Genomic DNA, 144,179 nt, shown 5'->3' on the forward strand with positions numbered 1-144,179 from the left:
GACCCCCTCTGTAATGTGTCTATATCAGAGAACAAAATCTGTACTTGTAACCAACAGAGGGCATGATCCTTTTTTTCTGAGCATCAGGTAAGATCCCATATACTTCAAGTTCATCACCGTCCAAAATGAGATTGCCACATCCAGTCTCATTGGGAATGCTACATGTGCAAGATGTGCCTGGGAAAGTGCAAGCTCAGCTCCAAATCATGCCAGGTTTTTAATTAGAATTTAATATAGATTATTGCAGAACAGTGATTGTACCCACCATCTAATAAGCTCACTGGCACAGCCAGTCTAAATGCCTATTTATTGGGGTATGTAGCCTACCCACAAACCAGGATTGGCACACATGCACTAGGCTATCACCTTTCAGATTTCAAAGTCATGATTACCCTTTGCTAATCAACAGCAGTCTCCACCAAAATTTTCCTATTTAGAACATAATTTGTGATGTAAATTGGTGGATTTCCAAAGATATGCACGTATATGTATATATCTATATATTATTTATGGACTGTTTATAATCCTTTAATGCAAACCAACAGAGGCAGACACCTTACTAGGACAGCAGTGACTTCCATGAAGAAGCAGCTCTTTGTCAGCTCAGTACTCTATGTATTCTCACATTTGTATGACTGTTAAATGCTTTGTTATTTTGCTGCTGACATCAAACTTATCTCAGATCTTGAGCTGAGAAAAGAAGAGGAAAGAGTAATGAAAAGTTTTAGCAAAAACAAAAAAGGGATAAAGTTAATAGTGTCATTTCTTTTTATGTTACATACAGGACTGTAACTGTAAATGGGTACCAGTACCCATTATATTGTTAGAAGTCCACAGCTAAGTATAACATCCATCATTAAATTAATAAGAATTATTATTTACCCAATCTAAATGTACAGCACTTGCAAAAATGGATATGCTCATTATTTTGAAAATGTCTTTGTGAAATAAAGAATAGAATGAACTGTGGAGGTGATGTTCACTATATTGATAAAGTAAATACCATTCAAGGGAAGTACTCCAGAAGATGACAACAGTTGTTAGTGTGTTCTTTTGTTCAGGTAACTGCTTTATTTATGGGGTCTGGGACAGAGTTTTATGCAATTGACAAATCAAAAGCAGACATTGCAGTCAACAATGAATAAGATTTTTAAGGAGAAAAATGGGGGGGTTGTCAGGTTGTGGTAAGATTGGCTTCTAATTACAGTGTAGCAACACTTCTCTGTGAATGGAAGACACCATTTTATTGATGGGTAATAATTTGCGATAGTGACATTTCATGAATCAAATGGGTTGTTTACATAACGGAAAGTGAGCGAGTGTTTTACTGCTCTCCTTTACCCTCATCCCAGAAGTTGAGTCCAGGAAGAAAGGAGGGATGGAGGAAAGGTATTTTTAGATTCTTATTTCTCATTATCCTGCTCTGTTTCATTGGCAATAAATAAAATTAATTTCCCCAAGCTGAACATGTTTTACATGTGATGGTAAAAGCTGAGTGATCTCTTTCTGTCCTTATGTCAACCAACAAACCTTTCATCATATTTTCTCTCCCCTGTCCATCTTAAGGAGACGAGTGATACAGTGGCTTTATTGGGCACCTGATGGACAGCTGAGGTCAACCCACCACAGTTTGCATCCAACATGTGAAGCAAAGCAGCTCAAAAAAGGAGCAGAACCTGAATCCACACTTATGCAGATCCAGGGGACACGAGGCTGCATGCAGGGAGGGGAAAGAATGGCTATTCTCAAGTAGGACAGCTGAAGTGCAGCAGTCCAGATGGACTATTGCTCGCTCGCAGATTGAGTACTTCATGCAGACAGAAACAGGCCATCAGTTATTTTCCAAATTACTCACATTGGGTCTGGCCATAAAGACAATGCATGTGATCGATTTTTACCCTGTTTAATAGGACGGCTTCTGTGGATGGAAGGACAGCTTCTAAATGCTTCCTGAATATGAGTGGCTGACCTGAGTTTCTAAGATAAATGCCAAATGGTACACTTTTTAGTTTTCACAGACCATTAAATAAAACTAAGAGCAGACAAAAAAGAATTGGATTACCATGCTGAATAAATCAGTACCACTGCAGGTACTTGTAGATACATAGCAGTTGCAAATTTCAGAGTAAGAAACTGATGCTGGTAAAATCCTACAGATGTCTTTACTCCAGTGCTCAATTGTCTGAATGATCATAGATCTCCTAACATCTTTTCTAACATCCAGTACTTTCTGTCTTTTTCCAGGAGTTTTTTTTTTTTTAAATGGATTTGATTCTGCCTCTGAAGTAAATGGAAATTATCTATGCAGCTATTTTTTAATTCCTATAATTAACATTTCCTGCAGCTTTAAAGTGTGAGTATCAGCTTTTAATCACTAACTGGCTATGGTTTTATACAGTGTCCTACAACTACTTTTACTTCAGGAAGCTCAGTCAGGTAGACAATCTTTCTGCCCTTTACACTCCTCTTTGAACACTACTTCACAGGAATATAAGGGCTGTAAAAGCCTTACAGCTGGTGGAAGGAGAATCCTAGAAAGATGCATGAAAGGAGTCCCTGCAGTGCATGGTGCGATGTGGATTTTCAGTTGTTCTGAGCTGCAGTTCTCTGGAGCTTTTTCCTAAATTAGAGCAGACCTGGGGAGTAATTTTTTGTCCCATGGGCTGTGCTAGTTCCCAAAGGTGATGTGAATCATAGGGGTGGGAGGGTGGCTGACAGCTGCCTTAGGGCTCTGCTGGTGGGCCATAGCTTTTTGTGATATTACAGCCATGGGCATCAAAAGTGACCTGGGCCGATGTATTATATCCAGCTGTGAAAAACTGTGAATGGTAGAATTCCCTTTTAAAACAGGAGAGGTTTATCTTACACTACCACAATTCCTTTCCCTTGTTCTGTCACCTATTTTCAGTTCTTGCGTGTATACTAAATGCCCTGGAAACATTGCATGATGACATGTGGGCTGTTTGAAGGTGCCAAGCCTGCTGGAATAGTGTTGGGGGACTGTGGAAATGGGGGAAGACAGACTTTGTGCATTCTTGTACACAGTGCTTTTTGGGAGCTGACTCAAAGAGGACTGTCCCTTAACAGTCCAAGGACATAGTCTTGGAGAAATCTGATTAGAGGTCCAGAACAGGGCCACAAGAGAGACCTCCCTGATCCTTTTATTACTGAATACTACAGTACAAGACACAACTCACCATACACTGGAGACAGATGTCAAGACTTGACAGTATCTCTATTCATGTGCAGAACTACAGACATTTACCTAATTTCACAAGCATCCAGATAGGTCCTTGCAGGTGCTTAGAGTAAAAGGAGTATTGTATTTGTAGAACACCCTCAGAATTTAAGCACTGTTTTCAGATTGTAGAAGTCATGAAGTTAGCAGGATAATATGGAAAAGTGTTGTAAATCTGAAGCACTGCCCAAAATATTCCTATGATCTCCTTTAATGCAACTTGTTAAGTTTATCATGCAGTGCATCTGTTTTTTACTTAAATATTAATGATAAATGAGATAAGAGCTGACAAAGATTCACAAGTGTCTTAACATTTGCGATACTTTCCCAAGTGACCTACTTATTGAAGGGATGCTGTGCTTTTATTTTGAACTGTACTATAAGAAAGTTGACACTGGCAGCCCACCAAATTAAACAACAATAGCAAACTTTGATGTTGGCAATGCTTGACTGATAAGTCCCAGCACATACAGATCTATATGCAAATAAAGATATTTTAATTTCATTAAGGGAGAGAAAAAATATTCTGCTTTACTAACGTGATAATGATTCATGTTGGGAAAAATCCTCGCGGCTTTCTCAAATGCTTCTGATATTTGAACTGTGCTGATTATTTCTATTTGAAGTATGAACTACCACTGGCATTTTTGACACTGCAGCATCTTCTGTAATCATACTTATTCTTCATCAGAGCTTAGAGAGAGTCAACACACACTAGACTTAACATTTTGTTACTAAACAGCTGGGTTTTTATGGATTCCAGTGGGGACCACCTAACATTTCCGTGTTTGTCACAGTTGTAGCAATCAAACTTATGAACAGCAGTTTTGGAGTTTGATGCATATTTGTTAAACACAATGGGTCTTTTATGTTCTTTGTCCTTAATTAGTGACATTGACAACGTTTGCCATCTTCAGCCACACACCTCAGGAACAACTCCGGGCACCAGTTTATGCTGGGGGCCACCCAGTTGGAAAGCAGCTTGGCAGAAAAGGACACCAAGCTGAATGTGAGCCAGAAATGGGCCCTTGCTGCAAAGGCGACCCAATGGCATCCTGGGCTGTACCAGGTAAAGTATTGACACCACATCAAAGGAGGTGGTCAGTCTTTTCCCTCTGCTCAGCACCAGTGTAGCTGCTCCTGTAGCGCTGTATTCAGGTCTGGGCTCCTCAGTAGAAGAGAGACTAGGACAGACTGAGAGAGTCCAACCAAGGGCCACAAGGATGAAGGGACTGGAGCAACTGTCCTGTGACAAAAGGCTGAAAGAGCTGGGACTATTCTGATAGGGGAAGAGAAGGCTCAGAGGGATCCCATCAATGTCTACAAAGAACTGAAGGGAAGGTGCAAAGAGGAGGAAACCAGGCTGTTTTGAGTGGCGTTCAGTGCCTGGACCAGAGGCAATGGACACCAACTGAAACACAGGAGGTTCCCTCTGAACATTGAGAAACACTTTTCTCCTGTGAGGGTGACCAAGCACTGGCATAGGCTGTCCAGAGACACTGTGGATTCTCCTTTGTGAAAATACTGGATAGGCCCACTGACCATGCTTGACCAGGGGGGATTGGACCAGATCATCTTCAAAGGTCCCTTCCAACCTTAACTATTCTATGATTCTAAGAAATGGAATGGAAGTCAACCTCTGGACCTCCTTCTAAAAATGTTTTCATGGCAAAGAAAGGCAGGCATGGCATGAAGCTTCGTATCAAAAAGATGTTACAAAACAGTCCCCTATTCAGGACACATCAAACAAGTCCTTCTAAAACCTTGAGTCTCCTGGTTTATCAACTGCATTTTTTTAAAGCTGCATTTAGATGCTCATTTTTTTACCACAGTTTAGAATGTTCAGTGCTTGAAATTTGTACCAAGAAAAGAAGGAAAATAAGAACCCTTGAAAATGGCCTAATACAGAGCAGCATATTGATCATAAGGACTTAGTGTGAAAGTTCATGCTTGTGACCAAGGAATTCTAAAGAGGTGAAAAGATATATACATGTTTTACATCGCAGATTCATGGAATCACAGAATGGTTTGGGTTGGAAGGAACCTTAAAGATCATTTTGTTCCAATCTCACTGCCATGGGCAGGGAAGTCACTCTGAACCACATTGCTGAGAGTCTCATCTAACCTGGCCTTGAACACTGCCAGGGACGGGGCATCCACAGCTTCACTGGGCAATGTGTTACAGTGCCTCACTGCTCTCACAGTATATCTAACCTAAATATTTCCTTTTTCAGTTTGATCCCATGATGTTGAGTGATGAATTAGCAGGAGGTATTGCTTTTTAATACCTAGATGAGCAATATGCTATCCAGGATCTAATGAAATGCGGATGCCATATTCATATTCAAGGTGATTTCAAAATGTGCTCTTACAAATAAATTAGTGGTATAAATCTTAGAGGAATGCCAATAATTTGCCAATCAGACAGAATTATAGTCTACAGGCAGATGGATGGCAACATAATTGAGGCCTACCAACGGCTTATTAAAACACCATGCAAAGTAATCACATTGCAAAGTAGTACCTGAGTAAAAGTTAAAATACAAACTGTTATAAAAAGGAAGAGTGAAAAACACTCAGATGTAGGCAGAAGGGTTTTCAGTGACTTTGTATGGCTGCAGGTCTGGTGCCCTTATATACAACTGAACATAGGAGATCTAGAAATTGCAGAAGGGGAGAGAAATTATGATAAGCAGGAAATGGCATCCTTGTGAGGGGAGAGTAAATAGACCAGGACTCTTCAGCCTGGAAAAGACATAGGAGAGAGAGTATGACAGTGATCTGTCAAGAATGACTAAGATAAGATAAATGGAATAATTATTTTTATATTACAAAACTAGAGGTTATCACATGAATATCAGGTAGAATGCTCAAATGGCACAATTTTTTTTTGTACAATGCATAATTAAAGTGTGGGACTTGCTGCCGCTGGATGGTCTGGAAGCCAAATATAAAGCATTGCAAAAGAAAAAAAAGATTCCATGAAGAAATGGAAGAAAAGTTCCTCAAAACGTGAGCAGCCCCCAAACTAAAGCTAGCTGGCATTTGTATGGAGGAATTGTATATTGAAACAGTAATTCTGTAAATTTACTCTGTTATTGGTTTTTTTCCCCAAAACAGTGTGGAAATAGATCTAGCAGAGCATCTATTCTAGTAAGGAGGGTTTAGGTAGACAAAAAAACAATTCCAAAAATGGCCCTTAAAGATTTCAGGGTTAGCTTTTAATTAAAAAAGATTAAAAATGGAAGAAGCTATGTATTTTGCTCCATCTGGCGTTGTTCTGAATCAACAGAAACAACATGAGTTGAATCCATGATTTCTAAGAGGCAAGCTGTATATGCTATGCAGAATATGAAGCCTAGGGCAAATAGGCATTTGGTGTCTACAATATTCACATCATGAAGTAATTTTGCATTGATGGATGGGTGTCTAGAATTTAACCAGATGTTTGCAGTAAAGCAAATCCTTCTATTCTTACCAAAGGAGAACAAAATGTATATTACAAAATCATTAATCTCTATCACATTATAGAATCTCCTGTGTTTTTTGAATATTAATTGATCACCACTGGTTAGTCACATATTAGATATAATTTTTGGAGCATATTAGAAAAATATATTTAAACACATAATAAACCTTCTCCTGGAGAAAGGAATTTTGATGCTAATAATGGCAAGTAGCAGAAACAAGAAGTTTTCCATTGAGTAGGATGTGAAATAAAGATGTATCATGTCCTTAATGTCTCTTCAATGTCTGTGTAGGATTTACTGGGAGCCAAGTCCTGAGATGCAATGACAAGGTGGAAGGAATGAACACTGTTAACTGAATACGAATTTTGAATATACACTAGTGATCTTATATATTTTCCCAAACGAAGTTTGGCATTACTAGAAACAATGTAGAATACAGAATATGGACGAATACAAAGAAAATACATACACATTGCATAAAGGCTTGACACAAGCATTGTAATTAGTGAATCAGTTCCTTAAATCAATAACCTGCACTAACAGATTGCCTACTGAGAAGCCTTTTCCAAAATAAATTTGAGGAAACCACATAATAGCTCACTCACATGGCTCATTTTTTTTAATGAAAGTCTGGAGTATTGTATCCAGAATAAACATGAATTTGACAATTGAAAATGAATGTTTTCCACACTGGAATTTCTTCACTGTAGATAAACTAATTAATGATGTTTGTTTAAAGATGACTGAAGTTTCTGAGAAGTTTCAGATGATTCTTGCATTTCTCTTGTGTAGAAAAAAAATTTTATCATACATTCTTATTGCAAAAAAGAAAAGTTCTGTTTTAGGAAACCAACAGTGGGAAACTTTATTACTTAAGTCAAATCAATCATATATATGGGCAGAATACTGATAGTTTTGATGGAGAAATACTGATACATTATTCTAGGAGGAACTAGCATGAAAGATAGATTAAAGGGTGGGTGTCAGGTTAGTGGAAGTTCAGCCTCCAGATATTTGGAAGTCACAATAGACTAAGCCTGCTAGGAGAAGGTTCTATCAAAAGGTGATCCTTTTAGGCTAGACAGTATATCTTCAGTTAAAAATCTTTCAGAGCACTGTGTCTTTCATTCAGATAGGACATCATCCCCCCTTCAAACAGCCCTGCATTAGGGTCCTCAAACCATGAAATAAAAGCTTATGGAATTGTACAAGCTTTTGTTTTACAAGTCTAAAATGTTTCATTTCAGAGGAAAGGTTTAGAGAGTAAGAATTCTGAGTATCACTGCAGTGACCCGAAGCTCTGATTGTAGCTTTTATTAGAGACTATGATTGAAATCTATTTTAACATCTTGATATATTTGATTTCCAAAGATTAAAAAAAAAATAATCTAAGAAATTACAAGAAATACTGCTTTCTTTTATTATGGATAGAAACATTTAATTATGAGCAGAGGATTTCTAAATACACAGTGTTTTGAATTGTTTCACTATCTGCATTTCCTTCATGTTTATTTTGCTTATTGGTGAAGCTGTTAAGAAATATTCTTATCTACAAGAGTGTGCAGAGGAGATGCAGCATTCCTGTGGAATCCACAAAAAGTGGAACATCAGTTTCAGGGAGTGAGTAATTTGATATGAAATGATTAGTTAGAGATAACACTTCATATCATCCATCATTAATTATGATTCTCACAAATAACATTTTGTGTCTGAAGCACCGCCCCTACAAAGACAGGCTGAGACAGCTGAGGCTGTTCATCCTGGAGTAGGTTGCATGGAGATCTCGTAGCAACATTCCAGTGTCTGAAAGAGGCCTACAGGGAGGCTGGAGAGGGACTCTTGGCCAGGAACTGTGGTGACAGGCCAGGGAGTAATGGGTACAAATTGAAAGAGGGGAAATTTAGGTTAGATATACAGGAGAAATTATTTGCTGTGAAGGTGATAAGGCACTGGAACACATTGCTCAGGGAGGTTTTGTGTGCCCTGTTCAAGGCCAGGTTGGATAAGGCCTTGAGCAACTAGTCTAGTGGGAGGTGTCCCTGCACATGGCAGTGGGGTTGGAACTGGGTATCTTTAAGGTCTGTTTCAACCCCTTAATATTCTATGATTCTATGAGTCATTTCTTGTTTCACACAGGGAAAATAATTTGAACTGTTGAAGGGGATTGACTTTCAGGAGGTCAAACTGCAAATCACAGGCAAGCTGAGCTGTCAAGTTCCGCTGCACTCTTTGTTCTCACCCTGATTTTAGTCTCTGCTGATTAATTATGGCTCTGTGCTTGCAGTGCCCCATGCAAAGCCGCTCTCCCCAGTCCTGCCGAGGGCGGCAGATGTGTCCAGCGCTTTATGGGGCCATCACACCTGGGGCTGCAGCAGAGCCAAGGAGCAACAGTAACGATGCTGATAATATCAGAGTTCAAGGAGCGTCTGGACAGTGCTCTTAGTCATATGGGTTAGTTTTAGGTGGTCCCGCATGGAGCAGGGAGTTGCACTTGATGATCCTTATGGGTCTCTTCCAAACTGAGACACTCTGTATTTCTATGGGCACGTGCTAAAGTGGACACTGAGCCGCCGGGCTACTGCCGGACCAGGGCACCGAGAACGGACACAACCCGCACCGGGAGCCGGCACCGCCCCCTCAGCCCCGGCAGGCCCCGCCTGCCCGCCGCTCTCTTTGGTTCGCTTCCACGGGGCGCATGCGCCGCGCCGGTCGGCTCCACATCCGCGGAAGGGCGAGCGGAGCCCGGCGGGGCGATGGCCGGCGCGGCCAGGGACGAGCTGGGTGAGGCGAGGCTGAGCCGTGCGGCCCGGCGGTGGCCAGAGCGGCTGAGGGGCGGCGGGATGGCGGCTGGCCGCGGGGCATGGGGAGGAGGCGTGAGCGCCGAGAGTGGCCGGCCAGCTCCCACCCCTCTCCGCTCCAGCCGGGATGGTTCGGCCCACGGGGGATGCGCTGCGGCGCTCAGCACACCGGGGCGGGCGGGATGAACCATCCCACCTGGGGGAGGGGTGCGCTCTGTGCTGCCGCGTCTCCGCGGCGCCGGGGCCGGGGGAGCGGTGGTGAGGGCTGAGCACCCCGGAGCCGGATCGGCGGCACCTGAGGCCGGGCGGGCTGAGGGGAGCGGAGCTGGGGTTCTGCAGGAGTCGCTCCCTGGGGAGGGCAGTCACACCTGGCTAGCGCTCGGTTTCTTTGGGAAGTCACGGCCTCCATGGAAGTACATGAAAATACGTTCTCTTTCATCTGCGATGAACGATTGTGGCTTGCTTTAAGTCTGTGTGGGGGAGGGTACATCGATGTTCATCTCTTAGTTTTTCTGTCCGCAGATGGACAAGATAGCTTGTAGCAGGTGTAGCTATAAAGTGTAACTGGGGCTGGGCTGGGCTGGTTGAAAATCTCGTCTCAAAGCTGTGTCCACAGAATCGCAGAATAGGTGAGGTTGGGAACGACCACAGTAGGTCTCGTGGTCCAACCTCCGTGCTCAGGCCGAGTCGTCCTAGAGCACATGGCACAGGATTGCGTCCGGATGGTTCTGGAATATCTTAAGTAAGGAGACTCCGCAACCTCTCTGGGCAATCTGCTCCAGTGATTGGTCACCCGCACGGTGAAGATGTTCTTCCTCACTTTCAGGTGGAACTTCCTGCACATCAGTTTCTGCCCATGGCCTCTTCCCCTATTGCTTGGAACCACCAAGAAGAGCCTGGCCTTATCTTGGCACCCCCCTTCACACCTTCAGATATTTATGCACATTAAGGAGGTCCCTTCTCAGTTGTCTCTTCTCAAGGCTGAACAGGCTCAGCTCCATCAGCCTTTCCTCCTTAGAGAGATGTCCTAGTACCCTAATCATCCTTATTGCCCTCTGCTGGAAATCCGAAGATTATAGTTCCACTGTAATCTGAGGAATTCGTCCTGTCCAGTGGTAATGGTGGGAATTGGAAGACATACTTCAAATTTTATTGTCCCCAAGGCTGCTCCATCTTGCATCGAGGGACTGCCACTTCCCGAGGAAAGGTGGCTGAAAGATATTTAAGCCTTTTTTTTCCCTAAGGTTACAGGTCTGACAGTAGAAGCAGAATTTGTTTATGGGATTAACTGTTTAAAAATGCAGATCAACACCTGCTAAGAATTCTGAAGATTTTTACATGGTTTTGTCCTATCGAATACTTAATAAAGTGAAAGTCTTGCCAGTGTGTCTTCCCTTGAGAGTGTGTTAATAGTAGAAATGTGTGGCTTGGTCTAGACAGGATAGTGGATTATTTAAGACTAGCGTTTTCCCAAATAAATGATTCATTGTGGGTTGGGGTTAAAGGGTGTAATAACTGTGGAGACCTGTGCTTGTGTACACTTGGTTTAATAACTCTGTCTGATTTTATGAGCCTTCTGGATTTGACAGTTGTGATGCAAAAGCAAACAGTTCTTCATGCATTTTGAGGTGCATTATTGACTTTCAACATTAGAAATAATGATTCTCATGATTAATAAATTCTACCACAAAGCTGAATAAATCTACTTTATTAAATTACAGCATGTAATGGAAACAGATAAATGACACAAGATATATTTTCCAAAGAAAAATAAAGAGGGATTTAAATAACAGCATGAAGCATAAAGTTCTTGGCAAGCAAACACAACAAAAACTAATGCTATCTTTTACTATTCTGGAAAATATAATTATTAGTATTTAACAGGAACTTTTAAACCAGATGAGTTTTCCTTTTTAATTTTCAAACTGGAAAATGTGTTTCAGTTTGAGGGTTTTGTTTGTTTTTATGTCTCTCATATTCAATGAGAGTTGCTGTAGTGGAAGATAAAAAGGGAGTTGGCTTGTGTATGGTGTATTGGGGTTATCTGTTATTTCCTTCTTTAAGTAGGAAAATTTACAGATGTTTATTGCTGTGGACCAGTGTACCCCTAGCACTACCATCCATAGTCACTTCGTGTTGCTCCATAATTTCTTTGGAGGTTGCAGAAGCATGTGACTGAGTAACGTGGGAGATCATGTGTGCTTCAGGGATAATGCTGGACTATACAGTTAGATGCCTTCTGGAGAAATGCTGGGAAGTTTATTTGTAGGCTAAAGCTTGGGTAGTGGAGAAACAGGTACTTCTTTCTGTGGCTGAGGGAGTAACTGAGTGTTATTCTGAAAATAATTAGGGGCAATGTTTTCTTTGTAACTAAATTTGTCTTGAGAGCCCTGGTTCTGAATGCTGAATTAAAAAGCTTCTCCACAGCGTTGAGACAATAAATGGATCATTTGTGGACTGCAGTAGTTGCTGGGAACACCAAGCCCCTCCGGTTGTCACAGACGTGGTTGCTGCCAGACATAAATGTGTTTTCTGTGTTACACTGTAGTGAAGTCTCCTAGGCTGTGTTGCTATTCACAGACTCAAGTGCTAACCTTGTCCCATAAGAGCAGCTGGCCTTGGTTGGTGACAAAAGCTCTGGGTATACCCTCTGGATCATGAATATGGCTTTCCATAGCCTTTGGGAAAATATTAGCATAAACCCACATTTTAGGCTAGTGTAAAGATGACATGGTTCTGATTTTCTCTTTTATTCAACAGTCAAACTAGCTGCTTGTTAACTTGAATCTTTATCCCAGTTATGGAGGCCCTGGGTCACCCTCTATTTAATAAACAGATTTCACAGGACTGTGAATCTTGTACAGTGTTTCTGGCCCTGTGGGCATGTTCTTATGTAGAAGCTGACCGTGCAGTGAAGTATCTATGAGATGTCCTTTGCCTGCTGCTTTTTGCTGAGCACTTAATATACATGTGAAGTGTTGCTCCAACAATGTCTGTGTGTTCCTTCTCCTGTAAATGAGTAAAATTAGCTAATGTGGGCTATATTCTATCCCCCAAATCTTTTTATGCTTATATATCAAATCGAGTTTATTGTTTGCTGACACTGACTTCAAAAACCTGAAGGAAAAACAACTAAGCTAACAAAAACCAGATCATACTGTTAAATTGGATTTGTAAAGGGGGTTTTAGATATGACTTTGGCTAGGGGATGACCTTCTCCAGAGGAACAATAGAAGATTGTACTTGGCTTTGTTTTTAATATCTCCTCAACCTTTAACTTCTTGTGCAGCCCTGGCAAACTTTCATCCTTTTGTCACTGTTTCTTCTGTAAAATGAAAATGATGATCAGTTTTATTACTTGTGGTGCTGCATGGTTCAGTTAAATTTAGAAATGTTAATTGCTTGAGCTGTATAGAAAAATTAACTAAAGTTCTTGGTGAAAAATTTGTTTCTTTACAGAATTTTGGAACCAAAGGATTGCTTTATTGTGCTGTAAAAGCTTTAGAATTAAGTCCATTTAATAACAGTTCAAAAGTTTCTTTGGTAATATGTCCATAAACATTGTCAAGATGCAAATTCTAGGGGATAGAAAAGTACACTTGAAGATTCAAATCTGGAAATCCTGGTCATAGCAATTTAAACACTGTAGGTTTAATTTCACTGTGTAACTGGTGGCTGATTAGTGACTGAAATTTGTCAGAGGTCTTTGAAGATACAGTGTTGACATTTATGCATGATTTTAGTGTGAGGTGTAGCTGTAATGAATAAGTGAATTTATGTCTCCAATGGTTTAAGGAATCAATTTAAACATTGCAGTGGTTAACTCTGGGTGAAGTTGAAATGCACTCTGTTGCCTTGCTTGATAGTAGCAGTACTTGCAGAGCTTTTTGGCACCCTGCTTACTTGGGTGTTCAAAGAAGAAAGCAGAAACAATGACAGATATTTAAATAGCTGTTAAAGACAATCAGAAGACAGCATTTGATCTGAAAAGATTTTTGTGGTGGTACAAGGAGAAAAGAAATTCATATTAGCTGATTGAAAGACAATGCTGAAAATTGACTGGTACTTAGGCTAAGTAAAAACAAAAGGGTGTGTAGAAGTGAATTTCCTCATTCTAAGTTGTGCTGAGTAATGATAATGCAGAATTTTCAGTGGCTGGGCACTGGATTGGATCATTCGTAGTGTGTTTGGATGCCACCAGAACAGCTTGGAGGAGCATGGACCTGAGGTTGGCTGAGGTATGCTCTGCACCAGGTGCTTTGTGAGAGCAGCCAGACAACTTCATCTTTGATGCAAGTATGACATGTATATGCTGTTCTTGTAGCTGGAGTTTGAGATCTGATTTAAACTGCACATACTGGACCTTTGTAGGAAGGAATCAAAGTAAATATGGGTATTCTGTACCAATTTTCTGGCAGTGACTGTGGACTTTCCAGAATAATTCATTTCAGGCTAGGTACAAGTATGCAAAGCACCCATTCTTTGACCTTGTGAGCTCAAGCTTTCTTGCTTGGTGTGCTCTGGACAACAAGTTTGGATCCATTAAATCTGGATGTTACACAAACCTGTATGTCACTGTGAGTGTGGACTGTGCAGTGGGACACAGCCACAGTATTCCTTCCAGCAGCAGGGATCTCATCAAATAAAAACCCATGCTTAGAAAGTTGCATGACCCAAACCTCGTATTATGTCCCAGGACCTTTACTTTTAACGGATTCACATATTTTAGGCCAAAACTATACACCAGTCATAGGATGAAGGAGGAATGACAAGGAGAAGAGGCAATTCAAAAGCATTTCTATGGCTAGAATAGAGACGAGATAGCATTATCGGAATATTTTATATAATGCAGTATTTCAGGGGAACCTGTAGTAAGTATAGTTATCACAATGTGAGTTGATGCAGATTGCTGTTGCCTGTGTTTGAAAACTTCTAATAGAATTTATTCTCAAGTGTGTTATTACATTAGAACAGGATCAGCAAATTGCCAACCTTAGTGTACAAGTTGGAAACAGATATTCTGAGGTCTAGTTTAAGCAATTTCTGAGAACATGGGTGAATAGTTGACAGTAAGTTAGGTAATTAGTCATCTGAGGGTTATTGTCATCACTATTCCAGCTCCAATAGACAGCTTTAAGCATGGGCAGATGACTTTTCAGAAGAAAAATAGCTTGTCTTAGAAAAATTCTTACTATTTAAAAGATGAGGGGAATGCTTGAGTATGTCTAAATCCATTCTTAAAGGACTACCTTTGTGATCAGAAGATGGGTCAGGAAGTTGGGAGAAAAGTAAAATGGGGTGTCTGAAAAATTCAGTCTTCTGAGTGTCATCCGGTTGCATGGTAAACAATGTAGATGTAGGTATATATCAAATGTTCCAGTCTCAGGCTGTAAGGGAAGAAGAAAATTTTACTTTTCTCTCTTGACTGAGCAGTTGCTGATAGTCACCAGAGCTATTGGTCCTAAGGGTTGTGCTGGTTCCCTCACACTGCTAAATAGGAACCTTAGTTGCTGCATATTGTCATTGTTGCTTAGCATTACAAAGAGCATCCTATGAAATATGATGGAGACAAAACTGGAAAATATTTTTATTATTATTCCTTTTATATGTAGTTGAATCTCATGTGATCAGAGACTTTGCACGCTTGTAGTTTGGCTTGCTCCTAATGAAAACACTTCAGATTCTAAGTTTAGAATCAATATTTTAAAGAATGAAAATGAGCCTAATCAATTGCCCACTGGGTGAAACTTCCAGCTCCCTCTGACCCCTGAGGGGGCAAACTTTTACTCCAGAACTAGAATGTGCAGGTCTTTGTGAGCATCAAATGAACCCAGCAGGGACTCGGAGCTGAGAGAGGATGGTCGTGGCATCCTCAAGAACTAGTCAGCACAATGCTGTGGGAGCAGAGGGAAGGAACTTTGCTGATCCTTCTTTTGATCAATTTATAGACTATATGCCATGTAGTGAAACATGTTTAAGTCTGCCTTGACTTCTATAATTAGAATATCACTGAGTATAAATTTGCTCTACAGTGTACTTACTGGTTGAGTCTCTGACCTCTGATTTTTGCTCTTAACTAGTCATCTTTGCTTCTGTCAAGTGCTTTCATTACTGGCTTTCAACTTTACTGACATGAAATTCGGATGACCCTTTAGTTTTTTCAGGAGAGTTTGAGCTCTGCTTTTAATTTTAACGACTTGAATAAGCTGCCTTCTGCTTTGTAGGATTTTTACACTTGTTTTACAGTTTTTCTTTAGAGGTTATTCTTACTTAGCATTGGCTTCAGTGCCCTGCTGGTGGGTTAGACATCTTTAAGGTTTAATAAAAACCTTAATGATTTGTTAAATGGCTGTGGTGGATTGGCCCTGGCTGGATGCTGGGTGCCCTGAGAAGCCACTCTATCACTCTTCTCCTCAGCAGGACTGAGGAGAGAAAATATAACAAAAGGCTCATGGATTGAGATAAGGACAGGAGAGATCACTCACCAATTACGATCATGGGCAAAACAGACTTGTCTTGGGGAAATTAATTGAATTTCTTATCAGTCAAATCAGAGAGGGTAATGAAAAATAAGAATAAATCTAAAAATAAAACGTTTTCCCCATCCCTCCCTTTTTTCCAGGTTCAAGTTTACTCACAATTTCTCTACTTCCTTCCATCCAGCAGTGCAGGGAGATAGGGAATGGGGGTTGTGATCAGTTCATCACGTTATCTTTCCTACTCCTTTCTTCTCAGGGGGAGGACTCCTCACAGTGTTCTCCTGCTCCAGTGGGGGTCCTTTCCCATGGGAGACAGTCTTCCGCAAACCTCTCCAGTGTGGATCCCCCATGGGATCCACAAGTTCTACCAGCAAACCTACTCCAGCGTGGGCTCCTCTTTCCAAAAGGCCACAGGCCCTGCCAGGAGCCTGCTCCAGCACAGGCTTCCCCTGAGGTCACAGCCTCCTCCACTGTTGGGTCCTGCAGGGGCTGTAGGTGGATCTCTGCATCCCCATTGACCTCCCTGGGCTGCAGGGGCACAGCAGCCTCACTATGGTCTGCACCACGGGCTGCAGGGGAATCTCTGCTCCAGTGTCTGGAACACCTCCTTCCCCTCCTTCTTCACTGACCTTGGGGTCTGCAGGGCTGCTTCTTTCACCTGTTTTCACTCCTCTCTCCAGCTGTTGTTGCTCAGCAGTGTTTTCCCCTTCTTAACTGTTATTCCAGAGGTGCTGCCACTGTCACTGTTAGGCTCGGCCTTGGCCATGGTGGGTCCATCTTGGAGCTGACTGGCATTGGCTCTATTGACATCCAGCAGCTTCTCATAGAAGCCACCACTGCAGCCCCTTGCTACCAAAACCTTGCTACACAAACCCAGTACAATGGCTACTTTTCAATGCATTCTATATTTCCTGTCTGCACATATCTTGTTTTAATTAATTAAGTGTTAATTTTTATCAGATTGACCATAATGACTCCCCAAAATAAAACTTTTATTTGGCATGTTCATATGCTTTTATGTACTTTAAAGATGTCAGTTGCCTGTACCTTCTTTTAAATGTATCTGCAGGCTCACAGGTGTTGCAGATTTCACAGGTATTCCATTAGAATCCGTGTTTTTCTTACATCATAAGTAAGCTTAAAATAGTTAAGGTATTCAGTGTTCATTCAATTTATGAAATATTTTTGCTTGCTGAATAGTCTTTTAATGTAGCTAATGTTTTAATTTATATTTTAATGTAGCTAAAGAATTTCATGGTATTCATCAGTGTTTTCAGAGTTCTGTAAGGTATGTGGTAATTCACTGTGCTCTTGCATACTTAGAATTCATTAAGGTTGGAAAAGACCTCTGAGATCATTGAGTCCATCTGTTACCCTAGCACTACCATGTTACTATTAAACCATATCCCTAAGTGCCACATCCACATCTTTTAAATACCTTCAGGGATGGTGACTCCACCACTTTCTTGGACAACCCGTTCCGATGCCTGATAATGCTTTTAGTAGAAATATTCAGTAATGTTTAAGTCACCGGGATTTCTCTCTTTTTTTGGTGGAAGTTATGAAAGTTGAGACTTGATGTACTTTATGAATGGATACTGTGGTAGGCAAGCGTAGGGTAAATGATCTTTTTGCTCTTGGCAGGATTTACTTTACTTAACTGTAGTAGTTTAAAAATGGTTATAATTTACTCAACATTAAACTGGCATAAGCTGTTAGTTTTGCCTGAAAGGCGATTTTGTTCACTGCTGACTGCTTGCTCTTGCTAGGTGGTGTTACTTAGCTCGAAATTTGTTTCTAATGCTAATGCAGTGTTAACTCTGTTGTACAGGCATGGAAGTAATGAAGCCTTTAATTGATGAAGAAGACTCAGATGGCATCTCAGAAGAAGAGCATGAAAATAATTTCCTGCCAGTTAAAACACATTACCAGCTTGGTAATGAAGAAGGCATTACGTATGTGTTACTCTTAAGTATCAGCTTGTTTAAATTTGTTACCTCTCCCTCATTTCTTATGAGCAGTTTACTGAACTGTGTAGGGGTTTTCTTGCACCTGCAGGACAGTTTTGTGGTTGTACATCAGGAGTTTACATAGTTCTGCCAAAAAGCAGCCCATTTTGAATAGGTTTTTTGTTCTTTGGAAGCTAAGAATGTGGCTGTAAAATATTCCAAGGTGCCTATTTGCAAAGTGACTGGATTACTCAAAATCCAAGCGCTGTTTAAAGAAGATTTTGAGAAGATTCTGGAGATAATCTGTTTGTGAAAGTTTAATTAAAAGAGATGGCAAAGGTTTGGGTTTTGGTTTTCTTTTTTAATTTGTATAAAGCTTTGGCTGTCAGACTTGTGATTTGCAGCTGGTTTTTGAATGTTATTTATTCTAAAATAGCGATAAAACAGTGATAAAACTTGGTAATTTTGACTCTGAGGCAAATGAATAATAGAATTGCACAGAAAATAACATTTCACAATCTGGAGTAAAGAACTGAAGATCAGACTTGTATGTTCTATTTGAGAGTGCTCACATATAATGATGAATAAGAACATTATTTGAATGTGCTGCACGTACTTTAAGATAACTAGACCACCACCGTGAGTTGAAGCTCAAAATTTATCACTTTATTATTAAATGACAGAGGATGTGGTTTTACTTTTGCCCCCTGCCCCATCTCAGTGTACTTCTAATGTGATGTTTTATCCTCAGGTTTATACAAACGCTTACTCACCTCCTCAAGGGAAACATTGGAACTGGGCTTCTTGGTCTTCCACTTGCAATAAAAAATGCTGGTATTGTGGTAAGAATTCAGTTCTTTTTTCATACACTAGGAGAAATATCTAGACTGATTTACAGATATATGTCCTGAAAAACTAAAATCCCTATACTTATTTGTTACTGCAATCTTAATAGAGTTGTGTTGATTTTCCTCTTTAGTCTGGTGAAATTAGTACTGAAGATTAAGATTTTTATTTTTTTAAAAAAAAGTTACTACTTCACCCTGAGGACTTAATTGCATGAGTTGCGTTTTTGTGTAGCCGAAGTGTTTTTCTGGTCAAAACACAAACTTTGTAAAAAAAAATAAATATTTTGATTTACTCAGACTCCTGTGGTCCTATAGTGTCTCATGGGAATTGTTACTATGTGGTTGTCTTTGTACACACTTCTCTAGAGGCAGATTGTATGTTCTAGAATGCATCATCAGCTTGTTAAATCAATGTAGTGTTTCTGCAGAAACAGGCTATAGCACAGGTTGTTTATACCAGGTAATAAACAATGCATTTCCTAGGGCAGGGTAAATTTACTCAAGTGAAATTTTCATCTTACAACTGAATAATCCTGTAATTCTATAGTACAGGATGTTCAGTTTAAGTGTTACAGTTACATGTGAAAAGCAGATTCCTTCTGTGAAAATTTCTGATTAAACTTCCACTCTGAAACAAATTATTTAATTTGAGAGTTATCTATAGTTTGTAACTTTTGCTATCATTACCACTTTAAACCACTTCAAACCACTGTTCTGAATTGGACACTATATGCAGTCTTCTCTCTTGACAAACTTTTTTGGGCAAATGAAGCAGTTAGAGGAGTGCAGTTGTTTGTGCCCATTTGGTACTTATAGCCATCTCTCAAGTAGTGCATGTAAAGTAAGGAATGCTGTGAAACGTCAGCAGTAACCCCCCCTCTGGGAGAGGGAAAAAATGCAGTTGCACAAAATTTTTTTTTTTTGCTACAATGTGAATTTTTTTCATTTAGAGCTTTTTCCCCAGAATATTTTCATGAGAAATTCTGTATATTTCCTGTGTCCTCCCTCCTTTTTTTTTCCATACCAGGTTGGACCAATCAGCCTTGTGTTCATAGGAGTTATATCGGTTCACTGTATGCACATCTTGGTACGTTGCAGCCACTCTCTGTGTCAGAGGTAAATGTGGAACTACTTGTTCAGTTGCTGAGTTTCAGTATTTTTTTCCTTAATTTGTCTGTTCTGTTTGTGATTTTTGGCCTACAGAATGTCCTGATGCTATAGCAGTTCCTTCTGTCAGTTTAGAATCTTCCAATTGTTGGAAGCAACACTCAAATTTGTAGTGTGTACCTATAAATGATAGGTATGCTTTGTGCAACTCACTGAAAAAAAATAATTGTTCTCTGTTCATATTCAAAATGAAATTAGTTTAACGTGTTGCCCAGTACCCTGCTCCCTGCTAGCAAATAATAGGATCTTTCTCATTGCAGTTTTAATTGCTTATTTTCAGTCCATTAGTCCTTCTTTATATTCATAGATTTCTTCATAGCTTCTGAATCTTCATAGCTTTGGAAAGTGTATAGTTTATAAATAACCACTTTATAAGTACTCTATAGGAATAAAAGATAAACTAAGAAATCCTGTCAATGTCTTCCATGATTATATGTGAGTTCTGTCTCTTTGAATTGTGACAACTTGATTCTTTGAACTTGTAGTGCTGAAGGAATGAGTTAAAATGAGCTAGCGAGCAGGTAAACACTAAATACTCCTCCAAGTGAGTTGTACAATATTGGGGGGAAGCAGTTTTTCGGATTGGTAGAGCTATTCAGACTGACAGAGTATTTTGTTTAATAGTGACTTTTGTTAAACATTTTTATCTTACTGTCAGGTGTTAAAAGAAAAGCAGTGAGAGGGTCTCATGTTTAAAAAGTGCAGTAAAAGTTTTAAACTGAATAGAATTGCAAAACTATTCATGCCCCCGTAGCTGGAAAATCTCTTACCAGATTAATATGACATTGTACTGTGAATGGACACTGTCATTCCTGAATTCTTCACTTCTTCCACAGTGGTTTTGAATGATCTTTGAAGATGATCACTGAAATAAGATCATTGAATCAGTTTTGACTGCTTGTGCAGGAAGAGTTTTTGAAACCTGTTCAAATTCTTTGTGACTTTTAGATTTGAGATCAGTTTCTTAAGCTCATATTAAAAGTATCTGATTTTGGATTAATTTATAAAAAAACTTTGTTCTGTAAGGAACTTATTTAGTGCTGTTGAAGTGGGGGAAGCAACATTGTGTTTAACGTGCTTGTTGAGTGCTAAATAATAGCCCTTCCTGGAGTAAGGAAGACCGAGCCATACCTCTGAAATTCAGCGCCAGTGGAATGTTGCCACAGGTTATAATCCTGGGAAACCAACAGCATTTTCAAGGTAGGGCATAGTTTTTAATAACTCCATTCTTTCTTAATTTTTTGATTTCAGGATGAAAAAGTCCTCACTGGGGTATAGTGATACAGTTAGTTATGCCATGGAATTGGGACCCCTTGCTGCTCTTCAGAAACGAGCTTCTTGGGGCAGGTAAGTTTGAATTAGAATTTAATTGAATAAATTCATTATTAAAAGTTTGATTTGGTTTGACTTGGAATGATAGGAGAATTTCTTTTCACTAAGATGTTGCCTTCCTTAAGAATGATTTTTTGCAGTGTCATTTGTTATTTCCTGCTACCAGCTAGTAGTGGTGACATGGGAGGATGTCTGTCTCTCTTAGGCATTTTAATTTTCAGGTCTACAAGAGCTGTGAAGAAAAAGAATTCTGTTTAGTAATATAGGAAGAGATGTGTTATAACCAGAAATGCATTCTGTATTGTCTAATGTAGTGAAGTTTTCATTCTCTTTTACCAGCATTCCCTGCATCAGAGTTCACTCTTTAAGCAGGTTGACACTGTAGATGTTAATTACTTTAATGGATTTATTCAGAAAGGAAGCAAAGAATTGCTTTGCTTCCTGTTTAAATATAACATACAAATAATGGATAAAGTAGGTACTGTTTTTGCAATAATGACATGAAGATGTTAATAGCTTGTTGTCTCTGTTAAATACTTTACCCCTCTTTTAAAAAAGACTATTATATTTTTCTTTGCTATTTGTTGCTGTAGAGCTGTTTGTAGAGTTTGTAGTATGACTGCGCAGTAGTGAAATCGTGAATAGTGGAACAAACATATTGCTCAACGTTGATTTAAAGTGGTTTTTACCTCACTTGTGGAAGAATTTTTTTTGTTCCTGTTATTTTCAAGGATGCAGCATCTTGCATCAGGGGTTTTGGCTATTACTTTGTTTCGAGTAAGCAAAAGGTGAGCTAGTTCTTTTAAGATCTTTTGTGATGACTTTGTAGGAATGGAGAAGAGCTCAATTAGAGGGAAAATTAATTCGTACTGATATATAATGACAAAATTCTCTATTGCACCTAAGAGTTACAAGCCACAAATGGCGATTGGATCTCCAGAGACGCTGTACTGCAGCAAATCCATTCTCTGGGGCAGATCTCTGTTGTATGCTTAACTCTAGCAGAGCTTCATTACACCATGTCTTCAGGCCACCACTGTGTATTACTTTTTTTCAAAAACAACCTGAACCATAGTTTAGTGTTTTTCAGTAATATACAGTGTCTGAATGTGTATTTGGACACATTGAGATAGACCTGCCTGGTAAGATGTGAAAGTGTTGAGTTGATGCAACTTTTATGTCTTAGACTGCATATGAGACATTTCATCTCTGGACCTGGTGGAAAACTGCTGTGTCGGGGGCTAAAGGGTGCATCAAATATGTATGTCTGTTGTTAACATTTGTACCACATTAAGTCCTTGAATTTCATTTTATGCGACTTTAAAATATGTTGAGTACCTTCTTTTTTTTTTGAGAAACTGTGATGCCTACTTAGTGTTACCTTAAAAACCACACACACAAAAACCTACTTAGTGTTACCTTAAAAACCACACACACCCTGTTTTGCCATAAGAGGAGCATGTGTTGCAGTACTTGTGAAATTAATGTGGCATTTGAGTGTTGCATTTTGATTACTGTGAAAAGGAGCAGTAATTGCATGTTAGGTAACAATGGGTTAATTATTTGGATCTTAAGTATAATGTATGTTTGTTTTTTCTTCCTCAGGTGTATTGTGGACTTTTTCTTAGTGATAACACAGCTGGGATTTTGTGGTGTTTATGTTGTGTTCTTGGCAGAAAATGTGAAACAAGTGAGTAATGTTGCCATATGGAAGCAGTTATGGGTTTAGATTAATATTTCCTCGCTTTTATTTCCTATCCCTATAAAGCTTTTGGTAAATAGGAGCAATGTCCAAAATGAACAGAATTCAGACCTTGTGAAAGTGTTTATTGCCTTCTGACTTGTTTGTTGAATTTAAAACTTAATTGCGGACATGATAGAGAATAAGGATGAAACTGGATGAGGAGCCAGTTGTCCCTCAATTTTTTTTTCCCCTAGGCCTTCTGCTGGCAACCTTTTTTTACCCCCAACTTCCTGGGCATATTTTACCCTTTTTGCTGTCACTGGAATATTTCTTTTGTTCCTGTTTAGTCACTTCCCTTCGCAGAATCCACTGTATCTAAACCAATCCTGATTTTTTGTTCCTAAAAATGCCTGACATTGAAATTTCCGCTGCCTCCTCAGTAGTCAGTTCCAATGCTTTCTTATCTGTTAGACAGCTGCTTCTTTGTAGAAGCTTAAAATTTCTTATCAATGTTGCAAGTCCTTTATTTCATGTTCTAGCTCTAAGTAATTTATTCTTTTTCATTCGTGGATACTGTTTATATTTTTGAATATTATTATCCTGTCTCCCCTCTATCTAATATCTAATAGAGGGGAGACATGATAGAATCTAGTAACTGTTGTTGCTTTTCTGTGAATGCTTTGCAATTGGTCACATAGTTTACTTCAGGTTATATCCCTGAAGTTGGTTAAATCAACTAAAAATTGCAAATGAGTCACCAGAACTACAAATACCTATACACTTCCCCAGCAATCCCAAACCTTTCAATAAAACCCAGCTATCCCTTTTCTTCCCCTCAACCATCCATCACTGACAAAGGAAACAAAACCATGCCTATCACTTTCATGACAGCTGCTTATGAGATTATGGTTAGTCACTTGACATAAAGCTAATGAGGATGAATCTGGACCTGTGTCTGTACAAGCGCTGGTGAGGCCTTGTACTTGAGTACTGGGCCTCTCACTTCAGGAAAGACACTGAAGTACTGGAGCTTGTCCAGGGAAGAGCGACAGAGCTGGTGAAGGGTCTGGAGGACAAGTCTGATGAGGAGCAACTGAGGGAGATGGAGGTGTTTAGTCTGGAGAAAAGGAGGCTGAGGGTGAATCTTATCATTCTGTACAACTACCTGAAATGAGGTTGTAGTGAGGTGGGGGTTGGCTTCTTCTCACAGGCAATTAATGATGGGATGAGTGGACATAGCCTCAAGGTTCACCAAGGGAGGTTCAGGTTGGACAACAGGAAGAATTTTTTCATGGAAAGGATTGTTAAGCATTGAAATGGACTGCCCACAGAGGTGTTGGGATTACCATCCCTGGAGTGTTCAAGAAGCGATCAGACATGGCACTTAGTGCTGTGGTCTAGTTGACAAGGTGTGATCGGTCACAGGTTGGACTTGATATCTTGGCGATCTTATCCAACCCAAACGATTCTGTGATTCTTTGTATGCTCCTGTATTTAGAGAAGTGTGTGAGGAATAAGGTATGGCAGGTTACTGAGCATTAATCATCCGTGTAGATTCTTATTCTGCCAGCAATGGAGAGCAGAGTAATATCACGGTAATTTGAACAGTCTGATTTAACTCCTTTCTTCTTTTACAAAGTGATGATGACTGCATCACGCAGGTCTGATGGTAGTTTGCCTAGTTCCCAACAGCACACCACAAACTCATGAAATTTAGCATGGAGTGCTTGATCCTCATGCTTCCAGACTTCAGGTGGAATTCCATCAACCCCAGCTACCTTGCTGATTTTCGCCTGCTGTATGACCTTAAGAGTTTCTCCTAAAGCGGGGGCAGTATCGAATTCATTCTTCACTGGTTGTTGTGTGATGGACTGAATTGCTGAGTCTTGAACTACACGGCTAGTACTGAAAAGAGTCTGAAAGTGTTCAGACCATCGATTCAGAATGGAGGTTTTATTTGTCAGAAATGTTTGACCATCAGTGCTGAGTAGAGGGCTTTGGACGTGGTATGTAGGCCTGTATGCTGTTTTCAAGGCCTCATAGAATCCTCTGTGATCACCTGTATCTGCACATAATTGAATTTTTTCAGCTAGATTGATCCACCACTTGTTCTGGACGGGAAGGCCCATACTAAGACCTTAAATCATCTTGTCCAGGAGCTGATTTATGCTGACAACACCGCCCTTGTCACCCACACAGATGCAACTCTGCAGCGTTTAACATCCTGCTTCGCAGACGCTGCTGAGCTCTTTGGGCTGGAAGTCAGCTTAAAGAAGACAGAAGTTCTCTATCAACCTGCACCTCAGGAAGTCTTCCATCATCCCCATATCACCATTGGCGAATCAGAGCTCAAATCAGTTCAGCAGTTTAATTACCTAGGTAGCATCATCTCGGATGGTGAGATTGACGGAGAGATAGACAACAGGTTAGCAAAGGCATACAGTGCCTTTGGAAAGCTTCATAAAAGAGTGTGACGAAATAAACACCTGAAGAAAAGTACCAAGATCAGTGTTTACAGAGCCATAGTGCTGTCTACTCTCTTATACGGATCTGAATCATGGGTCATCTATCGCCACCACCTGTGACTCTTAGAACGCTTCCATCAGCACTGCCTCCGTATAATCCTAAACATCCACTGGTCAGATTATGTGACTAACACATCTGTTCTAGAACAGGCAGCAGTTACAAGTATTGAGACCATGTTACTGAGAACACAGCTGCACTGGTCAGGGCATGTCTCCAGGATGAAGGACCACCACCTCCCTAAGATCTTGCTTTATGGTGAACTTGCCACCGACTGCCGCAAGAGAGGAGCGCCAAAGAGAAGATACAAGGACTCCCTGAAACAACATCTCAGCCTTGGTCATATTGATCACCATAACTGGTCTACTCTGGCCTCCAGTCCGGAGGTCTGGAGGCACAGTATCTATAACGCTGCTGCTTTTGAGTATGCATGCAGGATCACCCTTGAGGAGAAAAGACAACACAGAAGGGATCGTGTCTTGCTGAATATTCCACCTGAGGAGTCTTTCTGCTGTGCCTTTTGCAACCAGACTTGTCTATCTCGTATTGGCCTTTTTAGCCACCAGCGTGCTTGTAACAAGCGTGGGTAGAGCCCTTCCCAAATCTTCATTTGCAAAGCCCAGCCATGATGGTGAGATTCTTATTCTACTCAAAAACTAGGCTACAGGTGTCTTGACATAGCTCACCTTTAATTAGGAAAAAGAGTGTCCCCTTGGACAGTTAGTACATAGAAGATAGTATGGGTTTTGTTCATTCTCTTGGAGATGAGTATTTATATTGTGCCTAAAAAGTGTTCCAAGTTCTCTGGATGAAAATCCTGTTGAGATAGGGTATATTTGTGTATTTGGAAGCTGGATACTCTGTAATTTGTGTCTTGGGAGGAAAAAAAATCAAGCCTTTTAAACTACAGTTCTACTGTCAGAATCTGTCTCAATACCTAAAAATCCTCTCTGATGTCCTTTTCCTGACCTTCCAAAGTGAGATTTTTATTGCATTCCTTGCAATGTAAGTTCAAATTAAGCCTTTCCTATCAAATATGTATCTCATTAACCAGTTGTCACGTATGTGTTGTGACCTTGAGTAGAAGATGAGACTAAACACTTGTTGACCTTGGCTTTTGTAGGTTTGGAAAAAAAAAAATTTGAAACCTTTTTCAGGAAACTTGTTGCTGCTTTATTGAGGAAGAGTTGAAAGCTCTTACAGAAAAGCAGGTGCTGCTGAAGCAGTAGCTGCAGAGACCCGTAACATGGACACTATGAATGGATTAAAGTCATTAGCAATTCAGAAGTTCCAAATGTACTTAATTTAGATTGTCTTGTTCTTGCTCTTCTGGGAGGTAGAAGTCGGGTTTCTTCCTGGCAACTTTCGATTGCAGAAATCTGTCCCGTAGAGGGCACCAAAGAACACAAATTGTTACAGCCTTAAATCTGTAACGATTTGGGGTAGGGAGAGAATGGGAAAGGTGAACAGGTGGAAAGGGGATGGGGGACGAGAAGGCGAGAACTGAGATAAAGGAAGAACACGGTAAAAATGTTACTAATGGCACTCCTTTACCAATACCTCTGCATTATAATTTGTATGACAGAAAGAGCAGGTTTTGAGATACAGGTCAGGAAACAGTGGTCTCAGTTGAAGAGACTAAGGAAATGGAATTATTTCTTGCTTCTGAAATAGTTCTTGTAAGAAGTGTATTCGTGGGTTGAACTGAATTTTTTGCAAACACTAGCTATGCATTAGTTGTTTTCTGAGCAGAAAAGGAACCTGGTAACCAGATTTGCGCAAGTGTTTGATCTTCCTGGATACAGCTGGAGTTGGTGGATGCTGTGATTGGGCTATGTAAATGAGACATCAGGTGAAGAAAACTGTTTCAGACATCACGCCAGCATGTAAGTTAATGCTTGAATAACTGAAGTAACTCCTGATGAAGTCTTGTGTCTGTGGATATCACTATGCCTAGTGATTTCAGTGGCCGTGTACTTCCTTTCTAAAACCATAATAGTATTTCCTCATGTAGTTTAGAGAAATGTTTGACACTTCAGATCACGTTGCTTTGTTTAGGACAGAGACAGTTAGAGTCAGTGTCTGCTGTTCTTGGCTCAGCATGACTGCCATATGCAGTGATGCACTAGCAGAGAGCAGTGAGAGACTTGTCCAGAATAGGAATCTGAGGTTATAATAATTCTAGTATTTAGGAGATGAGGTTAGATAGAAAGTGAGTCATAGTCCATCCTAACACAATCAGCAGTAAGCTTGCAGTGAGCTAAAGAGCATATGAGAAAGTTTAAAACCCCAAAATTCCTCCTGATGCTTTGTATTTTGTTGCTTTTCAAACAGTTTTAAGTGTTATCTGATTAATTTTTAAAAGCAAAATCTAGAAAAACACTTTCAAAGTGACGGTGATGTTAGTCCACACCTGAACAAATTAGTATAATCTCATCTTCATGAGAGGGTTTTTTTGCTGCTCTCTATTGTCAACTCTCCCACAGCCTATTGCTGCACTCTAAGAGGAAGAGTAGTGATCCTTACATTCTGTAAGTTTTGTGTTTACTTTCTTACTCAGCTTTCTTCTACCTGTCAGTAACTCTTGCCGGTTTTTTTAGCTCTCGCACAAGATTAACACTTGCTGGGTCTTATCTGGTGTGCCTCTTCTGAGGCTGTGTGCAAGATCACTATTCTTTCATGTCTCAAAATACACCTTTGAGGGGTGTTTCCTGTGACCATGTCTAAACCCGTAAGTGGTACTGCTCTGACTGATGCTCTTAAAGCTGCTCTATTGATATAAAGTTGGTTTAAAGGTATGTATATCCACAAAAGGGAATAAGCTGTCCTCCTGTGCATTTATATCAGTATAACTGTGTCCATAATATGAGTTACACAGTATATATGTGTGTGTGTATACATAAAATTCACCTGTGTATAATGGACATAATTAAAACAGTTTGACAGTCAACAGTTGAAACTTTACAAAGTTTCTTTTTTTTTGGCAAGCAAATTGAAATATTAATTTTGAAGTCATGGGCTTCACATTTTGATGCATGCAAGTAATAGCTAGTACAGAGTAAATTTCAGGAACCTCCTGCTTACCCAAACCAGTAGTGCTGTTTTTAGCAGTTGACAGTAACCTCTTCATCCTATGGCAAGCTGATCTCTAAAATAGTCTGTGTGGGATAAGTGTGTGCACTTTCAGCAGTTATTAGGGAGTAAGTGGAACTTAACTAACCATTTCATGTGCTCTTTTCTCTATTCCAATCCATAATCCTCCATAGGGTAGACATTGGTAAACAGGGCTGTTTCAGAAAGGGCTCTGCTTTTCTTCACTTTTAAATATATTTCTAAAGACTTACAGCAGAGTAATCCTCAGGGATTGGTCCGATCTCATTAGGGTGAAGGCTATCACAAATAAAAAGGGTTTGTTCCATTTGAGTTACAAAATACATTTATACATTGACAGCTGTGACCACACAGAACAAAGATGGGAAGAGAGTAAGAAATTACCTGCTTTATACTGTCAAAATCTGGTTAAAGCAGTGTCACTGCTGTCCTCTGAAGACAAAAAGAAAAGAGGGAAACTGGGATGTGTCTGAGAGTACTGAAGTCTTTGAAAGATCTTACAGACTGGAGATCTTACAAACTGGGATGTGTCTGAGAGTACTGAAGTCTTTGAAAGATCTTACAGACTGGAGAGGTTCTTGAGAACCAGGGAGAGACAAATGTTGAGTTTATCTTCATTAAAAGCCAAAAGAATAATTTGGAGAATTACAAGCCAATCAACCTCTTCAATCCCTTTGAAAATCAGGAACTGAGACTTCTTGGCATGCATTTCTGTGCACATGAGGGAGAATAAAGTGACTGGAACCTGTCAGCATGGATTTACCAAGGGACTGACCAACTTGATTGCCTTCTGTAAGAAAAAAAGTCTGAATTTGTACATGATGAGAAATCACTAGATGCTACTTTATAAACATTTATAGCAAGGTTTTTCATGCTGTCTCTACAATAAATTTGTATCTAAGTAAGGTTATTATGGTCTGAATAGATGGGTGGACTGACAGACAACTGGCTGGGGGAAAAAGAACACTGGTTGTGTGGTCAGACTCGGAGAGCAGTGTTCATGATCATGAGCCAGCAGTGTGGCGTGACGGCAAAGCAAACAAACAGCATCCTAGACTGTATGAAAAGAAGAATTGCTGGTAAAGGGAAGTGATTGTCATCCTTTGCTTCACATTTGTTAGGCCATATCTAAAATACTCTTATCAAGTTTTGGATATTCCTAGTACTGGGAAGTCATTGACAAACTGAAGTGAGTTCAAGGGAGCCTGCTGAAATTACTGGGGCTGAAGCATTTGTCTTGTGAGGGCTGGGGAAACTGGGCTTGTTCGCCTCTGGGAAGAACTGGCTTTTGGAGGACCTAAAAGCTGCCCTCCAGGACTACAAAGAGGTTGTCTAGAAAATGGAATGAAGTTCTTCACTGAGGTCAAATGACAAGACAAGAGAAACCGTTCACAAAACAGCACAGGAATTTCTGTTCTGAGGGAAAGAAAAACTTCCATACAGTCAAGCACTGGAACCAGTTGTCCAGACAGGTTGTGCAGTCTCTGTCTATCCTCAGAAGTTTTCAAGACCCAGCTGGAGAATGGGGAGAGGAACAATCTGATATGATGCCGTAGCTCACGGAACTGTGAGCAAGCTATTGGACTATAGACTTCCTGAGGTCCTATCTGACCTAAGTTATTCTGTGATTCAGTGACTCCAGACCCCTGGTTTTGGATGAGGTAATGGAGAAGATTGTTGAGAGTACGGTGTTTTGTGTAGTTGGTAGGAGACTTGACAAGGAAAAGTGACTCAAATGAGAGATGGTGTAGAAGAGAGGAAAGGGCAGAGGAACACTTTGTGTGTTTTGTGGAACTGGCATTTATTCCCCTAGAATTGCAGCTTTTGTGTTAAAAACACACAAGAAGCACATGCTTTTCATAGCTCGGACTAAAGACAGCTGTAATTGCAAATCTGGTTTATGCAAAATATTAATCTGTGCTGCTCAGGTTCAGAATTTCATTTTTCTTTTTTTTTTTCCCTCCCAGTTAGGATGTCTTTGATGCTCTGACTTCTTTCTTTAAACTGTATTGCAAGGAACAGGATCTGCAGCAGACTCCTGCAACTCAAGACATTCTTGAGAATCCATTTGACCCCGTTTCCTTCCTCCAGTGAATGCTGTGCCAGGGAACAGTGCAAGAGAAGGGGTACCATGCTTGCCGTATTGTAAAGGAGAATACAGTGTTGTGATTTGTTGCAGGAATACATCTCATATCTTAGGGGTGCAAGGGGGAGTTGGTAAGCTGGGCTCAGGGAGGCAATTTTATTGTCCTTTCTGCATCAACATTCAGTCATCTAATGAAGGTTGTGGAGAGTTTATGTGCAGCTGTAGTATGTTCTTTCTCTGTGCTTTCCTCAGTATTTTTGTGAAAGTAAAAGGCAGATGGAGATGTGATCACCCCCTTCATCAGGGTAGCTGATCACAGTAGAGCGAAACTTGAATAGAATTTTATATTGTACCTTGCATTTTCCGACTGTATTAGCCAGTAAACTCCAGTTGAATATCTAATTGGAATTTGGTGATGCTAATAGAAAAAAATTTCTGACTTCAGGCACTTTTTATTAGGGTTTGTGTACACTAAGAGAATGCCTCTGTCTTAAGAAAAAAATTGAAGTGTTTGAATGATTGAAATTATTTGAGTAGAAGCTGGTTTATACTGTGGTATTTTACAGATGTATTTTAGAACCTGAACTGTATCTTGCCTGGTGTTTTTTTGTTTGGTTTGGTTTGTTTTTTTTAAGGAATAAATATTTTATTAATTTTTTTCTAATAGCTTATCAGGTATTTGTATAAATTGAAGGCATGCTGGATTAACTATTTATTGTAGAGGAGGTTTTCAATTGAGTTTGTGTGCTCAAATCACACTGTGATTCTTAGAAAACTCTGTCCTTGAGTGCAGAGAAGCTCTGGCTATCTGCAAATGCATGCAAGCAAGTAAACACAGGAGACTTGTTCAAGTGAAAGGCTTAAAGTGCTTGTTCTGTATTTCTGTTTTAAGTATGGTGGGAATGCTGTAAACTTCTACAGAGAACTTATGTGGCATTAGGGAAGTAATTTGGTTAAGTGCTTGAATTATTGCTTTGCAAAGTAGAGGTATTGTAGCTCTGTGAATTCAATTCTACATGTAATTAGCACTTCTTTGTAGCTTTCTAAAAATGTTATCTTAATGAAAACTAACAGATAATACATGTCATGCAAGGGACCCTTAAGATCCTTGCTAAGTGGAAACCATCAGTCTTTCCATAATGTCCAGTGTCTGTTTTCATTTAAAGTGAGATGTCTGGAAAACATGTGGTTGCAGAATTGTGTCTTTTTCTTTCCCTTTTTCATAATGGGAAAAAAAGTGCATGATGCTTTTTGTTACAGAGAAAATGATCTTAAGTTCATTCTGTCTTCCTGAGTTTTTGGATTGTTTGAAACAATGGAAATAAGGTGAATTGTGCAAAATTTTTTTTCTGCTAGACTTGTAAAGTCTCAGTTTTGGTGAACTTGCTAGATTGAATGACTTGGCTTACATACACTTGGTTTTCCATTAGCAACTAACTCCTTATACCTCATGATAGTCTCATAGTGCCCACATTACCTTGATTACCTGCCATTTCACCAGCCTGTCCTCATTTCTTCATTTCACCCTCTTATTCAAAGTAAAAAATTAATAGCCCTGAGTTGCTCTGACCTCTAAAAAATGTCATTAAGTACTGGTAATTGTGGTGTTTGCTTAGGAATGCTGTGGCTAAATAAAAACTTAACATTTTAATGGTAGTACTTGCCCCTTTCATTTAACATCTTGATGTGTTTGGATTTTTGAAGCAGGGTCTATGATCTTATTATTTCACTGTCACTGAGAGTAACTGATATTTTAAAGAACAAACCATATTGAAAGAATTACCCTTAAATTAATCAGTCTTGGGACCATGCCTGTGAACTATGTACCAAAAAACCTACTACACTTTCACATTGTGTGCTACTGTTAATTTATATCAATATAATGAGTACAGAACTCTCAGCTCTCCTAGAGCTCATGGTTTTCAAAGCTGAGTTAATGTTCATAAATAAAAGAGTAAAGAGTGAAAAAAATAATTTGAAATAAATGAAAGATGGGCGTGTTCATATTCTAACATTTTGTATGTATGCTGCTGTCATGTGCACGGCGAAGGCATAAGGTTGTTAGGTACTGAACTTGGGTGCAATAGCAGTTTGTCATCTAACCCCCTTACTCTCCTTAGGAAGATTCACACTCTTAAGATTAAGACCCAGTTCTGTCTTGCTTGCTTTCAGTTTACCAAACTTTCTGAAAGGAATCTGATCAAAACTGTGCATGTGGATTTCCACTTTAGTCTGTGGTGGGATAATGATGCTTTGAAGTCCTGATTTCATCATTTGCCTTAAGGCTTGCTAGAAGTGCCATGTCTTCCCCTCTGCACCCAAAATTCCTGTCATTCACCAAGCAGAGGAACAAATTTCTCAGTAGGAAAGTAGCAGTGTGACTATATACTCACTACTACCACTGTCTAACATGTTTTTTTGCTTTGTTTTGGTTTTTTTTTGTTTTGGGTTTGTTTTTTTTGTTTGTTTTGTTTTGTTTTGTGTTTTGTTGTGGTTTTTTTTATTTTTAAATAAAGGTCCATGAAGGATTCTTGGAAACTAAGATTGCTCCCATGAATGTTAGTGCCACTAGCAGTTCGTCTGAGAAGAGGAATATTGATTTACGAATATACATGCTGTGTTTCCTGCCATTCCTGGTCCTCCTGGTCTTTATTCGTGACCTTAAGAGCCTGTCCTTGCTTTCATTGCTTGCCAATCTGTCCATGGCTGTAAGCCTGGTGATCATTTACCAGTATATTGTTAGAGTGAGTATAAAGAGTTTATTATCTGGTTTTTTCAGTGTGGCAAGTTGTGTTTGTTGCATGGGGCAGTTGGTCTATGATAGATATACACTGACTGACAGTTTCTGAAAGGCAGCATTATCCTGTAATTAATTGAGGCATCTTAATTTAAGGAGGTGCCTCAAAATCTGCGATATGCTCTAAATACAGACTTTTACAGTGCTTTTGAAAGAAAGAATAATATTGCTGCATTTAAGATAATAAAAATATATATTTTGGTGAGCGGGAAGTGGAAAATGGGGAGGAAGGCAATAAGAGATATTGACGAGGAGTCAGGAGAAGTTATGTAGAAAAAATTGGGGAAGATAGTAATTAATTACTTTGCAGGAACTCAGCTTGTAATAAAGATATTTTCTTTTAATGTCCCTCATGGTTATGAAGAATATCTGTGCAGTATGAAAGCAGATTAGAGAACTCAGAAGTTTGCAGAAAATTAAGCTTTATATGTGCACTTTCCCATGTGCTTTAATTGATGCTCCCTCATATACACCAGTGTGATACTTTAAATGTGAAATTTTTTCATGACAGTAGTAGAAACCTAGAATAAATATATCTGCAAGTGTCTGTGTGGGAAGGTGGCTATAAATGTGTGGGAAGGACTAAGTTTGGGAGGAAAACCAGGGATTATAAATAGCAATGTCAACATTTACTGAGTTATTTGTCCTATAACATAATGCATCAATCAAAATTTTAGAGAGAATTAATGTACTTTACATTGTTTTGCTTTCTTTTCTTCAGGATATAGTAGATCCTCGAAAACTGCCTCCAGTAGTCGGCTGGAAGAAATACCCACTGTTTTTTGGGACTGCAGTATTTGCTTTTGAAGGAATAGGTGTGGTAAGTGCTTTTTACTGACTCTTCAGAATCACTGGTTCTAGATGATGGGATACAGGCAGTTTTACTCCTGTTGTTATTTTGTTGTTTTTATTGAAACACTAATCTCCCACATTGGTATGAAGAGGGTTAATTTGTCTGGTCAAAAAAGGCAAAAGTTGAGAACACAACATCCCCATCACAGGGGAATTTGGTGGATACTGACTACTACTTGGACACTTAACCCTTTCCCAAATTACAAGAATGCCTTTAGTTCCAAATAAATTGAGACAATACTGTAATAATAACTGGTATCATAATATGTTCTATGGTAGTATAGAACTAAGTTAATAATATGATTATATTGTAATTACAGTGATTCAGCAGCTCAGCTTTATGTGATGAGTGTGTAAAAATAGAAGTGCATTCAGCATCCTTCTTTTCCTTTGGGGTCAGAAAGGACTAAGTGATTTACTAGAAATGTATTATTTTTCCTGCTTCAGACTTGTCTATAGATCTGACTTGATAGAGATGAGGGTGATAAGGAAAAGGATAGAAATTTCCAAATTTTTTTTTTGATTCATGACCTTCTGACAATGAACTTCAAGTCCTCATTGTTTCCTGAAATATGTCAATTATATAGATTTATTACTCAGAAAATTGGGTTTTCAAAAGTGGTTCTTTTTCCGTCTCTTACTCAGTCAAACATCTCAAACTGGCAAAGTCTTCTGGTTAGTCAACCATTTTTGTTCCCTACGATATAGTTTAAAAACTAGCTAAAGAGACTTCTGGGAATGGCAGGTCATAATGTCTTTAAATTGTTGGGAAATTACTCTATGTGCTTTGTTTGTTATATAATTACATTCTTCAGCAAGTGTTACTGTATGCTTAAAACTGAAAAACAACCAACTGCTTCCTCTTCCCCCCCCAAAAAAAACAAACAAAAAACACCACAGACTAAAGCAATCCCAAACTGAGATGCAATTAATCTGAAATGATTGTCTGTCATTGACATAACATAGATTTTCTTCAAGTCTGTTTTCTTTTCTCGAATTGTCAACTCTGACTTAAATTAGATTATTTTACGTCCATGGTATGTTATCAGTGGCAGAAGAGCTGAATAGGAAAACCTTTTAACTCCTATTGTGGTGCAAAAGAGTGTTTTCAAAGTGTTCTCCACTGTTTCTCAGGTGTGAACTGACAGATGTGGAGCTTTAGCTACCCTCTATCTGACTGTGTCTGGATATCTTTCATTTCGTCATCCAGAACTTTCATCATAAGAAATCAGCTGTTTGTCAGACATTATTTGATGCCTATGGATCTTGGGCAAAAAAAACCATGCTCAATGAAACAGACAGATTGGACTATGCAAGGTAGTTATATAGTCTGTCTGTGACGGACTTCACTTACTGTGTGTGTTATGTACAGTAGGTCTGATACATGTCCCAGTTGTATTTGATTTGCCGTGTGCTGCGTAGCACACAGGTGTGTATTTGTAGCCAGGGAATCCCAAATGAGAGTCCTGTGAGCCTCAGGAAAGTGGGGAAGGCTTATAATTTGGTAGCAGTAGTTTATTGAATTATAGGTAGGGAATTGATTTATGGTAATTATTTTCTGGCACATTAGATCCCACATTAGAGAGCTCCTTAAATTTACATCAGCAGCAGACTTCCGAAACTTCTGAAGAACTGCCCAGAGCATTTGCTTGATTGAATCCCTGGTTGTTACTAATGACATCTTTAGAACTCTTGATTTTTTTTTTATCTTTTATTCAAGAGGGTTCATTCTATTTGTACCTTTAAAGCACAAAAATACTGCTGTTTACAAACTAATTAAATGTTTATGTTCATTATGGTTTGATACACATTGTATGTGTGTGTTTACATTACACAGGACCATTAGAAAAACATGACTACCTTTACAAATTAAAATTAGTGTAGAGTGAAAATCTAGAGCTTAATGTTTCTTCCTTATATGCAGAATGATATTAAGATGTCTCTGCTTCTCAGGGATATTTTGGACATGCAGAATATTTGTTGTGCATGCTTATGCTCTGCTTGCAGGCATCATAGAGAAGATTTGAAGAAAAATATTATTTTATGGGTTTGGATAATCAGAACTAAACAAAGTTGTTGAAGCATGAAATAAAAAAAGATGAGTGAAGTAAAGCAAGACAGACATTTCCTCTTTACATAATTAATATTTCATACAACTCTTGGGGATTGATTTAATTGATAACTAGTTATTACAGCTCCGTAAGTTACCATCATAGACCTGTTGTATGTAGCTAATGTGTGACAACTTGTTACCCTGTGTCTTATTTATTGTCATTCCTAGATCTGTGGTTAAGTTGTTCTGGTAAGGAAAAAAAACAACCCGCCATTTAATTAGATTGACTCTTTAGTCTACTTTCTTTGACTGCAGGCACTCAAAATGAATTTTTATAATCTTGGTTTTGTAGTTAGAGACTTGATTTTAGATTTTGTTCTGGAATGTCCTGCAAATAACACATATTATTGGGAAGCTGTCTGATCATGGCATTATGAACAGAAACCTTAAGGTCTTAATTTTATCAGAAGAGGATTATGATCGATTAATTTTATGCAATAGATTGACCTGAAGCAGTTTGAGGTCTCATTTTTCCCATTCCTTGATTCTGAACGTGCATTATGCTAATTCTCATCTGAGAGCTGCCAGATTATTGGATGTTATGAAAAGGGACAGTAAATGAAATTCTGAATTTTTTGGTCTGGTTGAGTCATCTAAAGCAGCACCTGACAAGAGAGGATAAGTTCCCTCAGTGTGGTTTTTTTACCGCCATTGTTATGTTTAAAATAGTCTTTCCTGCTAAGTGTATTTAATGATGAACAACTCAAGTAGAAGAATAAATGATCTATAAAGACACAGTACAAAGCAAGGCGCTTGAGCCATAGCAGTTGGGAAGATTTATTTTCAAAGATACATAATTGATTTTGGTTTTATTAGCAGAAGAGAGGGTAATGTTGCCAGAAGGCAAGTGGCAGTTCATAATGCATGTTCAGTGTGGAAACATGTCTGTCTGGTTTCTTTGAAGCAAATAACAGAGGAAATACTCTAGCACAGATCTTTTTTCCATCCCATTGTTCCAAAAAGCTTCTTATATATTGATCTTTTTCCTTTTAGTTTAGCACTTGTCATCACTTCAAATATGACTACAGTTCATTAGTAACTAATAAAATTAGTGAGACTAATAAAACAGAGGAGACTAAAGTCCTGTTCAGTCTAGGGAACATGTTTTAGGAAGCTGCAATGATTCAGCAGATTCGTAGTAAAATTTTCTTCTTGATCTTCTGAGACTATGTTTCTCTTATAGATGGCGACTGTATGAACATGGGTTTTGGTTAAACTCTGTCATTAGCTTAGGACTGATTAGCTGTCCCTGTATAATAAGGAAATCAGCAGTATGGAAGCAATTTGGAATATTGTTGCTTTAGCTATCGTTGATCCCTAGATAAATAAACTTTAAGAACCTCAAGTTTACTGATTTGAGGCTGTAATAACTCAAAGGAGGGAAGGTAGACTCTTTAAAATTGAAATATAGAATCTCAAAGAAACCAAGGCAGTGCCTAGAAACTAGTACTTGTGAAATACTAAAAGCTAGTTAAACATTTCATCAGCCAGTGTTATAAAACTATTTTGAGATATTTTTCATTAAAATAAAAGCAATTGATATAATGAATTGATGATATTATGATGATGAATTGAGCTGTTTATGTCTGCCTGTGAGATCAGTCTAAACTCTTATTTGATGGCAGATTTGAACAATTTTGTCATTTTGCCAAAGTCCAGGCAAGTTGTTTGCTTATTGCTACAACTACTGGAATAAGGAATAAAGTTAGTGCTATCAAAGAGCTGATTAATATTAATTCATGCTAAACTCTGAGTGATACTTGTAACAGGATTAAAGAGTTCTACAGTCGATTTCTTGTTCTATTTATTTCTTTGCTCCCTTTTTGAGTTGTCTGTAAAAATGGGGTTACTGCACATTGGTGAAAGGTTCCTGCTGCAAATTGAATGTCTTGGCAGCTGGGTGGTAGTCATTACTGTGTGGAAAGAGGACAAGTTGGCAGCAGGGGCACCCAGTGATCCCTTGATACTGAGTTAGCAAACAGCAGCTGAAAGCTCAGTACTGTCAGTCTGGTGGTTATCATTCACAGTGTTGAGAACTGTGTTGGAATTCCAACACTTTTAAGATTGTAAGGGTAACCTTGTGAAAATCATATGGACTTCTGACATCAGTTCAGTTTGTGGAACAGTAGTGGCAACAGAAGTGCAGTACTCTAAAATGGATACAACAGACCGCTTAAGATACTTGGTTTTTTTTAAGCTTTAAAGTGAAGATTTTGATTCAGAAGGCAGTATGTTGATTAGGAGATGGATAAAATGTGTATTTAGCCCTGAGTGGACCTTTTTGAATACAGGACTCTGCTGGGAATGAGAGGTTCTGTGGCTGCTTCTTTCCCTCTGTGCTTTCGCTTCTCTCTGGCTATGGGTTCTCTGTGCCAGATGATGCTGCCTGGCAGATTGTGGGGCTGGTGTTCAGGCCACGGAATAGAGTACCAACACTACTTACTGAACACAGGAGCTGCAGGTGATGGAATGCAGTGAATGTGTCTTTCATGGAACACGTAACGTTATTTTGTAAGAACCATGTTTGAGTTCCTCTTTCGTATTCCAAAGGTGATTAGGCCTGGTTTTATAACGAATGTGAAATTTTTGTTACTGAACTAAAAGTAACTTCAGACTGAGTGTGCCCTTAATGTAGTTAAGCCTCTTGAACACACTTTTTAGAAGTGTAAAACCAAAGCCTTCAGGCTTGAATCTGTCTGTAGCATTACCATGTGGAGGTAATAGTTTTGCATAATGTTGTGCTTACGTAATAGCAGTTACACTCAATAAATATTTTGCAGCAAAAGTCTGACTAGCTTTTCTGTCCTAGATTTAAAAAATCAAATCCAAATGTGGAAGTCATATTTTATAATAAGCTTCAGAGGGGAGGAGGATGAAATAGATTCATAACATTTACACAGGAAATATGATTTTCCTTCTCCATTACATATAAATATGCTAAGTTAACTACTGTTTGTACAATTGAGTATGACTTTTTTTCCCCCCTGTACTGCAGTACTGTTGAGTACTGCAGACAGATTAGCTTAGTGAAGAGAAAACATTACTTCCCAACATTAATTTCAGGTTTGGAAAATAAGAGTTCTTATATTTTAGCCTATTACTTGAAAATGTCTATTCAGACTGCTTTTGAACTTGGATATCAGAGCTTTGCAGTAGATGATATGGTGGTATTTGTATACCAAAAGACAGGCTCTGGAATCACATTAGGAAGCAGCTAACCAATTCCAGAAGATTTAAAAAGAGAAAACTAAGTGGATTATAATTTTAAAATGTCATTATTTGGATTTTGAAAGTAATGCAGATGAGCTTGTTAGGCCTGTGGCTTTGAGATAAAAGCCTCTCATTGTCAAAAACTCTTTTGCCAGATTAATATTATCCTTTAAAAAATAAAAAAAGAAACCCAATGGCAGGCTTCTGTAGTCCTTAAGACCAGACTGGATTTGATAGAAGCAGACATTTAACAGGTAACATGACATCATCTAAATTTTCTTGGGCTATCATCTACTTGACCCAGGATGTATCATTTCATTGGTGTTCTTTTGAGATGATGCAAAGGCTTGTATCCTCAAAATGTGAAAGGTCGGAGTTTTCTGAGGATATTCCTGTACTTGGACAAGCAAGTGTAGGTGACTGGATTTCATGACTGTGGGAGATGACCGGCTCCTAAATGTGTGTTGGTAAAAGTGGACTCTAAATGTTGTGTCAGCAAGAAATGTAATTTATCAAATTAAATATTCCTTATGATGATGATACCCACAAGTATCATCAATATCCTGCACTTCCTGATTATGGAGAAAATTACTTTCACCCTGGAGAACCACTTGTTTGTGCATATTCTACTTTTAGTACTTCCTGTTTTAATGGCAAATCTTTATAACGCAAGCAGAAGAATCTAGAGTATAACTTTCTTTCAGGCAACATCCCATCCCTTATTCTTGCAACATCCACAAGTTTCTTTTTCCTTAGAAAAGCTATGATACACATGCATTTTCACAAATAGGACAACAAAGGCATTTAAGTTTACTGCTTACTCGCCTGAAACATTTCTTAATCATTATGTGGTTCATGACTTTGAGAAAGGGAGCAAAGGGCAAGAGTGACAGTGTGCCAAGCTGTTGTGTTCTGCCTTGCCAGCCTGTGACAGTTGGGTTTTGGGGTCTGAGACTTGGCTTCAGTGAGGCACAGAAGCTAATTCTTTTGAGATGTTACCCTGTCTTAAATGGAAAACTTGTCTGTCTTAAGTATACATGGAGTAGAGGCAGAGTGAGGCATGTACTGTTTATGCTAATATTACATATAATTAAGAAGCAGAGTTATAAAATCACAGAATCAAAGAATATGCTGAGTTTGAAGGGACCCACAAGTATCATCAAGTCCAGCCCTTAGCCTTGCACACGACCATCCCCAAGAGCCACACCATGTGCCCGAGAGAGTATTGTCCAAACGCTTCTTGATCTCTGTCAGGCTTGGTGCTGTGACCACTTCCCTGGGGAACCTGTTTCAGTGCCCAACCACCTTCTGGGTAAAGAAAAAATATCCTAATCCTAAACCTAATCCTCTCCTGTCACAACTTCAGACTATTCCCTTGAGTCCTGTCACTGGTCACCACAGAGAAGAGATTAATGCCTGCCCCTCCTCTTCCCCTCATGCAATGAGATCTCACCTCAGTCTCCTCTTCTTCAGGCTGAACAAACCAAGTGACCTCAACACATACCTCCCCCTCCAGGCCCTTCACCATTTTCGTTGCCCTTCTTTGGACACTCTGTAATAGCTTAATATGTTTCTTAAATTGTGATGCCCAAAACTGCACCCAGCATTCATGGTGAGGCCACACCAGAGTAGAGCAGAGTGGGACAGTCACCTTCCTCAACCAGCTGGCGATGCTTTGCCTGATGCCCCCCAGGACATGCTTGGCCCTTGTGGCTGCCAGGGCACTGATGACTCATAATCAACTTGCTGTTGACCTGAAATTATTTGTAGTTTATTTTGCTTTTTTGGAGTCAGAATTTTTGTTCCCCTGGCCCATCGTTCTGTAATTCTTCTAAACGGCTGCTATGTTAAACTTACTTGTAATGGTCTGAGGCAAGATTTCCTTTCTGATATGTTCTGACTGAGTACTTCTCTAGAGTGTATGGAATTGTCTAAGTAATATGGAAATATGAGTCTTCAGTATGTGACAAACCTTTTGGATATAGCTCTGAAGATGCAGGAACATTAGTAACTTTTCTTGGAGAGAGCAACTAGCTAGAATAAAGACTTACATCCTTGGTTTTAGATTTTCATATCTGCCATTTAATTGGCAGCATCTTTACCATCTGTAATAGATTCTATGCAGCCTTTTCAGTGACAAAGGTAGCATTGCAGCGTATGTGCATATGTGTGTCTAAACATAACAATAAATAAAGTTTAAGTTCTGGTTTACCTCTTAAATATTTTGCCAACATTTATTTTTTAAGTTAAGTCTACTGTAAGTCATAGAATAATTTACATTTAATGGATCAAGCATGATAGAGACAGTTCAAAAATAATTATTTTATGGCTGAAAATACTAATTTTTAACTCTTGAACCAGAAGGAGTCCAGAAATACATGATTATATACTATACCTTTATTTATTATTGCAGTAGATTGAAACATACCCTCCAGCAACATTTGTGTTTCTAAGTAATATTTTCTTTTAGCACTTAACTGGTAGAAATTTTGAGAGAAGCGTAATTTATAGTGGACATATTAGAATATAGTATTGTATAGTCTGTAGGCTGAGTAATATTTTCTATTGACATATCTTTTGCTGGATAAAATTGCATACTATTGTAAAGGGCAACAAAGCAAATAACACTTCAGTGATTTTGACAGGACAAATACTTAAAAAGTATTAGTGACTGAAAAAAGATGCTACTTTTTCATTTTCAGTTTGCATTGGAGAGGAGTATTTTTGATTTCATGCACGAATAAAGTCAAATAAGACATGATAGTACACAAACTTGCAGAGCTTCTGTTAAATTTCAGAGGAAGCTAAAGATTAACGAAATGTCACAATAAAGTGATAAACAGGCTCTTAAGCATAAAAAGGGAAAAAGAAAAAGGAACCTCTGTAGAAAATGTGAGGTTTAGATGACGAGCGAAGTAGGATTTATACAATTCCTGCAAGCATTGTTAAATCAAGGCCATCAGAAGAGGCAAATAGAATGGGTTTTGATTTTTTGGGTATATGAGTAGTTCTTTTTCCTAGTGAAACAAGTAGGAAGCTGCTTTGCTGGAATCTGAGGAGATCGATTTTTGGAGAGATTGAAATTGCTCAGCAGATTTCAGAAGATAGTGTTCTGTAGTGAGAACTTGTCTTCTGGATTTACTTATTTCATATAAAACTTTTACTATAAAAATTGATGTATGGTCACCATTTGACTTGCATCTTTCCTTGGATAATAGTAGTTGCCTTTTTATTTGCAGTCATGAGAGAACTGTTATGGAAAATTAGATTGTTTATTGTACGTCTTCCAAACAGTGATGTTCTGTATCTTCCTAAAGAGAGTGAGCTTTAAAAACATATCCAAAAGTGCATAAGAGCCTGTTGCTTACAATATCACATGAGACTTTTTCTGTGCAGTGCAAGAGGACATGAACAAGGACAGGCAAGCAAAGCATAGCAATGTAATATTGATGTATGTTATGATTATTATTTTACTTGGAGAAACCATACTTCTGCTGCAGACAGTCCCCTGGTACGTTGTATGGTTGTAAATCCACCTTTCAGTGAACAGATGAATTCATTGGTACCTTCTGCAGACAAGAAGGAATGGGCCAGGCCTGGGCTCCATTGGTTTGCTGAGGATTTAATATTTTGTCTTTGGAGGTTAGATAGTAGAATTTATGTTTACATACTTTGAATACCTTCAGTATCAGCTTCCTCGGCTTTTTTGCTTTGACTGAATAGAGCTTTATCTTGTTGCTGTAGGACATGATTATAGATGGATTTTTTTTCCCATGAGTAAATTGATAAATATATTGGGTTTAATTTTCCAAAATTCTCGAGTTGTCTCTAGCTTAAACTAATAAAATCTTTTGTATAGCTGTCTCTTCTGCCTGAAATACATCTTTTAAAAGTGGCAGGGATGGAGGATTGCTTCATTCTTGCTGTTTTAGTGGTATTTCCTGAGAAAGGGAAAGATAACCATATGTATTTAAACACTAAGTGTGTCTGCTGTTAAATTATCCATTACAAGATTGGCCATGAGAATTAAATCACAGTTTACCTGATTACCTGCAGGTTGAATTCTCTTGGTTTTTTTTTTCTTCAGTCATCTAAAACATACAGTAGAGATTTCTAATCAGTATTAGGCAGTCCCCTGCAGCTTAGTTGCAGAAAAGACTGAGTGTAGCAGGATATTCAAGGCAAGGGATGGGGAGACAGTGGTATTATTGGGGATGTTTATACCTACTTCATGGAGCTTGAGATGAAAGGGAAAACAGTTTGCATAATGGATAATAGCATATTAGCCAGGTTATTTCAAAGATTCAGTTGTGCTTCCTTGCCAGTAAATGATGGGTACTTTTGAATTTATTTGTGGATGAAAGCAAGATGGATTATGCTTGTTTTGTAATTTTAAGAAACCAAAGGTTGATTGTAACTAAATGAACCAAGTATTAAGTTTCAAGGAAGATAATGGTAGTGACATGTCAGATGTCTCAAAAATTATAGGAAAAGCTCTGCAAAGCAAGTGACGGAGAAAAATGATAGAGAATTTATTCAGTGAGGAGGGAAAACAATGATAGAAAATGAGAAATTATGAAAAGGATTGGTTTTGTCTAAAATACCTGATTTCATAGGTATTTGGGGCTATGACAGGGACTAGCGTGAAATGAGGGAGAAAGAGCTTGAAGGAAGCAGAGCATGGAAATAAGAAGCATGAAAGTGACCCATTTAAAAAAAAAAGGTTAAAAAAATAATATTTGAAACTCTGAATCTCAGCTCATCTTCCAGTTCTCTTGCCTGCATCATTCTGCCTCCAGAGACCTTGCTTGGGATGGAAGACTATTCCCCAAAGTTTCCCCTGACCTTAGTATCTCACATCACTAGGTTGTGCAGTGGTTGTGTATGTACTTACAGATCTGAAGAGTGTGGGAGGTATTGGACTAGATGAATGATACTGCCTGTTGTAGCAGAAATGGGTGTTTGAACAAGCACAGAGCAACAGCGAAGCCTTAGTGTGTCATACTGAGTTGATGCAATATCCCTTTTGAGAGGTGTTATGATGCAGTATTGGACAGAGAGAAAGAATCAGAGGTGTGAATGTTTTTTTTCCAAAGCTATTCAGTTGTCTAGGTAAGGTGTTACCTTTTTAAGAAAATAATTTAAAAGAATTGAAGAGTGAAATTAATTTCTGGCTCTAGAAAAAAGGGCAAGAAAGCATGTTCAGCTTCAGTGTTCCAGAAGGGAAGTAATCAAACCAAAACTAAAAAGCATTTGTGAAAAGAACCTTATATCTTTTGCATTCAGATAAAATGTTAGGTTTTCTGAAGTCATCACAAGAATGATTGTGCAGGGACTGGAAAGAAATTTTACGTGAAAATCTATCCAGCAGCTGCCCAACAGTGACACAGTGTCAGAACAAGCACTGGCTCACACCATATCTCCTGTCAGCCCCTGTCTCCTTGTGAACACTTCACTAATCCTTTGGATCCTGATGGAATTTAGCAGCTTAGGGAGCACAGAGTTTGTGTAATATACAATATATATAAATATACAATATATATAAATTGATTGTTACTTGGCTTCATGTTAATTCAGCGAGGTGCAGAACTTTTCATTTTGTCTGGAATAGGTGATACTGAATACTGTATAAAACGTGGCTCAAATTCTTCACATAATTACTTTGGGCATCATTTCTACCAAGGGAAGCACCTCCTGCAGTTACAGCAACTGTCTCTGCTATGCAGAGAGAGTACCTGAATCTGGGAAGGCTTGTGCTGAGGCTGGGAAGGGACACTCTTGCTTGTACTGAGTGATGCAGGAAAGGCTACATTAGCATCCTCATCTGTTCACTCTGGAGGCAGATCTAGTGTTGATAATAATTCAAAGATAAGCAGGGATAAATTAGTATCTTTAAATATAATTTCAAGATCTAAATATGTTAATGTGTCTCACTAGTGATATTATCCTATATATTTTTAGTGTGTCTTTTCCTTAAATTCAGAATAAATGAAGGTTGTAATGTTAAAGTGAGGTTGGTGATATGAGAACACACATTTAGATGAGTAAGGTTTATTCTTACCTACTTATTAGTGTGCAGGAAATGATATTGTGTTTAATGACTAAACTTGGTTTAATGGTTAGTTAAAAAACGAGAGTTAGTACGCTTAAGAAAATTGTCCAGTAATGGTTTAAAATTGTTTTTAAATTTTCTTTTAATGAAGTCTTTTTTTCTTGGAGAAATGCAAGTGTTCAAATTGACTACGTTGAAATGCTAATAAAAAATCGCAGTATAGCTAGAAATTAAAAAAAAATTGAATGCTTCCTTTGGAGTCAAAACACACTGAACATAGTATGTGTCACTGGCTCTTTATTTTCATTTATGAACTAAGTTTCAGATAGACAATTGTATGATAATCTTGTCAGCCTGTAAAAAGAAGTTTGTTAAAATGTAAAAAGATTAAGAAGGCAGATATCCTGATTTGAGTCTGTTATATGCCACTCAACCAGGATAGAGAGGTAGATGAAATATTCTATAAGCAACTGGGAGAAGTCTCATGGTCGCTGGACCTTGTTCTCATGGGGGATTTCAACTTATCAGATGTCTGTTGGAAATACAATATAGCAGACAAGAAACTGTCTAGGAGGTTCCTGGAGTGTGTGGAAGAGAACTTTCTGGCACAGCTGGTGAGTGAGCCAACCAGGGGAGGTGCCTGCTGGACCTGCTGTTTGTGAACTGAGAAGGACTGGTGATGTGATGGTTGGAGGCCATGGTGATCAGGACAGGGGGATCAAGTCCACCCTCAGCAAGTTCACAGATGACACTGAGCTGGGTGGGAGTGTTGATCTGCTGGAGGGTAGGAAGGCTTTGCAGAGGGATCTGGACAGGCTGGATCGATGGGCTGAGGCCAGCTGTATGAGGTTCAACAGGGCCAAGTACCGGGTCGTGCATTTGGGTCGCAACAACCCCAGGCAGTGCTACAGGCTGGGGGAAGGGTGCTGGAAGCTGCCCAGTGGGAAAGAACCTGGGGATGCTGGTCAACAGTGGGTGAACATGAGCCAGCAGTGTGGCCAGGTGGCCAAGAAGGCCAATGGCATCCTGGCCTGTATCAGCAATAGTGTGGCCAGCAGGACCAGGGCAGTGATCGTCCCCCCTGTACTTGGCACTGGTGAGGCCACACCTTGAATCCTGTGTTTGGTTTTGAGCCTGACACAAAAAGAAAGACATTGAGGTGCTGGAGCATGTCCAGAGAAGGGCAATGGAGCTGGGGAAGGGTGTGGAGCACAAGTCTTATGAAAACCATCCGAGGTAGCTGGGGCTGGTTAGCCTGGAAAAAGAGAAGCTCGAGGGAGACCTTCTGGCTCTCTACAACTACCTGAAAGGGGGTTGTAGGCAGGTGGGGTTCAGCCTCTGCTCCCAGGTAATAAGGGTCAGGACAAGGGGAAGCAGTCTCAAGTTGATCCAGGGGAGTTTTGGATTGGATATTAGGACAAATTTCTTCACAAGAAGGGTTGTCAAGCACTGAAGCAGGTTTCCCATGGAAGTGGTGGAGTCACCATCCCTGGAGATATTGAAAAGACGTGCAAATGTGGCACTTGGGGACATGGTTTAGTGGTGGACTTGGCAGTGGTGGGTAAATGCTTGGACTGGTAAAAAGTCTATCCCTATCTTTCTTATAGACCCCCTATAAGTATTGAAGGGCTGCAATAAGGTCACCCTGGAACCTTGTGTGCTCCACACTGAACAGCCCTAGCTCTCTCAGCCTGTCTTTGTAGGAGAGGTACTCCATCCATCTGATCATTTTTGTGACCCTCTTCTGGACCTGTTCCAACAGGTCCATTATAATGAACATACTTATAGTCTTTGAGTTTAGCTCCCTCTGACTGTGAAACCACAGGAAATTTTTTCCCCTATTAATTATTCACCCATGGATTACTTTTATAAGTTCAGAGAGGCAGGCAGTCTCAAGGATCCCTTTCTGGCCATCAGTCATGGTGGAAAAACGTGAGATTTTTTCCATGATCAGTATGTGTATCTGAGTTCACAGTCCTCCTTCTGCTAAGAGTGCATGAAATGAATACCAGAGATTCTGGAAATCAAACCTGTGGGCCAGTGAGCTTACTAAGAGAGTCCTGATATCTGCTGGGCGAGCAGTTGCCATTACAGCTCTGCAGAGATAATATAGCTTGGAATAAGATCTTAGAGTAGCAATTCATGCTTGTTAAGGTTCCCAGAAGCTGTAAAACATGGCAGAACTTATGCAGAAAATATATTCCGTTTATAATAACCAGAGAATTAACAGATACACGCTGAATGAGTTTCTGTTACTGGTTCAGACTCAAATGCTGTCTGTTAGTAGGAAGTCAAGAATGGGAGAACTCCAATGTAGGAAAAAATTGCCGTTAATTTTCATCCTCACCGCTCTTAATAAAGCGGTGTATTAAAACCGTCTAATTGCAACCTAGGACAAAAGAATCTGAGGTGTGCTCTGCTCTAACTGGCAGTTGTTGATGTTAAATATCAAAAGATGACTTGATAAGCACTACACGGGCACAGAGGCTTAATTAATTCAGGGAAATCAGCAAGTTTTGTCTGTGTCACACTGAAGTAATACTTGTAGCCTCATATTTCCTTTTGTATTTTTCCTGCTGTTCATCAGTCATTTAAAAGTAGATTTAATTTTTGAAACTCTTCTTGTTTAAATTTTGCATTCCCCACCAGATCAAGTTACAGTCCAAGCTCGCATTTTTTTTCTGGAGGAAAAACATCAGCAGTGTAGGCTCCAAATTATGTAAAGAAGTTAAGATGTATAATGTATTTTAATTGAATAGGAATGAAAATTGCCTCTAAATGTGCACTTTATAAGGGACCTCTTTGTTCTCAAGTGTAAAATTACTTCTTTGGGATTTCTAATGTAGGAGAAATAGAATAATATGGGATGGATGGGCAGTAGTGATACTCAGTGATAAGTCAGGAAGTGAATGTCAGTGGGTGACTAGGAGGAAAGGAATGATTGCCCTATAGAAAATAATATGCTAGTAATCCAAATATATAAATTTATTTGCTAATTAGTGAATGAAATATCCTTTTTTTCATAACTCACATTGCTTAAATTGAATAGTAGATATTGAGTAATTTAAAAGGCAATTTTGTGTGACAAACAGGAGCTTTTACAGGGCAAACCTGTTGCACTGAGACTGTTTTGTCTGTATTAGAATAACATAAGTGCTAACTAGAGATGACAAGCTTGTTTAATTAACAGTGCCATGCTGTTAATCAAATATAACCAGCATGTCTACTGAAAGACAGGCTGAACTGGGGACTTTATTCCACTGACTGTATTGACTAGATCTTCATTACCTAACTTCATTATAGAAGCTTAGATGTTTTATTTAGATGTAACTATATTAGGTGTTTTAATCTTGAACTATGTCCCATATTGAGTATCTGAGTGTACAGTTCTCTGAAAGAGATAGGGAAGGTATGGTTATCTAGGAGCATGCATGTACCTTCAGCTTGTGTTTAATGATGTAATAGGATCTGCTAATGCTGATGAAATTCAAGCTGGAAAGAACAGCATGTGAACCTGTTACTTGGTTTTACTACCTTGCCTAGAAATTTTATCTGGGTGCCTAGAAACTTAAGTTGGAACTTAGTAAGTGTATTTTCCTGAATGTTATATAGTACTTGTAAAAGGCAGTCTCTCCAGCAAACTTCATGTAGTAATGGTTGCAACATCTCTGTCTTCACTTTGAAGTGATGGCAAGCCCAGCAAGGTAGATTGACTATAGTTCTGGCACAAGGCACGTACACTATGTTTAGAGAAAGCAGTGCTTAGTGTGCCTGGCCTGCCCTATTTCTTGTCAGAAAAATGAAAAAGAGTGGGGGACTGTGTTCTGGTTGTCATGGGCTCAAGCTTCCCTGCTGGGAGAGCTGAGGCTGAGTGCTGAGCATGAGCTTGGGTGTCAGTAGGTTTGTCTGTGATGGGATACTGACAATGCAGGCATACCTAACAGAAGTAGGAGAAATATCCTTGGATTCTGAACAATTCTGTTACAAAAAAATTCATGTTACTCATATTGCCTACGTGTTTGCATCTGGACACCATGAGTTTCTCTTGACAGTTTTTCTAACCTATAAATATTGCTTTATATTCCCACACTGATGCTGTTTTTCAACCAAGATAAGTGCTTTTAAGTAATTGAACGTTTCTGTTGGGTACGTAAAACACTGTGACTGTTCAGGCTGTAAAACATTATTGTAGAATAATCTTATTTATTTATAAAACCAGCAAAATTTTGGAAATTGGCTTTGAAATAGGGAAGAAAAGTAGTTTTAGGACATAAAATGTAATTGATTCTCCCTCTATTTCCAGGTACTGCCACTGGAAAACAGAATGAAGGACACAACACGTTTCCCACAGGCATTGAACATTGGGATGGGAATAGTCATGACCTTGTATATCTCACTAGCCACTCTGGGATATCTGCGGTTTGGGGATGAAGTCAAAGGCAGCATAACTTTAAACTTGCCACAAGATAAATGGTAAGTGTGCATGTGACTTAAAAGCAGTAATCTACAAGGCATGAATGTTGCAAAGATTATTCCGTGCCTCAGTGCTGTCAGGCTTATAATTGATAGATGCTCAGACTTACAATGTATGTACTGTGTCTGTGCCTTCTGCATTAGAGCTATGGTCCTAGCCAGAAATTTCTTGTGTATTAAAAGGACTTGAATATGGAGACAGATCAATGATCTTTATTATAAATTATTCCATCTCTAGCAGAAGCTAGTTCCTGGACTGTTCAAGGGGAGAATATGCAGTTTGCAACCAACTATAACACAGTTCTGAAAACAGCTACTTTTACCTTGGATATCCTGGTAATATCGTGCCCTTTTTTAGTGTAATTGCTGAGTTTAGCAGGTAAACAACTGGGATGTAAGACACCAAAGCTGAATGGATTTGTAGTTCAAGTGCAAGTTCATGGATAACACATAATAATGGCTTCCTATCAGGAAAGTGAAGCTTATGCTTGCCAGTGTCTCAAGGATATTATAATTTTTCTTTAGCTTTTTTTTTTTATGCTGCGAGAACTCCACATGTCACATGCTAAAGAAGCACTGAAGACAATTTCAGCTGGTGCACTGTTTGTTCTGTATCTGTCTATGGATGGATATATATACTGTAACTATTAATTTAAAGATAACTCTAAATTTTTTTAGTACTTTTATGTCTGATGGGCCTAAAATTAGGCATATCAGCAGTGCACAAGTATTAAAACTGAAAAGTATTTTAATGTTTTCATTCTAATCAAATAATGCGTTACAGGTTATGTGCTTGCATCTACTTGTTCAATGTCTGTTGTGGCAGCTTATTGAAGTAGTGAAATCTCAAATTATGTGGGGAAAAAAACCCTGCTTTAATGAACTGAGTGCTGACTCGATTTTTACTCTTTGAAAAAGAGGAGAACATGTGTAAAGAAAGTTCTTAATTTTTAGGTGTTACTTTTTCACTTTTTCTTCCTTTTCATTCCTTGGAGTCAGTATGAGCCATGCATTTTTAATATTTTTGTTTAATTGCCTGTCTGATTCCAGTGTTTAATACATGAAAGTATAATAAAATGGGTCTTGAAGGATGAATTTTTTTGATTGCTAGAATTTTCATCTGTTACTTGTTTACTTGTTTGTTTTTATATTACTGTTGTAAAAACTGAGATTTGTCCCTCAATTTTTTTCCATTTTATGGGAAGTTTTTTTGGTTTGTTTTTTTGAGCTTTGGGAGGTTTTGTTTTCCTGTTTTACCTGTGGTTCTGGGTTTTGGAGATATTGCTCAATATATATTTGTATTCTTTCGTTGTACATAGATACATGAGAAGTTTAGCAAGACCAAGTGCAAGGCAAGGCAATCGCAAGCATAAATACAAACTGGTCAGAGAATGGATTGAGACTAGCCCTGGGGAGAAAGTCTAGAGGGTGTTTATGGAGAAAAAGCTGAACATGACCTGGCAATGTGTGCTCACAGCCCAGAAAACCAGCTGTGTCCTGGGCTGCCCCAGAAGCAGTGTGGCTTGCAGGTTGAGGGAGGTGATCCTCCCCCTCTATGCTGCTCTTGTGAGACCCCACCAGGAGTGCTGCATCCAGCTCTGGGGTCCTCAGCACAAGAAAGATACTGACCTGTTGGAACAAGGCCAGAGGAGAACCTAAAATAATCATAGGGCTGGAGCACCTCTCCTATGACATGCTGAGGAAGCTGGGGCTGTTCAGTCTGGAGAAGGCACTAGGGAGACCTTAGACCACCTTCCAGTACCTGAAGGGGGCTTACAAGAGCGCTGGAGAGGGACATTTTGCAAGGGCATGTAGTGATAAGACAAGGGGGAATGTCTTTAAATTAAAGGAGGGCAGGTTTAGATTAGATATTAGGAAGAAATTATTTGCTATAAGGGTGGTGAGATACTGGAAGAGGTTGCGCAGAGAAACTGTGGATTCCCCATCCCTGGAGGTGTGGACGACCAGGCTGGATGGGACTCTGAGTAACATGATCTAGTGGAAGGTGACCCTACTCATGGCAGGGGGGTTGGAAGTAGATGATCTTTGAGGTTCCTTCCAATCCAAACCATTCTCTGATTCTGTGACATTAGAAAAATCCAGGAATATACAAATATTTAATGCATCCATTCTGTCTGTGTGATGCATCTGAAAGGGAAAATACTTCTATTTCGAATATTACATGGCAGTGCTTGTTGTTTGTAAGATTAGTGAAAAGTTTGTTTTAAATGGTAGCACTGGGTTTATTTGTGCCTTAAGAGAAGTGCTCTTAAAAAAACAGGAGTGAGAGGAATGTGGAATAGGGTAACATTGCTACCCACTGTCGCTTTTTATTGCACTCGTGCAAGTAACACGATGAACTTTATTCTGCATCCCTGCTGTCTAACAGAGCTATTCACATATGAGTTTTCAAGTAGCTCTTGGCTACAGTGCAGATGTGATGATGATGTTTATCCTGATAGCTTTGCAGGACTAATGCATAGAAAGAGATAATAAAAGAGATGGAAACTGGTGCTCTAAAGGGTAGAAAATTGGCATTTTAAGTGTAATAACCTCAAAGCTACTCAGGGCACATATCTACAGTTAACAAAGTCATCTGTTTTTGTCTTACCCTGGATAGTACCCCAGAGCAGCAAACAAAATTTGGAGAAGCAGCTCATGGGTGCACCCAGGGGTTGTGATGTACGATGCTGTTGCTGTTCAGTACTGTGGGTCTACCTAATACAATACTGAGGGGCAAGAGGTTGCAATCACTGTGCTAACAAAACAAATTTCCAGTGAACAGTATTTTGGTATTTGGTCCTCACATAAAAAGCCAGTAAGTTGCCAGTTTGTACTAGAGAAATGCAAGGAGCAGGGGAGGTTTTTATAAGAAGATGGTCATGCAAAAGAGCCTGGAATGTACCTAAGCAGTGAGACTTGGCTTATGTGTTTCATTCCAGCTGGACAACCCCTGCTTAAAAATAAGCCTTTCCTGGTAAAGAAAGTTAAATTAGAATTCTGCTGCTTTCTGAGTTTTATTTGATGTCCTTGCAGATGAATTGACTGGAAGGCATGCACAGGCCCTAGACTGGTTAAGTGCTTAAGTTTAATTTAAATAGAAGACTGCTCATGTTCTTAAAATCATCCTGCTAGATTAGTGCTTTTGGAGGAACCACTTAGTGCAGTTCTAGTTTAGATGCTGTTTGATAGTACAAATTATCACTCAGCATAATATATTACTTAGAATATATTGAAAATGGACTTTAAGAGTAGTTTTCAGCTTGTTTTTGCTGATCTTTTACAACTCTTTTCTGGAATCAAAGAATTCTGGTTTATTTCATAAGTAGCATTTCTATTTTACATACAATTAGCTGCTTGGAATCTTAGTAATTATTGTCATGTGACCATCAGTTTGAACCAAGTCCTGCAGTATTTGCAAATGTAGATTATGGAAAATTGTGCTTTAGTACTTGGTAGTGTCCTTGGTCTGGGTCTCATAAAATCATAGAATGGTTTGGGTTGGAGAGGACCTTTAAAGATTATGTGTTCCAACTGCCCTGCTGTGAGCAGAGACATCTTTCACCAGACCAGGTTGCTCCAAGCTCTGTCCAACCTGGCCTTGAATGCTTCCAGGGATGGGGCATCCACAGCTTCTCTGGGCAACCTGTGCCCGTGGCTCACCACCCTCATTGCAAAAATTTTCTTCTTTGCCCATGGTTAGTTTGTCATCTTCTTGAGGCTGAATATGGAGGTTCTTTTCACCACCTGTTCTTTGTTAAGACATCAGTGAGTCTTTGTGCAACAGTTCCCTGACAGTGAATCCCAAAGGTTAACTACCATACAAACACTACTGTATATTGAAGTTCAACGAGGCTTTACATGGTACTAGTTAAAATGAAAGCTTAGTGTAATTAATTCCCGTATTGGTTCTAACTGTATTGTTATGCAAGTTTTGTTACAGTACTTGCCAATGTTTCTACCCTTAAAAGAGGTACAATGAAATGTCAAATGGAGAATTGAAAAGAGGTTTAGCACATATGATTTAAATTTTTATTAAAAGGTAGCCTAAGAAGCTGTCTTTATCTGATTGGAGTATAATATTAAATTACTAGTAAAATCACCTCAATGATATAAAAATTGTTTTCTAATTTGGAAGGTTTTAATCCTTGTAGATCTATAGAAAATTAGTTAGTGTAAGGGAGACACTCTGAACAACTGTGTATTTAAAGTTTTGAATCCTGTTTTTGAGTATCTTTTAAAAATTGTTTTTGTAAAGGTTTGGGATGGTGTGAAGCCTGAGGATTAGAATTGTGGGTAGGGGGTCAGTTTTTCTATTTTTAATTGGCTAAAATCCATCTAAGCTTCTGGAATAAGGACAGTCATGCAGAGTTGATAGAAAAGTGACTCTTTTTTCCTTGAAATTTCTAAAAAGAAGTGTGTCACAAAAGCTGTGGCTTCTAAACTAGCTACACCATTATGTCACCACAGAAATTGATATAATAGTTTTTTTATCCATTTGAATATGCCTTTGGGGCTTCACTGAGTTGTTTACAGTGGTGGTCAAACCTTTGTTACAGATATTCTAGAACCTATTAGTCAAAATGTATTTTTAGTTGAAGCATATTTTTCTTTTTTCCCTCATATCATAGAATGTATATATATATAAAAAATATATATATACATACATATATATAAAATAATTACTTCTGTATATTTGTTCATCTAAAAAAAAAACCCTTATTGGTTTGTTAGCAGTCTTTTAGTATCATAAAAAATGGAAAACTTGATGATCTAGCTTGTAGCTGTGAGATGAGAAACACCTAAGACTGAGCTGAAAGGGCTATTCAAGTTCACCAGCGGTTCACCACTCCAGTGTTCAAAACCATTACTGACTGTGTGTTCAACACATCCTTCAAAATGTTGAAGGAAGGATGATGGAGGCATCCTGTTGTTGTGGTGAAGAGCTGAGCTGTATGGATACAAATTTTGCCATGTTGTGCCATTTGGCCACAGGACAAGGGGCCAAAAGCAGTCGTGGCTGGGCTTTATTTACTTGTACAGATACAGACTGTGACACTCAAAGAGGAAACACTTTGAGTGACCCCTGCCAGGCTTTGAGAGATACAGAGATGAAGATCCTACTTGTTCTTTCCCTACCCTTGCTTCTGTTTTTTCTTTTCTTACTTATGCATGTTACCTTTGCTTCAGTTCAATCTCTCTTTAAGGACTGAAGCAAAAAAGAAAAATGTTGTTTATGAGAAATATTCCCTTGCTCATTTGTGAACACACAATACTCCATGACAAATGAACCAAACCCTTACCCAAAGTTTTAATAATGTCCTTAGTTGCATTCTTAGAAAGAAAATCATGTGAAGAGACTCATAATTTCTATCAGTTGACTGCAAGCAGACCTATGACAAATGCTTGTAGTTTATGCAGCATGGATTTAAACTGCATCTAAATTTAAAACTGTTGGTAGTGTGAATAATTCTTTGTCACTTGTTTACTCAGCCACACGTAGCAGTGATAAGAGTGTCTGCACTTCCCGTTTCTTGAAGATTTACTCTAGTTAGCTTATCTTCTGCAGTTTCTTAGGCCGTTGTAATGTAACATTTGTGTTTGCTGGGGGAAAAATATTTTTCAAATATATATATATTTAGGTTTAGTGCCATTGGCAAGCTGATTTTTTTATGAAGAGTTTACAACTTACGTGAATGTGTGTAAATGTTTCCAATAGGTTATATCAGTCCGTAAAAATGCTGTACTCCTTTGGGATTTTTGTGACCTATTCGATTCAATTCTATGTCCCTGCGGAGATTCTCATTCCAGTTGTCACTTCCAGAGTGAAGCAGAAGTGGAAGTTACTCAGTGAGCTTGTGGTGAGAGCACTATTAGTCTGCTCAACTTGTAAGTATGTGCAGAACATCCATAAAAAAATCTTGCTGTTACATTTTGTTGGGACTTACTTATTTAAATGTATGTTTTGTTGTTTATTTTTCCAGAGGCTAGCAATCCTGAAATTTTGCTTCAACAATTCACTATATTTTGACTTACATGAACAAAGGAATCTAATACTGTATTTGTATTTTAACCACACTTTTATAGGTGTGACAAATTATTTGACAACCATATCTTTTGCCAGTAATACCCTAAAGCTGCCAACTTGAACTTTTATTTGAAAAAAAAAATTATTTTTTTAAGTGAGACACACATTGCTGATACATGTCAATGTTTATCTATTGATCTGCAGTACCTGCTTGTCATGTAGAAATCCTTTCTCTGTTTTGTTGATCTGAGGATGAAGCCTAAAGGTGTGTTGGTCTGTATCCATTAAATTGCACTGACAAACATGGATGCCTGGTCACAAGAGTTCATGAAGGGAGACTTATTTTAGGTGATAATGCTCCAAAGTAGTTTTGCATCTCTGTCCTCACTGCCTATTACTCCTGTTGTTTCTCTTGCTTGTCCCCTAATCTTTCCATCCCTCCTATAAGCTCATTGAGATACCACAGATGCTAGTAGAAGTCAGCAGTGCTCATGGAATGGTGAGTATGGTCTCATCTAGGAATCAATACTTCTGAAGATAATAAACTGTGGAGGAAGTTAACTCTGTCTTTACAGCTCCCACCTGAAGTGCTTGAATAACACAGGATGCTTTTCTAAAGGATGTTATAAAAAAATTGCTTCTAGTACAAAGTTGACCTCTCTACCATGTGTGCTGAAATGAGCTGTTATTACCTTAAAAACAATCAAAACTGCTAAACAAGCAAAAAAATGCTAAACCTTGTTTTTTAGGGAAAATGTTGATTAAAGAGAAGAGTTTTGGTTTGTTGTCTCAGTTCTCTTGGTGAATGCTGACCAGTAGCTCATGTGCTGGATGACAGCTAAGAATTGTTGTCCAAGAAAACTTGAACATCTAGTGAGACCTTCTTAAGGTCAAGCCAGTTGAGAAAATCTGGCTTATTTTTCTATCAGTGGGATTTAATTGCTACAGTAAGCAAAGGCAAATACCATCAATCTAATAAATTGCTGCTCTGAAAATACATCTGCTATGTGGAATTGAAAAAAACCAACAAACAAACCCCAAAGGTTTTCTTGAGTAATGAAGTACATATCTCCTGAAGCACCACATAATCTGTGTTCCGCTTCAAGTGATCAAGGTGTTAAGATTTTAGATTGAAGATATATGAATAGCTCCTGTAATACCTGAGTCATCTATATCAGAATGCTTCAAGGTCCAAAATGCTTTTTTATTGTCTCTCTGAGAGATCATTAGTAAGATCTCCAGTCCTCACTGTACCTTCAACTTCCACTCACTCTCTATTGCCCTTTATGTGCCCCTTATCACCTGCCCTGGTAATGGTACCACAACAGATTTGAAAAGCTAAGAATCTTGTAGATCCAAACTCTTGTTTACCGCCAGAGGTTTTAAGAGTTTATCAGTGAAAGATATTTTCATGTATGTGTGTAATGAGAAGAACCAGTGGTGAATAGGCTTAAAGGCGCATTATACATGACTTCATGATATTCAGCCATAGTATTTTGTGGGTTTTTTGGCCTTTTTAATTACTGAGTAGCCTGGAAAGAGAAAACTGGGGAAGTCTCCAAGAAAAGAAAGTAGAAAAACAAAGAAAATTTGTTATATATATATAAAGATATATTTATATAAAATATACAGCTATCTATATAAAGATATAACATTAGAATCCTACATATTTGTTTCTTTGAAAAAAATGTGTAATAAAATTGGACCTGTTTTATACCATTGAAACTTACCTGTGATATGAATCTCTAAAATGGACCTGCTGAAGTGCTACAGATTACTGGGATATTTGAGGATTGTTTGCTGCAAGACACAGAAAAGTAAAATTAAAAGTTTGCTCTTAAATGTTGGATATTTGCCAGGCTGTTCTGTGATATATTTTTCCTAGTTGTTGTTTCAGGATTTTTTCAAGGGGTTTCTACAAATTGTATGTATACAGTATCTATAATACCTTTTCACCAACATTTGTATAAGCTCCCATGCTTACATTCGCCTTCTCTTCATCATTTTTCATCAAAGCACTGGTTTTATACAAAATTGATTTAAATAGCTTCACTTTTCACTTAGTTTCACTTTGTCTAAGTGCAGAACACAGTTCCTAAAATGATTCAGAAAGCATTTCTTTAATGGAAAGTAAAAATCCAAAACCTTTTCAATTGAATTTTAGAAATTAAGTGGTTTTGATATTGGTGACGGAATATGTTGTAATGTCTGGACCATTCAGAGGTCATACACTGATTAAAGGGACTCTGCTTGCTTGAAAATAATTCTCTGAGAATAGAAGCTTCAGCTGTGTTGCTATTAATGCATTAGCTTTTTAAGAGAAGACTTGAAAAATCAGTTATTACTGATTTTTTGGGCTTTTGCATTACTCAAATTATGTAATGATTTTATTGTTACAGTATATACAAAACTTTGTTGGGAAAAAGCCTTCAGGCTTGAGACGGAGAGGAATGTACCCATCCCTTGGGAAGTTCATGTTTGGGCTGAGTGGTTGTTGCTCTGGAAGTAGGTCAGTCTTGGCTCGCTGAGCCATTCTCAGGGAGCAGTGAGATCATGTGGACTCTTTCTAGGCAGAATTGGTGGTTAAAAGTATTCAAAAGACTGCTTTTACCATATCGGAAAGGAAGTTACAAAAGGTTTAAGAACAATGTTCACAGTAGCTGTCTGAATTTTCACATCTGTTCTTAGCATCTTCTTCCAGGCTGTGCCACTCTCTATTATTCAAAGTAGAAGCAAATATTTTTGCTGAGACAGTACTAGATTGGCAAAAGCATGCTTTTCCTTTGATTATCCCCTTGCCAGTACTTTTTGGGCAAGGACACAGTGAGTGCAAATGATTTGGCAGAGTTTGTTCCTACTGCTTTTGTCCCGTCCTCCAATTTACTGTTAAAATAGCATGTCAGTATTGCATGGGTCAGATACTTTTGAATTTTAAGGAAAAGATGGGAAACTGACAGTTTCCATATTGTTTGATTTTGGATTTCACTGTATAGGGTGTAGCAAGTTAGAAGATCCCACCATACTGAATAAATCTTGCCACTAAGCCATTGTTTTCCAAACTGAGATGAGCACCTTTGCACTGAGTGGAGTGATGTGCTAGGCTTGTATTAAAAGTCCAGCCTAGAGCTGGAGACTGGGTTTGGTAGCTGTTGAAAGCAGGTGGGGAGGTAGACTTGTAGCTAACTAGGCAGAAATAGGATTGAAAGTTGGACTAAGCATCACTGTACTGGGCAAAGTTAGAAATTAGGAACACATACAAGTAGAAGGAATAGGACAAGAGCCACCATGGGATTTGGAAAGTGCTGAGAACAGATATGCAAGTCTAGTATTTTGTGGATGCTCACGAGCTGCCTTTGGATTGTGCTTAGAAGTTCATCACTACAGGATTGCTCCATGTAGGTGCCAAAGGATCTCCAGCAGCTGTCTGTCTTTTGGTCTCTGCCTGGTGACTTGCCAGTTTTGTCCTGTGGTGTGTCAGTTCAGCTCACTGTGTTAGTTACAGACACTCCTTTTAATACATAAGAGGACAGAAAATCTATCTGATTGTGCTCAGAAAACCACATCCTTGTGGTTGCTGTAGGTTCTGTTACTGTTGCATATGCATTTTTATATGAACTGTAAGTGCTTTACATTTCTTTTTCTCACAGGTTTTTGCTTAGTGTTTGTGGTATTTGAATGTCAAATAACTTCAGTACTTTGAAATATTTGTCAGGGTGGAATTTTTATGATGTTGAAAGTATTTACCCTGATTTTACATATTTAAAACATATGTCACAAAAGTACTTTAGATCTGTGTTTGCTGCATCTACTTCGGTAAAGACTGGGCATCAAACACATGGTTCAGCCCTTAGCCTGTTACCTCATAGGATTGTGGCTCCAGCACATTGGGATTAACTATTAAAGTGTGAAACTTTTTTAGTTTACTTCTAAAGGAACTGGACCATCCTGGATGAATTTATTAAAGATTTGTAAATATCATTGCACAGAATGATATGTTTTGAGAGGCCAGCTTGCCTGGGTAACCAAATAAGTTCTGTTTAGCGCATTGCTTGAAATAAACTGCCATTGTATCATGAAAGCTTTTTACTCTCCCTTGCTTATCTGGTACTGACATCATGGTGACTCCAGGAGGGGGGAGTTTGGAGAGGTTTTGTTAAGCTTAAGCAATTAATTCTCCTTGGTTACCAGCTTCAAAATACGCTGAGCACTTGGAGATCGAGAGAAGATCTGCCAAGCATTACTCAGTATTGATGCTAAATGACATCAAACATTCACTTCTGTTGAAGTGAAATGTTGCAGTAAAAATTGTGGTTAAACAGTTTAGGATGGGGCAAGACTGCAAGTGTCTAGTGGAATGGAAATGTAAATATCTCATTTACTGTCTGGCAAAGGCTTACTCATGTCTTTTGACCAAAGGGCACTGAAATTAAATGTTCTTGCTGGATGTGTTGGAAGCAGTATGGAAAAAAAAAAGGCAGTATTGAGAAAATATCCTTGAAGAAGTAAAGGAATAAAATAGAAAAGAACAATTTAAGCATTACTTTCATTTTTAAACAGTAAGTTGTGTTTGATTTATTAAAGATAGTAGTAAAAGAATTTTTTTTTTTGCGGATTGGTAAAATCTGCTGAAGAACATCAGAAAATATAATGGAGAAAACCAGAGTCAAGCATTATAGTATCTTTCATCCGCATGAGAAGTATAGATTATTATTTTTAATAGCTTAATTTAGGACTGTATTCCTGTAGCCAAGGTTCTCCTGTTAAAATGAAAATGAAGAAATATTGCATTTGCATATGGATGTGGAGATACCTTTGAATTGTCAATTGTTTTGATTATTAACTTGAAATGAAAGAAATTTAATTGAAGGGCTAATCCAGCTGAGCATGAATGGAGCTGTTAGTGAGCTGCTTGTGATTAACTCTGAGCTTAGTGTGTAATTTTACCAAGAAAAGAATAAATGCATTATTCAGTTGAATTTATCAATTACACTTTTCTAAATATTTCCCCATTTTAACTGTACCTGGTTTTAGGAAAGAACAGTTCTTCTTGCTGAACAATTAGACACAAGATAAGATGATATTTACCAGATGTCTTACACTGATTAATGACATTGTGCCAATAAAATACCTGCTTAGAGGAGCTGCAGGAGAGGTAACATGAGGGAGTTTTAAGATCTATATAGATAGGATAAAGTGATAATCATTTTTGCAGAAGTGGCTTATGTATCAGTTTTTAGACATAGATTTTTTTTTTAATAAGAGTTTGTTCATTTTAAAGGGTAGTATTAATGACAGAAAAATTGAATAGATAAATTTGTGAATTAAGAAACTTCCAGATGGGATTTAAAATAATTGCGTGGACTGCTAAGAGGCCCCTCAAAGTGGTCTTAAACACGAAGTATTTGTTTATGAATTGTCCAAGGAATAAAATGAAATATTTGATTAATTCAGTTAATTTTTTTCCAGTATGTAGTGTTTTTTTGGTTTTGTTTTGGGTTTTTTTGTTGGTTTGTTGTTTTTTTTTTTTTTGATGCAGGTAGCTGGTGAGCATAATTCTTACTTCCTAGTAGAAGATCCTGTGCTGTGGTTTTGAGACATGAGAATAGGTATCATTGTGTGGTTTTTGGACATATCCTGAGGTATGAGAAATAGTTTTGTAAAATCAGTTTCTTTCTACCTTTTTGAGTCTCTCTCCAAGAGGAATAAATCTCTTAACTTCAGGGTTATATCCTGATTATGATTCCTTTCTTTTGAGATGCCATATGAATTTTGTCATATCTTAAGAGTAGCTGTTGGTGTAGACATCGATTTATGTACATATAATAGCTAATATTCTTTTTAATAGTCCAAATGTTATTTTTTAACCTGATTTTAATATATGGATACCAGATGTCTATGGTTTATAATTAACGGTTAGATGTTGTGGATTATTTAAATGGTGCTAGAAGTGTTTCTTATTGCTGGTTGTTCTAGAGATGTTAACTTGTGAATATATTTCCTAGATGTAACCCTACTGACCAGCAGAATGGTCTAATGTTAGTATTCATCATTACAAATTCTTATATTTTAAAAGCCTTATATAGAAAGTTAAGCTGGGAAGTAAATTCCTGAAAAGTTAAAGCAAGTCCTACTTTATCTGTTTTGGGTTTTTTAATTACTTCAGTGTAGGCTGGATTTCTTTCTGTTCAAGTGTTAATTAAAGTTCTGTGACTAAATTTAGATTTTGAAATGCAACTCTTTTGCAAAAAATTTTGTGGACAGGAAGAAAAGTATGGGCTTAAATACCTCACTGGAGATATTCAAGAACTGTCTGGATGCAATCCTGTGCAATGTGCTCTAGAATGGCCCTTCTTGAGCAGGGAGGTTGGATCAGATAACCTACTGTGGTCCCTTCCAACCTGACCCATTCTGTAACTCTGATTCTGTGATTTGTGATTAAGGTGAAAAATGGAAAATTTTGAAAGATTTGTAATAAGAAAATTTAAAATATCCATAATAACTTTGTCATCAAATTTTTTTGCTTTTTCTTTTTGAGACGTTTGTTTCATTATTTACAAAAAAAAATCAAGAACTAAGTAGTTTAGCAGTGCATTTATGTATTCTGAAGCAGTTAGTCCTATTCTGGGGCATTACTTATTTTAGATTTTTTAAAATTATTTTAATTATTAATATTTTTAAAAACAATGTATGATTCCTTTTTGCAGTCTCCTTTGCAAGTTGTATTCATTTATGGTGAAGTGCAAGTTGGAGATTCATAGTACCACTTACAGTGTACACCTACATGTCAGTCCGTGCTCTGAAGTCATGCATGACATATGTTGCAAAGTACTGTGTGGGTTTGGACTCATCTAGTTTAGCTTGCAGGACTCTGTATTTCTACACCTGCAATGGTCATGCCAACTAGACTCCTTGTAAGGAGCAGAGAGGAACACATGCTTGGAAGGGCACAATTTGTCTGATATAGTTTATGTATTTGCTTCGGGACAAGTTGAACTGGGCCAAAGAAGTGCTTATTTTCTTCTCTGGCGTGTTTGAAGGAATAGATGTGAGAAACATATCTAGCATTTGATATGATGAATCATTTGCAGGAAGAGTGAGGTGATGCTGAATATGATGCTCAGTAACCTGCAGTTCAATCCCATTTTCCCTTTCTAATAATAATTTTAAGACTAATCAAGCCTGCTTTTATTTTTTTGTTCCACTTTTTTTTCCATGTGTGCTTGCAAATATAATGAAGGATGATATGAAAATTCTTTGTCCAAATAACAGATAAATATATATATTTTTATATATATATTCTCTAGCTCATGGAAAGCAAACTTTATATTTGTAATATTTCAATAATTCATGCATTTGTGTCTCTCCATTATTTCAGCCCATTATATCTTTATGAATGAACTGGCTTAGAAGAGGAAGTTATTATTGGGTTTCTTCTTAAATGTCGTACACGAGCCAGTGATTTTCTGTCATGCTTATTGAGTGGAGCAGCTATTTTTGTATGTACCCCTTATACATTTTGCATCTATCCAGTACTCCATGTCTTGAAATTTCCTTAAAGATCCGAAGATTCCTAAGGGGAAAGTAAAGGATTCGGCAGATGGAAAACACCAGTTTCTTAGTGCACAGTTAGGAGGAAATAGATAACGATGGTTGGCATTTTAAAAATCTCCCTATTTTTTCCAGGGGATTGGCATATGTCTTCCTTCCTCCTTTTTGATGTGCAATAACACAGAGGGGAAAAGGTATATTGAGTTAATGGGAATGCCAAAAGTAATAGCATGCCATACTTTGCTTAGTTGGTTAATCTGAGTTGAATGTTATTGAATATTTATCTGTACTTTTTCACTTGATAAGGTGCATCAGTGTAGACGTTGTAATAATGAGCAACATTGATTTACAGTTACAGAAGGTCTAAAGAACCTGTGCCACAAGAGACATCCCATTCTCTTTTTAGTTCTTATATTTTCAACATCATGTTCAAGGATTCATTAGTTTGTTCTTTCCTGTTGCATCCCTTAAACTTTTTTCCATCTATTTTTTTTTTAACTGGGAAGTTTTCCTAGACCTGCACTGTGACCCCAGACCTTTGTCCTGGCACAACCAGAAGAGCTGTGTTCTAGAGTTTAGGAGATAGTGGTAGAAAGAGGAATATCTTTACAATATGTTTTTATGATACATGAATCAAATTAACATCTCACTGCTTACAAATGTAGAATATCTTTCTCTTCTCTGTGGTTTTCTTTATCCCACCATAGCATAGCAAGTGAATGGAATATATTGTCTTTTGACTTGCAGTAATTGCTCACCGATAAAGCTGTTCTGTAATGCGTCAAAATAAAAATTCTGTGTCTTGATCTTTGAAGTTAAAATATGTTCTTTATTTCACATGGGGTGTTGTGGCGAGGTTATCTGGACTGTAGTTTTTCCTTTGGTAAAAAATATCTTGAATCAAGTTGCTGTCCTAATAAACTAGTATGAACCTCCTTACTGAAGACTACTTGCTTTAAAGTCAGGTTTCCAAAGGAATTAAGTGTATACAATTGTTCCATCAACATACACTCCATGAGTAGCTCTGTCTTTGCTGGATTAACATCACATTTTTGTTCTTCGGCACAACTCGGCTCTACTTCTGTGAATGACTGCTTTTTCACTCCACTCACTGGTATGTGCCCATGATCTTGCTAGTTACATCCTCCTTTCAGATCTCAACTATTTTTTTGAAAAGCCACTCAGTCTCTTAGTCTGTGTTTATCCACTGTTTATCCAGTAACCAGAAACTTGTTATTTTGTAATTTTGCTGCATTTATTTTATTTTTTTTCTTTTTTATTTGTCTGCCTTTCCCTTTATTTTATGCTTTAATTGTCAGACATTATTAATCTGTAATATCAGACAACAAACCAGAGGATTATTAGTATAAATGCATAAAATGAACTATTACTATTATGACAAGTAATCCACTTGACACAATATATTCCAGATCTAAAGTCTAAGTGGTTTGGTCAAGAGAGCTGCAATTATGTGGTTTATGTTTCCTTTCATTATCCCTATTTGATAGCTGCAGACTATATTTCTTTCTGGAATATGGAGGCAAAATAATTGCAAATGCTTACTGCAAAGTGCACCACTGAGAATATGGCAGGAGTTTAATTTTAAGACCTGATACTTAGACATGTAGACTAAGCTATAAGAATTTATTGTTCAGTTAAATGTACATTTTAAGTGTATGTGGAGTGTGTTTTAACATTTTGATCTTGTTTCAAGGTCGCTATCTAGATTTACTGATTTTGTGGAAGTGTCCAGTAGAGTTTCGGTTGCAGAAGCACAGATTCTAGATTTATTACTCTTGGCAAAACAGGGTAATAATTTTGGAACTCATTGCATAAATTAAAGCTCCGTCTGTACAGTGAACTAATTTTTTAACATTCAATTAAAAATAATATTTAATAAGATAAAAAGAAATTGCAAGGCAGCTAGCTGAGGTTAAGGGAAGGTTAAAGTATCATGAATGAAAACCAAAATTTTTCATTTTTGTGGCTGTTGAGCTGGATATCTAAGATCTAATTATTATTCAGCTTTGTGCCAAATAAACTGTGGATTAGTGATAAATTAATCTGCCTTTTGAGAATACAACAGTTTGATGTGGTAGTATGAGAAACTGTGAATTACTTGGCAATGTTAACATTTCTTCAGTAGGAGAAAAAGGACCAGAATCCTTTGTGGTTTGGGTCTTGCCAGGTATATTTCCATGAGTCACTGTTTTAGAAACGACTCTTTATAGCTTTTTTAAATTGCTAGAAGGAACTACTGTCCCGTGTAACTCTGGTGGTGTCTGCTTCCAAGTGGAGAAAAATACTTGAAGTGTCAGGCATATCCATCTGGATTACAAAGATAAATCTAGTGAGTTACTATCCTTGCTCTTTTGTTTATGTATTTAAAAATTTTCCTTTTTTTGTGTTGTTGTTTAGCTTTTAACTGCCATTCTTGCTTACCTTTTGTCCGCTAGGTTTAAGGATCCTTTCTTAGCACGTGTTTTGTTTCATATGTTAATGCAAGCAGGCTATAATTAAATTACAGTTGGTGTATTCTTTTATAAACTAAAAAAGACTGAGTGTAGGAAGCATTTTCCAATACTTCATGTTAAAGATAATATTTTTTTAATATAGAGTATAAAGGAGTGCTAACAATCATACAATCTCTTTCACATCTGTCAAAAAAACCCAATTTTCAATACAGAGCAATAACTTTCCTACTTTTATATTACTCTTTTATGTTTATGACCAGGTTATTACCATCTGTTGGTGACAATTACTGAAGAGCATTGTAGAATCATGGAATGGTTTGGCTTGGAAGGGACCTTAATGATCATCTAGTTCCAACCCCCCTGCCATGGCAGGGAAACCTTCCACTAGACCAAGTTGCTCCAAGCCCCATCTAACCTGGCCTTGATGTTTCATCCTCCAGGGATGGAACATTCACAACTTCTCTGGGCAACCTGTTCTAGTACTTCACCACCCTCGCAGTGAATAGTTGCTTCCTAATCTAAATCTACCTTGTTTTAGTTTAAAACCATCACCTCATTCTATTACTCCAGGCCCTTGAAAAAAAGTCCCTCTTCAGCTTTCTTGTAAGCCCCTTTTAGGTACTGGAAGATGCTATAATATCTCCCTTCTCTTCTCCGTCAAGAGGAAAGTAGTTTAAATTGTGCTTACAGTAGTGCTGGGCTTAAAAGTATGCATGGTAGAAGAACTTAGAAGAACTTGGTAAGGAATCTTGGAGTTGTTGTCAAGACACTTCTGAAACCATGAGCTCAGTATCCACTGGCAGAGAAGAGGCCAGTGAAATTGTCAGAAAGCAAGACAAAGGGCATTGTTTTGTTGACAGATAAAACTTGACTTTCTATGGCTTTAAGTGTCAGTGTAGTTCTGGTCTCTGTGTTTTGAACAGGATGTACTGGATTGAGAGAGTATGTGGAGAAAAACAAGTGTTCTCTGACTTCAGCCGACATTCAGCTCTGTGGGATTCAGTTCCTTATTAACATATGCTGGTAAATATATCTGACTTTAAATCTTGGCAAAAAAACCCAAACAAATAAAAAATCCCCCAACCAACCAACCAACCAAAAAAACCCACCAAAAAAACCCAGTACCCCATGGTACTCTTATAATCTTTACTGACAATTATCAGAGGAGTAAGAAGATAACTTATTATTTTAATTTATGTTTTCATTCTGTACGTAGTTGTTGTGTTTTGTTTTTTCGTCAGTAGGTGGTTGAACCCCAAGGAAAAGAACAGCATAGTTATTAAATGGTCTGTATATGCATAACTTTGAGTGTTCTGTTCTTGCAGTGAGAGAGCTGGAATGACAATAATCACAATAAAAATAAACACACAAATTATTATGAGTAATTGTTTTAGCTCAATTAACTGTCATTCTGTATAACATAAAATTACAGGGGGTAAGCACAATAGAAATAATTGCTATGATTAAATACAAACAAAGTGCTTGATAGCAAAGTAAAGCAAGAATACATTGTTACTGCTTTGGTTGCCAAAGTGCAGGGTAGCATTTTAAATTCACAAAAGATGATCAGTCTTCAACTTCATTGTGACAAAGGACTGAGTATAATAAATATTGTGATACATTTTCTCAAAAACATCTTGGGTCCTGTGTGTCTTGATTTTGCAACTTACATCTAAAAGCCATGAACCAAATAGCATTCATGGAGTGAGTTCAAGATCAGTTCTCAATGCTGTTTATTACCCATCTCATCCTTAGCCTTCCAGGCAAGGTTATACTTCCACTTGTTATTGAAGGTCCTCTCTTGGATAAAAAGTAATAGGAGAAGTTATTGCTAACTTTATTGTATGTTACTTATTCAGCTGTCTCTTGGAATAGCTACACTTTGCAAGTGAATATCCTAGAAAAACTTGTATGTTTATGTTCAGCATAGTTCACCTGAAGCTGATTTTCTGTGTGTTGCGTTAGCAAACACTAGACACACTGAATCTCTTTTGATGCTTCAGAGAAAACTGGAGGAGTTTCTGTTTAGGATATCATTAATATTTGCTGGTTTATGTTTTGAAAAGGCTTAGCATTTCCATAAAGCTGCCTGCTGGTTTATGTACAGCTATAAAGTTATCCCACAAGCTGAGAATCAAAATAATTTTCTCTAATAACATCCCTGTGAAAAAAAATTGCAAAATGCATTATGCAACAAAACAGACTATTACATATATTCAGGTATATGCCTGTGTGTTTCTTATGCAGACCACAAAACTTTAGAGAGAGAAGATCTATGAATCAGACCCAGCCACTCTGGTATAAAGTCAGGTTCATTGAGTCTCACACAGCAGTAAGAGTAGGTGATCATTTGTTATACTATAGGCTATAGTGTATACAGTAAGACTAGAAATCACCAAAATAATGGCTGGAATCAAAAGCATACATAATAGCTAAAATCCTAGTTAACCTTTTCCCTTGATTGGTGGCAAGTTGCATAGCAGTGTTTCATGCACTAAAGTGCCAAGGCACTTCATGAAGTAAATGTATTTCTCCTACCTTCAGACTACTTTCCTGTGACCTGCTTAAAATATCTATCATATTTATACTAATAAATTTCAATAAAAACTGTTGCTGAGATACCTATAACAATCTTTTTATCTGACACTGGAGAATTTGGATGATGCATGTATTAATATATATATGTTTGTATATATGTAGGCATGTATAAAAGAGAAAAAAAATAAAGTTAGATAATAGGGAATAAAGATGTCTAACGTATTTGAAGTTGTGAAAAAAACCCATGTGATTTCAGTTTCATCATTACCATCTAAATGAATACCCATGGCTTTTCTTTTTGTCAGCCAAAGACAATTTATGATACCTCTGTCCTTTCACAAATTCTTTGTACTTGAAAATGGTACAGTGTTAATAGATATTTTACAATGGATACTGCAAAGATTATTTTAAAGAAAAATTGTAAATAGTAAAAATAAGTCAATATTGTATATTAATAACTGGGGGAGTTGTGCCATCTGAAAGATGCAACCAGGATTGGTAAGTACATTAAACTGTAAAGTGTGATGAACGGTAAAGTATGTACCATTATAAATGGTAATTTATGTATGAATGAACTATATGTTTTCTGCATAGAAAAAAATATGAATCCCTGTTCATAAAGACCTTTGGTCTCTACAGAAAACAAGAAGAACAGGCAAGGAAACACATGGTGTGGTGGTTTGGGCTAGGCCTTCCTTGGTGACCAGTTTGTAACCAAGGAAGGGTCCAGATTTACCCAGTATTCCCTACGATTTTTACGTAAGCTGGGATATAAGAAGAAAGGAGGAGAGGCTTTCGTTCTCTTTCCTTCCGGCGGCTTGGAGGTGCAGGTTCCCTGCTGTTGAGTCTGCCGTGTTGGGGAGCGAGGCCTGGTTGGGCCTTGTCGACCTTGGGAGACAGAGGTTGCCGGTGATCGTTCCGGAGCGACCCTCGGTTGTCCCAGGAGAGTAGTGAGCTATTTCTTTGCTAACTCTTTTAGTGGATAGATATTGGGCTGCTAATTGGGATATTTATATATATATAATATTTTGGTTTTGTTCCTTTTTCCCTTCCCCCTTTCCTTTCCCTTATTTTTAATTGTATATAAGTGTAAATATATTTATATATCTCACTTTGGTTGTCTCTCTCTCCCGTTTCGGGTTTTCTTTCGTTTTTTCTCCCTCTTCTCCCTGAGGTTTGAGGGGGGGGAACTCTGGTGGTAAGGTTTGGAGACTTGGCAGGGAGCCAGCTTCAAACCATATCACATGGTTAAGTAACTATCCCACAGTTGTTCATCAAAGACTGGAATTTCTCTGTGTACTGTTAGCATAGTCAGTTCATGGAGAAATTCCCAGCTATTGTGTATGTGGATAATGTAGGAAATACTTTGAGGAAAATGGATTGAGAAGTATATTTTCTGCTTCTTTAGTCTTCACAATTCAGAGTGCAGCTCTGCTGCATGCCACCGGCCCGTGACAGAGCTTCTTCAAAGGTGGTGTGTGAGGTTAAAGTGGAATTCTAAAATTTACTTTAAAAAATCTACTTATGGGCAGAGTCCATAAGACATGTCCCTTGTTTGTGGCAGTTTCTTGGTTGAATCAGGAATCATTGAAAATCCTGATACTGTGTCTCTCGTGTATGCACTTCAGGTAACTCTGAAAGTAGAGGATCTTGAAGAGACTTTGTAGAAACTGGTAGTTGAAAATATAAGCAAAGAAAGATAGTGTGTATTTTGGAGAGCTGGATAAGGCACATGAGGTGTCAGTAAGTGCTTGAAGAATCACTTCAGTTTTCTGTGACTGTGAAAGAGTAACTCCTGCATGGGGTTATTGAACATTAGGAAAGTACTATCTGGGTTTTGATGCAATTCAGTGTACCACAGGAAATAGAAAGATAAGAATTCTACCATCGCTCTTCTTTTCTGCATGAAAACACCTGCTCTTTTAAAAAAGCTGTTACACTTTGATTGTCCTCTCCTTTGAACTCATGCTGTGATCTCCAGTGTTACCTGGGCTATTAAACATTTCAACTGGCTGCTTGTATGTATTGAGAGGGCTTGGGAGATACTGTGCTTGTATGTCCTTTCAAGGTCTCTTTTATTACCAATTTCTCTATTTGTTTTACCTTTTTCTCATCACGAAGTTCATTTGTTTGAAATCCCTACACTGTGTGACAGTGTTAAATACTTAATTTCCTTCTTGTGCATAGAACCATGGAAAATTGGAGTTTCACGTAAGTGAAATAGTTTCCTAATATAAAATTTGAGTTTCCTAACATAAAAATTCAATGTTTTCTAAAATATTCCACCATAAATGCTGTTAAAATAAAGAAGCATGGGGAAAAGTAATTTTGAAGGATAGAGACTGTTTTAGTATTTATAGGTGTTTTACTTGCAGAAATATTGACTGAATCATTGGTAATAACAACAACATGTTTTGAGAGCATGAGAATTTAGAAAACCAGACATTTTCAGTTTTTATATCTGAACAATTGTTCCATCTTTAATACCTGTAGGTTTACAAAATGTAACTTAACTCTTTTTTGCCTTTCTCCATTTTGATAGAAGTCCTTCTGTGTTGATTTACTCTTGTACTGGGGTATTTTTGAGCAGGGGGTACTGTTAAATTTTGGAGTAAGGGAATTGACTAAAGTGTTTAAGCTTTTGCTTATAGATGAATGGGAACTTTTTGACATTGATAATTTCAATATGTAGTTAGTTATTTTTGAACTCTAAGGTTGCAGTAGAATCTAGGGACTTGCTCAAAGTGAAAGACCAATGGATTACTTAAAATGTAATTTAGTTTGACCTTAAATTGATCTAGTATGTACAATGAAGTAATTTACTGGAGCTCATTATTTAGAATTGAGTTTCTTACCACACGGTAGCTTTTTTAAATAACAAAACTGGGTAATTGACTATATAATTGTAGTTCCATTAATTTTGTAATTCCAGAGCCTTTTCAGAAGGGTAACATTTGGTTTTCATCACAACCTTTTTAATCAGTATAGAGCTATAATGGCACAAACTGTGATGCAAAGGAGCAAGATATTATTTGCTCTCACGTAGTAGGTGCTGGTATTGGCTGCAGCACCACTGCAGAGAACTGCAGAGGAGGTGATATATTTGCCTGACCTCTAACTCAGTGAAAGAGGAGAGATGATGGCAAAGCTTAAAAAAATCTGTTGGGGATTTGGGAACTGGAGCTCATGTAGGGAAGGAACATTTTGCAAGGAAAGGCTACACATGAGAAGTAGGACCAAACATCTGAATGGCAGGAGAAAGATGGTAGCATCATTTTTTCCTGGAGACCTGTTGTCTTCAGGAATGAGGGAGTGCTGATGGTGCTGGAAGCATTTCTTTCTGATCCCAGTGAACTTTCAATCAACTATATTCACACAGACTAAGAGACTAAAGCAGTTTAATGTAGCTGTTAGTATTTTTGTGTGCTAAGATGGTCAATTCATGCACTGATTATCTCAGATGGAATTTAGCTGCTTTACAGGTTCAAATCTGTTGTTGTTCTGAACAAAAATGATGTGTGTGTGTGCATGCTTCTACAGTCCAAATTTTAATTGCATTGTCTGCTGTGTTTATTTGGAGATTGACACAAATGGCACAATACTTCAGTGTTGTTCTTCTGCTTTTAAGAACAAAAAAATTTGGACCTTAAATTTTGCAACTGGATATCTCATTTATGTAAGATTCAGGGTCTGAGCTTTCCATAAGTGGGAAACAAGCATTCTGCAGTAGCGTAAACGATGGTTACACTTCTGTGATCGCTTGCTCTTTTCAGCAGAGAATTCCAAACTAAGCGAAAAATTTCCTACAATAGGCATTTGAATTGATTTTTCAGTTGTTCACGTTGCGAATGTGATTAGATTACCTTTCCAAAGCACATAATGTAGAGGCTTTCTGCCATCAGAGCCAGCAACTACTATCCATTCCAGGTTTTTCATAGGGTAAGTATGTAGGTATGGATGGTGGTTTTCAACCTTCGTTCTGAAAGGTCAAACACTGTAGTTAGTGTTGTATTAAAACCACTCCATGTACTTCTTGGGAGTGACTTCCAGCCTTCATGGTCCTCCACAGTACTGTTTACATCTCCATCCTTTTAGTGCAGGGCTTTGCTCCCTCCTGATGGTCTGTAAGTGGTTTGGTACTCCTACAATCCAGGACATGTGAGAATATTTCAATATAAAATACAGAGTCCTGTTAAAGACAGTGCGTTCACAGTACAAAAATGAAGGCAGAAAACCCAGTCTAAACCAGGCTACCACTGCACAGTGCTGGCAGTGGTAGACTTGCTGCTACATCTGAATTAAGTCTAGTTTCATTACGCCGTATTTATACTGAAATGCTGTATAACCAGGTAGTAATTCTGTTTTAGGGATCAAGTTGCAATATCTTTCCATTTCCATTTCACTCCAATGATTTTCATGTATGAGAAAGCTGAAAACTATAATGTAATTGTAGGGATTTTCTGTTTCATAAATGCTGATGCTTATAAATGGATAGTATAAAACTTTAAATAAATAAATGAAAATTTTAATTAGTTTTTTAGAGAAAAAAAAATTCCTAACCATTGACCTGTTCCCAAGCCAATGAACTAAGTGAAACATTTGAGACTGAGCCTTCATATGTGTTTTTTATAGATCCTGAGACGTAAAATGGGTGAATAAATGTGGGAACTGTAGCAGCTTCCTGCAGAGGAATGGAAAAAAATGAGTCCTTATTTTAAGAGGAGAGAAAGATATTCATGATTATGAAGAGAAAAGAAGCATAGTGCATGTGAGATGTTATTTTAGAAAGAAAAACATTTAACAGCTACAATTACAGGTGTGGCAGTAGAGTAGTGCAAATGGAAAAATGCTGTTGGTTGGAATTAAAGTTATCTGGCAGTTTCTTCTGAAAATTCTGAAACTGTCTTGTTTTTTCTTCTGAGACTGTCAGTGTTTTAACTTTGTTAAACCAACATATGGCATATTAAGACTGAAGTTCTGTGTTCAATATCGTCTTTATTATGATACAATAATGGAACCTATTAGAATACATGTTTGGCTCAAGTTTCAATTACAATTTATTACTAAATTTGTTGTGGGGTTTTTTTTATGCTCAGAAGTTTGCTATGGGCTAAGAGAGAACACGTTACACAGATGCAAGGTTTTATTAATTAAGTCTAATATTTTGTGAGTATAATTAAAACACAATGCAGTTGTTATTAGTCCAGTTATAATGACACTCATAATCCAAATTATGATAGAAAAGCTATATGCAGTATGAAATTACTGTTCATGATGCAGAGTTGCTCAGTGGGTACGTGAGCTTACTGTTTGTTTACATATACCATAGTCACAGAACTAAGCTAGAGCAAGGTAGACAAAAATCAATTTGACTGATGGCTAGAGAATCGCTCTTACAGTTAAACCAAGCTGAAATCAGATCAGGTCCAGACAAGTTCAAAGACCCTGCACTTTAGGAATGTACAAAGCCTGAGGACTTTTTCTGATTATAGCAAAATCACATTTAACAGGTTACATGCTTGTTATATTTTAACATATTGCTATGAATGCTGACAAATTGCATCCAAAACTGTTGAAAAAAGTTACTTTAAATGTGTCAGATATTTTAAATATATCAGATTTTAAAGACTAAATGTTCTATTTACGACGCAATTCTGTACCAAATTTTTGTAGCAACTGAATCTTGGACAACGCTCTCAGGCCCATGTTGTGGTTATTGAGGTGTCCTGCACAGGGCCAGGAGTTGGACTGGATGATCCTGATGGGTCCCTTCCCATCTGCATATTCTATGATTCTATCATTCTCTTTGCTTGGATGAAAAATCTTCACTTTGTCAGTTCCTCACTTGTAAAATGTTCTCTCATATTACAATATTCTGTTGGGATATGATGTCTTCACAGAAAAACTGAATATTACATTCCACTGCTGGAAACCAGATGGCTTCATCAATGTTAAATCTCATTTTCTTTTTTCTTTTTTTTTTTTTTTAATGTGGATAAAGAGTTATTTCTGTTTTCCTCATTCTACATAAACAGCATGTTTCCTCTCTGAAATAGCAATGCTAGTTTGTATTTTTTTGTCTAGTGGAGATGTAAAACATGGTACTTATACTGTCTTCATTGTGCTTTATCTACTCTGTAGGGGATGGCCACTGAGCTGGTGATGCATATACGTACTGGGAAACTTAGATGTTCCTTCATTACCATCTTATGTTCTTGCCACCTACTTGCTTGTCCAAGTGCTCTCAAGAGATATCCTAATCATTAGGTACTTTTGAGTTCTAGAAAACAGGTGCCATTGAGCATGTATATGACTCATTACAAATACTTTTTGGTTTTGCTTGGTGTTCTTACAGTGCAGTTAATCCCCTTTTTCCCTGTTGTAGTTGAAAGGTTCAGGCTCTAGAGACAAAGGGACACTGGTCATTTACAAAGAATCTTTGTATTGAGATAATTAGACACAGGGTATCTAGGCTAGTATAAAATACAGATTTTTATGTTGTTAATAATACTGGTATTCACAATGCATGTCTTTGAGAATTGAACATAATTTACAATTATACAAGTTTTGAAAGACTTCTAGTGTAGTGTAAAATCCGTGATTCCAGTAGGTTAAATTGTTTCACTCAGTTTATTTTATAAGTACACAAAGATCAGATTATTTAAAACATGTAGTCCCTTACAACTTCATTAGCTATAATGTCACACTGAAAAAGGTAAATGCTTTTATTGCCAAGTTAGTGCAAGTACTTCTTCATTTTAGACTTTATGAAGTTAACTTTTATTGTGTCTTACTTTGTGTTCAGTATTACCATGTAAATCACTCGTGTTCTTCTAATCTGTCTGTGCAACTCTGTGTACTCCATGTAGCCAAATTATTTTTATTCTAAGCTGACATGGGTTTCTTTTGCTTTTGAAAAATACTAAATTTTTAAATTGCTTATATATCTATATGTGTATACAGTGTGTATGTTATTTTATGCTCCTTTCCAGGCATTATTTCCAACAACAACAAAAAAAGAAAAATCTGGAAAAAATGAGGTATATAGCACCTATATATAAGCAGTTCCATTATGCAAGTAAACAACAAAATGATCTTTGAAAACATGAAAGCAAATCTGGAATCATAGAACAGTGGAGGTAGGAAGGTACCAGAGGAGCTTGTCAGCCCTCGTCCCATGCTCAGAGCAGGGCCAGTGAGAGCAGCTGCTCTGGGCTGTGTCCAGGTGGATTTTGAATACCTCCAAGGATGGAGACTGCACAGTCCCTCTGGGTGACTAGTTCTGGTGTTGGACACTCTAACCATGAAGATGTTTTTTCTCACGTTCAGAAAGAAATTCTTGTATTTTAATTTGTGGTTACTGCCTCTTGTCCTCTCACTGAGGATTCTGACTCAATATTCTTTGTTTCCTCCCATCAGGTATGTGTAGACATTGACAAGGTCTCCCTGAGACATCTTGTCTCCAGGCTGAAGAGTCCCTGCTCTCTAAGCTTCTCCTCTCATGAATAATGTTCAATCCCTTAGTCATCTTTATGGCCCTTTGTCAAATGTGCACCAGTATGTTCATGTACTATGCAGATGGACATCCTTTGGGTCTAAAAATACAATTTTAAAATGCATTTAAGTGTTTTAAGAGCAAATTTTTGTTAGATCTCAGCTCTACTTATTTTCAAAGCTGATTCAGCACTTTTAAAATCCAGCCTAACACTTGGAGACATTTGAAATAAAGAAGATAGGGACAGAAGGGTAAAGATGAGATTTAGTTGAAAAAGGAGTACTTTTTTAAATCCCAGTGTTTCCTGTATAAGATTATGAGCCACAGCTCAGTGGAACACTGGATAGATATATAAGCCCTTAAGACACCTTTATAGGTGAAAGAGGTGTGGGACACAGGGTAACCAGTTACCAAAACTCATATAAACATAAAAAGTTTTTGTATTTGTGGCCAGCCAAATAGTAAGCTGTATATGGTAGAATATGTCTAAATTATAAATTCTCCTTTTTATTTCTTCATTTATTGCCTAGGTTTATAAGATGGCAGTGTTCTAAGGAATGAAAGCCTACAACTGATGCAACCTAGATCTAGACAATTACCTCATTTTCTGAAGAACTGAACCACCCAACATATGTAACTGAAGAAAAGTGGTGATTGTTTGGTGATTGACATTTCTGACATCCAGTAGATATTGGAATATTGTTTTCATAGTTTAGTTCCTGGTATCTGTCAGAGAAGAATATTACTATTATTACTGTGAGGTTATTCAGCAAATTTGGAGCATCCACTCGAAGCCAACAAGATAGATTTAGTCCTTCAGCTTTGCAGTCTCACAGAGCTCTCACAGAGTGGTTGCAGGCGTTGGACTCATGTCTGTCATGCTCTACAAATGCTTCTAGTTTCTGAGTAGTTCCTAGTAATGAAGAGTGGGTGTGTGCTGGTTGTACCTTTCTGTGCCATTAAACATGATCGGGAGCTGCATCGCACTGGTCTGGTCTAGGCTGCTCCTTCTGTTTCTCCCAGCCTCTCAAAAAGGGTAAGGCTTTCCCCTTTCCGTAGCATTTTTTTTTTCTTTAACTGCTGGTTTCTATTGCCTTGAGACCTACATGGCAAAAATCATTCCTAGGGCTGAATCCATTATTGCCTGCTCCTGTAGGCAATTGGAATGGTGTTGCAAGAGTGAACTGGAAATATTTGCTACCAAAAAAAGTTCCTGATGAGTTGCTTGTTATCACTCAGAAAAGGCTCAAAATTGCATACATCAAAACTTCTCAAAATGTGCTGTTTTGGTATGTGTTAGAACTCCAAAACATTTCAGCTTACTTTTTTTTTCAGCTTTCTTTTTTTCTTACTTTTTAGATCTACCCTATTGAGCTTTAATCACGAGACCAGACTCATTCAGATCAACACTAGACACTTATCTATTATACTAAAATCAGGAGCATCACTGCCATCAGCATCTTTTGGAGGGGAAAAATACAATTTCACATCCTAAAGGGGCTCAATTCTACTTCAGGGGTCGCGATCTCTCACTCAGGCAAAGTAGTTCTTGCAGCAAAAAGTTTGAGAAACAAGATAATAATTAGTAAAGTGAAATATGTGACTGCAGACAGAAAAATACAAACATTTAATTTTAAAGGGACATCTAAAACATTCTTAAGGTTGTTTTGTCTACAAAAGCATGTTTCATGACATATTGGATGATGGGGCAGATGGTTTGTATGGGTGCTTCTTGTGAGTGATTCAGTCTTCCAAATTCAGCCCACTTGAACTTGGTATGGGAATGTACTCTTAGGCATGTGAAAACTTCTTTCATTTTATGCTGATGGTGGAACTAGATCTTAATGTGGTCAACTTTTCATTGCATAAAGAGTCAGTTCTGCTATTTTCTATTTTTCGGTAAAGTGTTCCCATTTTGTTCTTGTAACAATTACTGGGTTTTGTCAGATGGTCCTGATAAACAACGTGAGTATAGTTGGTCTTGCTAAAATGGTATGTGTTGGAGTGCCTCAGTCACTGATTACTGAGTTCTCTCTAATTATTTCTGCAACAATGTGATGAAATTACATTACAATTACAATTTTCTGAAGACCTTTCCAATGTGAAGTATTGATCCTGGTGCTTCACATGCATCATGATTGTAGAGCACCTTGCGAACGTGAGTTATGCGAACGTCGCAATAGGTTAATGTCACAACAGGTAAAGCATTTGTAAAATACTATTGGTTTTGCAATAGAAAAAAGCAGAAAATAGCATCAGTCGAAATATACAGTGATGTTACTCAGTTACTACAAACTTACCCTAAAATGTCATGCTGTACTCAGCCATTTGTTTTGCATCCACAGTCATGCATATGTGTCTGAAATTAATGTTGAGATTGAATATAGTAATGATATAATGAAAATACCCATGATTATATTCTACAAATTTTTCTAGCAAAAAGGAAAAAAGTGTGATGTATGGACTCTCCGTAGAGGAAACTTTATGCCAAAATAATTTATAGTACATTGTTTAATAGAGAACAAAACTTGACACAAAATTCTAAGTACAGTCATGATTTATATCTGCTCGATTTATAGGAACTCAAGAGAAGGAAATGTAGAGGAGAGATGTCTAGTAGAGTGCTGGAGCAAAGCTGTATTGTGAGTTTCAGAAGCAGAAGGGATTATCAGAGGATCAGAATTCTCTGGGGAGAGCTTTTCAGCAGTATTGTAAAACTGTTCAAAACCTTGTTCTCTAAATGGTTTTGTAGTATTTCATGTTGTGATTTTTCTGTTTTTCATGTCATGAAAGTCTTTATTGGCATCTCTTAAGCCATACACAAATTGGAAAAGACATTTCGTATTAGAGAGTATTTGTGAGATGTTTCATTGCACTCAAGTTAGAAATTACTATGTTACAGGAAATATATTATGTAGATAAGAGCCATGGCATCATTGCTACATTTTTGAATTCAGGCTTCTTAAACTAATGAATGAAATTGAAAATCTTCCCCAGGAATTTTTTATTCATAATCAATCATGATTCTTAAGCATATCTACTTTAGCTCATAAAGGACATCTGTGACATTGAAGAAATCATGGACAGGTCTTCTTCCCTGCACAAAAAGAAATATTCACAAATGAAATAAAGTAATCAAAACTAAATCATTTTCATACCTCAGCCTACTCCAAATGAGCTAAAAACCTGATTCTTTGGAGTTCTGTGACTTGGTAGATGAAATGATCAAATAAAGGGATGAAAGATAAACACATGATATGTATCTACACTAGTCCTTGCTAATTAAAATACTTCTGAAAGCAGAGTGATTTCTTGGGTTGCTTTTATAGAAAAACTAAATGATAAATGGAAATAGAGTTAGTATGCTTTGTATCCAGCACAGTCCTGTTGAGAGAAAAACCCAGAACTGTGACATCCGGAGGGAACAGATGTGTTTCATCTGCATATTATTTATCACTGCATTGATTTAAATTGAGTTCCTCCAGAGGCTTCTCTTTACATTGGAAAGTGTGGTGAAAACTTCATTCTTATTATTCTTAGAAGGGAATCCGTGGTTGCCCTTAGCACTGGTTTTTCAAGGTATTCATGGAAGGGAAAACCTACTGGAAACACCTGGTGGAATGGTGGAGGATTTTTGTGTGTTCCTGGTGCTCATCACTTGGAAATCCTGTGGGACAAAGTGTGTTGGGGAGTAGGATTGAATGGTAGCAGTTCGTGCTTAATTGCACCTGTGAGCTTACCTGTGGCCCTTAGAAATGGAATACAAGATATGGCATTGCCTTGATTGACTTTGAAACACCATGTGATGCCTTGATTGCTGTTTGTGATGGCTAACTTATGAAAATAGAAATGGAGAAAGGAAACTGGCTGCACGAAGGGACAGACCCTGTCTGTAGTTAGCCATGATTCTTACTCTTTCTGGAGGAAATCAGAAAATTGTGATGCAGAGAAAAGGACTCTGGTGTCATGGATAGCATTTTTCAATCTGAAAGTTTGTTTCAAAGCACAGTTGACCATTCCTTCTAGGCTTCAGGTCTTAATTTTTTTTTGATGAATGGTCAGGATGCCATTATTTTTAAAAAGTCAAGCATATTCAATATGCAACATGCAGTTTTGTGTTCAAGTCTGGTCTCAAATTGTGTTATTCTGTATTCCTGAGTTTTGGTATGAAGCTTTGAAATCAAGAAATCATGAAATCAAGGTTGCCTATGCAGTCTTGATCCTTCCTAATATCTAAAGAGCAAACTATATTCTATATATACAAATATATATATTGCCTTCATACTTTTCTGTTTGCCAAAGTTTTGTGTAAGCATTTATATTAAAGATTTAAAGTAAGAGCTCCCACTCTCACAAATAGACCACTAGAGCAGTGAATGGCACTAATTTGTCCATATTACGCTTTTCAAGACTAGGCCCTTAAACATGCATCTGTACAATAAGGATATAGAACATAGTCCTTGCTTTATTTTGAACTTCTGCAGTTTAGAGTCCCTTCATCTGTGCCTGGTATAGCTAACATAGGTAGGGGGTTTGTCTTCCTATAAAGTATTTCACTTATTGAAATATCTTTCATTGAATGGGATTGATACCTTAACCCAAATCAAACTCACAAATTCTATTGGAGTAAAAAGCAATATTCTTTCATTTTAAGGAAATGCTTATGAGCCAAAATAAATAGGCTTGTCAAGCTTTATTTTTCATTTCCTGTCCAATTCTGTCTGGCTTTTAGTCATTGAATTTTTGAAACATCATCCTCCACAAAATCTAACTGTATTTCCACATTTTCTTTTCTTCCACTGCAGACTAATCAGATCACTTTTCATAACGTTCTTATCACCTGTTTTTCCTTCTGAGCTGCATGTTAATCAACTCTGTTGTTTGAATGTTCGCTATTTCTACTTCAGCATTGAAGTGTTGACTTCATTAATGCTAAATGAGATGTTGCAGTTCCTTCATTTAGCTACTTGCTTCTTGGCAGTCAGAGATTGAAATCTGTAGATTTGGGAAAATATAACTTAAAATTTGATCTCCACAAGTAGGCCAAGTTTAAAAATTTCAAATATTAAAAACACATTTGAGAAAGTTTAGATATTTACGAGACAGTTTTTTTTCCCTAGTACTTTCTGATAGTTGCTATCCTTGAATGTTGCAATTCCCAGAGGTTTTATTTTTGTTCTTCAAGTCATGCTGCTCTGTGTCTAACACTTAGGTTAAATGCTGTCATTCAGACACTCGTCTTGAATTATCCTTGTGCTAATACATGTAAGTAATTTTAAATTTCAGTTTATCTATAGGAAACAATTCAGGCTTTGATGAGGTGCCTAAAGTGGTATTTAGCTTTGACTGTATGAAAACATTCAGATGTTTGGATTTACGCAGCCTGATACTTTTGTGCAGTGTGCCAACAAGATTTATGTCATTAGTTGTCTTATGCAACTGCAGGTGATCAGACTGTGAGGAAAGCAGTCAGCTTATTTAGATGCTATAGTACAGGTACAGCACTGAAGAGATTTAGTATTGGTTATTTTTGACGACCTCAGTTCGAAAATTTGGCCACAGCAAATCTGTAGGATAGAATTGTGTTGCATTGATTTCAGTTGAAACATCATCAGTTACTCTTTAGTTACTCTTTCCACAGTTTAGTGCACATCTAGGCCAATTGTGAAATAGTAATTTTAGTCTGATTCTTCAAAAGTTCTTAGTATTTGAATATTTGTATTTAAATGATGCATTCAATTATCAGTGCAAACTGCTATGTGTTCTAAGATCATAATGTATTGCTTTTGATTTTATCCCATACTTTGGGTTTTTTTGGTTAGCAAAACTGAGTTCAACCATAAATAGTCCAATCTGTACAAGAATGTGGTAACATGAAACTAGTTGAAATTTAGAGTATTTAATATCCAGTAACATAAAGTACTTGGTTAATTCCAGAACATCCATAGAGTATAATGCGCATACGTGGTTATGAAGGACTGTGACCTTTAAGTTTATTTACATTATTTTTATTCATTTGACATAATAAACACAGTTACAAAGCTTTTGGATGTGTGTGACACTGTATTAGGTGTATTGGCAGTTGTGCTTAGACAAACTTCTTGTAGGTTCAGACTCAGCAGGTACCTGAGTTGAAATTCATTGTAGTCAATGGAGAGCCAAAAGAAGCATGATCGTTCTCATCCCTAAAGTAATTCTCAAACTGATGACTAAATATTGAATTAAATTTTAGAAGAAAAATAAAGTTATTGGGCTTTACTTTGATAGTGATTATTCTTTTTTGCTGTCTTTAATGTGGTAGAAGCTTGAAAGATGGCCAGAACTTCAAAGTTCTACTCCACTGTTTTTACAAGAAGTTACTGTGTCTACACTTATGATGTAAGAAGTGTACTTATTTGGAGAGTGTTTGATTGTGACCATTCTGCAGCTGCTACAGCATGCATTGCACAGTTTAGCACAACTAAGCAGTGCTACGATGTTGATTACAGCTTGTCAAATACTTCAGGCTGCTCCCCTATACTTAACTGAAATAGATATTTTCTAAAAGTATGGGTTTCCAGCTACACTACTAAATTTCAGACGTTTCTATTAAATATAATTTTAAACTGAAGTATTATACAAGAAAAGATTTTCTTTAAATTGAATTTTGTTTTCTCAAATGGAGAAATGAAATAATTTTGGATCTTTTTCAATTTCATTTCTGAAAGGCTTCCTTATTAGTGTACAATTTTACAGGCAGTTGAACAATAATGTAGAGTAGACTACTTTTTATTTCTGACACTATATTTTGTTATAAAATGAGTTAGTGTTGAAGTAGACAGCTACTTTTGTCCTGATGTGCAACTACTGCATCTTATATGTAGCTTTTTGTTTGATTATAAATTCTGCATGGTAGGGACTTCTAGGTATAAAGAAGCTTGTAAAAACTGGTATGATTTTGCATCAATTTTATTCTGTGGTAGGACTGAAAATAAAATTACCTCCTCCTTAAAGTCATCCCATTTTTCTCTGTTGATAACTATTTACGACAAAATTGTGCTGAAGTCAAAAGTGAGATTCTTGTTCACCAGAAGGCATGAGAAATTTTCTGGAAGGAAATAGAGCTGTATGAAATAAATTTGATAGTATTTTATTTGGCATTTAGCACAATGAACTCCTTCCACAGCTATATTATAGATGTCCAAATATTTACCATCACAGTATCTTATCTTCTTCCATTCATTATCACTCTGGCATTTTCTTTCCTTGAGAATCATTACTTTTTCTTTTGTTTCACCTCTTTCCATCTCCATTTCTTTTAGTGTAGCTAATTCAGGACTTCCAGAAGAGCATTAGTATGGCAGCAACCGGAATCAGTTGATGCTCTGTTTTCAGCTGCTCATCCTGATGCAGCTTTGTAACTGTTTGACAGTCAGTACATTGGATTGAAAGTGATGAGTCTGCCAGTAATAAAAATGGTGTCTGTTGAGATTAAAAAGTGAACTATATTCTCTCAGAAAGTCATTTAAACTGCAATAAGACTACATGATCCAGTGCTCCTGATGGGCTACCCCTGGGTGCATTGTCTTGAATCATGGAGTGTGTGGATTAGAAGGGACCTTAAGGATCATCTAGTTCCAACCCTCCTGCCATAAGCAGGGGTACCTTTCACTAGATCAGGTCGCTCTGAGCCCCATCCAACCTGGCCTTGAATACTTCCAGGTATGGGGCACCCAGAACTTCTTTGGGTAACTTGTTCCAGTGCCTCACCACCCTTTATTCCTAATATCTAATCTAAACCCACCCTCGTTCAGTTTAAAACAATTTCTCTTTGTTCTGCCGCTCCATGCCCTTGAAAACAGTCCCTCTCCAGCTTTCCTGTAAACCCCCTCTAGGTAATGGAAGGTGCTAGAAGGTCCCCTCAGAGCCTTCTCTTCTCCAGGCTGAACAACCCCAACTCTCTCACCAGTGTCTGTCTTTCATGATGGTAGAGCTGTTCCACCTCTCTAATCGTCATCAGGGCTGCTCTCATTCAGTTCATCCCCCAGCCTGAATTAATACTGGGTTTTGCCCTGACACAAATACAGCACCTTGCCCCTGACCTTGTTAAAACTCACTTCTCTAGTTTGTCCAGGTCTCTCTGGATGGCATCCTGTCCTTCAGGTGTGTCAACCACACCACTCAGCTTGGTGTCATCTGCAGACTTCCTGAGGGTGCACTTGATCCCTTTGTCAATGTCCTCATTAATTAGAAAAAAATCTTAAACATTGTAGCAAAGGTTAAAGCCATTCTGGGGCAAAACTTTTTTTTGTGGTGTTTAGCAGAGCTAAAGCACATAGCTCAGGAAGAAGTTGTGCTGAACTGATTTGATATGGAAGTTAAAGATGAAAACAAATAACTTCAGTTTTCTGATGGAGAGGTTTTGAAGAAAATTAAACTAGCATAAGTAAGGGTAAAATGACAATAATAACAAAGGTAAAATCAATAAAATAATAAAAGAACTGTTTTCTACAGAGAAAGATATTATAGTTGTAATATAATTTACCTAGTGATCTTTAGTAATCTCTTAGTGTTGGAGCAGCCAGCTGAAGTCATCACTTTTATCATGGCCGAAGCTCTCCTTTAGGTTGGGTTTGGTTTTGCATTGTTACTAATTTTCAGTGTATTGCTATTCCATTGTCCTTTCAGTGGTAGGTTACAGTTTACATTTTAGAAATTTTTAAAAAATCATTTACACTTCCTGATCTCTTGCTTTTCTAGCTTAATCCTAGCCTTCACAGCCCATGATAATCTGTAAGCAACAGTGAATTACTGACAGAAAAATTAAACTGAACTAGTTTCAGGGTAGGGGTGAAACACAAAACAAATTTCTCCAAAGTGTTATGCAGATGGTGTCTCTTGGCCTAGGGAAATGAAGACTTCTTGTGCCTGACATTTGAAAACCAGATTAGATTGCTTCTGTGAGGAGCAGGGAGCTGGGACTTGATGATCCTTATGGATCCTTTCCAATTTGATGTATTCTGTGATTATGTAACTCAAAAGAGATTTTCTCGGAATGTGCCTGTCTCTTTGTGGAAGCCACTTCACAGCAAAAGAACAAATGGGTCCGTTACCCAGGGGATGACTTCTCTGGTTTAGAGCGCTAAATAAATAAGCCTACTTCTGTGAGCTATCTCATCAAAGGGAACATACGTTTCTGATGTTTGTATTTATTTCTTTATATTTCTCTGGATAGCAGAAAATGAAGTCTGAAGAGTTTACTCGATAAAGTCCTGTGAATTTTAGGCGTAAGAACTCTGCCGCGGGTTGTTGTATCTTGCAGTCTTTACTCTGTCCCGTTGTTGTGTTGCTGAATTGAGCTTCATTTCTTAGAACATTCGTAAGGAAAGGCAAGCCCAATTTTCATACTTCTCCCACATTTCATTGGTATTTAGCATAAATTGTTTTCCCTTTCTTACAAAGTTGTATCTGTATCTTCAGTGGCATCCACTGAAGCCTGAAGTGATGTGGGTGTTTGTTCAAGTGGCTGTGGCTTAAACAAAGGGTGAGATAGTCAGTGAAGCCCTTGATTAATTTTTCTCTTTGAAGACAGGACATTATGTTGCCAGTCGAGATACGCAGGCTAATTAGCTGAAGTTGCCAAACACTGTCCTCTTCTGAGGAACTAGCTCAGTAAAGGAGAGGTGTTCAGATTTGGGGAAAAATAGATACAAAAACATTGAGCAAAACAAGCTAAGCAATATTTGCTCATTGAAATTCCTCTGACTAATTGACAGTGAAGTCTATCAAGTACTTAATGGGAGACTTATGATCTAAATGACTTTTGAAAGTCATTTAGATACAATTCCAACTTGTGTTCAAATGCATGCTATAAAAAAGACCTATCAAGCATGCTCCTGAGCAAGGGAATGAATATGACTGGGGAGCAAAATAATTATGTGGGGAAAGGAAACTGAAAATTATTGTCAAATACATTGAAAGTGTTTCTTTCCCTTCAGGGAGGTATGTAAAATGTGGAGCAAAATGCAAAGAGATGTTGGTATCAGTCAGTTTTTTACCAATCTTTGCAACTTACAGGCAGAAGCCATTTCTCCTTTGAAGTATTGCTTTCTAACTCAAACAAGGAAACAAGATTGAAAGAGTACCATATCCCAGCTATGGTCTATGGTATTTAATTTCTCTTTGGATATGCTGTCCTCACAATAAGCCGGTAGAAGAAAATGGTCGAACTAGTAAAGCTAACTGATTAGGAAAGTGTTTCAAGCAATGATGTGCATATGTTTTAGTGTCTTAGCCACAAATGCAGCACATGGAAAGATTTGACTACTGAGCGAGAAGGAAATAATTAAGCTAAACATCTCTGGGTGCCTTTTATGTTTACAAATTGTTGGCATTTTGTTTTTACTTTCTAGTGGTAATTATTTTTTCTACCTATAAGTAGACCAGCAAAATACTACACTGTGGCTCGAGTAGAGGCAGACTGGTCCAGTGAATTCCCTGCTGTGGATTCCATCTATGTGGAGAGTTCACTGGACAACTGACACATTGTGTTAGTTGTGTGCTCTGTGTGTGGCATTCTGGATGTCACTCAAATGACAAGGGGCATTTAGGTAGGATTTTAACCAAACTTAAAAGTGACAGGAAGTCAGTGATTGCATTTCTGTAGCAGCACTACTTGTTAAAGAGCAATCTGCTTTCCCAGGGGAGGTGGGGCAAGTGTAGTCAGCATCTCTGATTGACTGCGGTTTTGTGTGAGCTCATGTAAAAATGAGTGAAAACTGTTCTTACCCGTCTGTATTTTTAGGTTAGCATGAGAGAGCATTTAAAATTCGAATAGCAATTTAATGTATACTGTGTAAAAAAAAAAAAAACAAAACAGAAATTGATTGGAAGTCTCTTGAAATGAACCCCAGCAGGACACTGCTGCTGAAGTTGGCTTGCAGCTTATTTTCAAAATGATTTCCTAATTTACTGATGAGGAAATATATTTTTATTCAAGCATAGATAGATTGCTGTGCAGAGAGCAAAATGTACAGAATTCTTCTTTCAAGATGCTAGACATGATAAACAGGTTTCAAGTAAGCCTTTTGAAAATTGCAAGGTAGTGAAAGCATGCCTTGAAAATACTTGAGAGCTTTTTCACTGTATATTGAAAGCAATTAGCAATAAAGAAAATACTCAGGACCATCAAAGTATAATTTTTCTGCTGGTTTATATACCAGCACCTTATTGTTTTTTTAGCTTTTTGATAAGGGTTGAAACATTGCTTTCCTTTCAGCTGTCTTTTAAAAAATTACTTCATAGCTGGAATTAGTCACTCCAGGCATTTTCTTTGCTGGTGCTTCAAATAAGCATAAAAAGCTAAAATATTAATCATGCCTGAGCATTATTCATGATTTGTGGCTTGATAAGCTGAACCCCACAAAGGCCTTCAAACATCTGCCTTGTTTTTAAAGGATTGGAGGGCAGTTGCTGGGTGGTAGTAGCTTGGTGTGCCTTCTGAACTGCCGTTGGTCAAAATTAGGAATTTTTTCATCCCAATTTTATTTTGTTTTCTCTGCCCTTCTGTGTGCAATGGGCAGCAAAGTTTACTCTAAGTCTTGAGGTACAGATGGAATTAAGTCCTCTGTGACTTGTTTATAATGACTTCACCAACCTGTTGCAGAGCCAGGACTTTAAAGATCACTTGTCATAATAAAGGTATACAGCTTTAAAATTTTAGAGCAAAATTAAGAAAAAATCCATATAGCATATTTAGATGAATTCAATCCTCATGATGTTACATTTTTTGCACTTCTGCTTTATCTTTTTTTTTTGATGCGATTTTCCTTTCCCTGTTCTAGTGACATATTGCAACTCACTCTGAAGAGATAGATGCTTATGAATGGTGGTATAATGTGCTTGTGTGGATATATGTGCTAAATTTGTGCTGTAAGAGGAAGGGATGAATAAGAACTTGTCATGTACTCTTTCTCCTCATTGAAGGAGTATATTCTTGATTGATTTGTCTCATCCGAAAAAGAATCACTTATCTTGAGAGTGTATGAGATACCTTGTGATAACAAAAGAGAGGGATAAAATCTGAATGTTCCTTAGTACAAAAACTGTTCTTCATTTCACTTGTAATAGATTCTTCAAGGTCTTTTTGGGGACGAGCTCATAGACCTATGCCTAATCTGTCCACATCTGGTGCTATTTAGTACAGATTTTTTCCTGTACCTTTTCATTTTTCATTCAGTTATTATTTTTATAATCAACTATGATCAATATTATATAATGTATGAAAATTGCACAAACCACATTCTAAAAAAAACAAGCAAAAAATTATTTTGCTAAGTAAATATAATTATCCAGTAAACATATGGAATAATTCTGTCCATGGGGTAAACACTAAACTTTCAGTCAAACAAATACAGAGCATTGCCACCGAGGTGGGGATATTTGCTTGTGTCACTGTGAGCAAAATTTTGACCTGTTGTGTTTTCTGACCATATTAACAGTCCTCCACAGTTCTCTGTGGTGTGCAGCCATGCCTAACCTATAAAATATGATTTTCTCTGACATGATGTTTGCATTCAAGATTGATTCAACCATCAGTTCTTGTTTATCTCCAAAACAAACAGTCAGTACTGATCTACCTTACCATAAGACCCTTTTACTTAAATCCACACCTACTATAGCTTTTTGTCCTTTTAGTTTTGTGGAAATCCTCTTAGTCCATTTTGATACAGTTTGATGATAACGTTTTCCTGTGAGTATTTTCATTGTTCCTTTTTCTTGTTTCTTTCATGACTTTTTCTCCAGAGGGAAACTAGTGAAATTCTTGCTCATATGATTTATAAGCAGTATTATCTCTTCTAATTGAAAAAACTTGTGGCAATTTTGTGTTTCACTTGTTTTCTAAATTGATTCTTATACTGACAATGGGTAGATCAATAGTCTAATTCCGTGGTTATAATCACATCCTTAAATCAATATCTACAAAGCTTTTGGCAAGTAATAAACTGCTCCCTCAGTTTAGGTTGAGAGTAAAGCAATTCTCCAACATCCAGATCAATGTTTTGGGAACAAAAAACAGTATAAGATCTTTCCCATACTTACCCCTCAAGGTTAATTAGATTTAACAAAACTACTCCAGATTTTAATATTATGTTATAAATAACAGTGGAATCCAGAGCTAATGATGAAGTCATTGCAGCAATTTTCTGGACAGTAAAAAGTTAGGGGTTTGATGAATTTCAAACATACTGGAATTCAATTCAATTCAAACATACTTTTTTTTCCTACTAGTTTACAACTAATTATTTTTAGTTAGTTTACAACTAATTCCAGCTTATTTTTTTTAGTAATACGAAGACCATAGACAGCAAATATGCATAATAATTTCCGCAAGAATATTCCAGTTAATTTTAATTAAACGAGTATTTTTATCAAAGTATGGAGGTAGTATTACATACTCTGAAGATTTTTTGGTTGGCTTTATTAGTTGATGTAGTGGTTGTAATGCCTACTAGTTAAAAAATGACATTATAATACAGTAGTATCTTGCGCTTGATATTTAGTATTGCCTTTCATCCTCTGGGAGTTCGTACTGTTTTATAAATTATATTTACACATAATCATTTCACTGTCCACTTAACAGCATTACCAAAGGTAGAGTTTGGTATGGGAAGAAAACCATCCCTAAAACAGAATGCAAAGCATTTGAGGATAGCCAGAAAAAGGCTTCTGATCAACACAACACAACACAAGCTCAGTTCTTATTTAGAAAAAAATAATTGAAAGGTAATTTTGTAGGTGGAAACCCAGTGTTTGGGACACTCGAAGTGGGATTTAAATCTCAGTTCCTCGAGGAGTGCATCCAACCTGAGTTCTCCCATTCCCATGAAACTGCTGTGAGCACTAGGTCATTATTTCCCCTCTCCCATGAAGTGGAAAAGATGGTGGTGAGCCCTTTGAAAATTACAGGTAAAGGACAGTCTATGGCAATACAGGCTTCTGATATGCAATCACATGTTGGGTATTGATTTACTTGGGTCATAAAATGCTAAGAAAGAATGCCAGGGAGGGTGACCTGTTCCCTTGGGCATGCACAGTGTGTGGTGCGTGTTCCCAGACACCTGGCAGAGTGACCTGTGCAGGAAGCCCCAGCCTGCAGTGAGCACAGCTGACTGGATGCAGGGAGGGGGTGATGCTGCAGACACAGGCTGTGCCTGAATTCTACTGTGCCGAGCTGTAGGCGAGTTTGCCTGTGTGATGAAGCAAGCTGCTCTCTTTGAACTTCATTTTGTGAGGTGAAATACCAACAAATTAAGACTAGAAACATCTGCAGATGACTGCGTTTTTTGATGGATTTGGACTGCAGGCCATAATTCAGTACTTAATCTGCCTAAGCCTGCCAACGCAGGGAGCTGAACCTCAACTAGCTACTGCACATGATTCTCTCCAGGAAGCCAAGGCACTTGGCAGCTTGTTTCTATATCATCAATCAACTCAGCAGGCTTTAACTAACCTGTGCCTGTGACACCAGCTGTTGCAAAGTACTATTTTGGAAATGCATTGATCATCCCACTGCAGCATGATTGTTAGTGATTGTTATCTTTTTAAGGGTAGCATTTTTTTAATTAACTTTTGATCTGTTGCAGCAAATTCACAAGGTATTTATTACTGTGTCAGTAATAATATAGTATGTGCCATGTGCAATAGCTACTGATCATACCCAAAACCTCTGCATTTTCACACTGCGAAAGGAGCAGGCCAATTCAGATACTTAAAACCAACTTGAGAATCCAAGCATTTGCTTTTTGTGGAAAACTTTTAGCATTGCGTGAAATCGGAGTGTGGCTTCCCATTTGAAAATGACTAAAATTTCTCAGGGGACTAAAGTATTTGGTTTGTAAGATAGTTAGGACAGCTATTTTTTAAATAATATCATGTGTCATCTGATGTTATCAATAAAAATTTTTAAACCATTTTACATAAGAAATCAAAATACAGTGAAGTATCACTTAAAATATCAAGTATAATCCAGCTTTGAATGAGGATTAAAAATTAATTATTTGAATTAATGTTTACTTAAATGTGATATCAGCACACTTTTAGCACTGGTACTTCATGCTGCAGGGACATTTTTGTGAGATACTAGTATTGTAGTGAGTGCATTATCATTTTCTAGGCTTAAAGAACATAATTCATGTGATTGTTTCATTTTTTTATCAGTTACAGGAAGCTTTTACTTTGCCTGCCAGCTATAGGATTTTTACTAGCCTCCAGGTAGAACATGACCTGTTAACCACTATTCTTTTGTCCAGTGAGGTTTCTTACCAATCTGTTTTCCCTCCATCCAGATACAAGAGTATTATGGCAGACAGTGTCAAAGACCTTTCTAAAGTTGAGGTAAATGGCATCTACTGCTCTCCCCTCGTCCATAAATCCAGACATTGTATCAGAGAAGGCTATCAGGAGGGTCAGACATGATTTATCCTATGTAAATCCATTACTTTTTTGTTCCCAGACACCCTTTTCTCCTTCATGTGCCCAGAAACGTGCTCCAAGATGACTTGCTCCATTATTTTTCCAGGGACCAAAGGAAGTCTGACTTGCCTTTATTTCCCTGTATTAATCTTTTGGCTTTTCTTGATGGCATTTAATTTCCCTGGTTACCAGGGGTCTCCCTCGAATTCCATGACTTTTCAAAGACAGTACAGAGTGGTGTTAGGACATTGGCCAGTTCTCTTTAACACTTTTGAATGCAACCCTTCATGTCCTGTATACCTTTGTGGTTTGAGTTCTCTCAAATACACCCTGATGCAATCTTCATCCCCTGATGGTAATTCTTCCTGTTGAGCTCTTTCACTGATACTGGGGGCCAGGAGACTGCCTGAAGCAAAGGCAGCACTGAATACCTCAGCTTTTCCTGTGTGTACTGTCACTAAATCCCACACCCCATTCAGCAGCAGGCTCACATTTCTATCTTCAGTCTTTTGTTACCAAAGTGGTTGTAAAAGCTTTTCTTATTGCCCTTGGCATCCCTTGAATGTCTCTGTTTAGTAGAATTTTGCCTTTCCTGAGACCATCCAGACATGTCCACGTGATGTTTCCAATTTCTCTTTTATAGCATGTCCTTGCTTCACCTCCTCTGTACTTTTTTTTTTTTAGGATAGAACTCTGTCATGAGTTCCCTCCTTAGGCAAACTGGTCTGATATGTCTTCTGGTTTGCAAATTCCATTTGCAAAGTAATGTGTTCCTGCTGATGGAAGCTATAGCACATATAACCTCCTCTCCAAAAACACAGGCTAGAGACTCAGAAGTTTTATTAAAGTTACAGAACAGAATCTGCTTGTTCTGTAGGTTTTTTTAATACTTGGGGAGAGGAGGGAGAGCTAACTTAATCTGCTATGTAAGAAATAGAATTCCACAATAACATAGACATTTTTGTCATATTAATCAGCTGTTTCTTTAATCATCTTTATTAAAGAAATATAAAATTTTATTATGAAATAGGAAAGAAACCCAAAGAATAAAGAGAAGTAATAGTTACTATTCCTAAAGGTGTCTTTGGCAATTTTTCTGCCAAAAATGTATTTATGTATTTATGGAGCAAAGCATATTAACTTAAGATTAAAGCTACGTATGTTCAGTTTCATCTTCATGACATTATTTCTTGCTCACTTTATGTAGTAATCAAAAGGTATATAATGAAAATTTTATTTTCAAGGTTAATGGCAAGACAAACTTTTTAAATATAAAGTTATTTTAACTTATTATTGTTTTTGTTATGAGACAAAAAATAGCAGCCATGGATCCCTGCCTACTTTCCTGTGGCATATCTTGATATACACAGTGTATCCAAGAGAAAGATTGAGAAGTATGGAGTGGTGACAGTGAGTAGAGGAAAATATGACTTTTCAGCATCATTGGAAGCATCACAGCTGGCTCTTCAAGGATTAACCACTCCTCTTAACTATTTTCTTCTGTTCCCTGTAGCAAAAACAGTCTTGTCCTTGGATAAGCAAACATTAATTTTTTCTTGCACTGTTGAAAACCTTTCAGCTGTCTCAGAGTCAAATATTATTTTGAGAGACTGAGCCAAAGAGAAAAAAAGTTCAATGGAGGACTCATTTCTGGTGAGTCCTTAGAATCAGAAGGGGAGTGACTGACAGTGGGAAGTCTCAGTACTGACATGATCTAGGATCATCCATTTAGAACACAGTATTAATGAATTTTGCTGCATGCTTTACATTCATTTGTAGAATCTAGCTGCATGTAACAGCTGTTTGCATTATTTCACTGAAGTATGCCTAGAAAGATTTGTATGATAAGCTACCAGCAGCAAAGCTCAAATAAATTTACTGCAGAGACAAATGAATAAATAAAATGCTTCAGATCTAACAGTCTAACCAAATGCCACTTGTGTCCCTATGGACTGTAGTTAATTAAATGGTCAAATACATTTTCACCTAATCCAGTGTGTGCTGTGCCAGGCACTTCTGCTTGCTGGTTTTATGAAGATCGCTTGGTGTTGCAGCTCGGGACAAAGTGCAGCATAAGGAGTTTCCTTAGCCTCTCACTGCCTGGTTTGCTTAGTAAAAATACACTAATTCTGGAGATCCAATGGGGCAGACAGAACAGGATGAGGAGGTCAAACAGTTGATTAACTACCACTTGGACATTTGACTTGGAGAGAGAAGTCACTTTGAGTGGTCCTGAGGAGGTGAGTAGGGGAAGAATTGCCTCATAGCTGTGTCACTGCTATTCCATCCCTGTCCCTGTAAAGCTGTACCTGCTCATGCAGCTTCTGCTGCATAGGATTGTTGTGACACGGGGTTCTCCTTAAAATGGGTGCAGGTCTTGGAAGCTGAAATCTGAACGAATTACACTGCCTAAATTTTGGAGTTGTATAAAGCACAGACAGCTAGAAGGAAGCAATTTTATTAGTAGAGCATGGGGGGAATGCTGTCCTGTAATGGGTGTCTTGTGCCAGTCATACATGCCAGTACTTCACCCTGGCTTGTAGGTATTTTAGGTAACCTGGTAGGGAGGCTAGACTTAATGCTGCTGTTAAATCACTGGTCTGCTGTAATTCTTCATGTGTTTTTCTACATAAGGAATAAAAATAATATAAACCCTTTTATAAACAGCTTTGAAATCTCTACAAAGTGCTGTAAAAACTGAATTTATTTACCTGTCTGAGAAAGTGGTGTGGAGGGGGGAAGGAGTGGATCTGCCCATTCCCTGAACAAGGCTGTGCTGTGTATCAAGGCAGCATCCTGGGTCATCTCTCTTTGTGAAGGGTAATGATACTGAAACCATCTTCTCCTGTATGAGTCTGGTCTTTTCTACTAACACAGGACAAAGCAATCATAAACATTGAGTTGTAATATGAGGGCAGGTGATGTGAAGTACTTTCTGTCTCTGTCTCTCATAATCTGTGTTGCAGGAAGATAGTGAGGAAAGAGTTTTTCATTCCAAAGGCCAAGCCAAACTATATGATACATGTGGTTATCCTGTGTGCAAGCTATATCTCTACCTTGCTAATGTGCAAGTAGTGTTTGTCACATCATAGTATAACTGCAGTCTATCTACTGCTTTGTTCCTTTTTCTATTTAGTTCTGGTATTTAAAAATATATTTTTTTAGGAAATTGAGTTAGGAAAATTACTTCTGTTGAAGAAGTTTTTAAAGAAATTATCTTCTGTATGTATCTTATAGTATTCTGATATTTCAAGGAACAGCTCAAACACCACCTCAAACTCTATGGTAAATAGCATTTCTGGCCAGGAAAAAAAAAATTTCTAATTCATAATTATATAATACCAGGATCTTTATCTAAAATCCTTTTTTTAAACTGGGTCTTTCAATATGTAAATTATTCACAAATGCTCTTCAGTTATTATTTGCATTAGTTTATCTGCAGATTAGTACACATATATCAAAACACAGTTTGGTTTCCGCTGTGGAAGTCTCAGGGAAGGCATTTTTTTTTATTAGTAATTTAAATACATATTTTATTGAAATACTAAATTTTCTTAAATTTTGTCATTTATTTTTAAAATGTGAATAGTTTTAATTGCAATGTGGTAGGTTACTGTTTTATAAAGGAGAGATAAATGATTTATTGTGGTTCTCTAAATAAATCAGCAACGTCCAGCTGATGTTTGAGGGGCAGCACCCACTGCTTTGCCTGCCTACAAGCCAAGGTGGAAGTTACAACTCATAGACAGAGCATGGAAATATACATGCACAGAAAAGACAACGTGGATTCTCTGGTCAAACAACTACTTGAGAAGATGTAGGTGTCTTGACCTTCTAGTTGTCCAGCCTGCACATGTAAACTCCTTGCAGTCAAACTGGCTAAGCCTTCTGGGGTAGTCTGTAGCAGAGAAATGTTTTTCTATTCTCTTAGAAGGAAAAACACTTGGGCAGTGTGGAGGAGAATGTTGCAGAAAAGGAGGAGGGAGTTGGAAGAAAATACAAAGGTGCTGCATTAGGGAAGGAGATCCAGGAAACACTGCAGTAGGGGAAAGGGAAGAAGAGGATGCCAGATTGACTGGCTGAGCACTGCTGCTGTAAAGAAAGATGGACACAGAGCGCAGCCTGGGATGTTTAATTAGGAAGGAGGTTTTTACTTGCCATTTTACCTCCAAGCAGAATTCTTTGCCAAATGTTTAATTTAGGCAATTTTAACTCCTGGAAGGGACCCTTTCTTTGTCATACCATAGGCATCTGTCTGTTAAAAATACGATTTTGTTTTGTGTTTTTGGAAAGTTGTATGTATGTCAGACATCTGTCTTTAATACATCAATGCTGTAGTCTTCTGGTTTGGTCCTGGAAAAGTAGTACAAATGGAAAGTGGGGTGTGCTGTCTTCCTGCAGAACAGGAACCTCTTCAGCACTATCACTGCCTTTGAAGAGAACTGGTTGTATGTCACTTGAGACAATTTGCTTTTCAGCTGTGTGAAGTTACCAACCCCTAGTGATATCCAATATTTTTGGTACTTTAAAAGCCCTCAGTCTTTTTGACTATGCCGATTTATGAAATCTGCTGTTAGGATAATTTGCTTGGGCTGTACTACTGATCTGGAAACACACTTCTTTTCTTTAGGTGCAATCTTTAAATACCACTGACCTGTTTTTTATCAGAATTATGTTTAAATACTAGATAAAATCTAAAATCTGGTACGATCTGAGAAGTCATTTCTTTTAATGATTTTAGTAAAGAGATATTAAACAGCTTTATTACTGACCAAAAGGAAAATATAGTGAAAATTATCGTTATTATTAGCCTTTTAAATTTCAAAATTGCTTTCTGGTTTCCTAAAGATGCTTATTAATAAGTTAAGTCCTACTAGAAACATGGAAAAAAGGCTTTCTGAGTGACCTGTGTGATTAAAGTTTCCTGATGAAGTCATAATATGCTTTGGTTTTGGACTGTGTACGGACAGGACTAAAATGTTATTCAATCTTTACTTAGATCCATAGATCCTAATTACAGCTGTACCAATCTTGCTCAAGGATTTAGCATGGTATATGCATTACATTCTGATAGAAATAAAGTAGCTCAGTATTTGATTACTGGAGGAAGTATTGGAATATGGTAATCACATATTTGACTTCATCTGCAGCTATAATGCACTTAAGTTGGGTGGAGATGGCAAAACTTTTTTTTGCCCCCAGCAGTCTCATTGGAATTAACCTCCCAGCAAGCAAGTCCAGCAAGTAGTCTGCTGATTTTGTAACAAGGAGAAAAAGTTGTAAAAGAAGCCACACTACAAAATAAACTGAATAAAATTAAAGGCATCTTTCCACTGGGGTGTTATGTCCCATCAGAAAATAGAATAGTTTTACTACAGTATTCCTCCCACCAAAAAGCCTCAGCTGACACAAATAAGTGACTACATAGCTGAGAGAGGCTGGAGAATTCATCAGTAGTAGTTTTTGAGATTAGACTGCAGAGTTTAAGGTAGAAGCAATAGGATGCTATCTCTTGTTATTTCTGCTGGTTGCTTTGTTCATATGGCTCTCATGCTCTTATTCAAGCCTAAGGACAATTTAAATGTTGATCAAAGAAAAGGTGTCAATTTATCATTTACCAACAGTCCTGGCTCACTGGGGAGGTCCCAGATGATTGGAAGTTGGCAAATGTCATGCTGATCCATAAAAGGGCTGCAAGAAGGACCTGGAAACCACAGACCTGTCAGCCTGACCTCAGTGCTTGGCAAGGTTATGGAGCAGATCATCCTAAGTGCAATCGCACAGCACCTACAGGATGGACAAGAGATCAGACCCAGCCAGCACGGGTTTAGGAAGGGCAGGTCCTGTCTGACCAACCTAAACTCCTTTCATGATCAGGTGACCCTCCTGGTGGATGAGGGGAAGGCTGTGGATGTGTCTACCTGGACTTCAGCAAAGCCTTTGACACCATCTCCCACAGCATTCTCCTGGAAAAGCTGGCAGCCCATGGCTTGGACAGGGGCCAACTGGCTGGAGGGCTGGGCCCAGAGAGTGGTGGTGAACGGGGCTGCATCCAGTTGGTGGCTGGTCACTAGTGGTGACCCCCAGGGATCAGTGCTAGGCCCAGTTCTGTTTAATATCTTTATTGATAATCTGGATGAAGGGATTGAGTGTACCATTAGCAAATTTGCAGATATTGGTACAAATTCAGAATTTCTTCTTAGCATTGTATTTTTAAAACCTACACATGGCTGGGAAAATCAGATTCCATACCTGTAGGAATGCCCCTTGTTTACTTCTTCTGGAAAATGGACCCCTTTCTTAACTTTTGAGTACATGAGTTGTATTTCTTTTCAATTGTTAGAGAATAAATAAGACACTAATTAAAACCTTGAAGCAAATTTTCAAACTTCCTCCCACAGCAATATCCAGATCCATACAAATTCGTATGAGTCAGACAAGTGCTTGATGAGATTCAAACCAACACACAGCATTTTGTTTTTCTGTAACCTAAAGCAACTATAAACTAGAGTTGGGGTTTTTTCCAATTAAAAAATATGAAACATACTCTCATTATTTTAATAAAGCAGAGTGTTTCAATCAAAACTATGAACTATAAATTAATGAGTGCCTTTTAAACTCTGGACACATGTGGAACTGAAAGGCCTATTACAGAAGTTGAAAATCTGTATTAAATGAATACACCCACTACATCTATTGAATTGGCAAGATAATAAATGTGCAGCCCTCTCTTTTACTTCTGAACAACACATTGTTCATATTAATAACTTAGTAATTAGCTGAGAGTTTTATGAGACATTGTAAATATACTTCAGCTACACTTTTCAGTTACTTTTGGACCGTGTTTGATGGTGTAAGTATCATGTTGCCAGTCTGGTCTGGGTGCTCATCCTGTGTGGTTTAGGCTTTCATGGCATTTATTTTATGGCTTTAACAGGGTTATGACTGCAAAAGTTAGAGAGGTGGGTACTTTGTGACTTATTTCATTAAGCTCTGTGCTGGATTACACATAAACATGTGACATTTCCAGTCTCTAAATGTCATATCAAGTAATGGAAGAAATTGGTTGGCTTGGAGTAGGTCCATCCTAGCAGTGAGATAAAGAAACATTGTCTTGCCTATTTTTGAGTGTCCGGGTGTTTCTAAGGTTTCCACCTTTGTCTCTGCCCAAGCTTCCTGTGACCAAGTGGTGTCTCTCATGTCTCTGTAGAATCACAAAGTGTTACTAAACTATAGTCATGACAAGTAGAAACAAGTTAATTGATTTTTCTTGGCAGATCTGTGCCATCTATGTTCCTTTCAAATAGGATGGGCTGGAGAATCCTTTATCCCTCTGCAGGCTTGTACCTTCAGTCTTACCTCCTTTTTATGTGAGATCTCTGTAGTTACAAGTTTTATTAAAATGTGTAACAAACAATTAGCTGATAGCAGTGGATACCTGTTGTGATCTGTAAGTGAATTTTGAGTGTATTTGCCAATGCAGTTTCCCCGGGTTAGATATTCTCAATGGAGAAGGTCAACACAAACATCAGTTGAGTATGTTTGCCTTTCATAATCAAGGTTATGTCAGAATTTTAGGCAGCTGGTGGCATTCAGCCCACAGCAAAGATGCTCTGCAAGTAGAAAGCATGGTTTTATTGATTATAAAGCTGATTCATGCCTTGTGTTTTTGATCCTCACATGTTATGTGGGGATTTCCTCCCTCCTTGTTCCATAAACTATTACAGAGTGTCCAAAGAAGGGCAACAAAGATGGTGAATGGCCTTGAGGGGAAGCTGTATGAGGAGCGGCTGAGGTCACTTGGTCTGCTCAGCCTGGAGAAGAGGAGACTGAGGGGAGACCTCATGGCAGTCTACAACCTCCTTGTGAAGGGAAGAGGAGGGGCAGACACTGATTTCTTCTCTGTGGTGACCAGTGACAAAACCCGAGGGAATGGCCTGAAGTTGTGTCAGGGGAGGATTAGGTTGGGTATTAGAAAAAGGTTCTTTACTCAGAGGGTGGTTGGGCACTGCAACAGGCTCCCCAGAGTACCAAGCCTGAGAGAATTCAAGAAGCATTTGCATGAGACTCTCAGGCACGTGGTGTGACTCTTGGGGATGGTCCTGTGCAGGGTTAAGAGTTGGACTCAGTGGTCTTTATGGGTCCCTTCCAACTCAACATATTCTGTGATTCTATGATTCTGTGATTTGTTTATTACCATAAACACTGTCTACATTGTATTTGATTGGTGAAGTTTTTCTAAAGCCAAACATGCTTTTATTATGGCTTAAGAGTTAAGAGAAGAGGTATGGAAGAACCAAAACATATTATGTTGTATTTTTTATGTGCTAGTGGCTTTTACACCTGTTTTTCCCATTCCCTTTCTTCCTGATTGCTTCTTCTGATAAGAAGTGACAGAAAGTGGCAAGCAGGCCAGTGCTGTAGATGTTTACACTAATGTCTGATAGCTACAAAGCTATATATATTCATGGGAGGGAAAAATGACATTTCCACCACATACAGGGGTCATATAGAGGCCTTTGAAAGCTGATACAGGACTGAAAACATTACATGACAGACAACTGCTGTATCTGAGTTAATACTAGGGTACTTGCCCAGGCTTGCCAGCCAAAGGGGTTAAAACCAGAAGTTTCTGGTCCAACATGATGGATTCTGTTTCTATAAATGTTGTAGGTTCAGTAAGTGAGACTGGCCATGCTTAAAAGGCTGTGTTGGCCTTGTGTTCAGACTCCCTTGGCAGAGCGAAGTTCTCGTTTATTTAACTGCGCAACTATGACAGCAACATTTTACAAATTAAATGCAATTGTATAAACCAAGATTTTTCAAGAGGCAAGGTTGTAGGGTAAAGTGACTTAAATGACTGACTGCCAAGTCACAAGCAGGTTTTGTTAATTTTGAATAATTTTATGTCACTTTTAGATTTTTAGTTATATCTATTAGTTGATGGTAGTATTTTTTTGCCCACTGTCTCCTGGGCAGCCTGCAACAGCCCTTTCCCTTCATCTTCCTCAACTTTTATTCTTTCATCTTGAAAACCAATCAACAACCAAAAAAGAGAAACATGTCCATACAATTTCATATTGCTCATTTCTCTGTGATTTGCAGGCCAAATCTATTTACCCTGTAAGTACAAGAACACTTTAACTTGAAGCTCTGCCAGTTCATGCAGAAATTTAGAATTGAAACCAAGTATCTCAGATGAGCATCAAGATGAGGCTTACTGACAAATACAGGCATTAATCTATATCATGCATACCACTTGGAGCTGGAAAAACAGTGAATGATAGAGCTTTGTAAAAAGCCTGAACCACTAGACTATGTATATTTTGCAGTTTTGTTTTTCATGAGGATGTTGAATCTAAAGCCAGTGTTTCTCTTATGTTTTAGGTGCTGTAGCAGTTCTGATCCCTCGCCTAGACCTGGTGATTTCTTTCGTTGGAGCCGTCAGCAGCAGCACTCTGGGACTGATTCTGCCACCTCTGGTTGAAATCCTCACTTTCTACAAGGAAAACTTAAGTTTATGGACGGTATTTAAGGATGTTTTTATAGCTGTTATTGGATTTGTTGGATTTTTAACAGGGACTTATGTGACGGTTGAAGAAATCGTTTATCCCACATCCGCAGTTCTAGCTAATGCAACAGAGAGCTTCCCTGCAGATTTAAATGCTACAAACTTGGTGGTTGGTTTAAAGTAATAACGAGGAGCTGTGAACTATTTTGTTCCTTAACAAGAAATTCTTGACTCAGGACCTGCTTTCAACTACTGGTACTGTGTAGAGAGGTAGTTCGTTAGAGATGTAGGGTATACATGTGAAAATACATTATTTTTTTAGAAAATGATTATATATCCCTTCTGGACTCTGGATGAAACGTTACAGGATGTTGTTTATCAGAGCAATATTAGTTTCATGATGCAAAAACATTCAACACCACAGATGATAAACAGTTTATTTTTGTACATTTTTTGGTAACTGTTATCCTGACCCATTTTTTACACCATTTCTTTATCCTTGATTTCAACTATACAAATGTATAAAATATTGTATTTTTTGTTACCTATTGCTAGAAGTCTGTAGACTGCATATCTTTATTTCTGTTGGAACATATAATAATTGGCTTTGGATTCTTATGTTCTGCCTTAAATAGTATCTAACATGCCCTTTATATATTTTTGCTTCTTTTGTCTATTTTAGAAGAAAAAAAGAACAAGTTGATAAGTTGGTAAATGGGCAGAAATGGGTTTTGTTAGCAAGCCTGTGTACTGAGTCCCCAGGTGCAATCCGGATTTTCAGAGTTCATATTTGACTTTCTGTCTCACACTTCATAGATGACTTTCCCTCCAAATGTTGAAGCTCTATTTTTGGTCTTGTTTTCTAAAACCCCCTGTATTTTGTACAATAATAGAACTATTTATCATACTCATTCCCGTTCTGAAGAAACTTATTTTTAATTATAACATTCCTCCAAGAAATATGGTATGCCAAAACCTCTCCAATGTAGTCATATAAATTAAGATAGAAATATGTGTAATATTTTGCTTGCCTTCAGTATATTCCTCAGAAATCTGCCATTTGGTAATCTACCATTTGGCATTACAGTACTAGAGTAATATACTACTAAATATATCTATATTTATATTTTCTTTTCAGAATATTTCCCTTGTCATCTACCATCTGGTGACTGTAATGAGCACTTTCATCTCCGTGTTGATGAGGGCATTTCTGATAGGGATTCGTTATAGCATGTAGTTTAAACTGCATGTATTTGTTCAAGCAATAGTTTTGAGTAATGCTCTAATTTTCATTTTAGCATGGACAAAGTAAAATACTTGGCAGGCACTTTAAAAGGAGGAGTCTCTGCAGGTGCTTTCTTGTGAAAGTGCCACAGAGGAGCAAATACAGGTAGTTAGCAGACACAAAAGGTAATTTCAGCTTTTCATCTTAAAGGGTGTTTAGTCTTTAAGCTGTTTTAAAAGACTTGGAATCTAAGTATTTCCATCTGTTTCATAATGAATCTGTTGTTTACCGAAACTATAGACTACACACCAATAAGAATATATTTCTGTGCAGCATATTTTACTTGACAGTAAATACTTGTACATGGAACATTTTTAGTAGACTGAGAGGATTTAAACACAAGTTATTTTTCCTGCGAGTTTTTCATCTTTCTCCTTGTGTGTTTGGAGAATAAAGGACTTTCAAATCCATTCACACTGTTTGTTCTGCATCAATTGTGTTGTAGTGAGCAGCTCTGAGAAAGTGCTTCTACCAGGGTGCAGAAAGACTTGAGCAGTTCAGAGTTGGGTGGTTAATTTGGCAGGTGCCAGTGAATATTGCCATGGTACTATCGATGAGGATTTGCTGACCTGGGTACCTGCAACTTAAAGAGGTGGCCTTGGTGCCCAGTGAAGGTACCATATCTTCTTGAAAGGCTGTAACTTGTTTAGAAGCTTGATAGGTTTGAGGGGTCCAAACTTAGCCATCAGACTTTGGATGACCTGGCCCAAATACAAAGCCATACACATCTTACTGCCGTGTCTGACAGCAGTGCAACCTGTCAGGGCGCAGATTTTCAGACAAGTGTGTTGCCACTGACTGACCAGGTATGAAGTAGTGTGTTTATGCAGTGGGCCAGTGTTGCCACGTCTAACAACGTTGTGTCATTTGAATCTTGAAAATGTTTATTAAGATATTTTGCACAATGTCAATTTTCTCCTACAGTGTAGGATTTTTGTTATTTTAACACTCATACAATGCATTTGCATGGCCTGCTCTTTCAAATAGAAAGAATCAGGCATCAGAGTATCTTAGTTTGGATAAGATTAAAATGTCACGTTGTAAAAAACTAAGTCTGACTAATGAGAGTGTCCTGTGAAGCATTGCCAAAGATTTAAAAGATAGGAAATTCTGACAGAAACACCTCTTCTGAATAGGAATGTTGATTCAGCTTTTATAGTACTGTAGTAATAGCTGCAAGTTAAGAGGCAGGGAGTGAAACTGAGAGATTTCATAGGTATGGTTTACATTAATATATATTTAAGATGGAAATGTACTTTAGCACAAGCTAAATTAAACTGAAAAATGTATGTGGTTGGCTTATGTTCCTGACAAGGAACAGAAAGCTATTGTATTTATATACTGTACATGAACTTATATTTTACAATATCATATTGTTATTACAGTTTTAATGTAATTTAATAATTAGCTGCACTACAAGTAACTGGATCATTTTCTTGTCTGTAACTGTTCATCCTCAAGTACTGGGCAAGTAAGAGGGTGGGTTTGCCTAATGTTCTGTAAAACTTAAATCTTCTATATCAATAAAGACTACAAATTACCATGCAAACTCACTGTTATCTTGGCTGTCATCAGTATTGTGTCACTAGAAGAAGTAGGTGTCCTAATGCAGAATTTGCCTTTGAAATTATCCAAGGAGTGGCAAGTGAGTGACTTGAGACTGTCAGACATGCTCTAGAGCTGACTTTTCATTGATAATAAATCTCATCTCAAAGTCACATAAGCATTCCTGAAAAATCCCACCTCCGCTCCAAGGTTTTTCATTAGAGCACAGTTAAAGTTAGGCTTCTGCCTAACTTTTATCTTTTTAGAGGTGCTTTAGTAAATAAGTTAACATTGTAAAATTTACAATCTACAATTTACATTGTAAAATGTAAAAAGGGATGCAGGTGTCCCCACTGAAATTCCTGTTCCTATTTGGAAAACCACAAAGAAATATGAATCCTTTTTTTCTAAATTGGACAAGCCCTCACATATTTGCTTTGGACTTGGCCTTATCTGTAAGTATGGAGTGCTGTGTCAACATGTTGTGGGAAAGTGTTACTTGGAAAACTATCAACTGGAAGTGAGGAATGAGATTAGTTGATGAAAACCTTGAAGGATTCCACTCAGTTCATTTTAGGTAGAGGAGGAGGTAAGAAAGTGGAAAAGTGATTATTTTATTCATTTTATATTAAAATGTTTCCAGGTGATCTGGAGAAGCAGTAAATATCACTACCATTCTATAATTGCTGGAATGTATTATAAGCCTTGTCAGACCTCCCATTCTTATGCTTTAATTTATTCTGTTCTGTATGGAATAATCGGTATTTCTGCTCCTTGTGGTTTTCTCAAGTGTCAAAGTATCCTCTGGTAGAAAACTAAGCAATGTAGCTAACATCTGTCAAAGTTCATTTTTCACATGCTGTCCACAGGAGAAACCACAGCAAAATTTTGGTGGAGTTTCAGGAAAGGAGAATAACCTTCTCCATGGTTTTGTGTGTTATCTACAGGTCTTATACAGATGTCTTGGTTATCCTGGATCATCTTAACATGGCATGAGAAGTCTGAATCTTGCCCAAAGCTAACCGAGTTACCCTTCAGACTCCAGCATGGTATTGATTAGTATTATAGGTCTGTGAGCTGACTACACCCCTGGACATAGGTACTGAGACCAGTTTAAATATTAGTTTATAATCACTAGTAGCTCAGTGGTTTCATCTTCAAGTTCTCCTAGAACACTTGGATGAGTAGCATCTGGTAGTGGTAATTTTCTTACTCTTAATTTAATTTGGTTTTCCTAAAATGCTTTTATTAACAATTAAGAATTTATGTCAATTTACAATTCCATAGATTCACTCCTTGCAGATAATAGCTGGGGTGAAAGTAGCATCTAAATAGACCTTCAGTCTGACTTCAGCAGAAGTTTCAGTGCATGCAAAAGGAGATGTCTCTCAAATTACAGAAGAAGAATCTGCAAGGTTAAATGGCAAAGTGCTCATCTCCAGAGACACAAAGGAGCACAGAGGCATAATCATGAGTGGATGAACTCCACTTTGGATATGTTTACCTTGGTTTACATTCTTACAAGTAAGACCTTATTCTCAAAGGAATGAATTTCACAGGTTGCACCAAGTGATTGAGGAGCCCATCCTGTAGAACAGCAAGGAAAGGGAAGAGGGGCCAGTGGTGTGGTTGAAGGCCAGTCTCCATCAACACAAAAGGAATGGGGGAATCCCAGTAACCTCAACAGAGAAGTGGAGCCCGTGACCTGGCTGCTCCCAGGGTTTTCACAGGACAGAAATCAGCCCATGGTCCAGGTGAGAAAACCATCAAATGGGTTGACTGGGGAGACTCTCAGGATCACCTCATGAACTAAGAGCAGTACTGCTTACAGGGGATGGGCACACCCTGTGGGACATATGGGAAGTGTATTTTGGGTTTGTACAGGGCTTGCAATAAACATTTTGGATAGAAATCAAAGGTCGAAAAAGTCAGAAATCAAAGCGTATTGGGAAAAACATAATTTATGATTCTATGAATGTAGAGACAAAAGGGGCCAGTCAACCACATGTGAGCAGGAGATGGTCAGTGCAGGTGTCTGTCTGTCCATACCTCATGCCTGAACAATATAGTCTTTCCTATCTTCTCACTGAACTCCATTTATAGCTGTTTTCTTTGGTGTCAGCAACTGGAGACCATGTCTAAAACCAGAAGCTGGAGAGGTCCTTATTGTGTTTTTTTATTTATATATGTATATGCTTACATATGTGTTTGTTTGTGTATTTTTCCTACTAACAGCCTTTCATCCTCATCAGCCAGAGAGGGGAACAGGATCAGACCATTGGTGCTGCTTGGGAGTGTGAGACCACTGTGTTTTCTGTGTGTGTTGATCTTTGCTGCCAGATGTGTGTATGTTTTGGGGGGTGTGTGTATACACATGTGCTTTTTGGGAATTTGTGCTCAGCCACACTATGGGCTGAATGTGGAGCTGTGGCAGCCTCACCTGCTCTTTGCTACCAGCTTTGGTAGCTCCTAACGGGCCCCACACATATTCCCTGAGAAAACTAGATTCTCTGGAACTCAATATCATTGCGTCATACTGCTGAGCTTTGGCCTTTCTCTCATTTTGCAGTAGAAGATACACGTCCCCCCACTATTTTCTTTCTTTAGTTTTTTTTAAACAGCTCAGTGATTTCTTTAAATTTGTGGATGTGGAATTTTGTGAAGTGCTTTTCATGCCTTCTCTGGATAATCTATTTGACTTTGAATGAGGTGAACTCAAACTACTGAAGCTGGTGAAGTCCTTTCAGTTCTGTTGTAACTTATGCACATAGTTTTATTTTGGGAGTAGTCCCATATGTATCTTAGATACTTACGGAGAATTGATTGTTCTGTGTTTTAGTTTTCAGCAACTTTCCAAAATTGAAATAAATCATATCTTTAATGTATCCAGTCTTCTAAATGTTGAAATAAAAATGGCATTGGAAAGTTCAGAGTTTATTGATTTTTTTTTTTTTGAGCATTTTCATATCTAATACAATCACTTGCTTTGCACAACAGAACATTTGCTTTGCTGGTTTCAACTGCCAGCCCTGAGAAATCAGAGTCCTGGGAAACCAAGCCCAGTGCTCTTTTTTCATACTTCTTCAGGGTTAATAAAATCATTGTTAGAATTAGTCTCTTAGCATCCTCTGTGCTACACCATCTTTTTCAAAGCCCATGAAACTATTGCTGTTAATGGATTCATATTGATGCAAAGTATTGGAGCAATTCTGGCACACGACTAGAGGATCTGTTTCTTTCACAGCTGGGTGGGCTCTGGAGCGTGTCAGTCTAAGGCTCAGCAAACTAATTATCACCAAAGTGACTAAATTACTCAACAGTACATAGAAATAAGTCTATCAGTGAGAACTTGGACTATTTCACCTCGTCAGCCTTACAAACCACCCTTGACAGGTTGTTATGGTTTGAGATTGCCCCCCCGGGAGCCAGGGGCTTAGAGGTGATTAGATGCCAGGGCAGTTTTCCCTGAGGGCCAATCACCGCTTGTTTTGTTCGCTCCTGCTGAAAAATCATATATACACAACCGGTGGAAGTTGTTGGCAATTGGTCTGTGTCTGCTGCTGTGTGTGTGAGGGAAGGCCAGGGGTGGCAGGGCCTCCTTCTTCCCCCTCTGGGGGGAAGGGGGGCCCTGCAGCCCCACAACTCTGCCTAAGCCAGGGTTGGAGGCAGCACTGGAGTGAGTGTGTGTTGTGAAGGAAGGGATTCACAACACCTGAAGGTAAGAGGGAGAGAGAGGCAAGCTCCTTGTGAGGAGGCCAGGCCCTCTTTCCCCCCACCCCTTTCCAGCCAGACTGCAGAGCTTGGGACAGTTCGTAACTGGACCAAACACCTGTAGCAAAAGCTGAGCCGGGGCTTTTTCCCTCTCACTGTTAAGTGACAGTGGATGCGAGGCTTAGTATTTTGAAACCGAGCCAAAAGAGACAGGCTGATAACGAAAGCAGCTCGGTGCCAGGGGAAGGAGAAAAACCCAGGCGAAGTTGGAGACGGGCCGGAGAGAGGCTCAGCGGGTGCCCTACAGAGGTTGGACCAGGGGCAGCCAAAAACTGACTTGGAGGATGTTTGATAAGCTGACTACACTACAGCAACCTACGAACCGAGGTATGACAGTGAGAATGACACAGCAGAGATGGCACGGAACCAAGGAGGACGGGCTCAGAGCTATCTTCTTGGACTTCGTGACTAAGAAAGGACTTCAGCAAACAGCTGGAGATGGTGGAGGGAGTGTTCCGGTTCCCCGAACAGTCCCTCGAGAGAAAGACTGCGTTACCTATCAACCTAAGGGCTTTTCCGGGACTAAAGGGAGAGGCTTAAAGGGGCTGATAGAGGTGTATAATAATATATATATAGTTGCTTTTAGCTTGTATAGTATTTATTTGTGTAAACTAAATGTATATATACTTCCCCTTTCCCCTGTAGAAGCCTCTGGCCTGAAAGTTTCTGTTTGGTGTTGAGATAAATTGTGGGAAGGGGTGGGGGAAGCCTGGAAATTGGATTTTAGATTTCTGTGGTGGCTCAAACCACCACACAGAGTATGTAGTGCGTCAGTTTTCCTGCACATGTGTTAGTTTTTACAGCACAGGTACTAATTTACTTTAATCTCCAAAACTTTAATCAGACTATTCCAAATTTTTGCATAGTTGGATAGTTGGATCAGATTCATCTCCTTGCTTTCCCTTCTCCATTGTCTCGTTGTCTCAAGTTTCTGTTAGAACCCATGGTGCATATGCTGCCTCTGCAGGGTTACTGCATCTAAATACTCTCTCTCCTGAGTCTGACAAGTCCACAAATAATTTTCTGTCTTCCCAAACTAGTGCTTCACCCTACCTGTCACTTGGGGATTCTTTACTTTGCTACATTGTAGTGAATTCTCTGACATTTAAAGTTCTATATTTTTGTTATAATTGCTGAACTCATGTCAGCTTGGTTGAAAGGATCCTATTTTTTATATAAAAAATAAATACATTTCATACATATGTTTATTAAAATTACCCATTCTCTTCCGAAGGTGTTTTCTTTCAAGTCATTGTGATGCCTTTGCATCCAGTGATCTTTTCTGGCTCAGGATGCAAAGCTTGCTCTGTCCCTGGCTCTCAGTTTTAGTCATGCTGCTCATCATCATGCTGTGGGCTGTTTGTTTATGCTCTGCCTTGTTCATTCAAAACACCTGTATATCTTAAATGCATATCTGAATTAAATTTATTCCAGTATCTCAAATTTCTGCTTGTTTTGTTGGACCCAGGTGGCACAGTTGATTTAAAAGATGAGACTCAGGGGGAGTTTAGGGAATCAGTTGGCAGTGATGCTAATAAGCGAATGTGCCCGCGTTCAGTGGAGTTATCTAAGAAATGAAACAAGGTATATTCAATTGCTGTTGTGTTTGTTGCTGTAGGTGGGAAGCAGAAAAATTCTTTGGAAGGCTTCCTGAGCCCTCTGTACCCTTTCTGTTACAGTGGTGCCAAAGACCACACTAAGAACGGTGCCACAAAGATCACATCCAACAGTGGCACGGTAGTCCCCAGCCCGCCTGTGGACCTGGTTCTTTCTGAACATAGGCATAGTGGTTACAGGCACAGTAAATCCCTGGCGAGGTCCCTATTGGCTTGATAGACCCCAGCCAACCATGAGACCATGGACCTGCTGCTCACAATCTTAATGGTTGTAGCGACAACTCATAGTGGATCTGGGTACGGGGGTTTATTTGCCAACATGATAAGAAGCTTTTACCCTATTCATTTAATTTCTCTCACTACCACGCACACACCCCAGTCCTACGTTCAGCAGGTTCTGAACTCCCAGCAGGAAAGCAAAGTACTAAGTTTTGTTGGTGGGTGCTGCAGTTCCTAGTTATGGACATTATTGGCTTAGGTACCTGGGCATCTCCAGGGTTTGTGTCCATGCATTTCTCTCATCTCCAGGATCTTCCCAGCTTCCAGGATCCTTCTTTCTGCCAAGTTTTTTCTTCTTCTTAGAATCATAAAACCATATAGTGGTTTTGGTTGGAAGAAAAGTTTAAAGATCATCCTGTCCAAACCCCATGCCGTGGGCATAGACATTTTACCCTGAAATAACCTGAGACAATAGGAGAAAAATTTGGCTTAGAAAGCGTGGAGCTCTTCAGATGAGGACTCCATGCAAGAAGCCTCTCAGATGCACCCTTGATAAAATCTTCATAAAATAGCCATGCTCTTGTGACTGCAACACAGACAGCTCAAGGAAAGGCTTCCTTCATTGTGCTCCCTCTGGTGAGCCACAAAGGTTGGTTTTTGGGGCACTCAGGCTGTATCTCAAATATCTGTAGGTACTCCGGGGTCTGATTCTCCAGTCACCCAGGTCAAAGACCTGGTCAGGGTGGGCCATGGCTCTTTTCTGGAAAACCCACCATTTGGGCTGGGGTGGTAGGAGGAGAGCAGGATCAGTATGGGCCATGTCTCAGTAGAAATGCAGCTGAGAAAGTTCAGATGAAGATGCAGGCTGGAAGCTGGAAAACCTTGGATGAGGTCCAAGTACATGGGGAAAATCCAGGAAGACCGTAGCTAACAAGACCTGATCTGCTGTTGAGAAAATCCCATACCAATAAGCAAGTGGCCTCAGCTCTTCCCTGAGGCCTTTATGAGCTATTTCTGGACTCACCATCTGTCCCACCTATTTTTTGCAGCCTCAGACTACACACTATAGGTTGTGCTTCATTCACACAAACCTGCATCAGTCAAGCTCTTGTTCTTCCTGAGATTTCCCTTCCTCTATTCAGCAAACAGCTTCTGTTTCCATCAGGTTCAGCCAACTAAGCAGCTCATCTTTCCTCTTTTACAATTTCATTTCTGCCATGTGACATTTTATTTCAGTAACATGCCTCACCTTGAACTGTCACAAGGAGTGCCAGTTGTTATTACAATTTCTATGATTTTGTTCTGTAAATGTTGACATTTTCTTGTTTTGGAGGCAGTGCTACAGTTTGTAAGAAACTTGTCAAATATCTAATTACAGAACTTTTTTCTTTTGTTAAATTGTGCTACATTTCTTAATTAAAATGTAGCAGAATGACCCCTCTCACTGCCCTAAATTATAATGCTCCTTTTTTTTATATTTATATATATATAGAAGGGGCTATGAATCCTGGACAGCCAGAGGCCAGGCTGGCTTCACAATTGTCCTAGAACAGCCATGTTGTTCAATTCAAAGCTAATTGGTTCTGTACAGACATTTCAATACCAGCAAAATTTGTTGCTATAACAGCATTTTCCTGGTGCTTTTTTTTTTTTTGGGGGGGGGGGACTTAGATGAAGAAATGTGTGGTTTTTCCTGCAGTGAGGGGAAACTACCCTATGGTAGCAAAGAGTTTCTGGCTTGCCTAGAGACTTTGGTTCCAGCTATGTAACTTCTGGTTTTGCAGTGGTTTTTGACTGCCATATTTCAGTCCTTACTCTTTCTCTGTGAGGGAAATAGTTTCTTTTTTTTTTTAAGTTGGGACTGTGTGGTTTATCTCTCCATCTCAGTGTTATTTTAGAGTTATATGGCAAGAGTAATGGCAGTGCTCAATTAAAAAAATAGGAATCAAAAAAGAAAGTTGTATAAAGCCATCACAGTATTCTGAAATTAGACAGCAAGGAAAGTTCTTACTAGTACTGAACACCAGTTGACAAGCAAACAGGGTTGACAAGCAAACTTAGCAAATAAATCCATTTACCTCAAGAGCGTACCTGCTCTAAATTCTTCAGTGTTCTCACTTATAGACAGCTCTAGTTCACTGTGAATTGTCTTGGAAGCACCTCTATAAAATAGATCTGCAGTGTGCTATGCCTTGAGGAAATAATTCAGATTTGTATCAGCTTCAGCAAAGATTTGGCTCACCATGGCAGTGAATCAGGTGAGAATAACTGATACCTTTCTTCCTGTTTTCTTTTTTTCTTCTTTGCTGCTGAAGGAAGACACTTCAAGAGCAATAGTACACAATGTATTCCTATCAAAAGATCGAAACTGGAGGGGCAGTTACCCAGAACTGTCTGCAATGCAAGTTCTTGTTTTGCAATATCTCAAGTCAGGCATGCAAGTGAGATCCCCAGGTCTGACAGTTACTTCTGAGAATCTTGGCTCATATCAGTGTATTCATACTTAGGAAGGGACTATCCATCACACAGTTATGGCAGATGTTCAGTGTTCTGCACACATAAATATGGATCTGGGTGGCTCACTTCAGGTGATGTTTGTTACAAGCTAGAGGTATCTATTAGTTTCTGCCTTCCTCATGCAACGTATCCTCCCCTGTAAAATAGTACAGGATTTTCTGTTTGATTCATCCATATCATGAACAAATGTCACTGCTGTGTCTTACAAAACACAGCCCTAGCATTTATTTTTATTTTTCTATTTGGTTGTTTGGGGTTTTTTTTAACAGAAAGTTGCAACATCATAGAAATTTTTGGTAAGACTCTCCTAAATTTTTCCTAAACTCCGTTACTGATATGGGGTCACAGTGCCATGAGCAGCCTGGAGGATTTGTAACTAGCAAAGCACGATGTGCATCTCAAGCCCCTATGCCTCTTTGTCTGTCTCATCTGCAAGTGTAGCTTCACTCTTCATTTGCTTAATTCATGAATAGTCACAGAATCATAGAATCAGTTAGGTTGGAAAAGACCTCTGAGATCAAGTCCAACCTATGATCCAACACCACCTTGTCAACTATACCATGACACTAAGTGGCAAAATGAGTCTCTTCTGCTCCCTGCAGTCATGTGAGGAGCTCTCGGATTAACTGTAGTTTTGAAATATTGAGGCATGCTTCAACTTGTGCAGCAAAACCAGTGCCATGCAACACCAGGGGCTCCAAGCACAGCCCTCAGCATTTACTGGACTAACACCCGCAGCTCTTGTCCTTTTCTCTTTCTTTCTTGCTGATGTACAAAATACACAGTGGTACACATACATGCATTAGGAAACCAATCTTTCTGACAGATTGTCTTGAGGAGCCATGACCTGACGTTTGCTTGTCTCAAACATCTCATTCCAGTGGCTCTGTTGCTTTTTATACCCCAGCTATGGGTCTCAGAACTTTTATCCTTGTTTTATTGCACTGAATGGACATAATGGAAGAAGGTGCCTACTTCTTTCTAGCTGTTGGGTACACGAGTATGAGTACACTTCTTTCTAGCTATGGGCACCTTACTTTATAGGACATATGTTTTTAAAGCATTTTAAATCAGGAAAGTTCTCCTTTAGCACATGGCTGGACATGCCAGATCCTGAAGTACTCTCCAAATGCTAAAAGACTTAAAAATGTAGACTTTGTAATTTCTTATTTCTTGGTCTTTCTCTTCTAGGGAGACATGGAGAAAAGACTCTGGAACTGAAAGGCAATATCTAATGACAGAAAATACTAAATTTCATAGTCAGTTGTAGTGACTATCCAACACTTCAAAGGAACAAATTATGAGTTCTACCTGACTTTTTTCTACTTTTTCCTCCTTTTTCATAAATATTTATGGTCTCCTAAGCTATTAATTTTGAGAAAGGTAGATTTATTACCTAGGACTGAGTTTAATTTTCATTTATTTTGCAGTTATCTATGAACAATATCCGTATGTGCTGGGTTCTCAAAGGCTGGTTTTCCATGAGGCTGCTCCTGGCAAGCAACAAACACCTTTATGTGTTACCGTAATGGGTTAGGATGTGACTGCTTCAGAACTGCAGTATTTTCATCTTAGTCTCTAGATAGGCTGTTACAAATTCCTTAGTAGGTTCCCGTTACACACTGAGGTCCCTTTTGCACTGAGTCCTGCCAAGAAAATAAATAGAGGACAAAAAACTGGTGCATGAAAAATAGTATACCCAAGAAGTACAGTCCCAGGGCATTGATCATGCAGGGGAATATTAGGCTTGGGTACAGATGCCTGATGGTGTGACTTGTATGCTGTCCTCCATCTGTGCTTTGTGCTCCCCAGAGACCTTGAGTTCTTCTGTTTTCTCTATCTAGGTAAAATTTCCTCCTGTTTCAGATCTGATGTGAATCCTAAATGCTGATGAAATCTTATTTTTAGGGCTGAGTACTTACACAGTAGGAATACAGGCTGCTTCGGGGAATAGCATGGCAGTGAATTTCATTTTGGTAAAACCTCACCTTTCTTACTTCTCCATGGATATATCCTTTCTGTTTCACTGGATCATTTTTTGTGGGTTCTGCTTTTTACTTTGGAGAGACTTGAGGCTTTTGTGGAGTTTTTTCCTGCCCCATCTGTGGAGAATACTAGAGATAGCCCTATGATCCTATGCCATCAAGTGCCTTCAAAAAGGTCGGCACAGCTCTGCTCCTGAGATACTGAATTTTTTTCTGCTCTGATCTTTCTTGTCCTATTTTCACCAAATGGACTGTTGATGTTCTCATCTGTCGCACAACCCACTACAGGGTCTCTGGGAATGTTGTACTGTTTTCTTCCCTACTCCTGCAGCAGCAGTTCTACTAGCTCTTGCTTTTGGTGGGATTGCTCAGTGTTAGTGTTAAGAAAATCTGTGCTCAGAACTAGTTTGATGAGTTCATTGTTCTGTATCCAAATGTAGTTTGAAAGCAGAAACAGAAGATGCATAACACGTCTAGCTCTTCCCTGCCAGCAGATAACTGTAGCTTGAAAATATATGATTCCACAATATTTATCCTTGAGTAGTTTAGTCGAAAATATCTGGAAGTTGGAAGTTTGGAATCATTATAGAATCACAGAATAGCTTGGATTGGAAGGGATCTTTAAAATCATCTAGTTCCAAACCCCTTCTGTGGGCAAGGACACTAGACCAGGTTGCTCAAAGCCCCATCCAGCCTCATCTTGAACACTTCCAGGGATGGGACATCCACAACTTCTCTGGGCAACCTGTGCCAGTGCTTCACCACTCACAATGAAGAATTTCTTCCTCATATCTAACCTAAACCCACCCTCTTTCTGTCTAAGGCCTTGTCCTGTCACTACAGATGCTGCTAAAATGTTTGTCCCCGTTTTTCCTGTATGCCCCCTTTAGGTCCTGGAAGGTGCTATATGGTCTGCCTGGAGCCTTCTCTTTTCCAGGCTTGGAAGCTGTTAGCCAGTCCAATATCTCTTTCTGTCAGCAAATCCTGATTAAGTCTAGTTAAGTTGTTAATCAGGAATACATTTCTCTTTTGAGCTGAACTTTCTTTGCCCCCTCTCATCTTGTGAATCTCCCACAGCCTCGCTGAACATTGCAGTTATCATCTGCCTTTTAAATGGTGTCTTTAATTGGAGACTGATAAACGTAAATGCATTCAAACTTCCCTGTAACAACTGTATTACAGTTCACAAATCTGAGAATTTTGTATTTTTTTCCTGTTAAATCAGTTTTTATTGGACCTATAATACATATAGAGACAAAATAAATATCTACAAGAAGTCATGCAGTTTGGGATAATGGCATGCTGCTGAAAAACCTCCCTGGTAATAGAAGAAGAAATTTGCAGAATATATTTAGCAAAATTTATATATATAAATGCACAGAAAATACGCTTCTGCTTTGCTGGTTTCACTTCATACTTCACAGTGTTTAACTGGCATTTGGAAAACATACGAAAACATATATAGCCCAGGAGTTTGAGTATGGCACTAAGACCTCTTCCCTGCTCATTCAACTGTTGGATCAGAAATGGATATGTATTAATAAAACATGGACTGCTTTTAGTAAGACTAGTCCAAAAGTGTTTGATTCCTTCTCAATTTGACTAGAGACTGAAATAAAAAAAGGAGCAGCTGTGAAAGTGTAAAGACAATATTCACATATATTCATAGAACTTAAAAATAAAAAAGGTATGAGGAGATCACCAAACCTGAGCCCAGTGCATTCCAGACTGTTACTTTACATCCAGAATCTCAGCTCTGAAAAAAAAGGCATCAGGTCATTATGCAGGAACATCAAGAGGCTGAAAATCCAACATTTTCTCTGATATTTTGCTCAAGAGTTTAGTTTCCCTCACTGTTAGAATTTTGTTTGTAGTTTCTAATTTGGATTTATTTCCTTTTTGCTTCCAGGTATCTTTTTAAATTTATTTATTTATTTACTCTCCACCAGGTTAAAGCCCCATTCACGACTTAGAACACTGTGTTTTCTCCCATAAAGGTATTCAAGCATTTGAAGATAATTTATTGATTATCTTTGAAAACAGATTGAACAGTATTGATCCCCAGCTCTGACAGCTAAAGCATTTTCAGGCTGACAGGGCAGCTCCGAATGGTTTGGATGAAGGCCCAGGCCAGGAGGCTTTTGAGGTGCATGTGAAGACGCCGGCGGGAGGCAGCCTGGGGCAGCGCGACGGGGCGATACTGCTGCCAAAAGCAGAGTGCATTGCTGCATCGACCCGTGCTGCATAAACACACTGTGCTCATCAGTGGTCTCACAAAGCCACCGCAGGGACAGAAGGTCCAAAGGCTTTTCAGCAGCAAGGGGCCAGCAAAAGAGTCCAAAGAGTGCAGTTCAGCCCTCAGCTCTCCTACTGATCTACTGGGGGCCTGGGGTAAATTCCCCACATCGCTTGTGCCTCAGGTGCCCTGGTGGGAGAAGTAAGAGGGTATTTACTCACATTCTCAAGCTGTTTGGAGATCATTAGACTATTGCTACTGTAGGTAATTCTGAACCACTGTAAGATCAAACAATGGTAACTCGGCACTGTGTTGGTCCTACTTTAAGTTCTGAATATTGGCACAGAATCCATTGTGGACAATAGCTCTTTGAGGAAAATACTATGTAATTTCTAGTTTGGGTATTTCTAGATGCTAAGGCCAAAATATAGCCTTATGATAGTCCAGATGAACTTTTAGCATAACATGGAAGGTCTTGAGTATCCAATACTTCCTGCAGTTGGCTTTGGGGTAGAATGTGAAGTATCTTTGTAACAGTACTTATTATTTTAAACATACTATAGAGGGTTTGCCTTCTTAGCACTCCATCTACTCTGACTGCTGCATCAATTGGTGTTTTAAAGTTGTTTCTCACTTCTTAAATACTACATTTTATTTTCAGTGTTATAGACGTAGCTTCAGTCTATAATCTTGGTGCCTTGTTATGGCACGTATCTATTACAGAGGGAATCCTTTGCATCTGTTCCCCAAGGAGGTGTGTGACAATCACACCTGAATTATCGTTTCATTTTCCCTTTGGTAGAAAAATATGTCAAGTTACTGTTCTCTCTCTGCAAAGCAGATTGCATATGGATTGCACTATTTTCTCCTTGGTGACATTTTATTCTGGGAAATTTGAGGGGTTTAGCCTGATATGCCAAGGCAAGCAATTATATAGTTGCATATCTGGATCTTTGTCTGTCATATCACTTTTTAATGACCTTGACATGTTCTGGCCAATTCACCAGTCTGGCAGAGGGCATCTTTAAAACTATCATCTTTAAAATTTTGTCAGAGATACTCTTTAAAGTTTTCTCAGAACTGTGACTCTGGGAAATGCATTCAAATAAACCCTGTGTGACTGTCATCTGCCTATTGTGCTTGCCCATGGAGCGTGCTGCTCCAGCAGCAGTGCTCCCAAACCTTGCAAGCAACTCCAGCTTGCACCAACTTTTGTCCCTTCAGTGTCTAGGAGATGGATGGGGAGTTTTGCCACAGAAGGAAAAGAAACAAGAGTCTGTAAGCATCATTAAGCACAAATCTGTGTGATACGAGGCTTCATTAGATTTATTCTTCATGGAGGAACCTGTTTACACAGTCAACATCAACTGTGATAACTGGTGAGATGAGATGGATGAAGTTGGTTTACTCAGTATTTTTTATCGTTTGCAGACCTCACTCCAAAATCTGTTTGCATTTACAGTCTTTCATCTGGAAAGAGAGAGAACAGATAGTCCATAAAACAGAAAAAACATATTTTCAGAGAAGAAGACTAAAAGAACATTGGGCAGATGAATATGGTGCTGCATTGTGCTTAACTTGGTTTTGAAGATAAAAGGACTGTTTTGTATTGATAGTGTCCCTTCAACAGGGCTTGAATCTTATTACCATAAAATCAGACGAGAAATGTGGAGACTTGACAGAGAATTCTCTGGCCTGTAGATGTGAGGTAAAAATAATCAGTTTATGCTGTTAGTTTTGTACAGGCAGAACAGAGCATTGGTGGTCTTTCTTCTACTAAATGATATAAAGTTCAGAAAGTATTTCTGCAAGAGTGGTGATCTTGGCAGCACAAAGTGCTGGAACACCTTTGACATGTCACCTTTGATGGAAGGCCAGAGACCAGAAAGCCTTGAAGGCTAATCATTAGCTTGTTACAAAGCAGTCTTCATGTTAATTGATTGGTTTTCTGAGGATTAGGGTTATTTTTCCAAATGATATGTGGAAATAAAGTATATTACACAAAGTGACTTGACAGCAAGAAGTATTAACTCATAGATGTAAACTGTGTCACATATTATTGATATTTAATACTGAGACAAAATTTTACATTTTTTTTTAACTCTTTTTTAGTGGTTTAAAAGTTGACCTGTCTTTGTACCTGTGCCTGTCATCTCCTTTCCTCGACAGTCTGGAAACAACTGTCCTCTTTGGAAGGGGTTGGTAAGGCTCCATATAGTTTCCTTCTCCTGAGCTCAGGTCATCTGTCCAGCCACTTTTTGAAGTATTTATGCAAATACTGGATGAAGAGGTGAGTTTTTGTTCCGAGATTAATGTCCACCTCCCAAATGCGTCTTACATGAAAGCAAGTATGGTTTCATTTACTGTATTTGATTAAAGTTTGGAAGACTTTTTTATAATTTTGAAGTCTAAGTGCTATTCACAATCTGAGGAGAGGGATTCAGAAGACCTATGATGGCTGGTTGAAATGGAAGAAAAAGTACCGGATGTAATATCAACTTCTGATCCTGTTGAGTAAACACTAACAATCACAGCTATTATAGCACATATTTTGTCCTCCTACATGACTTACATGGCACTAAAGTACAGATCATGTTTTGAGTCAGATTTGTATTGCAGAAGCCTGATCTTGCTCATGTTCCTTATTTCAGTGATTTCCCCTGGGACAGCAACCCATCCTGAGTCTGTGAAGGAGAAAGTACAAAAGGATGAAAAATGCTATTTTATGTGTTAGCACAAGTAATATAACCACAGCTGAAGTGTAAATACTATCAATAATATAAGGAAAAGGAGGTAAAAATCAGTTCATGTCTATGGAGATGTCTACCTGTATCTGCTTCATTAGCACAGCATCTGAGACCTTAAGTTACAGTAACATATTTTTTCTCATAATATGCCTGTAAGATAGAGAAGCTGTATTTGCATTTCATGGACAGTGAGAATGGGGGAAAGTTAGTGTTTTTAAATTTGCTTGTACTTCTGTGTATCTAACAAAGATTTCTGTATACTTTCAAATGAGATCCAAGATATGTCACGGTGAACAGGCAAACACCGAAATAAGAAAAAGTCAACATGTTCTCTTTGAAAAGACTGGTTAAGGTCAGTATCCAGAACTTCTTGCCTATAAAGAAGAGGAATAAACTTTGATAAAATGCCTAGTACAAAGTTGGCATAATGTTATTTACTTTTACGGAGGTTTTCCAGCTTAGCAGAAAAAAAGGTAACCAGCCTAGCACAGAAAAAGATTTGGTCCTCAGAAGCACAAGGAAAAGAAATAAGTATGTTTATAAAAGATAAATCTCTTGCCAGATTTTTTTCATAGAATGGCAAAGATGGTCATTGAAAGCAAAGCAGTTGATCTAGTTTATTATGCTTTTGAATCACAACCCATTTCCTTAAGCAGTGAGCATGAAATGCAGTAGCTGAAAAACTCACACTCAAAGAGAATTCAGATGAGCCTGAATATGAGCTCTCCTAGGACTGAAAATGAAATTAAGAACATATAAGATTAGGACTAAAGGTAATATTTTTAGCAGAGCAAGGTGGTATACCAAAGATCTTTGTAATTACTGTTGTCAAGTAGTTTCTCCAGTAATGATGCAGAAGGAAAAGAAGATTGTATTAATGCAATCGAATGCCCTACACTGAGAGGAGTTGGGCAAAGACAGAGATGCTGGAGGTGGGATTGAGAGCAGTAGTAGAACTAGGGACATACTTTGGAGGAGAAGGAAAAGGAGAAAACATGACATTGAAAAAAAAACTAATGAATGTTAAAGATTCAGTGTGAGGTTGTTTGGGGCAGTTTGAGGCTGACACAGTCCATGAATCAGGGCTCCACTAACTGTTGCAGGAACTCAGGCAATGAAAGGCTGGTCCCTGTCCTCCAAATCTAACTGAAAAAATATACAGAAAACACAAAGAGTGGAACAAGAGAGACAGAAAGAGGAAATATTTTGCTTAAGTTTGCTAGCTGCAGAGGTCATCTGTCTGCCAGACTGGAGAAGCTCTAGAGTATCCTTGAGGCATAAAGTGGCAAGTTTCGGTGTTTTGGGAAAATCCATTGGGAAAATAAGGATTTAAGGGTACTGGAATTTCTCTTGAACTTATAGGGGAAAAGTATCCAGTAAGTATCCAGGGATTAACAGGAGGTATCTCAAAAGGCCTGGCACTCTAGTGAAGATATGTATGATACGAAGTAAAACTTTCAGAAGGCTATTCAGTTAAAAATAGTCTCAAATCAAATTATAACTGAAATTAATAGTAAATTGTGAATCTTTCCTGTTTGCTCTCAATGTTCAGTTTTGGGTTCTTTTTTTTACAGATCTTAATAAAATTAATGTTTACATAAGGGAATCTTAAATATGAGCTCTTACCTGCAGGAATTCTGACCTGTCATCTCTGAATGTTACTGATCTGTGATCTGAATACAGGGTACCATGACATGGGTACCAGCTGCACTAAGTTTCCAAGGAAAAACATGAAATATGCACTGCCAAAACTGCAGAGTACCTTCTGGAAGGGTAAAATATTTTACTAGAAATGAGTACAGAATCTGGAAGAGTAAATACATTTGATCCTTTTATGACCTTCTCATGAATCACTTGAAAAAAAAGGAGAGTGAAATACCAGTAAGATATAACCCAGCACGGTTGCCTGAGCTCCACTCTTCTGTGTGTGAGCAGAGCAGCGTGTGAGGATATTATTCTGCTATTCAGTCTAGAGTCAGTGTTACGGTTAGAAAACTACACAAATTGGAAGATGGAGACCTTTGATAGGCAACAGAGGGCCATATGAAACCCATCTCAAGTTTATTTATTGTCTCTGTCTTTTGGAATTAATACCATATTGTGTTTGCACTGCAAGGTTTTGATAGTGGGGGGCTACAAAGGTGGCATCTCTGAGGAGATGCTGGAGGCTTCCTCCTCAGAGCAAATACCAACTGGCTCCACCATGGACCTGCCACTGGCCAAGGCTGAGCCCATCAGTAATGGTGGCAGCACCTCTGGGATAAAAGAGTTAAAAAGAGGGAAAATACCTGCTGGGGAACAGCATCCAGAAGAGAGGAGTGAGAATATGTGAGAGAAAAAGCCTTGCAGACCCCAGGGTCAGCACAGAAGGAGGGGGAGGAGGTGCTCCAGGTTCTGGAGCAGAGATTCCCCTGCAGCCCATGGTGAGGCAGCTGTGCCCCTGCAGCCCAGGGAGGTTCATGGTAGAGCAGAGATCCACCTGCAACCCCTGGAGGACGCCACACCACAGCAGGTGGATGCCTGAAGGAGGCTATGATCACATGGGAAGGCTGTGCTGGAGCAGACTCCTGGGAGAACCTGTAGTCCCATGGAAAGAGAAACCCATGTTGGAGCATGTTTGCTGGCAGGACTTGTGAGCCCACAGGGCACCCACACTAGAGCAGCCTATTCCTGAAGAACTGCACCTCATGGAAGGGACCCACACTGCAGCAGTTCCTGGAGAACTGTGTCCCATGGGAGGGATCCCTCGCCGAAGTAGGGGAAGAGTGTGAGGAGTCCAATCCCTGAGGCAGAAGGAGTGGCAGAGACAGCACGTGATGAACTGACCACAGCCCCCATTCCCCATCCCTCTGTGCCACCATGGGGGAGGAGGTAGACAAATATGGAGTGAAATTGAACCCAGGAAGAAGGGAGGGGTGAGTAGAACATGGTTTTTAGCTTTGTTCTTGTTTCTTATTACCCTATTCTGATTTGATTTGTAATAAATTAAACTAATTTCCCCAAGCTGAGTCTGTTTCACCCCTGTGGTAATTGGTGAGTGATCTCTCCCTGTCCTCATCTCAACCAACAAGCCTTTTGCTATATTTTCTCTCCTGTGTCCACCTGAGGAGGGGAGTGACAGAGCAGCTTTAGTGGGCACCTGGCATCCAGCCAGGGCAAATCCACCTCATACACACCCACACAATTTCCAGTGTGCCCTGTACCCTTTTGTAAAAGAGTTCTCCTAAACCCCCCCAAAGGCTTCTTTCCTTACTTTTCCTTATTTTTTCAATTTCTTCCTTTTTGTTTTCCTTTTTGCCTTTGCATTGTGGAGTGCCCCTTAAAGCCTTTCAGAAGTAACAGATTTGGATCCTCTCATCCTCCCATCTTATGGGTCCTAAATCCTGCTCTTTAATAAACATAGAAATGGTTAGATCTTGAAATAATTACTAGTTATTGAAAAAACCCAAAGCAACGAAAAAAAACCAAACAAAAAACCTTGGAATCCACCTTGCCCCTGGAAAAGCATCATTAGATACACACAGCACCTTCCCATGACCACAACTGGGCTGACTTTGGGCTGCTTTACATCCAGTTCTGGTGGTTTCTCAGAAAAACTGCCCTTTTGGCAGCAATGTGGTCCAGCTTTGTGCATTTCCTAAGCTTTTCTGACATTCTTTCTTGAAGAATTACTTTCAATGGACTGCATTCTCATTCAGATGTTGTAGAGATGTAATTTCTCATTACCTAAGAAATGGTAATTCTTTATTACCTGGAGGCTTACAGCCAAGTAATATTGTTTCTTTTAAGTAAAATAATTAATCATTTCCTGTCTGTCCTCTTTGTATCCTTTCTAGCTGGACTACCTTGATCTCTTGCAACCGGACATGTCTATCTCGTATTGGCCTTTTTAGCCACCAATGCACTTGCAACAAGCGTGGGTAGTGCCTTCCCAAATCTTCGTTCGCGAAGCCTAGCCATGATGATGATGATGATGATGATGATGATGATGATGATGACCTTGATCTCTGTCTGTTATGAGCTGGTTATTAAAATTATTAGAAATGCCTCTGCCCAAATTAAGGTACAAATGAGACCAAATGCCGAAGTCAATAGTATTGGGTTTATTTAATGGTACATGTGAGACAAAGAAAGAGAGATAGAAAGAAATAGAGAAAAGGTGGTGGGGGGTAGAAGAAAGAGAGTGACAGAGGGAGATTAAAATAGAAAAAGTATCACCACTCCACGGAACCCATTGGTGCCCAGTCGGTCCAGTTCTTCTGGTCTTGGTGATGAGGGTTTCCCAAAAAATATAGAATCCAATGGATTAATATACGTTCAGGAGATGCCAGGCACCTTCCCTTGGAGGGGAGAAGCTTTGCAGTCTGTTGTAACAGCTTTGTTGCCTCACTTGGATCATGTGCAGTCTTCTGGTGGCGGAAGGCCTCAGGAATGAACTAGGGGGGCACTTTGGGGGTCTTTGGTGGTTCATGACCCCTTCTCAGTTGCCTCTCATGTGAATGTCCCCCATGTTTGTAGTCTTCCTGGGGGGGCAGGAAGATGGTTTGGTGTGGAGAGATTTCACCATCACACACCCAAACATTTCAACATCACACACCCAAAACCCTTCTCCCCCACCACCCTCTGAGCCCAGCTAGGCCTGACTCTTAATACAGATACATTCTTCTCTCCTGAGCCTTGTTTACTTCTCCTCAGACTTGAGATGATTAGACAGTAGTCTTATCTCAAGTCCCCGTCACAGTCCAAATTCCAATCGGGAGGCACTGGGAGGAGAGGGGTGCTTTGGTGGCCACAGACAGACTGCTGTTACCTTGCAGCTTGACAAAAAGTCTTTCTATGATTTTGACAGTGTTTAAGACATTACCAGCATTTCAGTCCATCACACTGTCTCAAGTAGGATATTTGTTGTAGCAAGGAGAAGCAAGATCAGCTGATCAGACCCACTCCTTCCTGTACTGCCTACACCTTTCTCCACACTGAAACCTTCTTGTCAAATACCTTCAATACGAAGGTACAAGGACTCCCTGAAACAACATCTCAGCCTTGGCCATATTGATCATCATTACTGGTCTACTCTGGCCTCCAATCGTGAGGGCTGGAGATACATCATCTATAACGCTGCTGCTTCCTTTGAGAACGCACGCAGGATCACTCTTGAGGAGAAAAGACAACGCAGAAAGAATCGTGTCTTGCTCCTGCTGTGCCTTTTGCAACCGGACGTGTCTATCTCATATTGGCCTTTTTAGCCACCAACGCACTTTTAGCAAATGTGGGTAGAGCCCTTCCCAAATCTTTATTCTCAAAGCCTAGCCATGATGATGACTGTGTGCTTAGGTATTAACACCTCAGCAAATCTCTCCAAATCCTTCAGAAGATGAGGAGAAGTACAATGAGATGTGTGGTGCATTGTGGCAGAATCTTAAAAGTCACAATCTTGAGCCTAAATTGAGAAGAACTTTCTCAACAGCAGCACGTGCTCATGTGACAGAGCAAAGATTTCATCTGTTTCCCAAAGCACATCCTGGCATGTGGCACATTGAGACAGCCCTAGAGGTACTGGGAGCAGAGTAAGAGCAGAGAATAACTCAGAGAAATAAATCACTTGGCAGCAGGTCAGTGAGCTGAAGTGACCTGGTTGTACTGAGCTCTGTAGCATAAGTGAAGGGGCTGAACAAAAGGCACAAGTTATCAACTGGAGAGCGCAGAGGGGTTTGTGAGTAATATTTTTTCCCATTAAACTCCTACCAATATTTGTGCAAAGAATTTGCATGTCCTTCTGATTGTCACAGTGAAATGGCAAGGTGATCTGTTGTGGAATTACTTCACTGAGCAGTAAGGATCAGGAGGGGAAACAAGATGTGGGAGTCTGGTCCTGGCCTCGTGGTGGGAGCACTCAGCCTAGGGGCTGCCCTCAGCACTGTTCTTGGAGATCAGCCTGGTGCAAAGGGAAATGGGCCTGGGGTGCCCTGCATGTTTGACATACCTGAATTTCAACATAGTCATGGGTTATGTAACCCAGAGCTGTGTACCACTGTGAAGACTGAACAATTTGAGGATTTTATTTTTTTCTTAGATGTGCCACATGCCTATTTTGAGCTCCACAAATGAGAAGGAAATCCTGAAAGTTTTCACAGAATTGTAGATTTTGCAGCATTACACCTACTTCCATGTATTGACTCAGATCAGGTGCTAGGAAAGGTTTCAGTAAGGAATAGTGGAGGAGTTGATATGAAGGAACCCCAAGAGCCCAAGTCACAGCCCTCTCTGGTGGAAACAGCCCTTTAGACACCAGGCAAAAGCAGAGATACTGACAGCACCAAGAGTAAATAAACTGCACATGAAAACTGGAGTGTGCCTGTAAGTAGTGTCACTTTTCATGTCTGGATTAAGCCCTTCATTTTGGCTTCTCTGGCACAATATTAAACGTATTTTTTTTCTGACTTTGACATGAATAAATACGTTTTCCAATCTTTGCTTATGGAATAAAGGGTATTCCTAGGTAGAGAGAAATGGAAGATGCAATCCTGAAAAAAAACCAGTCAGGTGATACTGGACAGTTATTTTCTGTTACAAACTTGCATAAAAATCCAGTGTGACAGTCACTCCTGTGTAATATGCAGATTATACTAGTTAGAAGTTATAATTTGAAAAAGCCTGGTATCCCTGAAGTAGAGATTTTTCTAGAGCATTCCTTAGTCCTTTTTCAAAGAGTAATCTCGATAATATAACCACAGCCATTGAAACAAAAAAAAAAGAAAAATACTAATAATTAACTACGATTTTAACAGATAAACTATGTCTTCACTAAAAGTTTGTCATCCTGATCTCAGGAGATCTTGCATTCTCCTTGTGTTCACTTATTTACAGTCTTAGACAATTGGGCTGTGCCATGCTAACAGCAAGAGTTTGGCTCCAGCTGTGCAACTGTGTGGTAATTGTCTGCAAATCAGAATTAGATGGGAAAATGTCAATGAATTCCCTTCCAGAAAAAAAAAAAAAAATTAGTAAGAGTCATTCTCTTTCCCCGAAAATTATTGTCATTCAATTTGATTGAAATATTCCCTCCTCCACCGTGCATTGTGCCCAACCAAGCAGGAGTTAATAGCATTCCACTGATATAGCAAATTAGTTTTTATTGGTGATGACACAGCATGCTCAAAAAATTTTGCCCCCACTTTCATTTTTTCTTATTCTTTCAATGTGATTCACCCTCCTACACCTTTCTTTCCATTGCCTCATGAGTAATTTCTTTTTATCTGCATCAAGCTAATGCAATGCTGTATAAAAGCTGGAAATGGCTGCTTTTGTATTGTAGTTACTATTAATAAGTCTCTGGTGTTAACAGTTTCCTGATCAACACATCCTGATTTTTCCCTTGGGAAATGCAATGTTCAATTTGTAAAAAAAAAAAAATGGAAAAAGATACAGATCAGACATTTTTAGTTTTTCATAACTTGAGCAAGATCCCAGATATGCCCGTTCCTTTAGGCCATCATTAGTAAAAGTAGATTGCACGTGCATACCCTTTTCAAGGTAAATATTATTTTTGCTCTTAAGTGTTAGTTTTGTGCATGTAGTGGAAGCAGTATGAGAAGACACAGCAGCTGACATGGCATATATGTTGTCAGCTTTCTCCCCACTTCAGGACATGGAAGGGATGTTCCATGGGACAAGGAGGTGCAGCAGCCTGAGATTGTCACAAGGACAAGATAGTTGAGATATGCTCAACAAAGCCTGGCAATGTGGTAGCTGTGGTAAAGAGGGAAGTCACTTATGGGCTGTTTTCACTTCATTTAATGGCAACCATCTAAAAATAAAACAGTATTCTCCCTTTGTTGTCAATTGAAAGACACCAGTGCCTCAGAAAACAAATCATGCAACCTGTGGGTAAGACAACTCCGTGGAGGTGCCTGTTTTGCTCCCTTCAGTGTAAGAAGAGTGTGCACAACTGTGGGAACATGCACAGAAATGGTCAAAGGCAATTCTACTTTGCACTGTACGAAACTGAGAAACATCTGTGGGAATTTCTAGACCCTCAGTTCTGACAGAGAGCAGTCAGTGCGTACAAATCCTCTACCTTTGCTTGACTGACTGAATGAACTTGTGTGCTTCAACAGCTCTGAGGGGAGCACTATCCCCCTGAATTTTCCCTTTTTACCAATGCCGATGGGAAAGAGGGAAAGCTGGAAAGTATACACAGCTCACACTACAAAGCTTTTTACACAACAGCAAATGCCTGGAGTGATACACCTGTATATGCCTCGGACTGAAGGGCTTCAGTGACGAGTTGAAAAGGAACATAAAATTACTCTGTGTAAAAATGATGAAATAACAACCTTTAAATTTGCGATTCTGAGAGAACAATGTGGAAGAACAGTCAAATCGAAGAGCAAGTCAACAGTTGCTATCCCCTGTTTTTGCTGCATCCTTGTGCTGAGCCATTCCTGCAAGATATTGAGCAACTGCAGTACATAAGTTATCCCAACTACTGCCACAGTTCCTAACACTGCTCATCAACCTTCTTCAGAAAGAGTCAAATTCTTGGAAGGTTTGGCCAATCATTTGTTAGTAGAAGTCAACTGAAAGATTACTATTGACTCTGGTGTTTCTAGAGCACATCTGGCATTCACCCTGACTAACTTTGGCTATCTGAAAATAACTCAAGTTTGAGGCCCAGTTTACAGCCATTGGTGAGGGAAAATGAAAGCATGGGGGATGAGGAATTCATCTCACCTGTCTTACCTGCCATGTCTTAGAATACAAGATAATGCCCTCCAGAAATCTTTCCACACTTGTTTATTTGGCAAGTCAGGGAGGTAAAGAGGTGCTATGTGCACTGTTTTGACTGACTTGAAGATGACTATCTTCAAAAACAGCTCGATGTTTCCTCTCTGGAATAGAGGACTACTCAGCGGGGAAGCAGTAGTCTTTGAGAAAAGTCAACAATGGCTTGTGAAACCACACCAATTACATCAGCACTCAAAAACACACATTGTGTGGGTGGGAGAGGAGAGTAGCTTCAGTACACTTATAATTCAGGTCCTTTGCAGCAAGTGGGTAAATTGTTATACTTCTCCTATAAAGTCCTTGGAAGCAATAATAAAGCTGGACAAGAAAAGATTACTACCCCATTGTTGAAAATAAAAATAACAGAAGGTTTCTAAATGTCATAAGATTGGGTTATTAAGAGGGTTATTAAGCTTCTTCATGAGCCTTAAATTTTTTTCTGATTCAGACTTAACTGGCTTACTGAAACAACTTCAGAAAGGTCAAAGGTTCACCAAGAAACTATGAAGATGTGAAAGAGCCATCTGCTGCTGGAAGTTCCAGATTCTCCTTCCAAAGTACAGCAGCAGGTGTTGCAAGGAAAAATCCTTTTATTTATTGCTCTGGGTAGTTTTCAAAAGAACCCAGACTTGTGGCTTCCAGACTGAATATGGGATGTATGAAATCACCACTGTGCCACAATGCTGCTTCTGTTCCACACAGAATCATAGAATGGTTTGGGTTGGAAGGGACTTAAAATCATCTAGTTCCAACCCCCCCTGCATGGGCAGGGACACCTTCCACTAGACTGGGTTGCTCAAAGCCTCATTCAGCCTGGCCTTGAACACTTCCAGGAATGGGGCATCTACAACATCTCTGGGTAACCTGTTTCAGTGTCTCACCATTCTCACAGCGAAGAATTTCTTCCTAATATCTAATCAAAACCTGCCCTCTTTCAGTTTAAAGACATTTCCCCTTGTCCCATCACTACATGCCCCTGTCAAAAATCCCTCTTCAGCTTTCTTATATACCCCCTCTAGGTACTAGAAAGTGCTATAAGGTCTCCCCAGAGCCTTCTCTTCTCCAGGCTGAACAACCCCAACTCTTTCAGCCTATCTCCATAGGAGAGGTGCTCCAGCCCTCTGATCAACTCTATGGCCTCCTCTGGATGCACTCCAACATATCCATGTCCTTCTTATATTGGGGGATCACAGACCTGGATGCAGTACTCTGGGTGGAGTCTTACCAAAGCAGAGCCAGAATCACTTCCATTGACCTGCTGGCCACGCTGCTTTTGATGCAGCCCAGGACATGGCTGGCATCTGGGTTGCAAATGCACATTGCTGAGTCATGTTGAACTTCTTGTCAACTAACACCCCCAAGTCCTTCTCTTTCGGTCTACTCTCAATCCATTCTCCATCTAGCCTATATGTGTTCTTGAGATTGCCCCAGTCCATATGAGGGGCCTTGTAATGTAATTATAGGGTGAATGCACAACTGTTGGCATTAAGAAGTCCATCAAGAAACTGAAATATTTTCATAATTTTGATCACCTTTTTCAGTGGTCTAAGAAGATAGTTTAAATTTGCAGGTGGCACTTGCCCGGGAATGGCTGTAGGCACTCTTATAGATTTCCCACGTCTTTTAATTAGAAAAATGGTCTGAAATCAATCATATGAAATTAAATTTAATAAAGGGAGATGTTCAGGGAGTATATGGAAAAATAGGGAATAAAATTCAGAAAATAGAATTGGGAAAATAATTAAGCCCTAAGCCAGAAGAAAAGGATCTGGGGGCAGTAGAAGACAATTAATGAGAGTAGCAGATATGACAGGTTTGCAGAGAGCACATGTCCTGCAACGATTCAGTCTTTTTCTTATTTTATCTTTATCAAGGTTGTTTTGGTCTCAGACAGGGTGGTCCTGTTTGCATTGTGTTTTTAATATACTGATGGGCATTTTAGAAAGAAACATACATAACCAAAAGGCAGTAGGAAAACAATACCAATAACAGCAGATGTGGAAAACAGAAAAGAAGGTTGAGGCAGTTTGTCCCGCTTATTCTAGAAAAGAAAACACATACAAGTATATTTGTTACAAGGAAGGAAGTATTTCACTGTTAACTGTGGCCACTGTGGGACAGAGTGAGAAAGAATTGGTTCAATATGGAGTTAGATAAATTGAGGTGAGATATTGTGAAAAGATTTCCAACTGCAAGGGGATTAAAACAACAGCACAAGTTATGTGGGGAAATGTTGGCATCATTGAATTGGGGTCATTAAAAAACTTCATTAGAAGACTTAACAAAATGATTGGACATTAATATGTCAGGGGTTGCCTAAGTACATTGGGGCTAGGATGCAGTAACTAAATTTTACAAGAAGAAAAGCCTGCAGCTGCAGACTTGTCTAGAAGCTTACAAATCCAACTGGAAGTCACTGCAGGGTAGTCTGAGCTGTTCCAGGCACCAAATAGGGATTAAATCCACTTGACCTGTTTCTAGCAGTGATCCATGGTCTTTTTTTTTGAATTAAAGGTATTTTGCAATACTGTCATGCTTTGTGCAGGACTGAAGGCTGTCAGTGTGAACTTTAAACTTCTAAGAAAATGCACTGGTTAAAATTTGATGCAGGTTTTTAAGATTGCATCCTTCAATTTTGGTGCCTGCCTACCTTCTACCATGGGTTTAAACAAAGTGTATCAATGCTTAGGGTCAGAGACTGAGTTTTACTATTTAAACACCCAGTGTCCAGAAACAATAGTATTCCAGTTAAAGCTTGGGCAGTGCTGTACATATAAATGCAATAGGGAGATGCTGGTTACTATGGAAGTGGGTTTTCTTGCTTCCCTTCCCTCTAATTCCACTATTTCTTCCACCAGTGGCAAACAGCTTGCTGTTCTGGTACCTGTCTGTTTGCAGGCTGTGTGCTGCCAGGGCTGAGCCCTGTGGCCAAATTACAGGGTGTCAGGGAAGCAGACCGGCAAGAGCAGCAAGAACACAGGGTTGGACCTCAGAGGACTGTCAGCCTGGATTGCATGGGTGCTCAAATGGTCATGAGGTGAAGTGTGTTGGAAATCAGACGGGAGATTTATGAACAAGCCTTCCTCTAGCCAGCTCCCTGTTCTGTTTGGAGGCAGTTGCATGAAGTGAAGGGCAGATATTCTGCTGGAGGTTTTTAGGTGAAGGTAAAGTTGTCTTGGTTGGGTAGGTGTTTTTGAGAATGCCCACAAGAAGAGGATACCCTGGGTAAGAGGGCCAAACAGACCACCTGGGCTGGGTGGAGCTTGGGCTTATAGAATCTGAGGGTTCTTAGTATTTATCTTGGGTTTTGCATATCCTCACAGTGAAAATGAGCTGAAGGAGGCTGCAGCCAGCAGCAGGGGATCACAATTGCTGAGAGGGATTTTTCACATGCTGAGTGCTTTTCTGTATTAGGCTCCAAACACGTAAATGCCTAAATGATAATAAGTTCCTTGATCTTCTTTAGCAATGACCTAAAAGAACACTTGAGATATTGTTTTGGTATTTTAGAAAATACTTGAGCCCACATTTGACAGATGTCCAACTGTAGGAAAATTATGAGGTTCTCTGCTCTTGTCACATTAGTGCAAAGGACAGAGCTTAGGGCTGGTTAGAGAGCTGAGCTGGCACTGAGTTAGCTCCCATATCTTCATGGAAAAACCCAGCATATGCATTTGCTCCAGAAGCGGGACAGCACTGCTGACTTGTTCAAGCACCTTTCTGAAATTAGCTTGGGGTTCTTCTACAGTGCATGATGTGGAGAGCTCTCCAGAGTCCCTGTGTCCCACTCCCTAGTTTTAACTATCCAAGAACAATCTTATCCTGCATTCTATACTGCATACAGAAACCTAAACATTGATTCTAACCCCCCTGGAGATGAAACATATTTCCAAATTTTACAGTCTTGCAGTTGTTTTGTAAGCATTGGATAAGAGGTAAGGAACAATTAAGATGCCAGATGGACTTTTATTAGTTGTGTTTGGGGTTGATATGCAAAATTCTGAAGACTGAAAAGCAATTTTTGAAGCTGGTTCTTCATTTGAATTCATGTTCCTTAAGCAAGACAGAGACTAAACAAGGTGGGCGTGATTTCTAAGAGCTTTGAGTGACTGAGCTGAGCTGTATTACCAAAAAAATTGAGGAAAGTGTGAACATGAGTAAGGAAATAAAAGTTAAGTAACAAAAGTGATACAGGGTAATAATTTATTTTCCCTTAAGTGTGTGTAGTTTTCAGAAAGATTTTATCTTTACATACAAAATAGTCTGAATGTAAAGTTTTTTCTGCTGTAAATGTTTGCGTTTATCTGTTATACTGTTTCGAAATATATATTAACACATTTAATAGATGTTTTGCAGAGGAAGAAGAATGGAACTTATTTTCTATTCCAAAGTGTTTGGAAAGTAAAAGTGTAAGAAGTGTATTAAGGAGAAGGATTGTTGATAGAAAACAATAAATAATGATATTACATAAAAGCAGTAAGAAAAGAGAAACAGAGAAGATGATGTTAATGAAGATAAGAGTGAAAAATGTAGAGGGAAACACAGAGAAAAATGAGGGGGAGGCAAAGGGAAATGAGAAAAACAAAAAAGGGAAAGTTCAGGAAAAACATAACGTAGAAACTAGCAGTGAATTTTATACTATTCTAGGGAGTATAGTAAGGAGAGAATGTCTTCCAGCAGAATGGCTTGTGGCTTGACTACAGGACACTCCTTATTTCAAGGGTGGAATACTGTGATGCAGTGGCTACTATCAGGAGTGAAGTCTCCAAAACTGGTTAACCCCACTAGAACATAATGCTGACCTCTCAGCCAGAGCCTGCTTAGCCAATGCAAAGACTGAGAGAGTGGAACACATTTGACCACAGCTGGCTGGTCATATGAGACTGCCTCTATAAGGCGTAGAGAGAAATGGGTCCTGCCTATTGGAGCGATGCATCTTGTACTAGAGCTTGTGGGGCCAGGAAAACTCACAGCAAAGCAGGGTGCAGAGCAGATGAGAGTTAGCCCTGTGCTATGCTGAAGTTATCAAACCCTTGTTCTCATCCACATGCCAGTTAATCATCTGTCCCATGTGAGCTAAGTCAGGGTTTTAGTAACCCAGAGTTCCCCATAATACCAGCTTCATAGTTAGCACAGGCCAACTGGAGGAGTCTGCTTGTAGCCTCTGCTGTGCTGACATTCTTTGGAGTGTTCCTACACCACTGAGCACCTCTGGCCTTGAAATCACAAAGCTGAGGGAGGTCCAATGCAGAAAAGAAAAATGTGGTTGCAATCCCATTTGCATCCTGATTAGGCAACTATCAACTTTTAATTATGCATAATATACCATTTCCTTCCTTTCAGGAAGATGAGAGCAGAATTTGCACTACCAACTTTTTATGTGATATTTCAGTGAGTAAAACACATAACCAGACATGAGGGATTTTTACTTAATAACACCCGGTCCTAGCAAACCCCCATTTTTCTAATGAATAAACTGTTATCTGGATGGAGGAAGAAGGAAAAAGAAAAAGAAATTATAATCACATTGGCTTAGCTCTAGTATTTGAACCAAATTACTTTTTTTTTTCTTAATTAGTCTGCCCAATTTCCTCATTAGAGTTTCACAGATTTTCAGACAGCATTAGTTTTGTCCCAGAACTTATCTCACATTTATTTGCAAGTATCACACTAATGCATTAAGGGAATTGTTTCGTTTTGTACTTGCATGGTGAAAAAAATTTAACAGCTTTGTATTTCCCTCTGCAGTCCTTTATAATGAGAAATACTTCAGGAACAGGCAATTTTAAAGAACATAAATTGCTTCTCCCTCTAGCAAAAGTCTGCAATCACTGATGAAAGGGCCCTTCTCTTCTGTACTGTTAATGAACAGTCAGCAGTACAAGCTTCTCTAGCCATCCAGTGTAGAGGCCATTGACTCATGCCAAATATTCTGGTACTCTAATCTACCTGTTGGGAGAGGAACAGCCTTCAGAAACAACCACTGTCTCCATTCCAGAAGCTTTGAATTATTCCAATGTGCTTTCCACATTAGGTTAAGTCCCCTTGTATTGGGTTTGCATGGTAAGGTTTTGGTAGCAGGGGTGGCTTCTGGCTTCTGTGATAAGCTGGTAGAAGCTTCCCCCAATGCCAGCCAGCTCCAAGACAGACCCACTGCGGGCCAAGGCTGAGCCCACCAGCAATGGTGGTAGTGCCTCTGGGATAATGTATTTAAGAAGGGGGGGGGGGATTGTGCAGAAGTAATTGTGGTCAGGTAGTGGGTTGGTTTCTTGGATTTTTTAGGCCTTCCTTAGCAATGGGGTCAGAAATTTAAGGAAGTATTCCATATCATTCCTTTCCGTAACACAACATATAAAAAGGCGCAGATAAGAGAGTTCGCTCTCTTCGCTCTTCCAGTGGCTGAAGGAGACAGGTCCCTCTCGGTTTTGCTTGTATAGGCCAGGGCCTGCTGCTCAGACCTGCTGTTATCTCTGTTCCATTCTGGAGGTGTGGGGAGTTGGTTCTGCTGTCCCGTTCAGGGAAGTATTTAATTCGTTTTTGTATTTATTCTCTAGCTCTCTATTGAAGGTGTATATTTAGAAGATATTTGGTTTTAGTTCTTTTATCCCTGTTTCCCCCTCCCTTTTCCCCCTTGGGAGCTCGCTATTGTGTATAATATATTCAAATTTCATATATAATTGCAAATATATGTAATATATATATATTTGATAGAATCCCGTTTTGTTTGAACTTCTTTCAGTTTTTTTTCCCTGTGTTTCCCAGGTTTTTTCCCCTCACCTGGGGAGAGCAGGAGGGGGGAGAAGACAGCTTGGACTTGGCGGGAGAGCCAGGTCAAACTGATACAGGTCAGAGAGTGGAGAAGTGAGAATATGTGAGAAAAACAGTCCTGCAGACACCCAGGTCAGCGCAGAAGGAAGGGGAGGAGGTGCTCCAGGCACTGAAGCAGAGATTCCCCTGCAGCCCATGGTGCAGACCTTGGTGAGGCAGGATGTGTCTCTGCAGTCCATGGAGGTCTACAGTGGAGCAGAGATCCACCTGCAGCCCATACCAGAGTAGGTGGATGCCCAAAGGAGGCCATGACCTTGTGGAAAACCTGCACTGGAGCAGACTTCTGTCCAGAACTGTGGCCCCGTGGAGAGAGGAGCCCATGCTGGAGCAGGATTGCTGGCAGGACTTGTGACCACAGGGGACCCACAATGGAATAGTCTGTGCCGGAAGGACTGCTCCATGCTGGAGCAATTCATGAAGAACTGAAGCCCATGGAGAGGACTCACATTTGAGAAGTTCATGGAGGACTCTCCTGTGGGAGGGACCCAAACTGGAGCAGGGGAAGAGTATGAGGAGTCCTCTCCCTGAGGAGGAAGCAGTGGCAGAAATGACATATGTTGAACTGACTGCAGCCCCCATTCCCCATCCCTCTGTGCTGCTCTCAGGGAGGAGGTAAAGAATAGGGAATAGAGTTAAGCCTGGGAAGGAGGGAGGAGTGGGGAAAAGGTGTTTTTAAGATTTGGTTTTATCTGTCCTTATCTTGACCCATGAGCCTTTCATTATATTTTCTCTCCCCTGTCCAGCTGAGGAGGGGACTGATAGAGTGGTTTTGGTGGGCCCCTGGTGTCCAGCCAGAGTCAACCCTCCACAGCTATCTTCACCAGGAGAAACTCCTTCTTCCAGAGGAGTTGACATTGCAGTCAACCAGATGCTGGGGCTAGTTCCAAACTTTCTACATGGGAATGGGAAACAGGAGAGATCCTCCTGTTGGAGCAGAACAAGAATGATCAGCCCATATACACCCAGGGATGCAATAGGGAGGTGGTACCTTTGTTTTGTTATTAGATTGGGTTACTTTATGCCGCTTCTTAACAGAATAAGGGAAGGAAAAACTTAAAACTATCACAGGATGTTTTTTGCTCATTTCAGCTGGAGCAGAGTCATACTGGGTATGACACCAGACATGAATCAATAATCTCCTGAAAAGAGATGTGAAAAAAGGCTTCCAAAATCCTTCTCAATCTTCCACATATAGCTGCGACTTAGACCCATCATGGCAATATTTCTAAATAAACATTTTAGTAGTGTGAAGTTTACAAGAATCTGTGTATTTTCTTTACTAAAAACAGGTTCTGGATCCTTTATTTTATTATCAGTCTTTCTGAGCCACCAAGAATTCACTGCATTAAGTTTTCAGACCCTTCTTCAACTCTTTCACTGCAGCCCAGTGAAATAGGGTGCCTTGCTGCTCTAAATTATCTTGGACCGTACTCCAACCTTTTTGTGAAGTTTGCATCCCTCTGAGCACAGTTCACTTGTGAGCCTGTTAACTCCTTTCTCTGGCCCAATTAATTTTGAGGTGGATCAATTTAATCCTTGAATAATTTGAACAGGTTCTTGCCTCCTTCCAGCTTGTGTCCATCTTTCTCTGAAAGCCTCTCGGTGATACAGACTCTGTGTCAGCTCACGTTGCACATTCAGGGGTACCATTCTGGAAGAATGAAAGTTCATGGAATGGAAGAAGAGTTCATGACAGCATCTCAGACATCAAATAAGGGTTTTCTTAATTCATGCAAACTTAAGCCAGGGTTAAATTGAACCTGTCCCTTAGGATTGACAGAGGACTTGTACAAAACCAAAGCAACAGGATTCATTTTGCTTTAATATTTTGTTTACAGAATGGCTTTTCACTCATCTTGTTACATATTCATGTGGCTGGGGAAGCACTGGGGAAAGAGGAGAGGAGCCAAGACATTTTTCCTTGAGTCACTAAAAAAAATAAGACGCATTTCATCAAGGAAAGTTGGTTTCTGTGCTCTGCAGCCGTGATTTTGTAAGTATGAACCTACTGTCAGTACTTAAATGAATAGTGTTCTCAAGTTGAACCTTTCAAAAGTACTTTTAAAGAAGGAATTGCTCCAGAGATAGCGGCAGAGCAGAAAAAAGGAAAAGAACCACAGATTAAAAAAGCATCATAAGACTCAGCAGTAGGTAAGTTTTGTAGATGGAATTGGAACTAGTGACATTTATACTGCAATAGCATTGAAAGGCTGTAGTCAAAGGAAAGGACACTTTAGAAAGGCTTTGTGAATATGTGAATGGCTGAGTGGCTGACAAGGCCTGATAGAAGAAAGCAGAATCGTACACATGGACTACGAAGGAAGATTACAATTCGCTGAACTATCTGGTCATAATCCACCCAACCTTTACCCTCCCACCATCAGTACATAGGTGTAAACTGTTAAACAAAACAACAGCAATCCCAAAGCAGTGCTCGTGTTTTAGTAGCTGGTTGGGTACTTGATGGGTTACTGCAGCCCCTGTCCTATGCTTGGATCCCATTCTCTGAAATCCTGTTCAGTTAGTGCTGAGATAAAATGAGGTCAAGCTAATGTTCTGGGTCTCCTTGCAGCTGACCTCCAAGCTGGATTTCTAGAACAAAGCAGTAAAGCTTCCTGCTGCTTACAGTCTTCTGAAATCCTACAAGACTGGCACTGTGAGGATTGCTGTTTTCTACCTCATAGCCTGCTTCCCTGGATCCATTAATGTCAAATGGTTCCCTTAATGACCTACAGTCTGGAGATGTATTTCTTCTGCCTAGGTTCTCTCTGGATTGGGCAGGGGTACTTCATCCCCTTTGGAAAACCCTGCTCAAGAGAGATGCCGAACGTGCTGGCCGTGTTTGCATCTTTTGTTCCATCCGCCACCTGATCCCGCTCGTTAGGCCTGTTGGCTGAAGTAGAAGTGCTGTGCGTGGAAGTGGGTTGAGAAGGAGCCTTTGCCAGTTCTCAGACATGTCTTTTAAATTACACAGACTGATTCTGAAGGTCAAGGGAAAGTGTCTGCTGACCCGACGCTTCCTGCTGCAGTGGGCAAGAGTTTGGATGCGCGCTCTGTTGCAGTGGAGCACGGCAAAGGTAATTTCAGAGGGACCTTTGTGAACTTCTCTGGGGTGACATGGCTGAGGAGAAGCAGAGTGAAATAAGGACTCAGAGTACCAACACAGTTTTTCCCTTTTTTCTAGGTATCGTGCCACCAGCCGGAGCAGAGCAGAAGGAATATTTTGACCCTTCTTCCAAGAATAAGGTACTTAGCTCTGTTCCAGATGAATTGCATTGCCTTTGGCTGAAGTCAGATGTAGTGTGATGCTGCAGTCTTGACGAGCATTCGTTTCTCCACTGTGTCTCTGTTTTCTTGTTCATTTAGGTTCCTACACTAGAGGCAGGAGATCTTCAGCTAAGATCTGATTCTTCAAGTCAAACAGATTCTCAGCTGGACAGACAGGTGACTCTAATAGAGGGAGAAGCAGATATCCCTAAATAGAGCCTGTCAGTGTAAGCAGAGGTGTTCTGAGTACGGAATTCATTTTGAAAAACTGCTGAGAGGAGGTGATTGAGTCTGGACCTGTGCTATACTTCGGACCTCATTTTGTTTGCATTCTGAAGCAGAAGGGCTGGAATAAGCCTTGCTCCAAGTCCCATCCAGCTTCACTTTGAACACTTCCACAACCGGGTCCAGTGTCCCACCACAGTCCTTGCAAACAATTTATCCCTTATGTCCCATCTAAATCTACCCTCTTTTCATTTTAAATGATTGCCTCTTCTTCTGTCACTACAGGCCTTGGTAAAAATATCTCTCCCTCTATTTACACTGAAAGACAGCAGCAAGTTCTGCCCAGGCTGAGAAACCCCATGTCTCTCAGCCTTTTTCATGAGAGGAATATTCTAACCCTCTGAACATCTTTGTGCTTTGTGAAATCCTATCTACTCATAGTGTCACTGTTCAAGATATGGACAGAGAGATCACATCGATTAACTTCACATCCAAAATGGACTGGACTTGGGGAAATTAATTTAATGTACTGCTAGTTAGTAGAGAGAAGGATAATGAGGAATAAGACCTTTAAACACCTTCCTGCTACCTCTTCCCAGGCTCAACTTCAGTCCTGATTTCTCTTTCTCCTCCCCCACGGTGGCACAGGAGGATGGGGAGTAAAGGCTGCGACCAGTTCATCACACTGTTCTTCATTATCATGCCTCTGCTTCTTACTCCTCAGGCAGGATTCCTCACACTCCTCTCTGCTCCTGCATCAGATCCCTCCCATGGGAGACAGTCCTCCATGAACTTCTCCAACTTGAGTCCTTCCCATGGGTTGCAGGTCTTCATGAACTGCTCCAGCATGGATCCCTTCCACACAGTGCTGTCCTTCAGGAACAGATGGCTCCAGAGTGGGTCCCCCCATGGGGTCATAAGTCCTGCCAGCAAATCTGCTCCAGTATGGGCTTCCTCTTTTCATGGGGTCACAAGTCCTCCCAGAAGCCTCCTCCAGTGTAGGCTTCCCACAGGGTCACAGCCTCCTTTGGGCATCCCCCTGCTCCCGTGTGGGGTCCTCCAGGGGCTGCAGGTGGATCTCTGCTCCACAGTGGACCTCATGGGCTGTAGGGGGGTCACCATGGCTGCAGGAGAAACTCTGTTCTGGTACCTGGATCGCCTCCTCCCTCTCCTTCTTCACTGACCTGCAGGGCTGTTCCTCTCATATGTTCTTACTCCTCTCTTCTGTCTGCTGTTCAGCGTTTATTAACTTTTCTTCAGTACATTATCACCACCATTGCTCAGCTTGCCCAGTGCCAGGTCTATCTTGAAGCCAGCTAGCCAGCTAGCCAGCTCTGTCAGATGTGGGGGAAGTTTCTGGCAGATTCTCACAGAAACCACCTCTGTACATCCCCTGCTACCAAAACCTTGCCACGCAAACCCGGTATACTTACACAGATACAGATAGGTGCATGCCTGTTTGATTAGTTCCTGGGGAAGTTCCTTGGACTATATCTTTGTTCTCACATCTGATTTAGTTGTAGGACTCTATTTCTGGTATTGCATCTTCAGTTTCAGTTGTTGCACTCACTCACTTCTACACTTACTCTGAGTAAATGAAAACTGCTGCATGCACTGGCCGAAGTAAAATTCAGTGCAACTTAAGTAATTTCTTAGGTCTAATAATAAAAAGCTTGTGCCTGATACAGTAAGGCACTCGAAAAATGCATCCTAATAGGGACCAGGAACAAAAAAGTGCTCTAATCTAAAGAGATGAGCCACTTAACATATGTGAATCAGAAGAGCTGAGAAAGATATAGCACTAGGGGGCAGAGACTAATGGCTGAATTTTCAGAAGATTATAAATTCTCTCTTTGGGACCTGAAGGAAGTGGCAGAGCTATTTCAAACTATTGAGAACTAACTGCCTTAAAAATTAAGCTTTAAGTGACATACTAACATCTATCCAGAAATCAATAGTTAACTAAAAAGCTGAATTCAGATTTTCTGACTCCTAGATAAATACCACCTATAAATCCTCTGGGCAGAATCTCACTCTCTGGCAAAGCTCCTATTATCTTCAGTGGGAAAATGTTCATTCTCAGCTTTTCCACATCTCTCATACAATAAACCAAATCACAAATATCCCAGGTATAGTGGGATATGAGATAGGAAAAAGGTATACAAGGTAGGAAAAAGAATCATTCTTGGAAGTCATCCTGTGCCTTACAGTGCAAAATCCCTCATACTGAGAGGACTGTTGTGAACAACTCACATTCATATTAATGGAATATTAACTTCAAAGTTTCCTTCTGCCCCCTTACCTGTGTTTCTCCTTCCTGTGCATCGATCAGGAAGTCAAAGTAAGCACACAGGTGGCATTCTCAACAAAAGCAATGTACCAAGTAGTATTTAATATTATAACTTTTGCTTATCTCCATTGTGGAATATGGTTTGTTCTGGGTAGTGCACAATAGCTTTGCTGTCTGTCAGAAAGCTGAGAAATTTCTTTTGATAAAAAAATAAAATTGATTCACTGGCAAAACGCAGTTTTACTTCTCCAGCCCATAAAACTTCAAAATGTCATATTTTGCGGAGAGAAGAAGAACACGAGAAAGGAGAAAACTGAATAAAAAACAAATATAGGACATCTTTGTCATGAAGATTAGAAAGAAAAAGAAGGAAAAGAGGAGGAAAAGAACCTTCCACTTCTTTACCAAAAGCATCTAACATTTGGAAAAAAAATGAAAGCAGCAGTCCAGGAACCCTGAGCCCTTGTTGCTGTCAGGTGAAGTCAACTTGAGACAGACAGAAAAGAGCTGCAGCCTGTGCTGAGGGTTTGATGGGGATTTGCTCTGGTTCAGCCCATGTCATCACTTTTGCAGCAGTTACAGATGATGTGGGCAATGACAAAAATGTCTCTGAGTGCTTCAGAGAGGGTTTATGCATTTATGAGTAATTCAGGACATGTGTCTTGGGGCCAAGTCACTGGTTATCTCTAGCTCCTTGAGCGAGTGTAGGCAGAAGGGGGTGGGGCAGTTAAAATCCCTCTGGTTCTAACTGTGATTAAATCCATGCTGTTGGGATATTTTGGTGATTCAAATGCCATTAAAATATCTCAGAGCATCTATAAACTAAACCAATCCCCATATTTGTTGTCTTCTCCAAAGTCAGACTGACAGCGTCTGTGGAGTTTTTTGCCCTTACTCATAGTCTAGGATGCGCTGCCCTTTCCCACCAGCATCTATTAACATCACCTAATTATTCCCTGATGCTGGACAGATGGTGTTTTCAATCTTGCGTGCTCTTTCTGTCGGACATCATAGTTGGTGGCTTTTGGGATTAGGTGGTGGGTTCACTGGAGGTGCTGGGGAGTGCTTCTCAAACAGCTGTACTCAGGGACACAGAAGGTGCTCTGTGGATCACCCCTGCTTAGACATCCCTATCAAGGCTGTCAGTGATGGTAAGGTGGGTACCTTTGGTGATCCTGTCCTCCACATCCCTCACTGCTGTAGGGAAGAGCAAGGTAACAATTGCCCGTGACTGAAAAAGGCTTATAGGTAACACAGCAAGTGAAGCATGGCTGCAACCTGGAGATGAGAACGATAACACCATCTGTGTAGCCAATGTGCTGAGCACAGGCTGAACAAAACAGTTTCTTGATAGTTTGTAATAATCTTTTAAAATACCTTTTTCTGGTAGGAGGAATATTCTTATCAACCAATTCTTTCAGCGAAGACTTTGCTAGTCTTGCCCAACCTACCATTACCTTGAAACAAAGTGTTGCACACCCTTCCACACTAGATTAAGCACTGTACATGCTTCAAAACAACTTCTCTGCACCTCTGGACTTCAGCCCTTTTTTATTCTTCCTCAAATTACCATTGTTGTCAAAATTTGTTATGATTTCATCAGAAGATGTCAGATAAACCTCAAGTGGGATTCTTCAATGAGGTGGATTGGTGGGATTTAGCGAACCGGGTGTAATAATTTAAACTCATGGTCTCTAAAATTTTAGCTCTCATTGTGCACAGTTTTCTTCCTGGCATTCTGCAATGGCCAGCACAGCCTTCACCATCATTCCAATCAGCAGTAAGAAAAATTTGAACATCATTATTTCATGGGCCTCTGGTATCTTATGTTTTATTTCTGAGGGTTTATTGATGTCTTCAGGTTGTAGTCATGTCTCCTAGACAATCCACACTTCCAAATCAAATGACACTATCCTCATGGCAAAGTGATAATCACAATATTTTTACTGGTCTTTGGATTCAAAATCTTATGCTGCTATTATAATGTTATGTTAAAGTCTATTATATGTTCCTCTGATGAATTATTCTTAAATTTCAAATAAATTAATCTGCAAGTAAAATTAATTTAGCTGTGCCTAAAATTGAAAGGAAACATTAAAAGAGAATTAAAAAACCCCCAACAATTATCCATTTAACTGTGTTTGTTTTTTAGTTCATCAGTCATGACATGATCTTCGCTTTTCTCTTGAAACATCTCAGATCTGACTAGTGCATTCTGAGAGATTTTTCTGTTTTAAGATAAATATCTGGAGCAAACAGGAGAGACAACTGCCAGAGGAAAGCTTCTACTACTTTCTACATGGAAGTTCGTAAAAATAAGCTCCACCTTTGTCCTTCCACTGTGATTAGCTGAAGTGGTACCCCAGAGAATCTGCACCATTCTGGGCATCCTCAGACTGTCTTTGGGGCAGGGATCAAGCTCACTTGTAGAGGACAAACACAAGTGGACAAGTTTGGTACTGTGAACTAGGACTTGCAAGAAGTGGTTGGGTGAATTTCTACTCACTCTTTGAGCGTCAAAGTCCTCCTTTTTGTAGGACATCTGACATAGTAAGTTTTGTCCATGGAAGAACCAGGGCTGCAACTGCCAATCCAGCTTGCACTGGCATTCCCAGGTGCTGAAAAACACTGGTTTCAGCGAGGTGGGACATGCTGGTGTACTGTGTGGTGCCAGTGCACATAATGCTGACTACTGTGTTCTTCCACAAACAGCTTTTGCTGTGCATTCTCCATGCTGCTGCTTCCTTTTTTCTCTGCCCCCTTTTTTTTTCAGCAGGGCTTGTATTCAGCTGCCACTGGAGAAGTTACCACAGACACTCAAGTTCTCAAAACCTCAAGAGTCTCTAGTATATTTTTATTGTCTTACATGATATATACTTAATTATACATGATGATACAGATGTTCTGTATAGATATAGAACAATTTAATTACACCTTACTACATTGATTTGCCATGTAAACCTGAACTATAGTATAAAGCAAATTAAATAGGAAAAAATATTTGCTTTCCAATATTTTAAAGGGGATTTCAAGGCAAACAAACAAAAAACCACCCAAGCACACAGAAGGGTGCAATGCATCTCATTTTCCCTTATTGGCAGTGCAGATATCTACACTTCAGTTGTCCCCTTAGGCCCTCTTTTTAACTGTGATGAGTACAAGATATTTTTTTAATCAGGATTCCTTTACTGTTTTAAAGGTCGCTTCATCAGCTATAATGGGATTCCAAGGTGATCTGTTTAAATACAAGCACCTTTAGTTTCAGGTGACCCTCAACTCTAAACTTTTCAAGCCAGATGTAAGCATTAATGACCAAAAAACCCATCAAATTACCATTATAAAAAAATAAACAAACAAAATGTCTGGAAAGATGGGTCTGGCATTTGATTCTCTTACTTAGCCCAGCTCAATTTCATATTACTAGACAATGCCTTTTTTAAAGATTTTTTTTTCCAGTCACAAACACCAGGTTTTGAAGCTGTTTCCATTCTCTTTCTCCCTGTCAGAGGTCTCCTCTCACTTACGTCTCATGAATGGGATATGTGGACTGCTGATGGTGGCTCAGCCCATGGACAGATGCTTGGACAAATATCACAAGAATGGCTTTCTGCTGGTATGCATGAGTGTCTGAC

General features: G+C 38.9%; 1 protein-coding gene across 4 annotated transcripts; it reads left to right on the top strand.

Moving 5' to 3' along the window:
• The first annotated feature begins 9,402 nt into the window (after positions 1–9,402).
• SLC36A4 (solute carrier family 36 member 4) lies at positions 9,403–105,495 on the top strand. 4 transcript variants are annotated; one of them, XM_051780537.1, is made up of 11 exons: positions 9,403–9,489; positions 17,817–17,940; positions 18,686–18,776; positions 19,810–19,898; positions 21,201–21,296; positions 22,887–22,971; positions 33,202–33,429; positions 34,204–34,302; positions 50,013–50,182; positions 55,902–56,071; positions 101,106–105,494. In XM_051780537.1, the coding sequence occupies exons 1-11, from the start codon at positions 9,462–9,464 to the stop codon at positions 101,411–101,413; spliced, it is 1,488 nt and encodes a 495-aa protein (XP_051636497.1). In that variant the 5' UTR covers positions 9,403–9,461; the 3' UTR covers positions 101,414–105,494. The 4 variants fall into 4 exon arrangements, with proteins under 4 accessions (XP_051636497.1, XP_051636500.1, XP_051636499.1 ...); XM_051780540.1 differs by lacking the exon at positions 101,106–105,494 and adding an exon at positions 56,167–57,667; XM_051780539.1 differs by lacking the exon at positions 9,403–9,489 and adding an exon at positions 9,529–9,919 and having other exon boundaries at positions 101,106–105,495.
• Positions 105,496–144,179: the final 38,684 nt, after the last annotated feature.

Source organism: Manacus candei, unplaced genomic scaffold, assembly GCF_025592945.1.
Source record: "Manacus candei isolate 608988 ecotype Guabito, Panama unplaced genomic scaffold, ASM2559294v1 h1tg000014l, whole genome shotgun sequence".
Taxonomy (NCBI): domain Eukaryota; kingdom Metazoa; phylum Chordata; class Aves; order Passeriformes; family Pipridae; genus Manacus; species Manacus candei.

Coding starts and splice junctions, on each gene's coding strand:
- SLC36A4 (XM_051780537.1), top strand. CDS start 9,462: ATGGCCGGCGCGGCCAGGGACGAGCTGG. Junction 33,430..34,203: donor TTTACCAGTATATTGTTAGA/GTGAGTATAAAG, acceptor TCTTTTCTTCAG/GATATAGTAGATCCTCGAAA. Junction 50,183..55,901: donor AACTTGCCACAAGATAAATG/GTAAGTGTGCAT, acceptor TGTTTCCAATAG/GTTATATCAGTCCGTAAAAA.